The 140,971-nt window shown below is 41.1% G+C and overlaps 3 protein-coding genes across 4 annotated transcripts; 2 read left to right on the top strand and 1 right to left on the bottom strand.

Annotated features, from left to right (window-relative positions):
* Positions 1 to 15,736: 15,736 nt before the first annotated feature.
* mapkapk5 (MAPK activated protein kinase 5) lies at positions 15,737 to 83,552 on the top strand. Of its 2 annotated transcripts, XM_048556096.2 has the most exons (14): positions 15,737 to 16,127; positions 30,428 to 30,501; positions 41,294 to 41,369; positions 41,823 to 41,920; positions 42,423 to 42,531; positions 48,501 to 48,590; positions 55,007 to 55,102; positions 56,465 to 56,545; positions 65,289 to 65,476; positions 65,787 to 65,907; positions 66,315 to 66,445; positions 70,266 to 70,381; positions 72,073 to 72,177; positions 83,373 to 83,552. In XM_048556096.2, exons 1-14 carry the CDS (start codon positions 16,095 to 16,097, stop codon positions 83,462 to 83,464), a joined length of 1,410 nt encoding a protein of 469 aa, XP_048412053.1. In that variant the 5' UTR covers positions 15,737 to 16,094; the 3' UTR covers positions 83,465 to 83,552. The 2 variants fall into 2 exon arrangements, with proteins under 2 accessions (XP_048412053.1, XP_048412054.1); XM_048556097.1 differs by lacking the exons at positions 15,737 to 16,127; positions 41,823 to 41,920 and having other exon boundaries at positions 30,482 to 30,501.
* Positions 83,553 to 88,185: 4,633 nt separating this feature from the next.
* Positions 88,186 to 121,163, bottom strand: tmem116 (transmembrane protein 116). Its single transcript, XM_048556514.1, has 11 exons — positions 120,889 to 121,163; positions 116,533 to 116,579; positions 114,322 to 114,385; positions 112,863 to 112,994; positions 110,884 to 110,988; positions 108,290 to 108,339; positions 106,138 to 106,215; positions 104,715 to 104,853; positions 102,257 to 102,401; positions 98,415 to 98,491; positions 88,186 to 88,472 (listed from the first exon to the last, which is right to left on the bottom strand). The coding sequence occupies exons 1-11, from the start codon at positions 120,961 to 120,963 to the stop codon at positions 88,275 to 88,277; spliced, it is 1,110 nt and encodes a 369-aa protein (XP_048412471.1). The 5' UTR covers positions 120,964 to 121,163; the 3' UTR covers positions 88,186 to 88,274.
* Positions 121,164 to 126,761: 5,598 nt separating this feature from the next.
* LOC125464250 (endoplasmic reticulum resident protein 29-like) lies at positions 126,762 to 132,711 on the top strand. Its single transcript, XM_048556515.2, has 3 exons — positions 126,762 to 126,937; positions 129,881 to 130,019; positions 130,889 to 132,711. The coding sequence occupies exons 1-3, from the start codon at positions 126,815 to 126,817 to the stop codon at positions 131,389 to 131,391; spliced, it is 765 nt and encodes a 254-aa protein (XP_048412472.1). The 5' UTR covers positions 126,762 to 126,814; the 3' UTR covers positions 131,392 to 132,711.
* The last annotated feature ends 8,260 nt before the right edge of the window (positions 132,712 to 140,971 follow it).

Below are 140,971 nucleotides of genomic sequence, written 5' to 3' on the forward strand. Positions count from 1 at the left end.
CGAGGCACACCATATTTTCAATCCCTACTTTCCAGTCTGGGTTTGCAGCGTAGGGATGGGCAAAAAGTGCTGTCTGACTTCCGGCTACCGCAGTGTACCAGGGCCACCCATCTCGGTGTTTTGTGGTAACAAAGTGTGGGGCTGGATGAACACAGCAGGCCAAGCAGCATCTTAGGAGCACAAAAGCTGATGTTTCGGGCCCACACCCTTCATCAGAAAAGGGGGAGAGGATTCTGAAATAAATAGGGAGATAGGGGGAGGCGGATAGAAGATGGATAGAGGGGAAGATAGGTGAAGAGGAGACAGACAAGTTCAAGGGGCAGGGATGGAGCCAGTAAAGGTGAGTGTAGGTGGTGTTTTGTGTATCGCGGACCAGCTGAATTCAGGCAATGAAATAACATTCAATAGAAAGGCCTTTGAATGAAGGCTGGGTCGGGGAGGGGAGAAGCAAGTGCATTCTGGAGGCGAGTGGATGGACAAAAATCGGAACAAAGCATGTTAAAATATACATTCATATTTGTCTTAACAAAGCATGGTCGTCTCTCTGAAAAAAATGGAGGAATAACATCGATTTACAGAAAAAAAAGCAACAAAGAAAAGGAAGCTAAAATGGACATGGTGGGTCCTTTAACTGACATAAACCGGTTGTGAAAAGCATCTCTGAGTAGGCAAACAGAGGAAAAGCATTCCGCCAGTGTGCCGAATAACCGGGAGGGCGAACCCTTTTCGCGGATATACTGAAGAAAAACATCCGTACACATATTTGTCAGAAAGATGCGGCCATAACCCAGTAGAATGCCTCGGAATCCAAAACCAGAGGAAAATTGGAATATTCCCAGGTTAAGCAGTCAGTGAGTAAAGTAATTAGCCTGGGAAGGGGCCAGTGTAAGCTTAATTATTCCAAAATGCGCAGAAGGGAGAATTAACCTGCGAAAGCGGATTCCGGGCAGCAAGCAGCTAGGAAAACAGAAATGATTTATAGAGCTTGAGGTGGGGACTAGCTGGGCTGGTTTTGGGATGCGGTCGGGCAAGGGGAGATTTTGAAGTTTGTGAAGTCCACATTGATACCATTGGGCTGCAGAGTTCCCAAGCGAAATATGAGATGCTGTTCCTGCATCTTTCGGGCGGCGTCATTGTGGAAATGTAGGAGGCCCAGGGTGGACATGTCGTTCGAGGGGTGGGGAATTGAAATGGTTCGCGATTGGGAGGGTCTAAGCCCGAAACGTCAGCTTTGGTGCTCCTAAGATGCTGCTTGGCCTGCTGTGTTCATCCAGCTCCACACTTTGTTAACTGGGAGGTGAAATTATTTGTTGCTAACTGAGTGTAGGTATTCCACAAAGCAGCCTCCAATTGGTTTCCCCGATGTAGAGGAGGCCACAACTGGAACAGCGGATACAGTATATAACATTGACAGACGTGTAGGTGAACATCTGTTTAATGTGGAAGGTCTTCTTATGGCCTGGAATGGGGGTGAGGGGGGAGGTGTAGGGGCAGGTGCAGCACTTGCTTCAGTTGCAGGGAAAAATGCTAGCGGTGGTGCGGCTGGAACTTCCCCTCCACAGTGATCGAAAATGCCCTCGACCGTGTCACCCACGTTTTCCGCAACTCATCACTCACCCCCGACCTGCAATAATAACCAAAACAGAATCCCCCTCATCCTCACATACCACCCCACCAACCTCCAAATCCAACGCATCATCCTCTGACATTTCGGCCATCTGCAATTTGACTCCACTACCACAGACATGTTTCCCTCCCCACCCTAATGTGCTTTCCAGAGGGACCACTCTCTTTGTGACTCCCTTGACGGCCCCGCACTCCCCTCCAGCCCATTCCGTTTTTGAGAAACATACAGGAGCTAGATGCCCGAGTTAATCTTCCCTGTGATTTCACCTCGAATTGTGCTGATCAAGTGACTTTGCATCCAATCCTGACTCCAATCGCTGCACTTCCTCCATAACCACCTCGAAATGTACACACCAGCACCCTGACATCAATGGTGAGATTGAGTTGCTGAAGCTTTAATTAACAACTGAGTGCTCCTCGAACACTTACAGAATCACGGACATTACAGGACAGAGGGAGGCGCTTCTGGCGAGGTGGATGCTAATTGTAGCATAATTACCCTAAAAAAATTTACCTTTCCCTTTTGTTTGCTTGGTGGTAATCTTGCTGCTTTATAATTGGCGAGCCAATCGGTGAAAATAATTTTTTAGAATTTGTCCCCTTCAAATCTTCCGGAATGGATTAAAAACGCCATTAGATTTCCCTCTAACCATTTTGTGAAACGCCTTTTTTAACCTTTCCTCTTAATTGTGACTTGATTGTCTTGAAATCATTTATCTGTAGGAGTTAGTTTTGTTCAGTTGGTTGGATGGTTGGTTTCTGATACAGAGTGATGCCAGCATTGTGTGCGTTAAATTGCTACAGTGGCTGAGGGGTTACCATGAAGTAGTCTCCTTCTCAACCTCTCCCTTCACCTGAGATATGGTGATTCTCAGGTTAAACCACCACCAGTCATCTCTCTCATGAGAAAACAGCCCTATGGTCTAGTATGACTACAACGACTTTTTCTTTTACCATTTATCTGAAGCTTCAAATGTACAATTACAGTTATTTTGACATATCTTCAACAATGGGTTATCCATTACAGCAAGTACAATTTCAAAAATGTATACTATTGCATGACTATTGTGGTTAATCAATTTGGCCTCAGAGGCATTTAACAATATTGGAGGCTTTAACTGGCTGGAGGCAGCATCCTGTCCCACCTCAGAGTTGCTAGCGAATTCCAACTGTGCCACCTTAAGTTGAGCCCACTGTTGGAACTGCAAGCAATTCCACCAGTCTAAGTGTTGGAGACTCTGAAACCAGCTAAATATCCGGTTTTGTGGGGAGGGTTGGGAGAGGAAAACTAAAGGTGGTGTGAGAAGGTAGGTGTAGATGACATGTTGAAAAGGAGGGAGTGTGAGGAGGGTATGGCTAAGCTGGAAGCAGGCCGGTGAAACCCCTGCTTTCCCATCCAGGGCCTGAGCAAAGTGATCTGTCAGACTTGACCCCAACGAGAGGTAGCACTTGCGATGGGTGATTTGAGGAGGCAAACCCATCGTCCTGCAAATGTGCTAGCATAGACTGTAAAATTCTGGCCAAGTACTCACCTCAAAATATTTTAATTAAGTTTACTTAATCATGATTTTCTTTATCATTTCATGCTCACTTTCCCACCTAAATGTTCACTACTTTCATTCTGCATTAACCAAAATAAGACAAACCAAGCTGCAGTTTGTGGTTTATCATTTACTCCTTCCCGGGATGGTGTTACATTTGTCACTCTTTAACACTCCAGATCAATTCCCCAGCTGCAACTGCAGCAATTCTACCCAAACTCCAGGCAGTTCCCTATGCCCTCCTTCAAAAATATGCCTCACACCAAACCTCACCCTCACTGTACTAGTGTGAGACTTTTCTCCTCACATAACAATCATCCAGCAATCTGAGTGAGATTGTCAATTTGATGCCAAATTAATGGCAACATGAGAGATAGAGAGCCAATGGCAATTCGTGCATGATTCAATCTGCTCAAATTAATTTACATGGAATTGCTAAACTTGAGCCCCAGAAATAAAAGGCCAGCGTTTTACCCACTATGCCACCTAGCCCTGATGTATTTCATGCGTTCCCAAATTTTTCCCCACTGTGACCCCATTTTGAGGCTGGAAAATGATTACAAGTCCTCAGGGGTTAGGATGTGGAGGTATAATCTGTGAGATCAGCAGCCTATTAGAAGGGGAACATAACTGGTATAACTTAGTCAGAGCTCTAGAGGAGCCACTGCTCAATCCCAATATTTGGGAGGCCTTGTTATATGCAGCAACATAGTCTTAGAAATGTGTGCTGACCTCATCAATCCATACAGTTTCCTGTAATACATCTTGTGATTTGTTTTCTTTTAGTTAGACAAATGAGAGTTTAGCAAGGAGATCAATTGCTCACCATCCAAGTTGGCACTCTGTATGTTCTGTGAATTATGACCTGTTTAGTCCTTAGAGCTCACGTGTGATGCCACTACAATCATAAATTTCACTCTGTTATTCTCTGAATTAATTACTAGTGATTGAACCGAACACAGAGACTACTGTATATGATGATACACCCTCCTCTGGCTGCTCAGTAGCACTAACCTACAGAATTAAAGATATGTGACGCCCTGCAGCTTACAGAGATCAGAAAATATGGAGAGTATCAAACACAACCAGCCTCCTTCATGAGCTGAACAAAAAGTTAAAGACCACGTCAGCAGGTTTCAAGTAGTGGTATCAATGAAACAAATTTGCCCAAGAGGAGGTGTTGACCTAGTGGTATTATCACTGAACTGTTAATCCAGAGACCAAGGTCATGTTCTGGGGACCTGGGTTTGAATCCTGCCGTGGCAAATGGTGGAATTTGAATTCAAAAAAATGTCTGGAACTATGAGTCTAATGATGACCATGAATTCATTGGTGATTGTTATAAAAACCCATCTGGTTCACTAATGTCGTTTAGTGAAGGAAACTCTTCTTTAGCTGGTCTGGCCTACCCTACGTGTGACTCCAGACCCACAGTGTTGTGGTTGGCTTGTAACCGTCCTCTGGGCAAATTGGGACGGGTGATGAATGCTGCCTAGCAAGCAACACTCTCATCCTGTTTATGAATAAGGGAAAAGGAAGAGAAACTAGTCGGCCAAAGGTAGAATTCACAACGTGAAAATGGTTCATATTCCAATAGAACGGCCATTTGGGCAATTGGGATAGATTCCAAACAGGATGAAAAAGTGATGGAACTTGGACTGCTCCTCCAGTCAGGTCTGGTTGAATTCACTTAAATTAATGCAGTAGAAAACACAGCATGCATAGCAAGAAATAATAGAAATAAGTGTTAATATAATTCTGAATTTGGAAATTTCTGATTTGTCTGCTTTGTTCTTCTTCCTCACCTGAAGGTGGTGACTCATGCTGAGATACAACATCCCAGTGACAGCAGGGTTCTGCTACTTTGACCAGATGGCTATTTCTCATATTATCCAAGCCCATGAATGTCAAGGCTTCTCAATAATGGAGGGATCACAGCTGAAAACCCAAGCTTCTTCCTGCCCAATGTTTACTCAGATGCACTTCCAATAGGAGTCCCTGAATGATGATTAAAAAGTAGAAACACAGGCTGATTTCCAATAACCCACAAACTGAGACCTCTGAAGCCAGTGTCCACTTCTAACATGTAGAGCAATCAGCTACATGTACCTCAGGTCTGAGGCTAAACTTCGGGTCTTCTGGTCTGTGCAGTTCAATTTCTCAACAAATAGTGTTCTTACCCACCAACCTCCCAGTTCTGGTCTAAATCCACTAATTAGGGTGTGATTGGTTAAAATTTACTTAACATAGCATTTTCTTCTGCCATCAGAGAGAAGAGGCCTTCACCACTTTCATTCTGGGTTCAATCTGAATCCCAATCTCCGGATGCAATATTGTGGTTCATTATACCACTTAATTACATCCTGTCAACATCTACATCAAAATAAATTCCAAGCATTAATTTAATCAAAAAGTTGACCTCAACACGAATGAGAGGATAATTTTGTGACCAGTTTTCTTCTTTTTGCTGAAAGTACTGAGATGTTGGAGTTATAATGAGAAATTCTAGGTGAAAGAAAAGGAGATAGAGTTGTAACAACAGAATGCTAACATTTATAATGGAGGTGACCAAGATAGAATCCTCCCCGGCTCTATTTTTCGATGCTAGAGGATCATGCTGTTTTTACTACTTTTCTTTCAGAGTAGCTGGATTCACTATGCCTGAAAAACTTGATTCCAACCATCTTGTGAAGTTCCATCTCAGCAGGAAAACCTTGATCATGGACTTTATACTTACCCCTGTGTTCCTATTCTCTGCTTGTGTGACTGGCTGTGAACATTTTGATTTTATATGGTTTTCTTCCCTACTCAGTCATTTAATAGGGTAGCTGTACTCTCCAACTCTACTTTGTTCTTTATTATACACAATACTGATCATTGATGTGGCTCATAGCCTCTGCGTAAAATACATTTACACTATAAACACTTCTTGGTGAGAGAACGAATCAGTGTAACATTCCACAGTGAAGAACATAGAACAGACAGGCCCTTCAGCCCACCATGTCTGTGTTGCCCATGATGCAATTCTAAACTAATCCCATTTGTTTGCACATGGTCACTATCCCTCTATTCTCAACCTGTTCACACGTCTGTCTAAATGCACCTTAAATTTTTCTGTCGCATCTACTTCTACCACCTCCTGTGGCAGTGTTCCAGCCACATTCTACCCCTTGTGTAAAAAAAAATTTCCTCACAGATCTCCTTAAAACTTACCCCCATCACATTAAATCAATGCCCCTTAGTATTTGCCATTTGCACCCTGGGAAAGAAACTCCAAAAATCTATGCCCTTCATAATTTTATATACTTCTATGATCTTGTCGTCAGCCTCTGATGCTTGAAAAAAAATCTGAGTTTGTCCAACCTCTCGTTATTGCTAATACACTCCAATCTAGAAAGAATGCCAGTACTGTAATTGTGATTTGTTGCAGTGTACTATTGATACGTGATTGCAGGCTTAATTTTCCAGGTGGGGGATCCCAAAGTTGAAACGCCACAAAACTTGCAGCCGAGGTAAAAGAGCCATTTGTTGAGATTTTCAAGGAAGGAAATTCACTATCCGCTGACGGATGGTAGGAGGGTTCACAAAGCAGGAGGGCCAAAGAGAGGCCTTCCAAATTGAAAGGTGCAGCAGATAGTAAAGGAAAGAAAGGTGGGGCATTAAGGTGGAGGAGCCATCTCTCCAATCTTTTAAATATCTTTAAGAAAATGGGTTATGCAGCAATAGTGGTGCTGGTTATTGCAGGGGGTAAGTGGTGCTGATTCCCCTTTGCAGGATGGCATATGACCTTTAACCTGAACCACTGGCTCCATGGATTGCCACCAAAAAAGTCTTCTTCAGAGACTTAAACCAGTACCCACTGTCTGAGGGAACATGGAGGTCTCTAGAATGTCTAGTTGGTCCCAATTAGCCCCTTGATGAGTATGATTTACTATCTGCCACATGTGTGAGAGTAGTTTTGCTGGCCTCTAATTCAGCCACTCAAAAATAGTTCATCTTGGCTCTCACCCACTTCCAAATCCGTCCCCAACAGGAGCTCAAACTCCAGACAACACTTACAAAGCAGCAGCTAAGAGCCACTGACAAAAACTCACACAGACACAAGACTTTGTTGCAGTTGATTTCACTGGTATTATAGTTTCATTTGGGGGAAAAAAGATACCAGTTTGTTTGACACTTTAGTAGAGCTGCACAGATGTAAATTTAACCAGTAATTGTTATTTTTGGTTCAATGAGATTAGCACTAACAGATGAAACAGGTGTAAGAGCACGAGGCTACTTGTAGTAATCTGCATTATATATTAAGCACATCAAGGTGCACATGCATGATGACCTAGATTAGGTTCAACGCATACCGTGACATAGGGGAGTAGGTGCTACAGAGGTTCTCAATATTCTTTGGGTTTACCTAAGTACAACTTATGTTGAAATGACTTTTCCCCCAGACGCATAATGTAAATATGAAGGGATAAGGACCGTAAAAGTGTTAAAGTTGCCGATGCAACTCAAATTAGGACAATTTCTCTCATAAAAAAATGAAATAAGGTAGGGATAAAGGACTGTTAAATTCATATCTAGCAGACAAGACAGAGAGTAGATGTTAAGATTACAGTACAGACGTGAATTATGAGTTTTTCATTTCTTCATATGGAGCTGACCTGAGTCAAAAATAACGCAACCATGGCAGTGAGAAAATAGTTTACATTTAGTTCCTCAAAAACTTCAGTGATGAGAGTGAAACAATGTATATCACAAACCCCCGTATCAGGTGTTAACATTATGTAAATCTGATTCAAGTTCCTATATTATATGCATTATAATGCTGTGTATTGCAGTCACATTTGTATATTTCTTAATGTATAGCAAAAAACAAACAGGCTGTGGACTGTTACGCTGTATATGGTGTTCCATCTATGTGTTATCTTTTGTGTAAGTCATTCACCCTTTGAGTCACAACTCTATTTTTGTCTTATTTGCCCATTATTTTAAACCAGTTTCAATAAAACATGAATATTTAAGCTGTGTCTGATGCATAATTCACCAAGAGTGACACTGGACAACTTTCGATCAATAAATCATAGAAAGTCCTTTTACACCTTGTTCTTTTTTCAACTTGCTCTTCACTGCGAAAGCCTTCCACCTTTGTGCTATTTTATTAAGCATGCCAATTTTCAAAGTAGACAGTAAACAATGGCCCAATGTGAACTATCAGGTAATGTAACACATACCAAGACATTATTCCAAATTAAAGCAAGGGAGTTACTCTCGTTCCTGGCCAACATTTATCCCTTAGTCAATATTGCTAAAACAGATTATCTTGGTAATTTTCACTTTGCTGTTTGTGAATGCTAGCTGCTGCATTTCCTAGATTTCAGCAGTCAGTACATTTCAACAGGTATTTTGTTAGCTTTAAAGCATTTGGAATGCTTTGAGGTCATCAAGGCACAATATAAATGAACGTCCTTTGGTTTCCATTATTAAAAGACAGGGTAGCACTTCTTGCATCTGAAAATGGCTGGTTATCAAAGTTATTGGCCTTTTACCCCAATGGTGTCAAAGTCAGAAAAAACTTTCTTAAATATCTACACAGTAACACTAAATCTTGCAACGTTAAATGTAATGAAACAATAATACTTCAGAGCAACAGACTGTCGATATCAGCTACAGCTTTGTTGAACCTTCATCAACCTTCCCTTGCTACTTTGCTACCTTGCTTCCAGTCTTACCATTTCTAATGATCAGTCCTGTCTCACTGTCTATTATCTGTGATGCAGATATTTAAGTTTGAATTAAATCCACTGGAGTCCTCAGCATTGTTCTACAGTTTGTAGGGTCAATGCGAGAACATCTAATTATCATCTAAAAGAGGCTGCATGATTGCTACTGGCTCTGAGAAATTGGTGTCCTGATGATAATGAGGGAAAAGAAGGATACAGGCTGTGTAGTCTCTTTCCTCTCCCATGAATAGGCTGACATAGTTTCCTTGTTAACATCTAAATTATCTTTGGATTTTAAAACAAACTAGCTGCTTTTCAAAGCTCTTGGCTGCTTGACTGAACTCCATACTATGGTGTCTAGCTATGCCTAAGTGGAAGCCAATCTCCCTCCACTTTCACTAGGTCACAATTTGCCTGAAGAAATAGAAAGGTACACCCCAACCATTTCACCCTGGTAATGATGTGACACCTTAAGGAGAGGAAGGTACCCTTCACCTCAGTGCATCATCAGGAGGAGGTAACCATAATGGGATAGGAAAGGTGAAGACAGATATTTACACAAGGATAGAATGAGGAACAACTATAAAACAACAAACTTCTGCTCTTGACTATGTGTACAATACTTTCATGGCTCTTACAGCACAAAGGTAGTGTCTCTTCCACTGACACCAGAGGCCCGGATTCAAGTTCTACCTAGTCCAGAAGTGTGTAATTAACTTCTATTCCATTGACTCTATTTACAATTCTTGCTGCCTTGGGAAAGCAGCCAACATAATCAAAGACTTTTCCTATCCCAGATACACTCTTCCAACCTCTTTCATCAGGAAGAAGATACAATAGTTTGAAAACATGTACCAGGAGATTTAAGAGATAATGGGAACTGCAGATGCTGGAGAATCCAAGACAACAAAATGTGAGGCTGGACGAACACAGCAGGCCAAGCAGCATCTCAGGAGCACAAAAGCTGACGTTTCGGGCATAGACCCTTCATCAGAGAGGGGGATGGGGTGAGGGTTCTGGAATAAATAGGGAGAGAGGGGGAGGCGGACCGAAGATGGAGAGAAAAGAAGATAGGTGGAGAGAGTATAGGTGGGGAGGTAGGGAGGGGATAGGTCAGTCCAGGGGAGACGGACAGGTCAAGGAGGTGGGATGAGGTTAGTAGGTGGATGGGGGTGCGGCTTGGGGTGGGAGGAAGGGATGGGTGAGAGGAAGAACAGGTTAGGGAGGCGGAGACAGGTTGGACTGGTTTTGGGATGCAGTGGGTGGAGAGGAAGAGCTGGGCTGGTTGTGTGGTGCAGTGGGGGGAGGGGACGAACTGGGCTGGTTTAGGGATGCAGTAGAGGAAGGGGAGATTTTGAAACTGGTGAAGTCCACATTGATACCATTAGGCTGCAGGGTTCCCAGGCGGAATATGAGTTGCTGTTCCTGCAACCTACGGGTGGCATCACTGTGGCACTGCAGGAGGCCCATGATGGACATGTCATCTAAAGAATGGGAGGGGGAGTGGAAATGGTTTGCAACTGGGAGGTGCAGTTGTTTTTTGGAGATTTAAGAACTGTTTCCTCCCTGCTGTTATCAGACTTATGAACGGACAGCTCATATATTCGTAGTGATCATTTTCTGCACCTTCTCTACAGCGGTAACAATACATTCTGCATTCTGTTCTGTTACTCTGAAGTACATGTGTAAGGTATGATTTGCTTGGTGAGCATGCAAACAATACTTTTCCATATATCTTGGTACATATGACAATAATAAATCAAAATCAAATCTCCAAACAGGTTGATTACAAAATACCTACAATCCTTTTGTTTGCTAAGGCAAGAAGCTACAGGGCAGCATCAGTCAGACCCAAGTGCTAGTTATAGTATTTTTCTGTGGAATGTGCACAAAGTTAAAAGGTAGAGAATGGGAAAAAACAAAATACACATCCAAAAAAATTAAAAATGATTCCAGCAATCCTGGCTTGCTTAAATAATTCTGTGTTTTTGTTAATATGAGGAAATTGCAAGGAAGGTCAGTGCTACATATAAATAGCTGCGTAGTCTGGCCTTGTTCCAGCTAGTGCAGATTTTTCATAGACTGGCAGGAGGATGAGAGACAACAACTTCAGTACAGAGAAGATCCAATTCATTCCCCTGTGCAACATTGGCCAGCCTGCGTGCTCACATGTGCCAGTCAAGCCCAGTTTCCATGGAGTGATTTCATCTCTGGTGTCAAAGTCCTCTGTGCATATTCCAAAACAACAAGAACTAACTGAAGGCTTAGGATACTTTTAATATCCACTGAGGTATTTACTGCAGTGCTCTAGCCTAGCACTGTACATTTGCAGAACAGATTCTTAAATGGTCTTACACTATTTACGTGATTTCAAGCAGATATTCAGATAAATTAGAGAATAGTTGTTGATATATTTCTCTTGCACATTTAATAGATTGTTTAACACAGCAAAGTATTTGTACATAACAATCTAGAGACAAATTAATTTTACTGAAATGCCATATCCTAATATACTTTTTAATCTGTATTTTCTACTTAATAACTTCTTGTCACACACATCCATGAGGATATCTTTGAGTATATATTTCCCTCATTTAGGTACAAATATTAAAAAGTATACTTTTGTCCATCATGCTACAGATGGCCCTAAGTTTAATCTACTCCATACACAATTACAAATTCTACAATTTTGACAGGCATAAGTGAAACAATCACTGCACACATACAAATGATAATTATCATACAACTCAAGCAACAAATGAGCTATATGTATTCAATTAGTCTGAAAATAGGGCTATGCAATTAAGAAATCAGGATACCCAGCAAAGGTTCTCTGCAGACCCTAACTTTTTATTACCTTGCTGTAAAGAAATGCAGAGCAATCTCTCCGGATTAATGGTAAATCATTATTTAGGTTTGGTGGCAGGTTACTTTGACATTGATTACAGACCATTAAAATGGCTTAAGGAAAAAGAACCACAACTTGAAGATAACTAACCAGTTGATGCAAAAGTCTCAGAATTCTAGATATTATGGTTTTCTGCAATTTCATAGCTGAATATGAATTTGATGGTCTTAACATATAATAATTTTTGATATTAAAGTCAAATTGATATGGATGCATTTGTGCAAGATGACAAACTGAAGATTTTTTAAAAAAAGACATACTGCATTCATGCAAAGAAAGGTGACATTCACCATCAGGGTTTATAGGGAAGTGTCTCCAACTTACAATTAGACCAGAAGATAATCAAAAAGCTGTTTGAGGAGATGAGTGTAAGATAACAAAGTGTGGGGCTGGATGAACACAGCAGGCCAACCAGCATCTTAGGAGGTGAGTGTGCTAACTTTATTCTCTTTACTTCTAACCTGCAAGCAAAATGACCAAGTCAGTCCTTTCAATCCATACACAATTATGCAGCTTCTTAATTTCCATAGAAAATGTGAAAGAGAGAATTATGCTGAGGCACTTAAATTGTTTCCCTGCCTTTTTATAGGCAAGACGAGGTCAGAGGGTAGGAATACTGCTCACCTGCTGACTCCCCAAAGCCTGTCCACCATCTACAAGGGACAAGTCAGGAGTGTGATGGAATACTCCCCACTTGCCTAGATGAGTCCAGCTCTAAAACTCAAAGCAACTGACACTATCCGGAGCAAAGCAACCTGCTTGATTGGCACGACATCCACTCCCTGTTCCATAGATGCTCATTAGCAGCGCTGTATACAGTCTACAAGCTTCATTGCAGAAATTCACCAAAACTCCTTAAGCAGCACCTTCCAAACCCACAGCAATGTCCAAATGGAAGAAAAATGATCGCAGATACATAGATACATACACCGTCCTCACTAAAACAGAAAACAGTGAAGATAAACCAACAGGAAATCCTGTCGGAGAACTACTTCTTCAAGTTGGGCAAGAGAAGCGACAGTACATAAAATAGTTTTATTGCAGATAATGAAATAAAACCAGAAAAAAAGATGGAAATATACAGGTAGTCAGACAACATCAGTAACAAAAACAGAAACAGCTGTAGACACCCAGGTGGTCTGGCAGCATCTGTGGGAAGAAAGCACAGTTAACATTTGAGTCCAGTCACTCTTCATCAAAAGTGATAGTTACTGGGAAAAACTGGTATTCATGCTGCAGCCAAGATTGGGTTAGTGGGGTGGGGAGAGGAGCAGAGACCAGAGCAACACACGGAGAGAGAAAAGAGACAGAGACAGAGAGATATGAAAGAGATGGGAAAACAAGGAGATAAAGGATAAAGAAAAGCTGAATAAGAGTTTTTTTATATTAGTAAGTATATTTTATTCATAAAAACTCCTTATCTAGATTTACATGTACTAAAGCAGTCTGTAGGATTTGCACATCAAGAAAAAATACAAGTATTCGAATTTAACATTTCTTGCAGTTGCAAAACTCAAAGGCATTTCTTACTCATACTGGACACTATGTACATACACTGAGGCAACGAGAGGTTCTGATAAGTGAATAGACCCTCATACTTCAGCAGAAAGATTTAACACAGTCTTTCCCCACGGTGTCTTGGTGGGAGCTGCCCCTAGTTTTAGTGTGTCCCTCAGCAAATAGTCCAGGACCTTGGAATGTACCAATCTGCAACAATTGGTCAAGGTCAACTCTTTATTTCTGAAGACCAACAAGTTGCAGGCAGACTAAACAGCAGATCACCAAATTGAAAATCCTCCAGACACAGTTGACATTTGTCTCAGTGGGCATTCTGGGGAACAGCCTGTAGAGCTCAGAGTCCTGCATCTTGGAGCTACTTTGGACGAACCTTGACAAAAACCACTGCATCTATGTCCAGATCTGCTTTGCAAAGGTGCATTCCAGAAGAAGATACTTGAAAAATCTCTTCACCAACGCAGCCACTTCAAGGGCAGTGTGCAGAGATGCGCAGAGACAGGGCATGTGTGAAAGATCTGACAGGCAATGTCCTTTTCATCACCAGCCAAGCTACATCTTGGTGCTGGTTGGAAAGTTTTAGTGATGAGGCATTCTTGGAGCTGCTTTGGACCATTCTTTGATGGTCTTCTCCAGAAACCATGCGATAAGCTGTACCCAAGATAATAAAATGTGAGGCTGGATGAACACAGCAGGCCCAGCAGCATCTCAGGAGCACAAAAGCTGACATTTTGGGCCTAGACCCTTCATCAGAGAGGGATGAAGGGTCTAGGCCCGAAACGTCAGCTTTTGTGCTCCTGAGATGCTGCTTGGCCTGCTGTGTTCATCCAGCCTCACATTTTATTATCTTGGATTCTCCAGCATCTGCAGTTCCCATTATCACCGATAAGCTGTACCCTCTCCTTTTCCTGTAGGGTCTCAAGCTATGTGCTAACAACTTCCTGATAGACTTGTGATTGAAGGGGTTTTTCTTTACAAAATTTTTCCATGGAAGACAGGTGATACTGAACAGATATTCATTGCGTTCTGTACCATTCACAACACTGAGGATAGGCAGAACCTTAATACATAGCAACACTTGGTGTTTGTGTACCAACAGTATACATTCAGTGTGATGCAGCCACGCATAACGGATAACAGCAGGATTTGGCACATCTTTTCCCAGTCCTTATCCAGAATTTTGTACATAGAGTCCCTGCAGACACGGTCCATCTATGACCTCCTGATGAAGTGGAAGACAGCTGAAATGACTGCAAAAGCGCAGGTTCGGGGAATAGCCTAGACCTGGGCCACGTGCAGCAATACCAACACTACCTCACACTTGATGACCAGATTTTTACTCACAATGGACAGGGGGTGGGCTTCAATAGGCCCAGTTCCTGCCTCACCTTGGCAATATGCTCCTCCCAAGTTTTTGCAAATGCTCCAGCCCCTTCAAATCATTGTTTCAGTACATTCAGGTAATTTGCCCGGGCAATGAAGGGGTAAAGGATTGGTCAGGCCAGTTCCCAAGGAACATGCTCTCTCTCTCTTGCCTTGATTTACCTTGATTTTCGAGGCCAGTTTGAACCAGTCACAGATGCTCACAAGTCTGAAAGCAGAAAACAGCAGTCATCCACAGACAGGGAGGCTTCAAGCTGCAGGCCTCCACTGCCTGGATTTGTCACCCCTCACATCCTTCCTGATGGACTTGGCAAAAGGTTCTATACAATACAAACAAGGCAGCAGAGAGACAGCAATCTTGCCTGAGTCCATATTTGATTGGGACGCTTTCTGATTCCCATCCATTGATTTGAGACCTTAACAATGTTGATGCAGATCCAATTCTGCATTCTCTTCCCAAAACCCATTTTAGAGAGAACATCTCACTTGCAGGTGTGGAATATCCCATCAAAGCGCTTCTCTTGGTCTTAGCTGATGAGACAGGTATCCATGCCACGGTCCTGCACATAGGTGACCGTATCCCAAAGGATGGCATGGACTTCAGAGAATCACCAATGCCAACCAGATCAGGATTACTTTGGGAATGACCTTAGACAGGATTTTGTATTCTGCATTCAGCAGTGAATTCTCCCTCCTCCATTTGCAGATGGTGCAGATGATACTTTTCCTCATGGAGTTACATATGCAATCTGTCAGAAGCATACTGTCTAAGAGAAAATAAGAGCTAAGAGTGAGAAAATGCGTTAGCAGTGCTGAATACAGCGCATAACATGTGGTAACAAGCCTTCTCAGTCTTGTCCTGAGAATATTAACTGTTTATTTCTCCCGTGAGATGCTTCCTAACCTGCTGAGTATTTCCCACACCTCCAAAATTTCGGAGGACCCGCCAGCCTCCAGGAGCTATCCCGGCATCCCTCCCTGATAGATGCCCCGGCAACCGGGGGACGCTGTGATGTCACGGTCTGACGTGCAGCACCGTGTAGTGGCGCATGCGTCTTTCGTGAAGGTGCGTTGTGGCCGCAATGGTGGCCTATCGATCGCGGGATTGCTTGTAGCCGGCGAATGAGGTAGCCAGTGGCTGCTCTTCAGCATGTCGGGCACGGAGAGGTCTTCGATCTGAAACTGTCAGTTGTCGTATCTGTTTTGAAGCTGGACTAAAAGGGGAATAGTGTTCTTCCCCTTTCCCCGGCCCCCTCCTAGTGGGCCTTGTTCTCGTCTTCTCCCATCGCCCACCAGTTCGGCTGCTTTCTGGGGACCCCGACCGTGTTTCGTTCTTTCCCTTTCCTCTTACCCTATATCCACTCACCCCCACCCCCCCCCCCCTCCCGGTTTTAGATCAGCAGGATGTCTGAGGACGGCGTGGACAGAGTGATTAAGGTAAGAGTGAGACCGTGTCTCATGGTAGTTCCGATGTCCCAAGTCTGTCGAGTGGGTTGGGGCACAATAGCAGCAACAGTTCACCCTTAAAATGGTTCAGTTGCTTACAGGAAATGGAGCTTTAAATGCTACATGTGGGGCGTGTGCGTCATTAGGACTGTTGCTCACATCCAGACTTTAAAATTTCTGCACTGACAGCATTTATCTGCCAGCTACCCTAGGGAGGGAAAAATCCAGCACTTACAGAAGTACACAATAGACCTCGACTCTGCTACTTGGAGATTTGAAAATATGACCCTTTGAGCTTTACACTTCTGGTAAAAAAAAATGTCACTGATATTATTTCAGTGCATTAATATCAGCCTTTGTTTAATTTTGAAGTGATGCCTGCAGTTAGGGTTTATGACCTGAGTAATGAAACAGCTTGGAAGCTCATTTAAGTTGAGCATTTAAAGAAATGAAATATGTTAGCTCTTCACTTTTTAAAAAGCAATGCCCTTGAAAACCTCGCAGCTGAAGACACCCTGATAGCATGCTTGAACTAAATGGGTCACATTTTTACACTCAACTAGGCATCATGCCAGATGAGTCAAATGTAGAAGCCTGTTAATAGTTATATTCATTTCTAGATTAATGCATTTTTCTGTGAGCCCTCCAACTAATGAGTCTGGATTTGAAAGTCTTGAGAATTTTCATGTACTTTTCAGGTTTTGCCTCTTATTTTTCTGTATGGTCAAAATTGAGCATCTGTGGGTTTTAAAAGGATCATGAATTGTCAGTATTGTTGTCACTTCCCTAAGAGTGGCTTGTCTGCTCCAGATATGCAACTAGAGGTGGAAATGCTTTTACTTCACAGATAAATTGTAATACAGCTAGTTCAGTTATGTGGTCAGCATACACAAGTTTTAACATATAAATCAACAATACAATTGTCTGTTTCATCATGGTGTATTAACATACTGGTACTGCTAAGCTGTCTCTTGGACTTATATTTAAAGTATGAAGTGTCAAAGGATTTTCATTTTGTTGTGAGTAGAATAAAAAAAGGTTTTGTGTTCAATACTTGGTTGTATGTTTATCTCAGTTTTTTAAAAAAAAATCCTATATTGGAGTCTGTACCTCTGGGTTGAATTCTGTTGAGTTTTCTCTTACTTTAGTAGATGATTGCCACTTGAATTTATTATGCTGTAAAAGGGATCAAAGGTCTTCATGTCAATAGCATGCCAATAAAATAAAAGTTGGTGAAGTCTTGATAGTTGATGGATGCTTATATAAAAGTTTTATTGTCCTGTAGAACACAAACTAGCTGCATTGGGCCAGCCATTCAGTAATGTCTTGCACAAGAGAGAAATAGTGTCACCTTGACATTGTGGAAAAATCACTGCAATTCAACAGTATATTTAGTTCAGTCTTAGTCGAGAATTTTGAACAGATATGTGCTTAAAGTTTCCGAGCAGCAAATTCTGTTTTTTTTTGTTTACTGATTGCCTCTCGTCCCACATCCGCAATAGCAACTGACTGATCCAGACTTGATATTAACACTGAGAGGAGAGCACTATCTGCTGATGTTATTTCTACTGATGATCCCGTTCTCTGTGAGAACATGTTTGAGTGTTATTCCCTATTTTCCCACAGGTGCTTGACATAGCCACATACATCTTGATTGGTTTTATATTTCGCTGGCCTATGCCAAAAGTTGGATTTACTGTTTCTTTGCTGTCAAATGTGAATCATGGTTCAATTGAATCTTTTACGATTAAAATATTTAGAAAACCAAATGCAGATGCAAACTCTGCTTCATCAGCACTTTTGTCATAGTCCTCACAGGAGTGGTATTGGGTGGAAACAGGTTATTTGCAACTTTGATCTTCTGACCACTTATCCACTCTGTAATAAAGACCCTTACTGACACCTTTATAATATTGTCTGCCTCTGCTCCTGCCTCAGCTTATTTGCTGCTGAAATCATTAGCCTTGCTTTAAACAAAGCTATTCCAGCATTCTTCCCATCTGGCCTTCCATCTTTCACAGATAATAAATCTGTTCATCCAAAACCCTGCAGTTTGCAACATCTTTGTGTCAAGTCATGCATTACTCCTGTTGTTACTGAACCATATTTGGATCCCGAGCCTACCGATCTAAAATTCTTCTCCTCTTCACATCCTTGATCAATCTGGCAAATGCAGTGTAATGTTGGTTAAATGTGAGGTTATTCACTTTGGCAGCAAAAACAGGCAGACAAATTATTATCTGAATAGCAACTAGATTGGGAAAGGGAGAGATGGAGTGAAACCTGGGTGTCTTTGTATACTAGTCACTGAAAGTAAGCATGCTGGTGCTGTAAGTGGTGAAGAGTGCTAAAAGAATGTTGGTCTTCTCAGCAAAAGGTTTCAAGTACAGGAACAGAGTTGGTGTGCTGCAGTTGTACAAAGCATTAGAGAGACCACACCTGGAGTATTGTGTGTAGTTTTGTTCGTCTTATCTGGGCAAGGATGTTCTGGCTATTGAGGAAGTGCAAAGGCGTTTTCCCAGACCGATTCATAGGATAGCAGGACTGACATACAAAGAGTGACTGGATCAGTTAGTACTATATTCACCGGAGTTTAGAAGAATGAGGGGTGATCTTATAGAAATCCATAAAATTCTAATAGAATTAGACAGGGTAGATACAGGAAGGATGTTCTTGATGACCGGGGCTTCACAGTTTAAGAATGACAGGTCGGTAGGTTTTTTATCATAGAGATGAGTGAAAATGCACCCCCCCGCCACCGTGCGAGTGTTGGGGCTGTAAAATTCTCTGCTACAGAAAGTGATTTGGGACCATCTCATTGTCTCTTTCTTGAAAATATTAATGTGTATTTCTTAGGACTAAGGGGATCAAAGGATATGGGGAGAAAACAGGAACAGGGTACTGAGTTGGATGATCAGCAAAGATCATATTGAATGGCAGAGCAGGCTCGAAGGACCAAATGATCTACTACTAATCCTGTATTCTGTCTTTCTATTTTCCTTTTCTCTTACCAGTAATAATCGTTTACATTAGGTGCTAGTTAAAGCACTACACTTATCCACATTTCTGATGAGAAGAAAGTTGTTTTGGGCAATTACTAATTGATGCCATCACTTCCATGTGACAATTACCCATCTCAGATTCAAACTTAGAAGGAAAGTGTTCAGATTGTTTGGTCACAGCGGGAAAAGGAAAATCAAATTCTTGTGTGCTTCCTAGCTTCTTTGTGTATAAGGAAAGACTTTGAAGAGATTAAACTATAAACCTTTATTTAAAGAAACTTACTTTGGTATGGCACTGTTAGTAAGATCAGGCAATTGATATTCACTTTTTTAAAAAAATCGGTTTCCTTAAATGTATAATTTGTATTCATTTTTATAACATTCAAACTTGAGGGTTCTGTCTTTTAGGTTAGTGCAGTCTATACAAAAATCTATGCATTATTGAGTATAGTTGTCTGCTTTTTTTTTTGTTGATTGCTTTGTCTATGTAGAGAAATTTACTTTTCTGACCCTTGTTTATTTTCACTGCTGTTGTTAATCTTAATTCCAAGGGTGGATCATTAGCAAATAAAATAAATGAATCAGTTGAAATCTAACTCAGAAAAATTGTAAAGATAAATTTAGAAATGTGTCATAAATAAATTTTTAAAAATCTGTTGGAACACACATCCAGAAATGAAATAGGTAGCAAGAGATGGAGAAATTGTTGATTAGACTTCTGTTGGAGCTTTTTTGCTGTCCTAATATGGTGTTCAGCATCATACAGTAAACTGTAACTCCTTGAATTAGAATTCCATCCTCAAGACATCTTATTTTTCACTTTTAAGCAATATCCTTTGTTGCTTTTTGAATTTAAGTTTTCTGCTTTCCTAAAGGTGCTGATTTGGTCTGGGATCTAGTCTTAACAAAGTTGCTATTTCTGTGTTAGAGCTTAATGAATTTTAGTCAATTGCATGGATTATCACAGATGACTACAAAGTGGTTCCGACTTTTCCATAAATGGACACTTCGTAATAATGAGACATATTGATTTTTTTTTAACATTTCCTACATCTGAGTCAGTGTTCTCAACTGTCATTCTTTGCTGTTGACATCAGAGTTAGTTGTAGCACTTCATCATTTCTCCAGGCTCAACAACCATGCCACTATAGACAAAAATGGAGCACAAGTCTTTTTGGTCTTGTGCTCAATTTCATACCAGTGTTTGTATTGACAGAAAGGGATTGGGAGAACTGTATTAAATTGCTGTTGCTTTATTCTGGAATCTAACCTTGAATGATTGTTTGTCGCCATTTAGAGTATCTCTTGTTACACATAAGCATTTGACTATAGGAATTAATTGCATATTCCTATTTTCATCCAAGATCCAGGCACTTGGATTTTCTCATATAGAGTAACAGCATAGCAATTGGGAGCAAGAAATGCACAATGGATTTTCCACCTTCCTAGTTCAGGTCATTTGCATAATCTGAGAATAACTAGTTTAATAAAGGAGAAATCTGAGGAAAATACTGTTGTTATTGGTAACCACGTGTGCATTATTTAAGTAATCCCAATTCTCCTTGGAACAATAGGCATCCTTGTGCACCAGTTGCTGGAGGTAAACATGCAGGAGCAGCAGGCTGTAAAGAAGGCAAATGGTATGTTGGCCTTCATTGTGAGAGGTTTCAAGTACAGGAGCAGGGATATGTTGAAGTTGTACAGGGCCTTGGTGAGACCACACCTGGAATATTGTGTGTGGTTTTGGTCCCCTTTTCTGAGGAAGGATTCTGTTGCTGTCAGGAGTGCACCAAAGGTGTACCAGGTTGGTTTCAGCGATGGCGAGTCTGACATATAAGGAGAGACTGACTAGGTTGGGACTGTTTTCGCTGGAGTTCACATGAATAAGGTGGGGTCTCAAAGGCTTATAAAATTCTAACAGGACCGGACAGGGCATTTGCAGGGAGAATTTTACCAATGGTGGGTGTGTCCAGAACCAGGGGTCACAGTATGAGGATTTAGTGTAGACAATTTAGGATGGAGATGAGGAGACATTTCTTTATCCAACGAGTGGTGGGCCTGTTGAATTCATTACCACAAGAAGTAGTTGATGCCGAAACATGTGTATTGAGGCGACTAGATATAGCAGATAACAAGGTGTAGAGCTGGATGAACACAGCAAGCCAAGCAGCATCAGAGGAACAGGAAAGCTGACGTTTCGGGCCTAGACCCTTATTTAGAAATGGGGGAGGGGAAGGGGGTGTGAAAATAAATAGGGAGAGAGGGGAAGGTGGATAAATGGATCGAGGAGAAGATAGGTGGAAAGGAGACGGACTGGTCAAAGAGGTGGGGATGACGCCAATAAGGGTGAGTGTAGGTGGGGAGGTAGGGAAGAGATAGGTCAGCCCAGGGAGGATGGACAAGTCAAGGGGGTGGGCTGAGGCTAGTAGGTAGGAGATGGGGGTGGGGCTTGATGTTGGAAGAGGGGATGGGTAGGAGGAAGTATAGGTTAGGGAAGTGGGGACAAGCTGGTCTGGTTTTGGGATGCATAAGGGGGAGAGGAGATTTTGAAGCTTGTGAAGTCCACATTGATACATCGGCACAACATCGAGGGCCGAAGGGCCTGTATTGTGCTGTAATGTTCTATGTTTGATACCATTGGGCTGCAGGGTTCCCAAGAGGAATGTGAGGTGCTGTTTTTGCAACCTTCGGGTGGCATCATTGTGGCACTGCAGAAGGCCCAGGATGGACACGTCCCCATCTCCAACCTACGAGCCTTATCCTACCCCCTTGACCTGTTGGTCCTCCCTGGACTGACCTATCCCCTCCCTACCTCGGAACCTACACTCTCCTTTTACTGGCTCCGACCCCGCCTCTTTGACCTGTCCGTCTCCTCTCCACCTATCATCTCCCCTATCCATCTTCCATCCGCCTCCTGCTCTCTCCCTATTTATTTCAGAATCCCCTTCCCCCTCCCCCATTTCTGAAGAAGGGTCTAGGCCTGAAATGTCAGCTTTCCTGTTCGTCTGCTGCTTGGCCTGCTGTATTCATCCAGCTCTGCGCCTTGTTATCACAGATTCTTCAGCATCTGCAGTTCCTACTATCTCTGACGAGATATAGCACTTGTGACAAATGGGATCAAGGGTTATGGGGAAAAAGCAGGATTAGGCTATTGAATTGGATGATCAGTCATGATCCTGAAGAATGCTGGAGCAAACTCAGAGTTGAATGTCCTCCTCCTGCTCCTATTTTCTGTGTTTCTATATTGTTCATCAAAGAAACAGGCTGTCCACCCCAGCTAATCCATGCTCCACATAAGCCTTCTCTCACCAGCTGAATAAAGAATTATTTCCTAAACACTCCACAGAGCTTTTTGATAAATTTCCTTTGATTATGTCTTCTCGGACTGGGCTGGGGAAGACCAAAATTGAAATAAAGCCTCTCTATCTGCCTTACCAAACCTTTCCTAATCTTCAACGACCTTTTACAGGACATTACTTCACTTTTTGTTCCAGAAATTAGAGCTCCAGGTCTTTTAGTCTTTTCTCAGTTCCAATGTCATCGCTCTAAAACTCTTCACTTTTTCCAGTATTTCTGTATTTATATTTTTAACAATATGAAGAGCAGAATTATGTGCAGCACTCTGGATGGCCTAACCAAAGTTTGATGTAAGTTCCATACAAACTTGTCAACCTTTCACTTCTATTTATCTAGAATTGAACCCTTATGCAGTTTTGCTTTTTGTAGATGCTTTTGGTTCTCTACACCATATATAGTTTTATTTCCCAAGCAAAATGTCGTCTCTTTAATTTTTCCCACCAAAATCTGCCACTTTGTTTTTCCTGAGTTGAAATTAATTTGTCACTTTGTTCTGAAAGCTTCTTGCATTTTGTTGCTTTCTTGTTTAGTTTTAACTGCATCCTAAATTTGGTGTCATCTGCGATGGGGATTTGAAAGAATATTATGAGTAGAATATTTGAATTTAAAATGCTTTACTAGAAGCTTCTATTTAATTATGTTAAGCATTATTCCAGAGATTCAATTTCTTGGCCTTCACATCAGAAAGCCATTCTTTAAATAGATGAAAAGTAGAGCTGCTTCCTGTATTAGATCCAGAGATTAGTTTATATAACAATTCAACTTACTTTCCAGAACAAATCAAAAACATTTTTCTGGAATGTGATTGCTGACAGCTATATTTAAAATTCTTTCACTTAAGACATGCACACCGCCTCTGAGCCCTCACCCTAACAATTTCCTTCTCTTGCAATGCATAATCTCTAGCATACCATGAACATTGAGGTGGTAAAGACGTGGATGTGAATTTGTACTGCTTTGGCACTCGTATTTATATCGTGGGGAATATATTAATCTGACATTTTTGTTGAGTGAATTTTGCAACTAACCTTTTAGAATTAACTAATTGGATGTGTTGAGAATTTGACATTTGGGCGAGCTTCAATATAGTTTGAATTGTAGTTTTCACACTGTTTTGTGGAAATGGTTTAAGAATCAAAAGTAATACAATTTCAAAATATACATGCAAAATCAGACAATATTTTGTTGAGAATCACCTCTTCTGTTCAGTTTCTTAACTGAAATTTTTCAGCATTTCAATTAATTTTATTTTAGTGGGCAAATATGGTAACCAATCTTGTGGCTGAAAAATGAATTTGATGGGATGGAGGGCTGGTATACGAACTATATTTAATAGGTATGTACTCTTGATGCCTTCGGTTATTTTAAAAAAGTATGGTCAGCACCAAGGTTTGGGCTGGTAAGTGATACGTTAGATTGTGCTCTGAAGGTACCAAGCCAGGACCATCTCCAAAAAAAGACACTATCTAGCCATCTCTCGAAGACACTTATTGAAGACAAGCTCAAAAGGGATGGCTTTCACCTGCACTGGAAAGGGATCAATATCCTGGCAGGAAGATTTGCTAGTTCTATTTCACGAGCCTGTATATAATTGGGGTGGGGTGCAGTAGAAATTTCCTAAGTAGCAGTGAAAATAAAAAGACAGTTGAGAATGATTCTGATTCTGGATCAGAAAAGAGCAAGTCTGAAGAATAAACTGCATTTACTTCACTGCAAGGGGTCTCTCAAGTAATAGTGCCAGACAACTGGAGGATAGCAAATGTCGTTCCCCTGTTCAAGAAGGGAGTAGAGACAACCCTGGTAATTATAGACCAGTGAGCCTTACCTCAGTTGTTGGTAAAGTGTTGGAAAAGGTTATAAGAGATAGGATTTATAATCATCTAGAAAAGAATAAATTGATTAGGAATAGTCAGCACAGTTTTGTGAAGGGTAGGTCATGCCTCACAAACCTTATTGAGTTCTTTGAGAAGGTGACCAACAGGTGGATGAGAGTAAACCGGTTGACGTGTGTGTGGATTTCAGCAAGGCGTTCGATAAGGTTCCCCACAGTAGGCTATTGTACAAAATGCGGAGGAATGGGATTGTGGGAGATATAGCAGTTTTGGATCGGAATTTGGCTTGCTGAAAGAAGACAGAGGGTGGTGGTTGATGGGAAATGTTCATCCTGGAGACAAGTTACTAGTGGTGTACCGCAAGGGTCGGTGTTGGGTCCAGTGCTGTTTGTCATTTTTATAAAAGACCTGGATGAGGGTGTAGAAGGATGGGTTAGTAAATTTGCAGATGACACTAAGGTCGGTGGAGTTGTGGATAGTGATGAAAGATGCTGTAGGTTGCAGAGAGACATAGATAAGCTGCAGAGCTGGGCTGAGAGGTGGCAAATGGAGTTTAATGCAGACAAGTGTGAGGTGATGCACTTTGGTAGGAGTAACCGGAAGGCCAAGTACTGGGCTGATGGTAAGATTCTTGGTAGTGTAGATGAGCAGAGAGATCTGTGTCCATGTACACAGATCCTTGAAAGTTGCCACCCAGGTTGACAGGGCTGTTAAGAAGGCATAGAGTGTTTTAGCTTTTATTAATAGAGGGATCGAGTTCCGGAACCAAGAGGTTATGCTGTGGCTGTACAAAACTCTGGTGCGACCGGACTTGGAGTATTGCGTACAGTTCTGGTCACCGCATTATAAGAAGGATGTGGAAGCTTTGGAAAGGGTGCAGAGGAGATTTACTAGGATGTTGCCTGGTATGGAGGGAAGGTCTTAGGAGGAAAAGCTGAGGGACTTGAGGCTGTTTTCGTTAGAGAGAAGAAGGTTGAGAAGTGACTTAATCGAAACATATAAAATAATCAGGGTTAGACAGGGTGGATAGGGAAAGCCTTTTTTCCTAGGATGGTGACAGCGAGCACGAGGGGGCGTAGCTTTAAATTGAGGGGTGAAAGATATATGACAGATGTCAGAGGTAGTTTCTTTACTCAGAGCAGTAAGGGAATGGAATGCTTTGCCTGCAACGGTGGTAGATTTGCCAACTTTAAGTACATTTAAGTCATCATTGGACAAGCATATGGACGTACATGGAATAGTGTAGGTTAGATGGGCTTCAGATCGGTATGACAGGTCGGCACAACATCGAGGGCCGAAGAGCCTGCCCTGTGCTGTAATGTTCTATCTATGTTAAGTAAGGCTGATGAACTCAGAGCATGTATAGGAATATTGGACTGGGATGTCATACAGGAACTTGGCTGAGGGAAAGGCAGGACTGGCAGATCAATGTTCTGGGTATTAGATGCTATAGTGGGGGAAATAGCTCTTAACATTGCTAAAGAGGTTCTGGGGTTTGAAGATGCTTCCCAAATTTCCCAAGAAAGTTTAGAAAGACAGAGGAAGGTTATACTTTTAGACTTAACAAACAGGCTGGAATTATGTTTAACTTGGGTTAAGAGGAAAGCTGAAGTTGAAAAGGAGTTAGTCGAGTATTTTCATCTACCAGGAAACAGACAAGTTCAGCGGAATTAGAAAAAAATAAATTGCAAGTAAGACAATCGGAGTTAGAAACGAGAAAAAAGAGTGTTCAAATTAGAAAAAATGAAATTGGAACTTGAAGCAAAACAAATGGCAGGAGGATAACTACGATATAGAAGTGAGAATGAGCAAACTCAAAGCCAACAGCCTGATAAGGATATATACAAATATGTCAAAACATTATCAACATTATATAGTGGATAAGCATATGGATGATGATGGGATAGTGTAGGGGAGGGGCTTAGATTAGTTCACAGGTCGGTGCAACATTGAGAGCCGAAGGGCCTATTCTGCGCTGTATTGGTCTATGTTCTATAGGAAAGATAGTAAGGGAGGCAGGCGGGGAGGGAGAGTGGTGTTTTTGACCAGGGAAAACATTACTACTGTAAATAGGATATTTTTGAGGGATTGTCCAGTGAAAATACATGGGTTAATATGAGAAATAAGAAAAAGATGATCACCTGTTGGGATTGTACCATTGCCCCTCCAATAGTCAGAGGGAAATTGAGTAGCAAATATGTCAAGAGATCTCCAGATATATGTAAGACTAATAGAGTCGTAGTAGGAGATTTAAATTTCTTGGGCTGCCATTAGTGTTAAAGGTTTGGGTGGAGAGGAATTTGTTGAATGTGTTCAAGAAAAGTTTCTTTACCAATATGTAAACGTTACTACTAGAAAAGGAGCAAAACTTGACCCTTGAGAAATAAGGTAGGGCAAGTGACTGAAGTGTTGGTAGGGGAACCCTTTGTGACTAGTGATTGTAATTCTATTAGTTTTTAAGAAAGTTATGGAAAAGCATAAGCCTTCCATAAAGTTCTTAATTGGAGTAAAGCAAATTTTAATGGTATGAGACAACGTTTTAAAAGTTGATTGGAGTAGACTATTCACAGTTAAAGGGATTACTGACAATTTGGCGGCAATCAGAAGTGTCCTAAGGAGAGTTCAGAGGCATTGTGTTCCTGTTAGGAAAAGTAAGGCTGGTAAGATGAGGGCACAAAGGATGAATGAAGATATTGAGGTTCTCGTCAAGAATACAAAATAATCGTATTAGATAAAAACAGTTGGGATCAAATAACACTCTTGAAGAATGTAAAGAATGTAGGGGCATCTTAAGAAGGAAATCAGGAAGGCAAAGAGGGGTATGAGGGAAGGCCTTACACACCAAATGATAGAGCCCTAGCTAGAGCTATAGGACAGAGACCTAGGGGCTCAGGTATATAACTCTTTTAAATTTACACCACAGGCAGACAGTGGTTAAGAAGGCATTTAACCTTCATTGTTCAGACTTCTGAGAATAGAATTGGGCTGCCATGTTGTGGTTGTACAGGACATTGGTGAGGCCTCTCTGGAGTACAGACTGCATTCCTGGTTGCCCTGTGTAGGAATGATATTATTAAGCTAGAGAGTGTTAAGAAGACACTTACCAGGATGTTGCCAGGACCAAGATTTGATCTGTATAAATAGGCTAAAATAGGCTTGGACATTTTTTTTGCTGGAACGAAGGAGGTTGCAGAGTGATCTATAGAAATTTATAAAATCATGAGGGACTAAGACAAGGTGAATAGCAAAGGTCTTATCCCTAATGTGGGGGAGTTCAAAACAAGGGAGCATATTTCTAAAGTGAATTTTTAGAAAGAACACGAGAGGCAACTTTTTCACACAGCGGGTGGTTAGTGAGTGGAATGAGCTGCCAAAGGAAGTGGTGGATGCAAGTACAGTTACAGACTTTAAAAGACATTTGTTAAGTACATGAAATGGAAAGATTTAGAGAGAGAGATGGGCCAAATAGAAGCAGGTGGAACTACTTTAGTTCAGGAACGTGTTCAGCATGGTCAGTTGGACTAGAGGGTCCGTCTCCATGCTGTCTGTCTCTATCACTGCTGTGTTTTTTAATCTAGTAGTGCATTTTGACCTGTTTTACTATTGGGTACGCTTCAACTTTATTTTCCTGCCACTGTCCCAGTCTTGGACCCCTGGTTGGAGAAGACTATACCTTCTCCCTTTGCTTCTATCAGTATATTTTCAGTGGCTCAGAAGCAAACAGTTTGGCCTTCATCTTCATTAAAGCAATTGTTTATCTTTTGTACAATTTCTTTTTGAGCTGTGCTTCCTCATTTGCCTTTCAATGGTTGGGAAAGTCTAACATCATGAATTTCTTCTGGAAATTTATCAAAATTATGTATACCTTGAATTGTTATATTAAGTTGAGGGAAACTTTATAACTACATATAAAAGAACAGTAATGGTCATGTAACTTGGTTCTTAAAATTCTATCAGACGTAATTTCATAACAATTTGCATAATTCAGGTTTTAACATTGGGAAGTCCTAAGCTCTCTGCATTGTACTGAGATTGATCAGCATTTGTGCACTTTTGTATTTTATTTTATTTCATTTCTCTATATAATTTACAGAACAATGCAATCCTGATGCGATGGGATTAAAACTGTAGGATTTGGGGTGAAATTGTATATCACGTACTACTCAAGTCAGTGATCTATGCTGCAGAAGTATCTAGGTCAGATGAAGCAAATGTTTCCAAGCTCCTCTGGCTACTTGCCAACCAGGCAGCCACTTAAATTGTTTGGAAATATGTCTGTAAACACGGGATTTGTAGGTGTCGTTTGTCCTGTGTTTCCTAACTTGCTGTCCAAAGTGCATTTGACTGCTCCCACAAGTGGTTTTGGTCCTGTGTATCTTGCTGCTTCCTCCTTACTTGCTTTTCAATTCGAGTCCTTCCATGTCTTCTAAGTAGCGAATGAGATTGAGATGAAAGGGAACAGAACACGCTGAATGAGAATGATGAGAAATGTTAGGAAAATGAAATTAACCAAGAGCTTCAACTTTTTAAAAACTAGGAATTGAGACATCAAGTAGGAGAGAGAGATAGAAATGATATAACTAGAGAAGGAAAAGAGAGATTAATATGGTTGAAGAAATAAGTTTTTTTTAAAAATTGTTTGATTTTATTCTTGGGATCCATATATGTAACCTGCGTTGATTCTAGCCACCTTTTGATTTCTGTCTGAAGCTGAAACACTGTTCTGCACGTAATTATACCCCTTCAGTTCTGATCCAATTCCTTCTCTAAAGTAAATCATTCTATTTACAACTGCTGACAAACCTCTGTCTCCATTCTTTGAGCTGGTCCATTTTTGAATGTGTATAGTTTCCAGATTCCTAATTTACTGCTCCTACTCCTTCAGATGTTCCCAGGCTTCTTGACCACCCTGTGGACTTAGGCTGTTGTCATCCACTGTTAATTCTAACGTGATGTAACTCGGATCTCAGACTGCAATTGTGCCAGAAGTTCCCAAACTGTATATTCACATGCCAAAGTGTTCTTGACTACTCCTGAGTCCAGGTTCTTTAATGTACAATACCCTTCCTCCCAAGTACAAATTCAACACCACTTTCTTGTGTTTGTGCTGCCTGTTCCTCTATCATGTCTCTCTTGGCTCTACCTTTTCTCTCAATGCTCCAAGTTGGAGAACGTTTTTGAAAACTTCTCTGCATATATATGACACATCTGTGTTGCTTGCCAATTTATTAGTTTTTAACTTCCCCAGTGATTCTGGGGAAGTTAAATGAAATCAGTGAAGAAATATTGATGGCAGTCAAACTGTAAAGGATGCTGATGGCGAAGCATTTAAATGTGAGAATAAAAATTGGGATAAAAGCTGTGCAGAATGTTGATATTGCCTGTAGTGTGCGATGGACGTAGAAAGGAAGTAAGAGGCATGGATAAAGTAAACAATCTAATCAGACAAAGATTTAGAAAATGGGATAGACCATTGCAGATCAATTTTTTTCCACTATAAGTGGCGCCAGAGTTGATCCAATTATATTGCCAAATGGGGAGTTGGTCAGAACTCTGGGTCTGTACTTGGAGTTCAGGAGGATGGGGTGGCAGAGAGATCTTACTAAAACACAAAGAATCCTGAGAGGCCTAGATAGAATGATGTAGAAACCATGTTTTCACTAGTGAGAGAGATTAGGACCTGAAGGCACTGCCTCAAAGTGAAGGGATGACCCTTCAGAATTGAGATGAGGATGAATTTCTTCAGCCAGAGGAAACTCATCGTCACAGAACGCTGTGGACGCCGAGTCACCGAGTGTATTTAAGGCAGACATAGATTCTTGGTCAGTAACAGGGCCATGGGTTACTGGGGGGAAAAAGTAGGTGAATGGGGTTGCAAACTTTGGTGGAGCAGACTTGATGGGCCAAAGGGCCTAATTCTGCTCCTGTACCATTTGCTCATGTATAGTATATTGTGACCTGCATACTCCGGTACTTGGTCATTTAAAAAACTGATTCATGTGCAAAGTATTTTGTAGACCAAAGCTGATCTAGGAAAATCTTTCCAATTTTTGTGACTAGGGACAAATCCTCTGTTCATGCTATTATTTTTCCTTAACAGGAATCCTCTATATTAGATGAGTATGCAATTAACTGGACTCAGAAGCTGGGAGCTGGGATCAGCGGCCCTGTACGGTAAGAGAAACAAGTACAGATGCAATTGTTCATTGTTCGTGTCTTTTTGGAGACTGCTGACTGTATGAAAGTTAACCTGACATAATAACAGTTTCAATAAAGCAGAATAAGTAAAGTTTGTACCAACCCACTGTAGGCATTGTCTAATTGGATTTGATAAAGGATAATGAGCAGTGTTTGACACTCTCACGGTTTCCCCTTGACTGTGGAATGCACCCTGAAGTGTTTTGTGTAGATCTTGTCTGGCTGATGATGCATGTCTGCTTCTTGTGGTGGTTGTAAAAGAACTATTTACATTTAATTAACAGCTCTTCACATAATGCCTAGATAATCTATTCAACAGCAGATTATCAAAATTTCTAAAAACTTGCTCCTTTTTTTTCTTTCCTGTGGCATTGTTACTATTGTAAATCCTGAGAGAATATGGTCTGTGATGAGAAGACTGGGTGTGATCCTACCTGAAATTCTTCAACCTTAAATTAACACCTTGGTGGGGGAATGGGGGCAGAAGCAGGCTGGTAACATTAAGTATTTAGCCTAGATTCTTTCACTTCCATCATTTTATTCCATTATAAAATATGAAGGTTTTGATTACCTACAGTGCCAACCCCAGATGGCATGCAGTTCATGCCCTTGCTGCACAGACTAAGAACCGTCATGCCATTATGGCAATAATAAGGTGTAGAGCTGGATGAACACAACATTCTCCAGCATCTGCAGTTCCTACTATCTGTGTGCCATAAATGCAGCTTGATTGAAGCAAATGCACAATTTATTTTCATTAAGTTTGCTTTCAACGTATATGTAAGGCTTCCGCCATCCTTTTTAATAGGATTTGACTGAATGCTAACCCAGATAAACTAGCAGGAACTTTGCACTGTAATTCAATTTTAAATTAGGTAGAAAAAAGATGCCTCTCTTCTTCAGTCCTCTTTTTCATAGATTAGAATCATAGAATCGCTATTTTGTGTTGATATTTTGAGGTTCACACAGCTATACAATCACTGAGTTTGTGGGATTGACAAGATTCAGCACTTCACTCCCTATTTCTGTATTAATAATTAGAGGTCTCAAAAGTATTAACAGTATTACAATACAGATGTTTTGTCAGCTGTGATGAATGTGTTTGTTTATGCTATTCTGGTTATGGAATGAAACCCAGCCCCTCTTTGACTCAGAAATCAACAAACAACCCACTGAGGCACTTGGACCATGTCTAGTGCTTCAACTGTCATTTGCTTAGGATGCAAATAGCTCACACAACACAGGCTAAGAATTAAATCTGCGATCTTGTTCTCTGGGAAATTCTGACCTACACCTAGGCATTTCCTTGATTCACTAAGGGCTGGTGCTGAGCTAGATTCAAAAGGTGATGTGAGTCTATGACAACTGACAGATACGTCTCGATGGTATTAAACTGCTGCAGAGTCTAATGAAACTAACAAAACAGGACAGACAACTTGACACTGACCTAGGCAGTGGAAATTTCAGCAGCAGCAGCAACAGAAACAGCCCTGACAACCCCGAATATTCTGAGTACTGCACCAAAATTGGGAGAGTTGTCACAGATTAGTCTAACATTGGCTGTTAGGTGTGAGTCTGTGAAAATTCTAATTAGAATTGGAATCACTACAGTGTTGAAACAGGCCCCTCGGCCCAACAAGTCCACACTGGAGCTCAGAGCATCCCACCTAATCTACACTTCCCTGAACACTATGGGCAATTTAGCATGGCCAATCAGCCTACCCTGCACATCTTTGGACTGTGGGGCAAAACCGGAGCACCCGGAGGAAACCCACGCAGACACGGGGAGAATGTGCAAACTCCACGCAGACAGTTGCCTGAGGTTGGAATTGAACCTGGGTCCCTGGCGCTGTGAGGAAGCAGTGCTAGCTACAGTGCCACTGTGCACCCCCCCTCCCAAAATGATAGTGTCCCAGCCATCACAGTCACCAACCCTAGTTATGTCCAGTCCCACCAGCGCAAGTGTATACAGTTGGAAAGGAGTGTCCCTTGCAGTGCTGGACATTAACTGCAAACCTTGTGAAGCCTCATGATTACCATCTTTTGTCCCTGCTTGGCTAATAAATCAATACACCTGTGTGTTCAATGCTACTTCAAGGAAACACTGATGGTGGCAAGGGCATAGAAATGTTCAGCAGGTGGGGGACTTCAGTGTCCATTGCAACAAGTGGCTTGGTTGCACCACTACTGGATGAGCTGACTGATTCCTAATGAACATAGCTACTAGACTGGATTTGTTGGACATGGTGAGAAAACCAATAAGAAGGACAAAATTTACTAGACCTCATCTTCTCTGATCTGCATGTAGGTGTGTCCGTTCATGACAGTATCAGATGGAGTGACCATCACACAATCGTTGTCAAGACTAAGTCTTGTCTTCACATTGAGGTTAACCTGTATTATGTCACACGTTATTACTGCCGTGTTAAATACAGCTTTCAAACAGATTTGACATTTCAAAACTGAGCATGCACATGGCATTGTAGGCTATTGACAGCAGCAGAATTTACACAACTGCGGTTTGGAACCTAATGGCCCAGCAAATGCCCTAGTCTACCATTATCATTGATATTTTAGCAATGGTCTATCCCATTTTCTAAATCTTTGTCTGATTAGATTTGTCTACTTTATCCATGCCTCTTAGTTCCTTTCTATGTCCATCACACGCTACAGGCAATATCAATATCCTGCACAGCTTTTATCCCAGTTTTTATTTTAACATTTAAATGCTTCTCCATCAGCATCCTTTACAGTTTGACTGCCATCAATATTTCTTCACCAATTTCATTTGTAGAATAACTGGGGAAGTTAATGCAGGACAGAATTGAGCTTATCTGAAAATGAGGTGTCAACTTGTTGAAACTACAACAGAGGACTACCTGCATACCAAATTGTTGAAGCAGCATGGAGTAGACAGGCTAAGCAATCCCACCTCAAATAGATCAAATCTAAGCTCTATGTTCCTGCCACATCCAGTTGTGAATGGTGGTGGACTGTTCAATAACTAACAGCAGGTGTGGCAGCTTCACAACTGTCCATATCCTCAACAGTCGATGTGTGGGGGAGTGGCAGTTGTATTTGACTACTAAGGTTCAGGAGGTATTGTAACAGACTTTTGTCACCTTTCATTAGCTGAGGTGTACAGTTGTGTGACTTTGACAGAAATGGGTTAAATGGAAGGTCAGACCGGAGCATTCCTCATTTTTAGCTTTCACCATAGGTTAAATCTGTAACGTACAAAATGTAGATGTATCTGTGTCTTTCAAAGCTGTTTGAGGCCTGGGAGGAGACTGTTGACCTGGGTCAAGCGAGCAAAGGCATGCAAGTTGCTAATGATTGTTAATGCTAACTCTCTTGATTTTGTGGATTGGAGGAGCAGGTTTGGAGGGCTAATAACTCATTTTCCTGTCCTCATTCCCTCCCACTGTTAAGAGATAAGCAAGGTATTTTAGCCATTCTTCATGCTTCCCGTTCCCTTGACAAAAGCTCTATGCCAGATATTTTTGTTGTAAAAGTAACTACATTAGCTACATGTGACTGAAGGAATATGGAAATGTTTTCCCTAGTAAACTGAACTTTGAAGCCAATTTAAGGAATCATGCCTATTGTAGCTGTAATTTTGAAAATCCTATTTCAATAATGAAAGTTGAGTAATTGGATTCCAGGAGTTTTTATTCACCTTTTGATCCTTTGACGAGAGAAGGTATTTGCCTGGAAACATTAGTTTTGATGCATAGCATTTTCCAATAAGGGATAATTTCATTTAATGCTAATAATTTTTTGACATCCAGTCATGGCATTTGGGCTCCACTGGTCAGACTAGAGTTTATTGCCCATTCCGAATTGCCCTTGTGAAGGCGGTGGTGAGCTGCCTACTTGAACTGTTGTGCACTATTTTATTTGGTGTGCATGGATAGTTAAGCCCACAGTTACAAAGAGTTCTAGAATTTTGACCCAGTGACAGTGATGGAATGGGGATAGTTTCATATCAGGATAGTGTGTGGTTTGAAGGATTGCTTGCAAGTCATGCAATTCCCATATGTCGTTTGGTGCTGTGGATTTGGAGGTTATTTTTGAAGGATCTTTGGTGAGTTGCCTGAAATCAGCATTTTAATTCCTCCTTGATTTGAATTCATTCTGCTTTCCCAAGATGGTGATTTTTCTTTTTGACCTGAAATATGTTGTTTCAGCAATAGTATAAACTGGCTACCAATTTTGTGTGTAAAGCTCATTTGAGACTGGGAGCTTGTATGGCCATGATGGATGTATAATTTTCTGTTGTTTAATCCTTTTGTGCTCATTCATGCTGACATTTCGTCCTGCAGCAAGCAGCCATGACTGTAAAGATAAATGAATTTAGACAAAAACTTGAGCCTCAGGAGGAATTGAATAGTGATTAAGTGTATTACTGTTCTAGCACTAGCTCATCATACACAATTTGCATCAAGACAGAACTAATGTTAATGGCCTTCACCATATTGTGGAAAAACTGCAGAACCAACTGGAACTAGTGGGTTGAATTTGAGACTGAAGTAACCATTCAAGATTCCTTGAAACTACAGGAGGTGCTGCACCTGCCTCTGCATGCACGCATGCAAGCACACCCCATCACCTCCATCCCAGGCCCCAACAAAACCTTCCACATCAGACAGATGTTCACCTGCACATCAGCTAATGGGTCTGTTGTATCTGCTGTTCCAATGTGGCCTCCTCCACATCAGTGAGACCAAGCAGAAGCTCGAGGACTGCTTTGTAGAGCACTTGCGCACAGTTCACGACAAATGACAACATCTTCCGGCCACGAACCACTTCAACGCCCCCTCCGACTCCTTGGACAACGTGTCCATCCTGGGCTGCCTCCGCTGTCACAGTGACGCCACCCGGAAATTGGAGGAGCAGCACCTTGTATTCCGCCTTGGAAGCCTACAACCCAATGGTCTCAACGTGGACTTTGCCAGTTTCAAAATCTCCCCATTCCCGGCCTCATCTCATATCAACCCTCCCTGTCATCCCCGCATCCTTGACCTGTCCGTCTTCTCTCCCACCTCACTGACCAATCCCCACCATTGCCTACTGCACTCAGCTATCACCATCCCACCTACCTCGCATCCCCACCTTCTTGACTCTGTCTCTCTGTCTGTCTCTCTGTCTGTCTCTCTGTCTGTCTCTCTGTCTGTCTCTCGCGCGCTCTGTCGCCCCGCGCCCGCGCGCTCTCCTATCTGCTCCTCCCACATCACTGACCAATCCCCACCACTGCCTACCTGCACTCACCGATCACCGTCGCACTTACCTTCCTCAGCCTGACCCGCCCTCCCCCCACCTCCTTATTTCAGAGCCCCTTTCCCTTCCCCCTTTTCTGAAGAGGGTCCCAATGCAAAACATCAGCTTTCTGCTGCCTGGCCTGCTGTGTTCCTCCAGCTCCACCCTGTGTTATCTCAAACTCCAGCATTGGCAGTTCTCACTGTCTGCAATTTAAGTTGTGTTTTGTGGAAAAGCAGGCACTCCCAACGTTTGATTTCTGATCTGTACTGAATCAGCTGATCTTGACCAAACAACCAGTTAGAGCATTGCAACTTGGCTCAGCACCCATGGATATATGAAAACAAAATTTAGACATGGTTTTCTATTCCTGATAACTGCAGTTCTAATAAGAGTACAAATAGAATGGACTGTGATGCCATAAGACTAATTGACTGTTTATGAGCATGTATTAACCAGTAGCCAGGTAGGCAAGATATCTGAGGGCTTTCAGCACCCACAGGACTGTACTTGCACAGCAGCTACTGCGTTTTGGAGAGAGATTAAATTAGAAGGAAGAAACAACCAAACTTTCATTACCCAATCTTTCATTATCTAGTGTAAAACTGCATGACAGTGTATGTTTTGTAACTGACTCCCTATGCTACTTATTGTGATTTTGAATTAAGTCTGAATGTGTTGTCGGGTATAGTTGCTGTACAAGCTGCCTAAGATTACTCTTCTTGATGTGTTTCTGGTGGGAAGATGCAAGAGATTCAGTGATACAATCTCGGAAGTAATTCTACTATCATTGCAGTGGCTGAACAGACCCACCACCAAAACCAAGGATAGCAACACATGTGGTTTTGTCAGTGATGTCTACATCCAGATCGCTGTTTTAAATATGTTTCCTATTTTAAGAAGGAAACATCATTAAAATGGTCAAATGAAAACCGAGCATTGGTTTCTAACTCTTGGCGAGTTACGGGATGTGATAATGTGTAGTGTGTGAGAGACAGACATAATGTTTGTAATTAAAATCTGAGTTCACAACTTGCATACTGACCAGGACTGCAAGACAGTTAGGGCTGCAGCATTGCATCTCAACAGCAGAGTCAAAACTGAGAGGAAGAAGGAGAAATAACGACTGAGATAGTATATCCAATGCTATAATTTTAATCTTAGTTTTAATTATTGATTATTAGTGCAGTGGTGAACTTACAAATGCATTTATAAATCCATTTTTAAGTTTAAAATTATGAAGGAAAAATATCGCTAGCTTATGTTAATCACATAAAGAATAAAAATGTCAGTTTCTGCCACTGGGAAAACATGCCTTTCTTTTGTGACAGCTGTTTTGAAGCTAGCTATTTTGGGAGCTGCAGGTATTCAATTTCTATTTTAGTTGCCAGGTTTTTGTTTGAAAAATCTAGCTGGCTAAGTCCTGCAAGCATAGAATTCCAATGATATTAGTAACAATCAATGGTAGGACAGCATCACACTTGCTTTTTAATTGTCTGAACTTTAGATGAGAGAAAAGAATGCTCTGAAGATTTTTAAGCAAGAGTAGGACAGAAAACAGTAGGATGAGTTTTGTTCCCTAGGGACATCGGTTATTTCATCCCTGAGTTTGTGTTGAAGCTGTTCCATTTGAAAGTTGGAGTTCTGGATATCATTTGTAATTCGGACACAAATTTAATCTGAATATTAAATTTAATTTGCTCTTTGTAGAGCCATGCCCTGTTGTAATTATCTACAGCGAGTGCACTGTGAATAATGTTAATTGTTAAATGATGCTGTATCAAGGGATCAGTTTGCTATGTTTCCAGTGGGCCATAGGGCTGCTTGCTCGCTCATTAGAGAGACAACTGGCGATAAGTTTACCTGAGGGCCACTACACTTCAGGCACTGGGTAAGGTTGCGAAGGTGGGACCTTCATGGTGACCTCAACCAATATGGGAGTTGAATTTGCAGTTCCTTCTAAACTAACTGACAACCCCTCCCCGTCTCTTCCCCCATGTAAATGAGACATAGAACAAATTATTTGGAGGTTACCTGAGTAATTGGTGGTACATTTTTCTGAAATCCAATAAGTAATAAGTAATTTTCAGAATTGACAATTATGCTCAGTAAATTTAAATTATTTTCTCCCTGCCTTCCTCCATCACCTGGAAGTGGATTATTTTGCGCAAGACTCTGATTTAGGAGAGGTTCACTGAATTTTCAGTGCCTAATCCATAATGTTGAATGTCTTAGTAAATAGAGATTTATAATCGCCTAACAAATGTTCTGAGCCAGCTTGATCTTTTCGAGCTGAAGTTATAGCAATATGGCTATATCATCAATACAGTATGAATCTGTGCCAGTGTTGTTTTGGAGAACTCTAGAAAAGGAATGACTTGCCAGGGTTTAATTAGCTTGCTCCTAGAAGCCAGTTATATGAAGGAGATGACAGAGGGAATAATGCAGTTGTCTGCCTTTTGTCTAAAGGGGTCTACAGCGTAGAAAGTGAAAAATACTTGGCAGTGTGACAATTTATTCAAAAACAATTTCTAAGACGTTCTACAATAAATCCACAGATTTGTGTGTACTTACCTCCACGATACAGAAATGCATAATCTTCAATCTTTGCAGATATTGTTTATAACTGCAGTCTTTTAGCAACTTTGTTTTTTTTCCTCACCTAATTTCTTCTTCTCATGCAGATGTTGTTGCACATTGACTCATGTCCCCTTACTGGTGTAGCATCAGACTGTTCTATACATAATTCCAATTAATTGAAAATTCACACTGCCAGAACATGACTCAATGTTTGGCACATGATTAAGTAGTTTGATGAGTAGAGATTTACTAATTTAGAAAAAGGACTGAATCCTTAGTTAACTTCTTGTCTGAGAGCCTAGCAGCATATTTCCAATCCAGTAACTCAGTTGTACGCATTCATTTTGTTTGAGGCTGGCTTTAGATTGTGTAGAGGGGAAGAAATATTAGAATCAGAGGAAGACGTTTTAAGGTACAGGCAAACAGCAAACTTTTCAAACTTGTCAGAATTAAGCTGTCAGGTTTCTAGTAAGTAAGGGCAAGTACTCCTGCTTTTGACCTTCCCCTTGATCTGTTCATCCAAATTTAAGAGAAGCCCATTTCAAAGCCTTTTATTCTTGGCTTCAATAGAAGTGCGGTTTAGCAGATTCACGGCATTATTCTTTTTAAAGTGATAATAGTGGTTTCTCTGAAGTAATAACAAATTGCTGGCAAAACTCAGCAGGTCAGGCAGCACCTCTGGACTAAAAGGCAAAGTTAACATTTTAATATTTTGAATTCGGTGACTCTTCATCAGGACTGTTAGCTATGAAAAAGTGACATTTATGCTGAAGGTGAAGGTTGGGGGTGGGGGGAAGGGAAGGAAATGGGACAAATGTAGATGGAGCCCAGAGATAGTGAAAAGGGTAGGTAAACAGAGGTGACACTTGTTTATCTACGCTTTTCATATCTCTCTCTCCCACCTCTCTCCGTCCCTGCCCCTCTTCTGTCTCTGTCGCTGGACTCAACACATTAACTCTGCCGTCTTCCCACAGATGTTCCCTTATCTGAGTTTCACCAGCAATTTCTGTATTTGTTTCAGGCCTCCAACATTCACAGTCCTTAATTTTGTTTTTTGTTTCTCTGAAGTATGTCTTCAATTTTACTCAGTAATTTGAATTCCTTTTGTCCTGTAGCCATGCTTTTTCTTTCTCTTGTACTCTAACTCAGACTGCTCTGTGTCACATAAGACCCTTTATACCAGTCAGGATGTAACAGATAGGAAATTTTGATGTTCCAGTCTGAATTAAAAATAAGGTTTTGTTTTAAAGTGGAAAACAATAGCTCACAGCATATAATTTATCCAGCATCCGTTGCAGCAATTGTGCATTTTCAGAATAAATTATAGTAAATGAACAACTTTGAAAGGATACAGACAAATCATCTGAACAGGTGATGTGTTGAATCTAAAGTGAAATGCCAGATGAACCAGCCTTTTTCCTTTCTACCTGTGTCTACTACTGCAGTTTGTTTAGGAGCACTATACTGTCCTCGTGTTACCCTTAAAGTTACTAGAATTTAAGATTTTTATGACTTCAACTAAAGGGAGAGCATCAGGAGCTGGAAGTAAATAGAAAGTAATGTGATATGAGAGTCTTCAATGACCTGGAAATCTGTGTCTTTTGTTGCACTTAAATTAAAGCTTTAAAAGTTCTAAGAGTAAACCTTCAAACTCCAGATAGTGTTCTTCTGTTTACTTCATTGTTTGCACTGTGACAGACAAATCTAGTTGAAGCAGAGTTCAGAGTATCTATGATAGGTGTGTTTTCAAACAACGGTTCAAGTAAATAGAAAGATTTGGAACGTCAAAACTTTGCTGTTCATACAGGCAATTGGCACTCCTGTGTTCTCTTAATGCAATAACCATTTTGAAGTGCTTTTAATATCAGAAACATCCTATTGTGCTTCAAAGTGTAACTAAAATAAATGTCACTGAACCAACAAAGAAATTTTGACTATTCACTTGGTCAGAGCAGAAGGCAGTCCCATAATTTTAAGGAAAGTTGCAATTTCTTATTTTGCAATAGCTTGAGAGAGTTGACTGCCCTCCAAATCAAGATTGCGATCTCAGTACTGCTGCCAAGGCTAGAAGTGTAGACCATGTGCCAATATTGATGTTGGGGCTAAATATGAGGAATAAAATCTGCTTATCCAGGGAGCACTTGTAATTTCACCAGTGGTGGAGCTCTGTTGAGGAGGACAATCACCGTGTCATAGGGGTGGTAGCATGCAGAGAAGTTGATTATTTCCCCATAGATATTCAGATGCAAGACCAGACTCCAGTACTGACTTAGGATTCTAATTCTAACTCTAATCAAAAGAAAAATGTCAAATTGCCTTTTACATTTTTATTGATGCTGTGTCTTAGCTTTATTACTTCCTCATCTGCAGCTTTGTTGCTTTTCTTGTTCGTTATCTCCACCACCACCCTCGTCAACTTCACAACTTTTTTTTTCCATACCCAGTGTCATAGCACTTTTATTATTTATCAGGAAATCAATTAATTTCTTATTTCCATCAGTCTTGCCTTCCTCTTGCAATGTACAGATTTTTTAAAAAGAAGTTCTAACTTCCTAAGTGGCCATTGTTTTTAAGTGTGTGTTTGTAATTGGTCAAGGTTCTGTCTTTCAAATGAGACATCAGGTTGATGTATCACCTAACTGTTCTGCCTGTCCCATGTGTTTTGACGTCAACTGGCCTATGGAATGGAGGATTCAAATAGAGCTCGTTTAAGTGGTGTCTCATGAGCTGAGAGGGATTCCTGTGTTGTTGTTTAGTTAAAGATGGAGGTTCTATTAAGTTTTGGTCTTTGCAAATATTTTGGGCACATACTTTGCTGAATTGAAAGGCAATTATCTATCTTAATAGAAGATTCTTGCCAACACAACTATCCATGTACATAGCATGCCCTAACTCTTTCACTTATGTTCACTGTTTTAATTTATTTTAGTGTATGCATGAAAAAGTCAACAGGAGAACGATTTGCACTAAAGATTCTCCTTGATCGCCCAAAAGCAAGAAATGAGGTAAGAAAATTTGTTTTTAAAATATAATTAATATTACAGTGGCTCCCTGCTAGACTATTAGGAAGTTCCTTTTTATGACATGGTGAATAGATTCTTATTCTCTTTTGAGAAATTTAATTGCAGTAAGACCTCAATGTTCTTTCTGTGGTTTAAAGACCCTGCCTTTCATACTGAAGAACATCTTTACTACTTGTATGCGTTGGCACTGTTCTCATGCTGCTGAACCCACTGAATGCCACCAGCACTTCCATTTTTATCTCAAATTCCAAAATCTGAAGTTGTAACAACGAATTCTTAAAGTATTTAGCTTGGGGAACGAGTGGTATAAATTGATTTCGTATTTGAGTTTACATGATGAGAAATCCACAGTAAAATAATTTGAAATTGTGAGAAGAAATAAAGGTATAAAATATTCTTTAAGTGATAGATTTATATTTTTTGTCATGTTTCCAGGTTCGACACCACCTGATGTGTGTAGGCCACAACAATATTGTTCAGATTATTGAGGTTTACGCTAACAGCGTTCAGTTCCCCCATGAGTCCAGTCCAAGGTATGTCTCAATAACCAATATTGAATCAGAAGGTGAAATGAACTGCCAGGTAGTTCATTATGTATGGAAGTTGTAATTCAATTTAGAATTGAAGTGCACTAATTGAGAATTATAAAACACAATAAGTGAGAGGTTGATATGGAAATTTGGTTCAAAACCATTTCTAGTTGACTTGATATCTTGACTAGAAGAGACCTACTTGAAAGGTAATTTAAACAGCCTCAACATTGTTCTTAGCAGTGTCTATAATTCCCAACAAATTTAGATAATCAGTTTTCTAAATTCAGATTTTTTCCTTTGAGTACAAAAATGGAAGATTGTTTACCATCTGCAATTTCTTGCACAAGGAAGTAGGAAAGAAAGTGTTCGTATTCACATTTGGCCTCTTGTTTTGCTCCTGTTTCTCTCTTTATTTCCTGTGTTCTGTGTCGTCCTTTTTAAACATATAATTTGTAGTTTAAATACTCTTGCACCAAATTCTACTATGTTTCATAATCTCCAGGCCTCGGCTGCTAATTGTGATGGAAATGATGGAAGGTGGGGAGCTATTTCACAGAATCAGCCAACACAAGCACTTTACAGAGAAAATGGCAAGCCAAGTTACTAAGCAGGTGAGAAATGCATGATAGAACACAGAACAGTACAGCGCAGAACAGGCTCTTCAGCCCTCGATGTTGTGCCGACCTGTGACCTAATCTAAGCCCACCCCCCTACATATCCCATCATCATCCATATGCTTATCCAAGGACTGTTTAAATGCCCCTAATGTGGCTGAGTTAACTACATAGATTTAGTTCACCTCAACCTATAATAACCTATCTGGCAATAGAAAAGGCAAGTTTCTTAAAATGTCTACAGACCCAGGCTGTAATTACTTGTGCCTAACTAGGGAGTGTGGAAGATCAAGCGTGCAATAGATGTATTTGTGCTATTTCCAGAGCGAAGGAGTTTTGATTCTTAGTTGGGCTGTTTGTCAGAAAGCAAAGACATGAATATTAACATTGGAAGGGCACATAGGGTGGGGAGATCCAGGTTTCCTCAAGCATACATCTCTTGTTCTTGACAGGTTTGTGCCCAAATGTGAACCTGATTGAAGGAAGACCAGTTCAAGATGCAGGGGGAGATGATTCAATCAGGAGGGAGACTGTCTGAATCTAGGGTCTTTGAATGGTGCACTTGCAGTCTGCTTACCCACAACTGTGCCGCAAAGAAACTTGCCTTCTCTCCAAAACTGCTTTCCCTGCATTTTAAGCTTCTAGGTTTCTGAAGGCCTGGAAAACTCAATTAATTTCTGTCAAGTCTGAGGCTGACAGCCTCAAAGTATTTAAATAGCCAGCTACATCACCGCCTCTTGTTTTTGCTTCCATTAAGTCCAGAAGTAAGTGTCTTGGAATCTGATTTCAGATACTTGACATATGAATGTCTCCAAAACGTCCACTATGGATTTTAGCATTTATCAGGTCTTCCCTTAGATGGGGTCAATTCAAAATGTAGTTCATCAATCACTTGAGTTTCCTGCGGTCAACTAATTCAAGGCTGGAGTTGGTAGATGACTAGGAGCATGTTAATTAGACATTTTACTTGAGAGAAGTTAAAAATAAATTGTGGCTAAAAGATCAGTAGTAAAGTCAACAGTCTGATAGTTAAGCAATTGGACTGTGACATCTGTCTGTGAACTCAATGTATATTTTGATTTTTCTAGCCTGGTTATCTAAATAGGTCCCTCCAAAACATGGAGGGAACTTTTTTGCCATGATTTAAGTTTATTGCTCAATGTTTATTAAAGTGTAATTTGTGGTTGTTTGTACTATTGCATCCAGAGAAGTGCAGGATAATACATACAAAATAATTCTGCACTTGTATGTTTTACCACAGTGTAATACCTTGTATTTATCCAAATTAAACTCCATTTGCCACTCCTCAGCCCATTGACCCAGTTGATCAAGATCTGTTTGTTATCTTGGGTAACATTCTTCATTGTCCACTATACCGCCAATTTTGGTGTCACCTGCAAACTTACTAGCCATGTCTGGCAGCATCTGTGAAGAAAAAAATCAGAGTTAACGTTCCATTAACAAACTCCAGTTCTGAGGATTGATCACCGGATCGGAAACATTAACTCTGATTTTTTTTCTGCACAGCTGCTGCCAGGCCTGCTGAGCTTCCAACAACTTCTATTTTTGTTCCTGACTTACAGCATCCACAGTTCTTTTGGTTTTTAAGTTACAAACCATGCCTACTGTATTCACTCCTAAATCGTTTATAATAATTGACAGACAAACAAGGGCCCATTATTGATCCCTGTGGATCACGGGCCTCCAGTACAAAAAACAACCCTCCACCACCACTGCCTGTCTCCTACCATCAAGCCAATTTTGTATCCAATTGGCAATCTTGCCCTAAATCCCATGTGATCTACCATATGGAGCCTTGTCAAAGGCTGTACTAAGGTCCATGTAAACAGCATCTACTGGCAAGTGATTACTGTCCAAATTTTTACGTTAGGAAATACACAAGCATTTTTCTTTTTGTTGCAGTTCTTAAATTTTTGGATTTCATCTCAATTCTAATCATCTTGAGGAGACTGAGTTTTATTAGTACTTTTACTCTGGCACAGTGAAAAGTGTACTGTCACCATTTCCAGCACCATCTTGCGAACAAAGATGCTTCAGTATAAAATCTTAGGTATAATATTGTATGTTTCAGGGATGGTGTAGTACCAATTTAGTGTAGATATAGGGTACTATTGCATCTCTCAGACTCTCTAAGCATATCACATGCAGTAACTAACATGTAGATAGCAGCCATTTGCACACAGTCCCGTTAACATAAATGTGGCAAAGATAGAGTTTGGAGATTTCTGATTAGGATATACACCAAAAGCTCTCTACTCTTTCAACCATGTATTGCATTCTTTTATATCCACCTCATCAACCAACAAGTGGATGATTTGCCATTTACTCCTTACAATAATGTCTTCAATAACACAACTTCTTAGCATAACTACAATTTTAGTATATGACATCTTAAGAGTCAACTTTTAACTTACCTCTGAAAATAAAATACCTCTTAAAATAGTATAATTGAAGCATTTCCTTACTGCCTAGTTTTCAGTATGCCCAAGGAAATGGACCTTGTTGTGAATGAGAACTTTGAGGAGCAGGAAAACAGGCTCGAACAGATCAAGATTGAGGAAGTTGAGGTGCTGGAAATCTTGGCAAACATTAAGATTGATAAGTCCCCAGCGCCAGACCAGATTTATCCTAGGTCGCTCCGGGAAGCGAGAAAGGAGGTTGCTAAGCTGCCGGTGAAGATCTTTGCTTCCTCACTCTCCACGGGACTCGTACCGGAAGATTGGAGGGAGGCAAATGTTGTTCCTCTTTTCAAGTAAGGGAATAGGGAAATCCCTAGAAATTACAGACCAGTCAGTCTTACGTCTGTGGTCAGCAAGGTTTTGGAAAGAATTCTGAGGGATAGGATTTATGACTATTTGGAAAAGCATAGCGTGATTAAAGGGAGTCAGCATGGCTTTGTGAGGGGCAGGTCATGCCTTACAAATCTTATTGAGTTCTTTGAGGAAGTCACGAGACAGGTTGATGAGGGTCGAGCAGTGAATGTGGTGTACATGGACTTCAGCAAGGCATTTGATAAGGTTCCCCATGGCAGGCTCATTCATAAAGTCAGGAGGTATGGGATTCAGGGTGATTTGGCTGTCTGGATCCAGAATTGGTTGGCTGACAGGAGGCAGAGAGTGGTTGTAGATGGTAAGTATTCTGCCTGGAGGTCAGTGCTGAGTGGTGTCCCGCAGGGCTGGTCTTGAGCCTCTGCTCTTTGTAGTTTTTGTAAATGACTTGGATGAGGAGATTGAAGGGTGGGTTAGTATGTTTGATGACACTAAGGTTGGAGGTGCCATTGTTAGTATCGAGGGCTATTGCAGGCTTCAGCGAGACATTGACAGAATGCAGAGCTGAGCTGAGAAATGGCAGATGGAGTTCAACCTGGATAAATGCGAAGTGATGCATTTTGGAAGGTCAAACTTAAATGCTGAATATAGGATTAAAGGCAAGATTCTCGGCAGTGTGGAGGAACAGCGGGATCTTGGTGTTCAAGTGCATAGCTCCCTCAAAGTTGTCACCCAGATGGATAAGGTTGTTAAGAAAGCATATGGTGTTTTGGCTTTCATTAACAGGGGGATCAAGTTTAAAAGCCGCGAGGTTATGCTGCAGCTCTACAAAACCCTGGTGAGACCACACTTGGAATACTGTGTCCAGTTCTGGTCGCCCTATTATAGGAAAGATGTGGAGGCTTTGGAGAGGGTGCAGAGGAGGTTTACCAGGATGCTGCCTGGACTGGAGGGCTTGTCTTACGAGGAGAGGTTGACTGAGCTTGGACTTTTCTCTCTGGAGAGAAGGAGGAAGAGAGGTGACCTGATCGAGGTGTACAAGGTAATGAGAGGCATGGATAGAGTCGATAGCCAGAGACTTTTCCCCAGGGCAGGATTGACTGCCACAAGGGGTCATAGTTTTAAGGTGTTAGGAGGAAGGTATAGAGGAGACGTCAGAGGGAGGTTCTTCACCCAGAGAGTTGTGAGCTCATGGAATACTTTGCTAGTGGAAGTTGTGGAAGCGGAGTCATTAGTGACATTTAAGCAACTGCTGGACGTGCACATGGACAGCAGTGAATTGAGGGGAGTGTAGGTTAGATTATTTTAGTTTTGGATTAGGATTATTCCACGGCACAACATTGTGGGCCGAAGGGCCTGTACTGTTCTGTGTTCTATGTTAACTTTTTTTTTGTTAGGTCTGAGTTGAATAAAAAGTTTAACTAAATTTTGAACTGTTTGGGACCCTGTTTCGTATTGCATTCCTCTAATTTGGAAATGTTTATACAGGTAACTGAGATAGTAAAAGTCAATTAGAGATGGGTAATAAATACTGGCCTGCCAGCCAGCAAATTCTCTTGGAGGAAAGTCAAAGAAATATTTAATAGCACACAAAATTGTGAAATAGAATGTGGGATGTGTTTTGTATAAAACTATGAAGAATTTATATCAGAAAATTATTATCTTTAGTTAAGGCCACTGGTATCTGAACCACACCAGGCTAGTATTGAGGAAATTTCTTCAATATACGACCATAAAATATAGGAGCAGCAGAAAACGGTTAAAGCCATCAAATCTGTTTTGCCATTCAATAGATTATTAATCTGATAATTCTTCACTCCACTTTCCCACCTTTTCCTTAACCCTTGATTGCCTTACTATTTAAAAATTGTCCGCCTCAACTTTGCATATACTTAACCACCCAACCTTAACATGCCTGTATGGTGAAGTATTTCACAGATCCACTACCTTTTTGAGAGATGAAATTCCCCCTAATCTCTGTCCTAGAAGTGCACACCCTTGGTCTGAGATTATGCCCCTGGTCCAAGATGTTTCCACAAGGGAAAACAAACTTCCTCAATCGACTGTCATCCCCTGAGAGTTTTGTATATTTCAGTAACGTGTCTTATCTAAGTTCCAATGAGTACAGGTCCAAGTTACTCAACCTATCCTCATAAAGTTGCCCCTCCAGACCCAGTATCAGCCCTGTGACTGTTGTGTGGACTGTCTCCGATGCCAGTATATCTTCCCTTGGTTGAGGCACCCGAAGACGTTCACAGCATTCCAACTGGTCTGCCTAGTGCGTTGTGTAGTCTTAGCAAAACTTCTCCACTTTTACACTCCTCCCTTCCATTTGCCTTCCCAATTACCTGCTGAACTTGGATGATAGCTTTTTGTGATTCATGTACAAGGACTTCCAAACCCCTCTGATCTGTAGTGCTCTGCAGCTTTTCTCTATTTAAATAATATTCAGCTCCCCTATTCTTCCTGCCACAGTATATAACCTCTCCTTCTTTCCCCTCATTACATTCCATCTGCCAAGTTTTTGCCCAATCACATAATCTGTCTATAACTCTCTGCTGACTTAGATGCTGTCTTTCAAGAGAAATGTTGCACCTATGGTCCAGCCTAGCTTTTCCACCAAGTGTTAAAAGAACCTGTGGTCTCTGAATAATTCCTTTGATATCCTGTGTAATTTTTCCCTACATATCAGATTAATGTCCCCTTCATTGTCTGTTGAGTAATTGCACTGCTTCTGACATAAATCATGGCACTTCAAAATTAATTTATTATATGCTGCATTAGGGGCGTTTTACCATGATGCACGGTGTAAATACCAATATTACTGCAGTAGAAGAGTTTTGTTCCCTGTCTCAAGTGGAGTACTTGTTCTTCACCAAGCTGAATCAATCTGATTTGACTAAAGTCAGTATAATTTATACAAAAAATGTTCAGTAGGTAGAAATGCTCCTCTTTGCTTAAATTGTTTTAGACAGTTTCCCTCTATTATTCAGTATCAAGGGAAAGACTTTATTGTAGTTTCACTGATACAAATTCTTGGAGCAAATTCTCCCTTGTTAATGACTGTGTGTCTTTTCAGTCTCATTAACAACTAATCATAACTAATTTCTTCTCTTTCTGATATTTTTAATACTCAACACTGTTATCTGCCTAATATTTTGTTGTATTTTTGTGCAGATTGCTCTGGCTATACAGCACTGTCACTCCCTGAATATTGCCCACAGAGACCTCAAACCTGAAAACCTCCTCTTCAAGGACAACTCTCTGGTGAGTACCAAAATCAAAGGCTGATGTTTAAGTAGAGATAATAGGAACTGCATATGCCGGAGAATCCGAGATAACAAGGTGTAGAGCTGGATGAACGCAGCAGGCCAAGCAGCATTTTAGGAGCAGGAAAGCTGACATTTCGGGCCTAGACCCTTCCAAAAAGTCAGCTTTCCCGCTCCTCTGATGCTGCTTGGCCTGCTGTGTTCATCCAGCTCTACACCTTGTTATCGCTGATGTTTAAGTTACAACTCCAGTAGACTAGGAATATATTCTTATTCAGTTCTAACACTGAGCTATAATTAAAAATTAATAAGTCTTGCATTGTGCTGCTCATGGCAGCCCAGAGGTTATGCTGTTTTTTAAGGACAGAAGTTATGTACCATTTCCAATTTTTTTTTTTTTAAAAAGTGATGTCACATTTAAGCTAGAAAGCTGTCTGTTCTTGGTCATGAGTTGTAGATTCATGTGACAGATCAGGCTGCAAATGGGACCCGTTGACTGGGTTTATTTGAATTTCAGGCTAATTAACAAAGTAGCAATAGCTTGGAACCAGTATGGTCATAGAGAATGCAAATTGAAGCCAGATCAACCAACTGTTTACTGCCTCCACATATGTTGGCACTGGCGGATGGATATGTCCAACTGGCTTTGGGTTACTTGACGAGGACTGGAAAAGATGTGAATATTAGTGTGAAAAGTACATGAGTTTAAATATGTAAAATGCTGCATTTTTCAAATTGTCTTCCATCAATGCAAGAGATGACAATTATAACTTTTCTTGATTGTAAGAATCATTCTCTGCAAGTCCCATACTGCCTACATTTCAACTGAGCTCGCAGTTCATTGCTTGTATATTCTTCTATGGCTTTCCTGGTGTTAAACTTTCTTATTTACATTTCATGTGATATTGTGCTCCCAATTCCAGCCCTTTTTTTGTCACAAGATTCGCCCATTTCATGACCATAATGCAAGTTTCACTCATCCATGATTCCTGTCTTTACAGACTTGTATGGACTCCAAGTCCAGCAATCTGTTTAATTTCAAATTCATATCCTTTTGTTCAAATTCTCCTATGGCTTTGCTGCTCCCTATTTCTGTAATGCTCTTCTGCCCTACAGCACTCTGGGATCTCTTTGTTCCTTTATTTCCTTTCTCTTCAATATCTCTGATTTCTCCCTGCTTTGAAATTGGTTCCTGTTCCTTCTGTTGTTTGGCCCTATGCTCGGGATTTTCTTTTTCAGAACCTTTTTTTATTGCCTTTCCAACATTACTTAAAAGCTCCTCCTTTAAAGCCTCTGTGACCAAACATTTGGGTAACTGGCTTGATATCTCACGTGGCTTGGTATCAAATATGTGATGTTATTTCCCTATAAAAGGTCTTTAGATGCATTATGTTTAAGGAGTGGTTGGAATACAAGTCATTATTGGAGGGTGCACTTTATTTTTAATTTGTGGGTTGTGAGCATAGCTAGCAATGCCAACATTTATTATTTTCCCTGAATTGCCTTTCAGGAAATGGTGAGCTTTCTGTCTTATCTGACTGGGCTGCTTGTTAATTTTAGTAGAACAAAGGTCCTCCTCACATTTTCTTTCCCTGTTTTTCCTTTACTTTTTTTTCTCTTTTTAATTGGGACATATAAGTCATGGTCAGGTCTGGTGAATTGGGGTATGCTTGGGTTTACAGTTGGTGAATGGGTAAGCAGTATGGGCTTGGGAGGTACGTTTCATAGTTCTTCCTGAGAAGATCAATAAGATATGTACAACTTTAAGTTTAAGAAATCTAAATGTAACACTCAGGCACAGTAACCAAGCATCTCACACATTAAAAACAAATGTGCTCTATACCATCAGCCAGATATGGAAGTCTATCCCAAGAATTGTTTGTTTTTTATAGCAAATTTAGTTTTAACTGGCACCTTATGAACTCTTGATTAAACTAGCAAAAATTATATACAGTAAACTTCCAGTATTTAAAGTATCACTTCGATTTCCACGATGTCCAAGTAGTCAGTTGAGGGTGTGAGTGAGAAGGCTTTATGCTGGTAAATTTTATTGAAGGCAAAGTCACATTATTTTGATTTATGCTATAAATAAAGTACAACAATGATGTGTATACCCTTTGCAATATATTTCTATCACTTAGTGTGTATTTTTATTTTTTTTTAATGTGGACCTCTTGATCAACCGGTGCACTCCTGGCCTGTAGGTGCTGGTTAATAAAAAGTTTGCTGTAACATCATTTCTTAGCAGCATACTAAGTGCCAGTCAGAATGTGATGCTTGGGATTTGGGGTGGGATGGGAAGTATGGAGTGGATGCCAATATATTTCTAGCATGTGATGCAGTTTGGGACTTGAGTTAGCAGGCATCAGAATCAAGCTGTAACTTTCTCAGCAATCTGTACTGGGAGTGTATTTTGATTGAGATTAGGGTTCTTCGATCCCTTACTCATCCCTCAATAAAAGACACACAAGCTGTCACTGGTGAAGTTACTTTTCTTTTATATCATGGGTCCTCAATTGATTACGTTGAATTATTCTTATGCCTTAAGCAATTTCTTTTGATTTTATTTTAGCATGAATATAACAGCTGCAGATAACTAAGGATAATAGCAGTGTCACATCAGTCTGGATTTTCTATTCTTGTTCAAAGGTTATCTCATGATAATTGTATATCAAAAACTTTGCTTACTCTTCCCTTTTTAATTATTCTCCTTATGACCTGGTTAGTGACCAGTAACCTTTTGTTAATAAGAAATCCTAATTGCTTAGAATAAAGTAACAAGTTTCCACAGTTTTAAATAAAGAAAACTATCAATGCTATCTGTCTTGTACTCTAACATCCAGAATTAAGATGAAGCAAACACACAGCAAACTGCACTTTAAATGGCTGACACAGCCAAGTCACATTTATCTGCTTACCTCCCAGCTACTCGATCTCTTTGTCCAAGACTCTGTCTCAATGGCTAACTGGCTCAGTGGGAAAAGGAACAGCATGGTAACTGTAGGGGCCATGTTAAATTGAAGGAGTATGAGCAGTTAGGAGCAAAATAGAAAAGCAAATTTCAAGGTAGTAATCTCTCAATGGTTACCTAAACAATGACCAAATTGCCTTGGGGTAAATAAGATTAGAAAGCTGACTGCATAGCGCAAAGATTAGCATGAGAGAAATGGGTTTTGAATCGTAGGACACTGGCATCGATACTGAGGAATGTTAAATTTCTGGACAGCACCAGGCTGGGACCAGTATTCCAGTGAATTGCATAACTAGGATATTTTATAACAAATAAAAATAACAAATTTTTACCAGGCTGATTTTCCTGGGACAGCAAGACCGACGAGAACTATATTCACTGGAGTTGTAGAAGAATGAGGTGAGCTCTCAGAAATCTGAGATTCCAGCAGGGCTAGACAGTAGAGGCAGGAAGGCTGTTACTGTTGACTGAGGAGTCCAAAACCAGTGATCATAGTTTAAGAATGTGGGGTATATCATATAGGAATAAGATGAGAGATTTCTTCACCCAGAGAGTGTTGAGCCTGTGGAATTCTGTGCCCCATCAAGTGGTTGAGAGCAAAACTTTGAATGTTTTTCCGGAGTTAGATATTGTTGTTGGGGCTGAAGGGGAGAAAGTGGGAACAGGTTTCTGAGATGTATGATCAGCCTTGATCATGATGGTAGCAGAGCAGAGTTAAAGGGGCAAATGGCCTATTTCTGCTCATGTTTTCTATGTGTCTGGATTGAGCAGATTACATCTATGTCCACTTGAGCTTAGAAGAATGAGAAGAGGTCTTTATTGAAACATGTACAATCTTGAAAGAACTAAATAAGGTGGGTACCTGGAGGATGTTTCTGCTGTGAGTGTGTGATTAAAACCAGATGCGTTGTTTAAGAATAGGAGGTCTGTCTCTCTTTAAGAGATGAGAATTTATTTTCTAAGGGGTTCATTAGAGTGTTGAATTATCTTCCTCAAGAAAATGTAAATTTATTTTAAGATGGTAGATTTTTAATAGATAATGCTGTCCAGGGCAATGGGATGAAGTCAAAAAATGGAGATAAAATCACAACTGGATCAATCATGATCTTGTGGAATGGTAGAGAATCAACTGGCCAAACAACCTATTTCTATTCCTAAATCCTGTGTTCCTATCTAACCACCTGGATGCTCCCAGCTTTGTAGCTGTACTGAATAGACAAACACTACTTGCATGGGATCCTTTTTGTTTGACTTCCAGTTTCATGGAGCAGGCAACTTCATTAAGTTAACAACAGATCTAGGGTTTCTGGGCTTCAACACCCTCACAAAGCTGTCACTGCTGAAAGCATCCCTGAGTCTCACCCCCCACACACACCTCTGAGCCTCAGCTGCATGGAGCTAATGATAGCATTTTCACTGCTGTGTATTCTGTTTTGTCACATGGACTTAGTCTGTGCACTGTAGGTCCCAGGTCCCACTTGGTTTTGTTTGTAAGAAAACTCTCTTTATGCTGTCTTCTCAGTTGTTCCGCCTTTCTGCGCTCACAGCTTGCACTTGAGGGAGTTGTAGTCCTTGCCTTTATGTCCCAGCCATCTGCTAGCAATGCATTCTGCAGTACCTATCGCAGTATGACCCAGAGCAACAGTGAACAATGTTGAACTCCATCACACTGAGAGAGATTGATATCTGTTAAAGACATTCTCTCATAACTCATCGTCCACTGCTGGTGTCCTCATCTCTTCTCCGTGACAAATGGATGACAAGTTTGTAAAAAAAAATGTTAAACTAGCTATGGATTTTGCTTGTCTCAAGAGTTGGCCTCAGTTCAACAGCAAACTCATACTTTTACATCTGATTGTTAGTAACTGACCATTCAGCAACTTGGTATGAGAGGGCTTGATCTGCTGTTTGTCACGCTTTACATTAAAATCATGAACTTAGTTCTGTCCTCTGTACAATTAATATAACCTTTCCTCTCCTCTGCTGCATCTTTGTTTTCACCCTTCCCTGTTACAGTTCAGCCACTTTTCTTTCTCTATAATGAGACAGAAGCACACTTACTTTCCACCTTTAAAGATGTCAAGTATTTCAACTCCTTCCATGCTTTCCAGCAACTCTAACAACATCCAGGTTAGTAGAGCTGTCACTGCTAATTGTAAATAAAGACAATTTGTCACCACCAGTGAATTTAAACCACTTCACTCCAAATAAATCAAAAGATTTTCAGCATCAACAAAAGGCATTTTGAACGTGGAATGTAAGGGGAAGTCTCCAGCCCTCCAAGAAGTCTAGATTGTAGCTACATGCAGGCACACTCAGTGCACAGAAAGGGCAATACAGACTAGATCTCAAGACGGTCTCCAAATTATCATAATCCTTCAATGTGAATTGTTATTGATCTATGTACAGCTATGAACAATCCCAATATGCAATGTGCTTCCCTATAAGTGCTGTACAGAATTTTAAAATCTATATAGTGACTTTACTCTGTTTTTCCTTCAAGATCCAGACATTGGCCTCTATGGCACAATATAAGAGAAAAATGTTGGTTAAATATTGATCTTGCAAATATGATTCTGCAACGATTTTGTGATCTTGCCATTGGGCTAATAGCAAGAGATATTGAGCAATGAAGAGATTCTTCCCCTCCAATCCATCTTCCTCATTCGATTTAAATGGTTATTTTGACAGGGAAAGTTTGCTGGTCATCCTGAGATACAGCAGCATACAACTGGCACTATCTACACCATGCCCTTAGAAAGGTCCTGGTGGTTGTTTGCCTGGTCCCTCACTGACCCTGAAGAACAGAGGGCTCTTTTTAAAACTTAAGGAAGCAATTAAAGTGGGTTGGTGAGAAGTATTTGTTTTTCCCTTTTATAATAATTTGGCCTCTGCAGTACTTGGCCTTTAAATCTTATATTCCATATCCAATGCTCTCTTATTAGATATTCAAATGAAGGAACTAAATTATTTAAAGATGTATAAACAAAAAGAAGGAATTTTAACTCTTAATTCAAAAATAAATGTATCCATCATACTTGGCATTGCTTATATGGAAGAAGCTTTTCCAATATTTGTGACTTAAAATTTGGTTTTGTTCAAACCCGAAAACACAATGTTGAAAATGCTGATACCATTTTAAAAGTAGAGGGTTTGGTAAAACAGTGAGAAGGATCGTTATGAGACGTCACAGAGAATATAGGTAAGTTCCGTGGACACATGGCAGTTGCACATTATTGGAATGCCAGGTAAAAGTTGTTAATGCTGTTGGAAAATGTGACATTGTAGTAATTAGCATTGGATTGCTTTCGCTGAGCCAGCCCAAATCTAGTTGGTAGAATGGCCATCTGCATTGAAAATCTCATTTTGGTCTTGTACGAGGGCTAACTGGTTACTTTTTACAATTACTGTTTCTAATAACTGACTCTCTCTTGCACCTTTAGGATGCACCAGTTAAACTGTGTGACTTTGGGTTTGCCAAAATCGATCACGGGGATCTGATGACTCCACAGTTCACTCCTTATTATGTAGCACCTCAGGTAAGTGTGTGTATTTTTTTTTGCCACTCGCGTTAGTGGTGTATGTGACAATTCACCGAAGCTTCTCTCCAACACCACTCGCACCCCCACCCCCCCAAAAAAATTGGTACTTAATTTGAAAGGTTGTTTCTGTTAATGTTAGAAATTTGAATTGTGCATTTTAAATTACCTGTAGTTAATTTCCTGTGGTACCATTCACCGACTCAGTCAGATTTCATTATTTATCAAGAAGTTGCTGTGTGAAGAATAGGATTGTGTATATAAAATAAGAAACTAGCCACTGATTGTCTAATTTGCGTTCTGCACCATGTTGAATGCTTGAATGAATCAATATGTATTGAACAGGAATATGAGAGATTTTGTTTTGATTATTTGAAAAGTTTTGTCATAGAAAATTCCATTAAAAACTAAGTTGTTGAAACAATAGGATTTCAAAGAAAGTGATTGGGAGACTGGTTATATTGAATACTTTTGTGGTGTGAAGGAAAAGCATAAATGTGTGCATCTCTTCTCCGGTGTTCTTTCTATCCATTCTGGTTGAGACAGAGATTGTGAGTGATCAGCACCTGCCCCAGAAGCATGGATCCAATTGATGAACTAGTCAGCTCAATATGCTTTTGAGTTAGAGCACAATATCTTACTACAATGTAGCGATGACTGACTGTTTTTAAAGTGCATGAGTTCACTTATTGACCTGTGCTTAATGAATAACACAAAATCAAGGGGAAGGCTATGGTCAGTGAGGTGATGTAGAGATTCTGTAATGATCAAGAAGCAGTCCTGAGGTAAAGACTGAATGGAGTAGACAACAGAGGGTAATTGAAAACGAAGATTTCTGAGAATACGAGAGCAAAGTAGTGATTATGAAGAATTAAAATACGTAACAGCAAGATTTACATGCAAGGTTAATGCAAGGTACATGAATTTTCTACGGATTTTCTTCTAATTTGAGAGCTGGAGTGGATGAGGAAGGAAGATAGCAACTGATTGCTCAAATGCTATGTGCCTGAAGGCACTTGACCCAAGTGAGAAATTTACGCTAGTCGGAGCACCTTTTTGTTCAAAGAACATATCAAATGTTTCCATTTCCTTGATTTTTTTTTTCAGTTCTGCGAAGCCATGTGCTAGTTACAAGATTTCTTCTATGTTTATTTTTCCTCTCCATCTGTCTCTTGCAAAATGTTGTTCAGGGTTTCCTCCTCCACATTTTAAGAATTTTAAGTCCGTCCGTCCGTCCATTCGTTTTTCACCATTTCCCACAATGTAGGATACTAATTTGTTCCCTATTAAATTAGAATAACTAGTATGATACACAACTATGGAGTCTTGTGTTCTTCATTTAATCACTTTTTTTAATTGCAGGTACTGGAAGCCCAGAGGAGACACCAGAAAGAGAAGTCTGGAATCATACCTACCTCACCCACTCCCTATACGTACAACAAGGTAACAACTTTTACAACTTTGATATGGAATGTAATCTAGCATTGGGTTCAATAGTCATAAGGAAAATGACTCATGACTGCTTAAATGAAATGTCACTGGCAAAATGAGTACTCAATTAATGGAATGGGCTTGCTCAGTCACTGTATATTCGCAAAGAATTTTTTTGTCTTGGCATACTTTGACCCAGGGTAGAAAAGGTATAAACCTAGGTAGGCGATGGCCTAGTGGTATTATTGCTAGCTTATTAATCCAGACAGTCAGCCAATGTTCTGGGGACCCGTGTTTGAATCCTGCCATTCCAGAAGGTGGAATTTGAATTCTTAAAATTATTTTAAAATAATTCTTAAATTTTTAGAAATATGGAATTAAGAATCTAATGATCACCTTGAACTCGTTGTCGGTTGTCAGAAAAACCCATCAGGCTCACTAATGTCCTTCAGGAAATCTGCAAACTTCACCTGTTCTGGCGTAAATGTGACTCCAGACCCACAGCAATGTGTCCTGTGAAATGGCCTAGCAAGCCATTCAGTTGTATCAATCACTACAAAGTCTCAAAGAATTGAAACCAGATGGATCACCTGACATTGACGTTGGCTCTGGAAAAGACAACTCAGAAACATCTTAGTTGACCCTGCAAAGCCCTCTTCACTAACGTTTTTGGGGCTAGTGCTAAAATTGGGAGAGTTGTCTCACAGACTAGTTAAGCAACAGCCAGACATACTGACGGAATTGGACCTGACAGACAATGTCCCAGACACCACCAACTCTGCGTGGGGTACTTCAATGTCCACCACCATGTGTAGCTTGGCAGCGGGACCACTGATCGAGCTGGTTGGGTGAAACAAACGGACTTTGCACTGATCTAGCAACTCCAAACTGGCAGAGCTAAGCAATCCCACAACCAATAGATCAGATCTAAGCTGTGCAGTCCTATCACATCCAGTCATGAGTGGTGATGGACAATTAAACAACTCGATGAAAAAGGAGGCTCCACAAATATCTCCATCCTTGGGATATTTGGAAGAGCCCAGCACATCGCAGAAGATAAGACTGAAACTTTTGCAGCAATCTTCAGCCAGAAGTGTCAATTGGATGATCCATCTCCACTTCCTCCAGTGGACCCCAGCATTATAGATATTGGTCGTCAGCCAATTCAGTTCACTCCATGTGATATCAAGAAACAGTCAGAGACGACACTAGATACTGTAAAGACCATAGGCCCTGACAACATTGCAGCAATGGTACTGAAGACTTGTGCTCCAGAATTTGCTGCTCCCCTAGCCGAGATATTTCAGTACAGTTACAACACCAGTATCTACACAACAATGTGGAAAATTGCCCAGGTATGTCCTGTATATAAAAAGTAGGACAAATCAAACCCAACCAATTACCACCTCATCAGGAAAATGATGGAAGGTGTCATCAACAGTACAATCAAGCAGCATCTGCTCAGTGACACCCAGTTTGGGTTCTGCCATGGCTATTCAGTTCCTGATCTCATTACAACCTTGGTTCAAACATGTACAAAGGAACGTAATTCCAGAGGTGATGTGCGAGTGACAGCCCTTGACTTCGAGGCTGCGTTCGACGGGGTGTGACATCAAGGAGCCCTAGTGAAACTGCTTGGGTTGGAGTCATACCTGACACAGCAAGATCATTGTGGTTGTTGGAGGTCAATCATCTCAGTTCCAGGACATCTCTACAGGAGTTCCTCAGAGTAGTGTCCTCAGCCCGACCGTTTTCAGCTGCTTCATCAATGACCTTCCCTATGTCATAAGGTCAGAAGCGGGGATGTTTGTCGGCGATTGGTGCTGAACATTGCACGTTCATGACCCCTCAAGTTAGTGAAGCGCTTCATGTTCAAATCCAACAAGATCTGGACAATATCCAGCCTTGGGCTGACAAGTGGCAAGTAACATTCACACCACACAAATGCCAGGCTATGACCATCACGAATAAGAGACAATCTAATCACCACCCCATGGCATTGAGTGGTGTTACCATTACCGAATACCCCCACGATCAACATCCTGGGGGTATTATCATTGACCAGAAACTCAACTGGATTCACCACGTGAACGCTGGCTATAAGAGCAGGTCAGAAGCTAGGAATACCGCTGAAGCCTCAAAGCCTGTCGACCATGTACAAGGCACAAGTCAGCCGTGTGATAGAGTACTCACCACTTGTCTTGACTCATCCAGGAAAAAAACAGCTCGCTTAACTGGCACTACCTCCACGGGCATCCATTCCCTCCACTGCTGCTAGGTAGCAGCAGTGTGTACTTTCTACAAGATGGATTGCAGAAATTCACCAAGATCCTCGGACAGCATCTTCTAAACCCATGATCAATTCCATCTAGAAGGACAAGGGCAGCAGCTATATGGGAACTCAGCAACTTCAAGTTCCCCTCCAAGCCACTCACCATCTTGACTTGGAAATATAATGCTGTTCCTTCACTGTGCCTGGATCAAAATTCTGGAATTCCCTCCCTAATGTCATCGTAGGTCAACTCTCAGCAGGTGGACTGCAGCAGTTCAAGAAGCCAGCTCACCACCACCACCTCAGGGCAACTAGGGACAGGCAATAAATGCTGGCCAGCCAGCAATGCCCACATCCCGCAAATGAATTAAAACAAAAACTGCAGTTGAAACGGGTGTATATATACGATGATGTATTAATCATGCCCACCACCTTTAAAGGTAGACAAGGTTTATGATCATGAGTCAGTGATTTCTGTGATCCTGCCGCGCTTAGTAGCGGGAGGTATTGAGCATTGGAGAGGCTCATCCTCTTCCAGTGCCCCGTCCTTGTAAGGTAACTGATTATTGAGGCATGCCACAGGCACCTGTCTGCATTATCTCTATCTCTAGAACATCCTAGTCATAGTTTGTCTGGCAATTGAATTGTGAGGCAATGAAGAAACATTTAAAGCAATTTGGCAAGAAGTACTTTTTGTCTTTTAGTGGTCAGGTAATCTTTGCATATTTAGTCCCTCAGTCTGCAAATTCATATGCAATGTTCTTCAGGACATGCCTTTTTTTAAAAAATATCCAAATACAACAAGTGTTCTGGAAGCCTCTATAGAGTGCTGTTGACGATTGTGTGAAGCAGATGTGCATCGTCTTAACAAAGTAAATCTTCCTAAATCATTCAGAAATGTAACACATAGTGTAGTTTGTAACTGTAATCCTTTTCAAACTCTAAATATAAGAAATGTTTTTTAACAAAACCAGATTTGATTCATTTTTATTCCTTCTGTCAGTCTTTATTGGAAGGTATTATTTCCTAGCTTCTTTACTTCAGTTTTTAAAAATTGTTTATTTTGTTTTAGCGCTCTTCAAACTAACTAACCATAATGTGCTGTATTAGCTGGATAGATGAAATGATCTGTATTGTTAGGAGGGTGACACCCTTGCTGTAATAGGTGTCTTGTTGGAATAGCAATTGAGTGAATTATTATTAAAATTTTCCTCAGTTCCTCTTGTTTTCCTTGAAATAGTAAGTGCCAGTAACATTGGAGAAAATTGACTTGACCCAGTTCGTTGATGCACTTGATATTAAAAGGACAGACTCATAAAAGTACCTGGGTTGAAGTTAATTTAAGTGAAAGCCTGACTATCCTTTTATTTAGCCTTTCAAAAATAAAATAGAGAACTGGTTTGGTAGTTTTGAGTTTTAGCAAGAGTAATAAATTTGTTAAATAAAAAGCAAAAGAACTGCGGATGCTGTAAATCAGGAACAGAACCAAAGTTGCTGGAAAAGCTCAGCAGGTCTGGCAGCATTTGTGCAGGAAGAAACAGACACTGGACCCGAAACGTTAACTTTTTTTTGTTTTCCTTCACAGATGCTGCCTGACCTGCTGAGCTTTTCCAGCAACACTCTTTTGATTCCGAATAAAATGTTAAGTTTGGGAAACAGTGATTCCCATACTCATTTGTGGTGTGTTTGGATTTTCAAAAAGCTTTTGATAAAATGCCATGCAAAATTAAAGAACATGATAATTTACTGGCATGGATTGAGAATTGATTAGCAGATAGGAAACAGTAGGAATCGATCATCAGGGATATAGGCAGTGACCAATTGTTGGGATCAGTGTGTGGTGCCCAGCTATTCACATTCAGACAATACAATAATATGTGATCTTTTACAACATTGACAAAACTAGGTATGATTGAGTAGTGAGGAGGCTTCAGGGTGAGTTTTTAGCAAAGCTCACTGGGCAATGTAATGTAGACAATTACCAAGTTGTTCATTTCAGTAGGAGCAAAGTGAATGGCAGAATATTATTTAAATAGCGATAGATTGGGAAACCTTTTTGTGCAAAGGAACTTGGGCATCATTTTACACTGGCTACTGAAAGCAAGCTTACAAGTGTAGGAAGACAAATTGTATGTTGGTCTTCATTGCAAGGAGATTTGAGTACAGAAGCAAGGAAGTCTTACTGGAGTTGTAATTGGCTTTTGAGACCACAGTATTATGTGCAATTTTGGTTTCCTTATCTAAGAAAAGATAAACTTGCCACAGATTGAGTGCAATGAAGATTCATCAGACCAGTTTCTGGGATGGCAGGTTTATCATAAGAGGAGAAATTGGGTTGACTGGGCTTGTAATCACTGGGATTTTGAAAAATGCAGGAATGATGTTTTTCCTTGTCAATCCAAAACAATGGGTCATGCTATCAGGATACACGGTAGACTAACTCAGACTGAGATCACAGGAACTTCACTATTCACTTGGGTGATCTACACCTGAAATTTTTTACAGGAGTCTATGGGGGCCTAGTTGCCAAATTATAAGAAAATTATAGATGTATTTCTATATGCTAAAGGCATCCAGTGGTATGGGAGAAAGCTGAAGGTATGGTCTTCTAAGATAGAGAATCTTCATTATTATGTTAAATGGCATTCGGCAGGCTCCTGAACTGAGTGGCCTACTCTGCACCTATTTTCTGTTTCTATTCTTTGTCAGCTGTCGTTAAGTTGGTGGCAGATCCAGAAAACTTCTAGATTCAAGTTCCACTCTAAGACATGAGTACAAAAATTGCACAGTGTGGCATTGAAGGAATACTTCACTGTCAGAGGTTTTGTTTCTGATGAGACCTTACACCTGAGGTCCTTTCACCTATCAGGGCGCATATAAAGATCCCATGGCACTATTCAAAGAGTAGCATGGAAGCTGCCTGCATTTCCACATCCAACCATCCTCACCGTCATGTTCTAGCTGATGTTTATTTCCGGTCTAAAATCTCTTCTAAAAACATTCGCTTGCTATTACATTGCTATTTGAAAGAACTGTGTGGCTTCAAATATCTGATACAAAGGCAATATATAAATCTAAATCCTTTTTTCTTTTACAGTGGCTGGTCACTTTAGAAATCATATAATGATGTGACTTTAGCCCAGCCAAATGATCATGAAAGACAGTGAAGCTTTGAATCTTTGGTTGTTCAAAGTAAATTTTTAGTTAGACACAAGTTGTTTGAGTCCTAGAACAAAAACAAAGTAGCTGGAAAAGCTCAGGTCTGGCAGAACTGAAGGAGGGTCACTGGACCCGAAGCATTAACTCTGTTTTCTCCTTCACAGATGCTGCTAGACCGGCTGAGCTTTTCCAGCAACTTTGTTTTTGTTCTTGACTTACAGCATCTTCAGTTCTTTTGGTTATTACTTGAGACCTATGAGCTTTATGTCCTTGTGTTCTATGTCTTTCCTTCCTGATTTCTGTGGCACTTGTTGCTGGTGTAGGAAGCATTCAAACCTTTGTAGACCTATTGTTTTTATGCATTTTCAGTAAAAAGTGATACTGTGGCCTTATTTTTAATATCTAATCATATCAACTATATGTCTGGCCTTGGGGGTCCATGAGTTTTTGAAAATTGTTTGGTGACGTGGCATAAGTGATAAAGCCAAGTGATCCGTCACCAGCAGGTCAAATCTGAGCTTCAGGAGGAGGCTCCACAAATACTCACATCCTCATAATAGAAAAGCCCAGCACATCAGTGCAAAAGATTTAAGGCTGAAGCATTCACAACAATTTCCTGCTAGAAGTGGTAGCTGGATGATCCATCTCAGCCTCCTCATGTGGTCCCCACCATCATATCCAGTCTTCAGCCAATTTGATTCATTGCACATGATATTAAAAAGTGGTTGAATACACGGCATTCTGCAAAGGCTGTTGCTCCTGACAATATTCCAGCAATAGTCCTTAAAATTTGTGCTTTAGAGCTAGCTGCTCCCCTAGCCAAAATCCTCCAGTACAGTTGTAACACTGGCATCAACCTGACAATGTGAAAGATATGACATCTACATGCGAAATATGATAAATCCAATCCAGCCAATTGCTGCCCCTTCAGGTTTTTTTCTCAGTCATCAGTAGTGTGTTGGAAAGTGTCATCAACAGTGCTATCAAGCAGAACCTGCTCAGCAATAATCTATTTGCTGATGCCCAGTTGGGGTTCCACCAAGACCACTCGGCTCCTGACCCCTCATTACAGCCTTGGTTCAAATAAGGACAAAAGAGCTGAATTCCACAGGTCAGGTGAGAGCGACAGCCCTTGACTTCAAGGCTACATTTGACTGTGTGTCGCATCAAGGAGTCCTAGCAAAACTGGAATCAAAGGGGGTCGGGGGTGGTGGGAAAAGTCTCCACTGTCATAACAAGAACATGGGAAGATGATTGTGGTTGTTGGAGATCAGTCATCCCAACCCAGGGTATCTGTGTAAGAGTTCCTAAATGTAGTGGCCTAACTTCACACCTTCAGTTGCTTCATCAATGACCTTCCCTCCATCAAAAGTGGGGAGGCTTGCTAATAATTGCACAATTCGTGATTCTTTGGATACTGAACCAGCCCATGTCCAAATGTAACAAGGTTTGGACAATATCCAGGCTTGGGCTGATGAGTAGCAAGAAACATTCGCACCACACAAATGCCAGGAAATGACTGTCTCCAATAAGAGACCATCTGATCACCACCCCTTGACATTCATTGGTGTTTACTATCTATGGGGCTACCATTGACCACAGATTCAGCTGGACTCACCACATAAACACAGTGGCCAAAAGAGCAGGTTGGCTCCTCAAAGTCTGTCTACCATTTACAAGACACAAATCAGGAGTGTGATGGAATGTTCCCCACTTGCCTGGATGGTTGCTTCCAAAAACATTCAAAGATTGACATCATACAGTAAAAAGCAGCATGCTTAATTGGCATAACATCCACTCCCTCTGCCACTGATGCCCAGTAACAGTGTCTGCTGTCTAGAAGATGCACTGCAGAAATTCAGCCAAGAGCTTTGGATACCACCTTCCAAGCCGATGACCCATTTCTATCTAGAAGGTCAACATAAGAACTCGGAGCAGGAGTCGGCCGTTCAGCCGTTCGAGCCTGCTCCGCCATTCAATAAGATCGTGGCTGATCTTTTCATGGACTCAGATCCACTTACCTGCGTTCTCGCCGTATCTCTTAATTCCTTTATTGTTCAAAAATAAAATCTACCTTAGCTTTAAAAACTGAAGTAGCGGCAACTACTTCACTGGGAATGGAATTCCATAGATTAATAACCCTCTGGGTGAAGGACAAGGACAGCAGATACACAGAAATAGCACCTATTACAAGTTTCCCCTCCAAACCGCTCACCATCCTGACTTGGAATATATGCTTCACTGTCCTGAGTCAAGATCCTGGAATTCTCTCCCTAAAGGGCATTGTTGGTCACCCTACCGCATATGGACTACAGAGATAATGGGAACTGCAGATGCTGGAGAATCCAAGATAACAAAGTGTAGAGCTGGATGAACACAGCAGGCCAAGCAGCATCTCATGAGCACAAAAGCTGACGTTTCGGACCTAGACCCTTCATCAGAGTCTCTAATGAAGGGTCTAGGCCGAAATGTCAGCTTTTGTGCTCCTGAGATGCTGCTTGGCCTGCTGTGTTCATCCAACTCTACGCATATGGACTACGGTGGTTCAAGAAGGGTTTCTCCACCACCTTCTCAAGGGTAACTAAGGACGGCCAATAAGCGTTGGTCAGCCAATGAAGCTCGTGAGTGAATTTTTTAAAAAAAACCCAATTTGGGAATAGAGACAGTGTAGTTCAATCAGCCCTTCGAGCCTGTTCAGGCATTTTGTGTCTCTGTTGATCACCTATCTCGTTGCTGTATTCATGCATGTTCCATATCCCTTGATACTATTTGTGATTATCTATCGATCTCTGAGTTGAATTTACTTTATGATTGAGCTTCCACCATCCTCTGTGCTAAGAAATTTGAAGGTTCACCATTCTCTGAATGAAGCTGCCCCTCATCTCAGACCTAAATGTTTTGCGTTTTATTCTGAGAGTTTGTCCGCTGGCTCTAGACCCTATGGCCAGTGGAATCACTTTTCTTGCATCTACGCTGTCAAGCTCTGTGATAATTTTGTAAATTTTCTTTTTATAATACTCACTGAAGATTGGGGCACGGGCTGAAAGGCAACCCTTTTCTGATTGCTATTTTGATATGAATTCTGCCAAGGCTGGCTTGAAGTGCATGTCACCATAAGTGAGCACAATGTTCATACCAACCAGCACTTGAGACCAGGAAGTGGCATATCCATTCTTTCTGCACAATTGATGCAAAGGATCCAAGGAAGAGCGGGAATCAATATTAGATAAATTCATGAAGTAAATTGCTGATAACTTCCCATAAACTTATGAAAAATCTTTTACATTTAAGAAGTTTACTTTTTATATTTCTTTATTATCTCAGAGCTGTGACCTGTGGTCGCTGGGTGTAATAATTTACGTGATGCTATGTGGATATCCACCGTTTTATTCCAAACACCACAGCCGGACTATCCCGAAGGACATGCGGAAAAAGATCATGACAGGAAGTTTTGAATTCCCAGAAGAAGAGTGGAGTCAGATTTCTGAAATGGCAAAGGACATTGTGAGAAAGTGAGTTGGGTAGCTTGGTTGTTGTGTAGTAAGATGAGTCGTTGGTAGTACTGAAGGCATTATGGAAAATCAAATCAAATTTGTAAAACTGGCCATTGAGCTGATTTTGCAGTGGACCTTGCATTTTGATGCAGAGGGAATAGTTCTAACGTATATGTGTATGTAACTTGTTGCCCTGTTGTTTTCTGGTTTGATTATATATGTTATTTATGTTTGGCCAGTATGAGAATTTATGTTTTTATTCAAAAAAAGTTATGAACGCTTTTCTTATCCCAACTTGAGTTTTAGAGTATGTTGTCCTTTCCCGCAGATTGTTGAAGGTAAAGCCAGAAGAACGACTAAATATTGAAGGGGTGCTGGATCATCCCTGGCTGAACTCCACAGAAGCTTTAGATAACATTCTTCCATCCTCCCAAATGATGATGGACAAGGTGAATTGTCTGTAATTATTGATGACATTGTCACAGCAAGTAGCTGATATTTATAGCATAATTACAGTGACTTTGTCTAGCTCTGACATTATAGGTAATGTTTACGTAATGATTAGTATTTCTCATACTTTTCCTTTATTGCTAAAGCATTGATTTAAATCCAAGATGATAATATTTTAGATTTGAGAATTTTCAGTCTCATGTATTTGCGATTACTTTGATGCACAAGCCTTTTTGTTATTTCTTGAAGGACATAGGCTGAGCTTTACTTGCATCTCAGATGTTTCATTCCTAGGTTAAAGGAAGCTCTGTGGTTGTCACTATAATTCCTGCTCTGTTTACAAGGTACTGTATGCTGGTGTTTGTCATGTAATACAGCTTGTACTGATGATGAAACTGTGTCACAGGCAATGGTTGCTGGGATCCAGCAGGCCCATGCAGAGCAGCTGGCCAGTATGAGAATTCAGGATCTGAAAGTGAGCCTTAAACCTCTAAACTCTGTAAATAACCCAATTCTTCGCAAGAGGAAGCTATTTGGGTAAGTGTATTTTACTAAATGCAATATGTTTCGCTTAGACATGTGTACTGATTGAAAAACGTTGTTTAATTTCTAGCGGAATTTGTGTTGAACAAGATGATATGTGCACTGTTGCTACTGTACTACTTCTATTTGCAGAGTTCGACAATGAAGGATACCAGCTGACCTTTAACCATTGAAAAGGTCTTAGTTATGCACAAGTACAGAGGAACAAACAAATTGGGATAAGTTTAATTAATTCCGCTTGGACTCTACTGATTGTTGGAGTGTAAGAACATCATGCAAAGCCCAAGTTATTTTCATTCCCTGTGCTAATTGACTCCAGCCAGGTAGCAGTGGGGTTACAAAAACCTGCGTCAGTACCTTGAGGTGGGAGCAGGGATACTGGGATCTCTGCTTTGGGCACTACTCAGCAGCCCCAGTGAAAATTCTTCATGTATCAAAATCAGACAAAATGTGGAGTGTTTCGTATTCAACAGACTGCCAAGGCTCTTGTTAAATTGTACAGCAACTAAATTTAGCATCTTTAGGTAAGGAGAATTGAAAATACGCTGCTATTTTACTTGTTCCTCTGTGCTACATTTGGATTGAATAGTTTGATCGTGGTGTGCCTAGACAGTTACGGTATTTCTTCTCTTTGTCAACAAAGCTGTTCATTCTTTTCCCCACCCACTATAGCTTTGTTCCAGTTTACTGTTTAACCCTAATAACCGAATTAATTTGCAAAATATTCTGCAGAACACACACCCAAAATAACTATTTTGTATATGAGTGGCCATCAGGCTGTCCTAATCAAACCTCATTTAGCAAAATCTTTCTCTACTAAAAGTAATCAGACTTGGAAAAATATGAAGATGAAATTAACCAGTTCATTAATCATGCAGACCATTGCAGATTGGAAATATTTCATGTTTGTTTCAAGAATTGTAAAGAATGGGAGTGAATAAGAGGTGATTTGGTTTGCTCACATTCTTTGCTTTCATAGGATTGTATGTGAGTTTATATCTGGAGTCCACTAAAATGTTTTGCAATGGTAAACTGAGCTCCTCCGATGCACTGCAAAATATACCACTAAGCTATACAGACTAGGACTTCACAGATTTAATTGTGTGCACTAAATTAAGTGACCTCACAAGGCATCAGTTGAGATTTTATGATCAGCCTCAGCACTTATTTGGTAGGAAGATGTAAATCAACCACTGTTCTTGCTCCTGGTCATTTTCAAGTTGTTCATGCTGGGCAGAAATACTTGGATGCCATATGAGGACAGGAGTGAGTTTGGCTGTGATGCCCTTTGTGGTCAAATAGCGTGCTGACACACTCTTCTGGGCTTGCTAGAACATCATCTTGAAGAATGGCCCCATGGAACTACACCCCAATATTGTAGTTAGGAGAGGAGGAAACAAAATTTGAAAATAGCTTGAATAAGTTTGCAGCATTAATTTTTTTTCCTTGTTGGAAAATTTACTTATCTCTTCTACAAATCTCTGAAACTATGCTATATTAAATGTGTACAGAATAATGTTATCAAGCTTGTAATCAACTTGGTTTTTTTTTAATGCAAGTTCAACATATGCCATATAAATCAAAGTTGTTGTTGCAAATCAAGGTGTTTGCATGGTAAATTAGAGATCAGAAAAAGCAGTGTGATTATTAGTTAAAACAGCATCTTAGAAACATGAAGCAGTTAAGATTTTTTTGATTCTGTTCAACATATCTAGCAATTCAGAGTTCCAAGGACTATGGTTAAGGATGGTCCTAAAGACTGGGGACTCAGGAATTGAATTAGAAGCTTGGATTATTATTGGATGCAGGAGTCAGTTGTGTTCTCATTGGCTGATCAGTCTGCATGACTTGTGGCATAAAGATTTGACTCTCCAAGTTTTACAGATGAAAACATTTAAAGCGAGCACAATCATTTAGGAAGCCACAAAATATTTAGTATGGTTGATAAAAATCCCTAATGTACCTAATAGTAACTTGGGTTATTGTTTTTCTTTTTTGCAAACATTGAATTTGCAGACTGTTTAATTACAAGTAGTTCAAAGAACAAAATGTTTGCTGTGCTGCATGATGACTCCTAATTAACATTTAATTTGCACATTCAAATATGTTGTATTATGTTTCATAATGTTGAAAGCTTGGTATTCAGAATTATTAGCTTAAACTATATTGGACTCTTGGATCTTTTTTGTTTAATCCTACCTGATCATAAGGCTCAGAATTGAGTTGGGGTACGGTTACATGGATAGTGGTTACCCTAGTACCTGTTCCAGCTGTACATTGTTCATGTGTGTGCCTGGGCGACAGAAAAAAACAGTCTGTTTTATCATGGGGGCAGGAGGAAGAATCACAGCCATTCCCATTCCTTTCTTCTTCAGATATCCACATGTAAAGCACTAGTGGAAACCCTGGCTGAAACTTTTAGGTCTCCACCCCTCCACTACCTTTTAGCCTGGGACTGAAGCCATTAGCTCCTGCCTTGGCTAGGAGCTAACTTGACACAGACCAGGGATGTACTGGGAGCTTCCTGGTCTGTATGGCTCAGTGTCTCATTGTATAAGGGCATTTACCCAGCAAGTCATCGGTGAGCTCTTAAACTTTTGGTTACAGCACGGATTGATTTAAAATGGACCTTGTTCCAAGAGGACTCTTTCTAAAACTTGTTACAATCCATGTTCAAATTTTTCACCAATACTGCAACAGTTGAATCCTTCTTAAAGGGAAACTGTGTTCATTTGAATTGACATGCAGTCCTAAGCGTTATAAAGAATGGCGCACATGGTTTCTTGCTCCTCCTTTTATGCCCGTTTCATGATTTTAAAATTTGCTTATCATATCTTATTGGCATTTTCAGCAGTGATCTGAATGGAAGAGTAAAATACACTCCAGGCTTGTTGAATTCCTAGATAGTGTCGTCCCTTGTTATTGACATGGAACTTCATGATGTCCCAGCACAGGAGAGGCTGCACAAAACGACAATCCTGGTTCTCCATCTGACTAGTGGTTTTAAAGCATAAAATAAGATCCAGGCAAGACTGAGATGCTAGTAAGTGTACAGAAAAAAATGCTATTTAATAGAAGTGTAGAGCCAGACATTAATCTGAGAGCTAGAGTTCTGGCTTTCTTTAACAAGCCTTTTTTATAGTGAGTGAATACTAGAGTTGTCAAACTCATCAGGGGAGTCCTTGTTGGACTCCAGGTGGGTTAAGCTTAGTATGTTCACTGCAGATGTGTTGCTGAATGCATGGGGTGTAATGAAGATTCAGCTGTTATCGGACCTGTGAAGAGGAATACACGAACTGCAGATTTGAAATGAAATCTTTCCAAGAGGAGGGATGTCCTTTTATCACATTTAGGATTATACAATGATTCAAGTGAAGACTGTTCCCCTTTAAGAAGATTTAAAAAAAATAACATTTCCCTAAATGTTCCCCATTGTTGTTTTTCTCATATGGCTGTTTGCCTCCAGATAGCCTCCTTCAGCCAGCAGGTGAGGCAGGCAATCCAGACGTCGGACTTCTCCAATGACCATCACCAGTGCCACAGCGCGATCGCCTGATAGATGGCACACTTGTAGTGGGGGCGAGATGGGTAATGTCAGTTTTCCCGTCGCTCTTCTCGTGTTTTTTTTAATTGCTTTTCATTTTTATTAATTCTTTCTGCCTTTTCTTCCTTTTTTTTATTTATATTTTATTTTAAGAAAATAAGCCTGTTTAATGTCTTAGCCCACTAAATGTGTCTCAGATTTGGCTGGCTAATTGCGCCTGTTCATACAGGAACTTGCCCCCCGCCATAATAAATTGTCATTTTGTTACAGCACGAGGCCCAAGGATGATGTCTATATTCACGATCCGGAGAATGAGGCAGAGGATGCCAATGTCGCTCTAGAGAAACTGCGGGATGTCATTGCACAGTGTATTCTGCCCCAAGCTGGTAAGGCAGTCACGTACTTCAAGGGAGTTGGGAGAAATTGGAATCCTTTATCCCAGCATAAGGAATTAAAAATAACAAGCCATGGTAAAATGAATTTGTATCATAATATGTACATGAGTTCTGACAAGTTCTTCTGCTTATCTGTTAAGCGGCATGATAGCTGGGTGCTTTGTATATCATTATTCTATAATGTAATGGAATATGTGATGCAACACTTTTTTCCTCCAAATGCTAAGCTCCTAATTGCAGCTGTGTTGAGGCTAAGCCTTTCTTTTTCCTTCCTGATTCCAAACTTCCACCCCATCAGAAGACAGTGCATTTTGACTGGCACTAATCCTTCCATCTAATTAAGCAGCAATGGGTAAGTCTAGAGATCTAGGAGTTCCTCGCTCTGCAGGCAGTCAGCTGAATGTTGTGGGTTGGTGAGAGAAATATTTCTGTTTCTTTGGCATCTTTTTGTGCTCTTAGAACATCCCAAAAAGCTTCACATATTTAAATGTAGATTATTCTTTTGTAGGTAACCACTGCAACCAGTTTGACCACAAAGCAAAAATGCAATGAAATCAATTATCAATCTGTTTTGGTGATTTTGATTAAGGGTCGCATGTTGACTAGGACACTGGAGATCTTTAGGATCTTACTCAAAAAGTGTTCTGTAGAATCTTTTGCATCGGTTAAAGTTGAAAATGATTTTGATACCCTCTAGAATCCCTGCCAAGCAAGGCCCATTGTGAGAATAGAGCCGTCGTGTGTTGGATCGTTCTTTCTCATTAGTTCAACCCTGCCAATGTTCAATCTGACCTCATTAGGTTAAAATCTGTGGAGAATTTTGAATTAGCTGTCCCTTTGGCCTGCTGTAGATGCAGGTGTGCCATCCAGATGACGTGTTCCCTCTTGCATCCCAGAGATGCCTAGTCCAGGTAATGCTTCTAGGATATTGAAAAGGTTTTTTCTTCTCTTCTGATAATAAACAGTTTTCCAAGATTTCTGCTTGAATGCAAGTTGATAGTTCTCGACACTATTTTTGTTTCTCTCTTGCTCCCCACCAGTCTGTAGCGATACTGAAGAATTCAGTATATGTGCAATGCGTACTTGACACCCTGCCATTAGCTAGTTGCGTTCTGAAGAAGGATTGCTGGATCTGAAATATTGACTGTATTTTCTCTCCACAGACACTGCCAGACCTGCTGAGTTTGTCCAGCAATTTGTTTTTGTTTCAGATTTCCAGCATCTGCAGTTCTTTATTTTTTGTTTAGTGTAATGTAAAGTTCTTTTTTTTCCCCCCAGGTAACTTTGGTATTCATCTGCCTAATCAGTATGTCGAAGCTGTCATTATGTTGTATGAAATTATTGTTAGTGCCACTGATTCCTGACACAATCTTGTGCAGCCAACAGCACCCACAAGTTAAACTTGTCAGATTTACTGATGTTAGCCACCAGTTTAAACAATGCTGTCCTTTCTGTTTGTAAGCAATTTTAGTTTGTTACTTGCTGCATGAGACCCATAAGCCTGGAGCTGGTGTTACTGCCAGCTTTAAGAATTGTTCTGGCAGAGGTTTATACAGTGCCTGCATCTGTCCTCCCAGCTGAGAGGAATGTTAATTTTTTGGCAGGAGTTGCAGGGAAAAACAAATAAGATTCAAACCAAAATTGCAATATTGTCACTTGCGTATGTTTAATTGTTTTGATAGGAGAGAATGAAGATGAGAAGTTGAACGAGGTGATGCAGGAGGCTTGGAAGTACAATAAAGACTGTAAATGTCTTCGTGACATGCTGCAGAGCCTCAGCTGGAATGGTGAGAGAAAAGCAGCTGGATTGTCATGCAAATTTTTTATTTTAACCAAGCCTATTCAAAAATCTGCCTTGGATCTTATCCAAGAGCGGCTCGGAAGGGGAATCTTCACCTTTCAGTGTGTACACCATTCTGCAGTTTGCCTGGAGACTGGGAAATTACCCACTGGATTTCCAGTTACAATGATCAAAATTATGTATCGTGTTTTGTATACACTGCATGCATATAATGCATAGATATTGAAATGCTTATGTCTTTGAACATTGATTTGCATGAGAATTCTGTTCGGTTTCCAACAAATCCTGATCTCTGAGTGCATCTTGCAAGATTGGTCGTGAAACAAATACTTCAACATGGAACTGGTAGCATTATCTTAGCTAGAATATACAACAGGAGGGAGCCAACTCTATTGAAGTGCATATTGATCAAAAAAAAAATTCAGCTATAGGAAAGGATGCCAAGTAACTTGCTCCAATTAATATACTAAATCTTTAGTTGTGCCAATGCGCTAGCTAATGTTTTATCTTTAATTGTTCAATTTTGACTAAACGGTTGAAATCGGTAACTTGGGCCAGAATGCATTTTCAACTAATACCTTGCATTTACATAACATCTTTATTGTGAGATTTATCAAATACATTGCAAAGAAGAGAGGAGAGATATTGGGCATAAATGTGAGTTAGTGGAGAAAGTCTTTTGGGGGCTTTTAAAAATGTTGAGGGAGAGAAAGCACAGGGAGGGGCACAGTTGAATAGGGATGGAAGGCTGAGGAAACATTCTGTGGTGAAGGGAAGAGGGAATGTACAGATGACCGCAGTTGGAGGATCAAAAAGTTGCAGACTGGAGGAGGTTATAGAGCTAGAATGGGTTGAGGATGAAGACTTTAAAATCAGTGCTTTGTATAGGGAGCAGCAAATGGAGGCCAGTGAAGATGGATAAATGCAAGACAATGTATGTGATGTAAACAGGAAGTGCTTGAAATACTCAGTAGGTTGGCAGCATTTGTGGAGAGAGGAACTTTTGGATTGTTTCAGCTCAGTGACAACAACCTGAAATGTCCACTCTGTTCTGCAGTCTTCTGACATGCCTTTTTCTCCAGAATATTCTGTTTGTATTCGGATGTCTAGCATTTGGCATATTTTGTCTTTGTACAAGATATGGGTAGCTGACTTGAAACAATGAACGTTTCTGCGGGTGGAGGCCAGCAAATCATATCCAATGTTGATAGAAGCGTGGGTAAGAATTTCAGTGGAAAAGAGAAGAAGAAGTGTCAACATGAGCATTGTTGCAGAGATGAAACCAGTATCTTGGTGATGGGTAAGTTTTGGGATTTGAGGCTGATCTCTGGATCCAGCAGGATACCAAGATTTTGCTGGGATAGTTTGAGCATGTTGCCAAGAGGGGGCTTTGAGGGATTTAAGTTTGCATATGAAAAAAATTGACATCTGATTTGGATTGCTTGTTCATGCCAGCCTGAATCAACCCTGGACAACTGGAGATTTCAGTTGACAAGTTATGGATGAGCTTCCCCACCTACTCAATTGGTAAGTGTGCTGCCCTGGGATACAGAGCCATACAAATAGAAAAGCTCTCTGGTTTGATCCTTCACTTGTAGTAAATTAACTGCCCTCAACCGAGAGAGTAGCAAGGGCTATGGGAGTCATTTTCAATGTTATTGACTTTTGTGGGATAAAAGATAATCAGCCAAAGTTTGTAGTCCTGATTGCCTGTAATTAATCTGTATTAAAATATTGTGCATATGGAAATAAGATGAAGACAGAATCCAACTTGACTGTGATGTGCTGCGAAGTCAAGTGATCTGTGATTGGAGATTAGATTCTTGTATGAAGCATGACATCTTGGGTAGAGTAGTGAAGGAATGCTAGTCAGTCAGAGCAAGACCTTTCTGGAGAGGAAATAAAGAAATTGGAATGTGTATCTATTTCTTAAACGGAAATTGTCAAATTGAGTTTCGGTATGGTGGTAGAGGAGTTCATTTGTGAAGTTCAGGATAATCAAAAATTTCAGTCTATGTTCACAGAATCACTAAAGTATTGTGGTTCAGAAGGAGGTTATTCAGCCTATCGTGTCTTTACCAACTCTCCAAATGATCGTCATGATTGAGAGCTATTCTCCTGCCTTTTTCCCCGTACCATTGCACATTGTTTGTGTTTAAATAGTCATTCATTTCCCATTTGAATGCCTCAGCTGAACTGCCTCTGCCACGCTTTCAGGCAGTGCATTCCAAACCAAGACGACTGTACGGAAAATGTTTTTCTTGCATTATATTTGCTTCTTTTGCAAATCAATTTAAATCTGTACCACCTTTTTAGACAGTTTCTCGCTAGCTATTGTATCTAGCCCTCTCAGATTTGGTAAAATGTATATCAGATCTCTTCTTAGCCACCTTCTCTCCAAGGAGAATGGTCCCAGCCCCTCTAGTCAGTCTTCATTGTTAAACTTTCACATCCCTGGAACCGTTCTTATAAAGTTCTTCTGCACTTTCTCTAATGCACCCAGAGCTGTACACAATACACCTGCTGAAGCCTAACATCTGTCTTACGGAAGTTCAACATCACCACACAGCTCTTGTGCTGTATGCCCCTGTAGATGAAGTCCAGGATACCGTATGCTTTATTTACAGTTCTTTCCATCTGTCCTATCACCTCAATGATGTGTGAACATATATGCCCAAGTATCCCTCATTTTCTGTTGTCCACCATGTTGTTCCTACCAAAATGCATGGCCTCAGATTTCTCTGCATTGAACTTCATCTGCCACCTCTCCGCCCACTTCTTCAACTTGTCAATATCCTTTCTGAAATTCTACACTATTCACACAATTGAAAGTGCTTCCTCATTTAATATTATCTCTAAACTTTTAAATGATCTCCTGCACAAGATTTAGGATAGAGAACTTTGAAGATTCACAACCCTATGAGGGAAGAAACTTCTCATCTTGGTACTAAATGATCTTGGGATGAATGCCCCTTAACCTGTTCCCTTGTTCTAAATTCCTCAACCAGGCAAAACTAGCTACCAATGCCTATCTTATCAGTCCTCTTCATAATCTTCACTGTTTCAGTAAGACTGCCTCACTTTCTTCCATTCTCCAGAGAATAGAGTTCAGCCTATTCATTCAGTCTCTCATCAAAGGATGGTCATATGAAAGACTGTTCTGAATAACCTTGCACTAGTGTTTATTTCTTTAAATCTGAAGACCAAAATTGCATGTAGTAATCTAGGTGTGGCCCCACAAAAGCCCTGTACAATTGTAGAAATACCTCTATAGTTATACTCCGATTTCCTTGCAATAAAGGCAAACGTAAATTTATATCTTAAGTGCCAGCCGTACTTGCATGCTAACTTCATGTTCCATGTACTGGTACGCCAAAATGTCTCTGAATATCAATATGTACCAATATGTTTTACACCTTAGACAAATATTCTGCTTTTTTAAATCTTTCAACCTGTGAACTAGTTACAGTGTGCTCCTGGTATAAATTATTTTCTCCAGTCCATTATCTTGTCCCCTGTGAATACTGTTACCAGCTAAACCAGCATGGATGTACGTGAACGGTCAAACTAAAGGGAGAAAAGAATGCACAGTTTTTAATTACAAGGTTGGAAGTGATATAGTGAACTCTTAATCCAGAAACTTGAGAGACCAGAGTTCAAATATGATCATAGCTGGTGGAATTTAAATTTAATCTGTCAATAGTTCTGAATTACAAAGCTCACTTCAGTAATTTGACAATGAAACCGTCATATTTATTGTAAAACTCCAACTCCAAACAAAGTGGGTCTTCGGGAGGATGTAGGTTGGTAGAATGACTAAATAAGGAAGATGAAATTAAATGTAGAATAGTAAGGTGAAAGATTTTGATAAAATGGAAAGAGATGTTACAAGATGGATTATACAATTTCCAAAGAAATGCAATAATTGAGACCTTGAGAGTTGTGAATAAATCTTTGAAGGTGACATGACAGATTAAGAAGGCAGCTAATTATATATGATAACAAAGTGTGAAGCTGGATGAACACAGCAGGCCGAGCAGCATCTTAGCACAAAAGCTGACGTTTGGGCCTAGAAAGGTCTAGGCCCGAAACATCAGCTTTTGTGCTCCTAAGATGCTGCTTGGCCTGCTGTGTTCATCCAGCTTCACACTTTGTTATCTTAGATTCTCCAGCATCTTGCAGTTCCCATCATCTCCTGAGCTAACTATTTATATTGGATTGTAGGATTTACTAACGGTAACATAGAATACAAAAGCTAAGCATGTGTTAAAACCTATATAGAACACTAATTTGCTGGAGTATTTTATCTAATACTGGGCATTACACTTCATGAAGGACGGAGGATGTAGAAGTGATTTATGATAATAGTTCCACAGAAGAGATATTGAACTATTACAGATATGTAGATTGACTAGAGAAGCTGGGCTTGTTCTGCTTAGGGCAGAGAAAGTGGCTGAGTGGGGAATAACCGAAGAACACAGATTTAATGTAATTGACAAAGTCCCAAGTGACTTGAGGCAGGGAGAAAACTACAAAACAGGACTTGCTAGATTGCTCTTCAAAAAATTTATTACAGATTTAATGAGTCAAATGCTCTCGGGTACTACCTTAGGATTTGTAAAGTGTGACTTAGTCTGCAAGAGTAAAGAGGTAATGCCAAACCTGTTCAATTAGTTGAATACTGAGTGTGGAAATGGTGTGGAATGATTGATTAATGTGATAATCAGATGAGGCACTGGAGTATTTTTAATCTCCAGGAAGATTATTGGGAAGATTTAGTCGTGTTTAAAATTTAAAAGTTTGGGACATAACTACTGCCAGTGAAAAGTTTGCAAGCAATTGGAGAGCGTAAGTTTAAGATCAGCAAAACAATAGTGAATGTAAGTTTTGTTTTAGAATGTTATTAGGGCATTGAATTTCCAAAAGTAAACGTTGGAAACAGAACCTGTATGACTTACAATAAAAATTAAACAAATATTTGAGAAAAATCGAAGCAATGGTGAAAAGACATGGAGATTGGTCTTTTGGCTCATTGAGCCTGCGCAAACACGATGGGCTAAACAGTCTCCTTCTGTTCACATTCCAAGATTAATGCTGTTGCTATTAGAATCTTGTGTGGTGATGATGGCCAAAGGGTAGTAACACAATAGGTGGAAATAAATATTGCACTGATTGTCATGTCATTCATGTCATGCCCAGGAAGTGTGTTGCAGATTTTAGATGAGTGGGAAATAACATGACAGGTGAAGTATAATGTGGGAGAAAGTGAGATTACTCATTTTGGTAGGAAGAAGACTCAATCAGAATATTCTTTTAAATGGTAAGAAACTTTTGAATGTTGATGTTGAGAGAGATTTGAGTGTCCTTGTATTAAAAAAAACCCACATTTCGCACACAGGCACAGCAATAAAAGTAAATGGCTTTTATCGCAAACAGCTTGAAGTGGTATAACAGTAATTTAGTTTCCTTTTTTTATTTTTAAAATTTTTTTGCCACAGTTGCATAGGGCTTTGGTGAGACTGCTTTGCTGTGCACAGTTTAGATATCTAAGGAAGAATCTAAATGGCTTTGTGTTGGATGTGGTGAAATTTTAATAGATTAGTTTCTGGGATATGAGTTATCCTAGGCTGAGGGAATGGGCCTACACTGTGGAACTTAGCCCCTCTTATTTTTCTATCATGGAAGTATGTACAGTATTCTGGAGTGGGGCTTCACAGGGTTAATAATGAGAATTTTTTTACTTGTAGTCTGAACTAGGGTCCATAGTCATCGGTTGAGAGGTCAATTGTTTAAAACTAATGGTGAGGTAACAGAGCTTCTTTTATTCTTTTGGAATACTTTACTGCAGAGGGCAGTGGATGCTTACTCTTAAACTCTTGAGAAATTAAGCCATAAAGGAATCAAGTCAGCAGATGGATTGGAGGTCAAATATCCGCTATGATCTTATTGTGAAGTGGAGCAGGCGTGAGAGGCTATATCATTTACTCCTGTTCCTACTCCTATTTCTTACCATGTTAGGAGTTAATATCAAAATTAGCTGAACATAGTTAATCAGGGAACACAGTAGACTGAAAAGATTTGGGTAAATAATGAAATCTTACTTCCACTCTTATTAAAATTGGGAACCAGAAGTTAAACTTTTAGGATTGGCATTAGAAAAGATTTGTAGTTTTTCATCCAAATTGTCATTTTAAATTTTGTGTACATTACTGCAAGTGAATACTAAAACCCTAAACAGCCTTATTTGATTAGGTAAGTGAAATAGTTATAAGTGAAGGTAGCAATGCAACATTTAAAGCAATACAAATAAAGCAATACAACTCGTACTGCCATGCTTTCATGGGCAGCTGCCTATATCCAACAAATAGTACAACCATTTCCTAGAAACATTAAAGTCATACTTCAAAGATGCCATGCCAAGGTTTGCAAAGTACTTGGAGAGGTAGATAGCACTAGCATAGAGAATAGAAAGTTAAGTGGAGTTGGAATAAGGGAGAAAGTAATGAAGTGTGCATATGTGAATGCATGGAGTATGGGAAATAAGATTGGGAAGGTACAGACTGCCATGAGGCGATTAACAGTAACTTGATTAAGGAAGAACAGAATTAACATTGATATTCATTAATATAAGGTGCTCAGAAAGATTAAAAACAAAGGAAGGGAAGAACATTATTGTATTAATTAAGGAAAGCATTGCAATGGTGGAGAAAGAGAATGCCTCAGAGGGTTCATAAATAGTTTGGCTAGAGTCAAGGAACAACATGTGTACAGTTGTACGACTCGGTGTGGTCTATAGACCAGCAATTAGAGGGAAAGATCTCAAGGAAGAAATCAGGTAAATTAGAGAGATTACAACATTATTGAGTAGTTCTAATGAAGACTTTAATTATCCAAATATGGGTTTCAATATTGGTAGCATAAGGGGTAAGTGTTCTTAGATTGTATTTATAAGAATTTCCTTTAGCCGTACATGTCCAGTCCTACAAGGAAGGATAGAAATGAGCTGGGCCAATTACATCAAATGCCAGTAGGGATCGTTTGGGAGACAGTGATCTTTTGTACCTTCAGGTTTAGGATAATAGAGGAGAATGGCGACAGTCAATCCAGAGTAAGAGAAATAAATTGGAACACAGCAGAATTTAATGGACCAAGAATGGAACTGGGCAGGATAGACTGGATTGAAATATTGCAGGAAAAGCTAACTGAGCAATGAGCTGCCTCCAAATAGGTCATGGTTCTGCTACAGCCAAGATACAAACAAATCTAGTACTCTCTAGGTAAGAAATGAGACCAAAATTAAGATAGAGGAAAAAGGTGTGCTTATAAGAAGTATCATGTTGACAATATAATTGAGAACCAAAAAGAATATGAATTCAGAGGGGAGATGAAAGTGAAATACTGCAAATGTTGGAAATCTGAAATAATTACAGTTAATGCTGGAAAAACTCTAGGCCTGGCAGCATCTACAGAGAGAAGAGAAAGTAAACATTGAGTCCAATATGGCTCCTCCTCAGAATGTATGGGAGAAGCAAAGTGGAATTGAGAAATACTAGCAGCCAATAAGGGAGAATCCCAAAGTCTTCTGTCACTATATAAACAGTAAAAGGGTGGTAAAAGGTGGAGTTGGGCCAATTACAGACCAAGAGCAGAATTACACATAGAGGGAGGGGACACAGTTGCGGCATTAAATGAGTGTTTTGCATCTGTCAACCCAAAGAGGTAGATGCAACCAAGGCCATAGTGACAGAAGAGGAATCTGTCACGAGAAGAATTCAAAATTGATCTGAGAGAAGTATTGATAGACGATTGGTAATTAAAGTTGACCAGGCTCCTAGGCTGGTTGAAATAAATCCAATAATTGTGTTGGAGGTGAGAATGGGAAGTATAGGAGCAGTGGCCACAATCTTGTCTTCTCAAGTCTTGGATGTGCTAGAAGATTGGAGAATTGAAAACATTAGCCCCATCTTCAAAAAGGTTGCCGTGATAAGCCAGCAATGACAGACTAATCAGCCTAACTTCAGTGCAGGAAAGCTTCTTGAAAGAATTATTTGGGATTGATTCAGTAGTCACATGACAAAAGCTGGGTTATCTAGGAAGAGCTACACCATGCATTTTTAACAAGGAAATTGTGTTTAACCAACTTGCTGGCTTTTTTTAATTCCGAGAGTCAGCAGGAAGGGTTGATGAGAGTAATGCTGTGCTAGGATGTGTATAGACATTCAGATGGCATTCCATATAAAGCGCACAACAGATGTTGGAACAGAAGGGACGATAGCAAAGTGGAATGTCAAGGAAAGCAGTAATGGTCAATCAATATTTTTCAGGCTGGAGGAAGGTTTGTAGTAAAGTTCTCCAGGGGTTGGTATTGGGACTCTTACTTTACCAGACATATAATATTTATCTAGATCTTGGTGTGCAAGGGTCAATTTTGAAAAATTATATGAAGCATAGAAGCATTGACGAGGACAGTGTATATGACTTCAAAAGGATATAAACAACTTGGTGGAGTTGTTGGGTAGGTGATAAATGTTTAATGCAGAGAAATGCAAGATGATGCATTTTGGTTAGAAGAATATGGATAGTTAATATAAAATGAGCAGTATAATTCTGAAGGGGTTCAGAAGCAGAGGATATGTATGTTCATAGATTATTGAGGGAGGCAGGATGGCTGGAGAAAATAGTCAATGAAGCATACAGTATACTGGGCTTTATTACTTGGGCAGGGGGAGTCGCAAACAGAGCAAGAGTAAGGTATTGCTGAACTTGTAAGACTCTTGTTAGACTTCAGCAAGAGCATTGTTTACAGTTCTGGGTGCCACACAATAGGGAGAATGTGAAATCAGGAATGAGATTTCAGTAACGATGATAAATTGGAGAGGTTGGGATTGTTGTCTTTGGAGAGATGGCCAAATGGAGATTGGATAGAAGTTTTCAAAAACATTAGGGGAATAGATAGATTAGATGGGGAGAAACTGTTCCTCCTTCCAAAGGAATTGAGTCAGATTGAAAGTGATTTACAAAAGATCCAAATGTGATGAGAAACTTCTCTGTACAAATGGTTCAAGTCTGGAATGAATTGCCTGCAAGAGCTGGAGGCAGACTCAATTGAAGCCGGCATTGTTTATATTTAAACAATTGTCCTACGTGCAAGGGTTTGGGGAAAATGCAGAACAATGGCTAAATCAAGATGTTCATGTAAAGAGCTGCTGCAGATACAGTGGGCTGAATGGTCACCTGCGCTATATTCGTTTTATGATTAAGTACCCATTCTGCTTCAGGCAGTTCTGCACAATCTTCAGCAAATTTGACCATTGATTATTTGCTAATATTTAATATTAATTTACGTATTTACCATTATACTTAGAAATCCCTCATTTATTTCAGATACTGTTAAATATTTCAGTCTCAGTAATTTTAACTACATCAGCACATTTGTGTACGAGTGCTGATGTTTGATCATTGGTTTTGATTCAGAGCCTTTCAATTTGTACTAACCCTGATCTCTCCCACTGCAGCTACCAGGAAGTGTGACCCTTGGTGAACCTTTCACAATCCATATTTCTGCCTTTTCCATCATATTTTCTGCTTCTAGATGGACCATTTTTTCCTTTTGAGATAGGCAACAGAGGCACACTTTGCTCAAATTGTATTTAAATAACAGCAAAAAATGATGCTAATAACTTCAAAGAAATTTAAAGTTCTATTAATTATCAAACACTATTTTACAAACAATATCAGAATACAAATTAGCAGCAGAAGGCAATTTGACCCCTTCAGCATGGTGATCTGTTTGAGGACTCAACTTCATATTCCGAGCTAACCTTGATAACCTTTATCTCCCTTTATTAATCAAGAATTTAACTCTGACTTAAAAAATTCCAATATTTTCTCTGGAGGGTTGAACTAACTAAAACTAGGACAAAATTTAGAAATAAAGGTGTCTTTAATTAAAGATGGGTCATAGGGGAAATATTTTCTCATGGAGGGTTGAATGTCTTTGGAACGTGCTCCCCCTAGTTTTAGTCTTCCCCCAAGGGGTAACAACATCCTTTTATTTTATACTCAGTTTAGTCCTCGCAGGGTCTTGTATGTCTCAATAAAATCACCTCTCTTTTTCTTATAAACATCAACGAAAGGAGGTCCAGTCTGTAGATCCTTATTTAGAATGGGGTGTTATATAATGAGGTATAGGTCAAGTGAACTTCTTTGAACCAATTCTAAAGTACTTGTATCCTTTCTATAAATGGCGAGACTAAAACCTGTACACATTTCTCCAGGTACATCTAACACACTACAGTTGTAGCAAAACAACCTTTTACTGCATGGGGAACAGAATATAAGTTTAAATATGAACAACATAAATTTGCCTTTGTAATCACTTGGTATACCTGGGAGATTTGTACCAGGATACTCCGATCCCTCTGTGTGCCTTGGTGTTATGCAGCCTTTCTCCATTAAGTAATAATCTGCTTTTCTACTCTTGATGTCAAAGTTGAGAGATTCACATTTGCCCACACTCAATTAACCTGTCTGTATCCTTTTGTGGAGGCAATAACTCCTCAACGTTTGGGGTCCAGTGACCCTTCAGAACAATTCTTCAATTCTGAAGTAAGTCACTGGACTCAAAACTTTAACTCTACTTTATCCACACATGCTGCCAGACCTGAGTTTTTTTCCCCAGCAGTTTCTATTTTCTGTTTCTGATTTCCAGCCTCCACAATTCTTTTGGTATTTATTTCATTAGCTACTCCTTTTAAGATCCAAGGATGAGGTCCCTCAGGACTCAAAAACTTCTAGTTTTTAGTTCTAATAATTTTGTCAGTTTTGTTTCCCTGGTGATTGTAGTCATTTTAAGTTCCTCCCTTTTCACTTCCTCGTTCACAGTTTATTTCTTGGATGTTATTTGCATCCACTAGTAAAGACAGTTGCAAGGTTCAATTTATCTGCCATTTCTTTACTTTTCCATTTAAATCCCCAGACACAAGCTAGAGGACCAACTCACTTTACTTCCCTTTTAAAACACCAGCGTACACAAATCTCCAGTACGACACTTTAATTTGTCTTCTCGGCAAAACACAAACCAGTTACCTGGTAATGCAGCAGTTAACGAGCAAGACAACACCCTTCCATTTCCCTCTTCGCAGAATGTGTGCTTAACAAAATATTTCTGTGTTATTTCAGGACGGCGGTTCAACGATAAAGTCGATCGCCTGAAACTTGCAGAAATGGTCAAACAGGTTATTGAAGAACAAACAAACTCACAGGATTCCTAATATTAGTGCCTGCTGTTTTTACAATGTACTGGGAGTATTCTTTGATAAATGTAAAAAAGTTTTTATTTAAATAAAGAATTTTAAAACATTTCAGTGTTTTCTTGAGCCTCAGCTATTTGATTACAGCCACATTTTACCCACAGTGGTAAACAGAACATGGTTTGGGAACCCTGCAGCCCAATGGCATCAATGTGGACTTCACAAGCTTCAAAATTACCCCTCCCCCCCACTGCATCCCAAAACCAGCCCAGCTTGTCCCTGTCTCCCTAACCTGATCTTCCTCTCACCTATCCCTTCCTCCCACCTCAAGCCGCACCTCCATTTCCTACCCACTAACCTCATCCCGCCTCCTTGACCTGTCTGTCTTCCCTGAACTGACCTATCCCCTCCCTACCTCCCCATCTATACTCTCCTTTCCACCTTTCTTCTTTTCTCTCCATCTTCAGTCTGCCTCCCCCTCTCTCTGTATTTATTCCAGAACCCTCTCCCCATCCCCCTCTCTGATGAAGGGTCTAGGCCCGAAACGTCAGCTTTTGTGCTCCTGAGATGCTGCTTGGCCTGCTGTGTTCATCCAGCTCCACACTTTGTTATCATGGTTTCTTCATTTGTTTTTATAGCCGAGATTTCTTATTTCCTCTCTCTTTCACCTATTTTGAGTGGAATGAAATTTTCAGGATACACAAGGTATCAGAATTGTGTGTAATATGCTACATGAAACAGGAGACCTGCTGCAAATTGATCATATTGCAAATTCATACCACCCTCTTTTGATTGTGTAAATCCAAAATCCTTTCAACTTTTCTATGGAGAAAATGAGGTCAAAAGAGTTCCTGTATCTGCATTTAGATGTATTGTTTATATTTTCTTAATTTCTGGTCCTTGGTCTTTCTAAACTCTAAAGTACTTTCTGTAAGTAATGAGTTGAAGGTCAAAATCATCATTGAGTATTTTGTTACTTCTCCCTGTTTATCTCTCCTGTCTGAATATATAAAGTTGTCAAATTCCCCTGCATGTCTTGTTTGTAAAGTCATGATAGTGAAATGGAGATAAATTTGTTTATTCTTTTCCCCATCTCTTTCTAAACCACAGCAACTTAAATCCTGACCAAGGAGTGAGATCCAGAAGTCTTAACCTTTGACATGGCCTCGGTGTTTATTCTTAGATTTCTGAAAGACGAAGCATCAAATTCCAAAACAGCATTTTAACTTATTTAAATTTTAGAAATAAGATTTATTTTAGTTGCAATCTGCATTGTAATTCCTGTCTAAATATTTCAGTCAGTATCATTCTAGTCTCTTAACTAGATGTACAAAGTATGAAGCAATCCCTGGTGTTGCACAATATATTCAGACTAACAAAATTACTTGATAAAAAGATTGTGTAAGAGCGAAAGCTGTGTTCTGGCCTTTCAGCACAAAGCTATGGTATTTCTTTTAAAGGAAATAAGACATGCACTGGAGAATTTTGGATGATCTCAAATTTGCAGAGGTTCAAATGTGAAAGACCATTCAGGAACTGTGAACGCTAGTCCTCTGAGAAAGAAGCACTGTCACTTAAACGTGCCACTCAGCAACCAAATTAGGCAATGAAGGTTAATTGCATGTAGCCTCCTGTACTAGCTCTTTGTATGAGCAGCATTACTTAACGGTCAGCTCTTGCCTCTTTCCCCTGTGGCCTTCCATGATACTTTCATCCAAATAACGATCCAAAGCCTTTTCAATACCTCAATTGAATCTGTCTCCACCACACTTCGAGCCACCATATTCTATACCCACCGACTAACTCCATAATAAGTTTTTTTTTCTTGCACCACATTTGCCTCTTTTGCAAGTCACTATGCTCCCTCAACTGTGTCCTTCTAAAAGCAGGAATGGTTTCTCTATTATCTGTTCTATCCAGTTCAGTCTGTCAGATTTCCTAGACAACTTCTCTCCAAAAAGAACAGCCACAACTTTTTCAATATATCCTCCTACCTGAAGTTTCTCTTCCCTGGAATCAACAGTCACATCTGTCCTGAAATGTGCTGAATACCTGTGACTCTAGACAATATTCCTGCTGTGGACTAACTAGTGTCTTATAACAAGTTCATCAATGCCTCCTTCCTCTGCAATCTTTAACTGCTCTCTCAACTGAATGATCTGTACACACCATGGTCCATCTGCTGCTGCATCTCTTGAGACTGATAACTGCTGGCTTAGAGCATGATAATAAAGTTTGGAACAGCATATTGAGTATCCTGGGTTAGCGAGTTTTGAGAAGATTTGTAGCTCAGGTTGAGGTTCTGGATGTGAGTTTGCTCGCTGAGCTGGAAGGTTCGTTTTCAGACATTTCGTCACCATTCTAGGTAACATCATCAGTGAGCCTCCAATGAAGCGCTGGTTTTATGTCCCGCTTTCTATTTATCTGGTTAGGTTTCCTTGGGTTGGTGATGTCATTTCCTGTTCTTTTTCTCGGGGGTCGTAGATTGATTTGGAGCCAATATGTTTGTTGATGGAGTTCCGGTTGGAATGCCATGCTTCTAGGAATTCTCATGCGTGTCTCTGTTTGGCTTGTCCTAGGATGGATGTGTTGTCCCAATCAAAGTGGTGTCCTTCCTCATCTGTATGTAAGGATACGAGTGATAGTGGCTCATGTCGTTTTGTGGCTAGTTGATGTTCATGTATCCTGGTGGCTAGCTTTCTGCCTGTTTGTCCAATGTAGTGTTTGTCACAGTTCTTGCAAGGTATTTTGTAGATGACGTTTGTTTTATTTGTTGTCTGTATAGGGTCTTTTAAGTTCATTAGCTGCTGTTTGTGTGTTGGTGGGTTTGGGGCTACCCTGATGCCAAGAGGTCCGAGTAGTCTGGCAGTCATTTCGGAAATGTTTTTGATGTAGGGGAGAGTGGTTATAGTTTCTGAGCCCGTTTTGTCTGTTTGTTTGTTTGGGTTTGTTGCTGAGGAATCGGCGGACTGTGTTCGTAGGGTACCCATTCTTTTTGAATACGCTGTATAGGTGATTTTCCTCTGCTCTGCATAGTTCCTCTGTGCTGCAGTGTGTGGTGGCTCGTTGGAATAATGTTCTAATGCAGCTTCGTTTGTGGGTGTTGGGATGGTTGCTCCTGTAGTTCAGTATTTGGTCCGTATGTGTTGTTTTCCTGTAGACGCTGGTTTGAAGTTCCCCATTGGCTGTTCGCTCTACTGTGACATCTAGGAATGGCAGTTTGCTGTTGTTTTCCTCCTCTTTTGTGAATGTTATGCCAGTAAAGGGTATTATTGATGGTCTTGAAGGTTTCCTCTAGTTTGTTTTGTTTAGTGATGACAAAGGTGTCATCCACATAGCGGACCCAAAGTTTGGGTTGGATGATTGGCAGAGCTGTTTGTTCGAGTCTCTGCATTACTGCCTCTGCTAAGAACCCTGATATCAGAGATCCCATGGGTGTACCGTTGGTTTGTCTGTAGGTTTTGTTATTGAAAGTGAAGTGGGTGGTGAGGCATAGGTCCACTAGCTTGATGATGTTGTCCTTGCTGATGAGGTTGGTGGTGTCTGGTGTATGTGTCTTCGGTTCTTCAAAAAGTGTAGTCAGTGTTTCTTTGGCCAAGGACAAGCCAAACAGAGACATGCACGAAAGTTCCTAGAAGCACGGCATTCCAACCGGAACTCCATCAACAAACACGTTGACTTGGAGCCAATCTACCATCCCCTGAGAAAAAGAACAGGAAATGACATCACCAACCCAAGGAAACCTAACCAGATAAATAGAAAGCGGGACATAACACCAGCACTTCGTCGGAGGCCCACTGATGATGTTACCTAGAATGGTGACGAAACATCTGGGAACAAACCTTCCAGCTCAGCGAACAAACTCACATCCAGTATCCTGGGTATTGTACACACACAGCACATGGAATCCTTAAAAGCATGGCAAATTTGTACTACTTGGCACCACATTTTAAGAAGAATCTGATGGAATGAACAGCTTCAGTTGTGGTTTTTTTTGGCAAAGCTGATAGGTTAAAAACTCCATACTGCTGTGATTAAGATCTAGCAGACATAGTTATGCAACAAGTGCTTAGGTTATGGAGTGCACAACTGGTGTGTGATGGAGGGGAATTAAGGCATTCACAAAGGGAAAATGTACAGGGTGAGGAATGGTACTCTGCTGGCATGGCTCCTGCAGAGGCCCAGCAGACTCCAGAATCACTGGAAGATATCCTATGTGCAGGATCAAAGTTTCAAAATCTTGGATTATATCCAAGGTTTCACAGCAATGGGTTTCCCACTTCCATTGGTGCTGAAATGGAAGTTGGGAGAATGTCGTTACTAGCTATGAAGAAAATTGGCACTAAGCCATTCATGCACTCAAGCCCTTGTCTGGACTGAATTCAGAATCTAAAATGAAAAGTCCGTGTACTGCAGAGCAGATGTAGAGTTAGATATTCTGTGTCTGGCCTAGATTTCAACAACACAATTTGGGCAACAACGCATCCTTTACCATTGTCTCCTTTTTCTTTGTTCTGCTGTCAAGTGCATTAGGGTTAATGCAGACTTCCTGAATGAATGCTGTAAATTAACCAGTATATGTTTCCTCTGAGATAACAGTGTAGAGATGGATGAACACAGCAGGCCAAGCAGCATCAGAGGAGCAGGAAGGTTGATGTTTTGGGCCTAGACCCTTCAGAAAAAAAATGTTTCTCTAGGCCCAAAACGTCAGCCTTCCTGCTCCTCTGCTGCTGCTTGACCTGCTGTGTTCATCCAGCTCTACACCTTGTTATCTCTTTCCTCTGACACTGACAAGATTGCAATTGTAGCTATATATCTCTCAACAAGCCCCTTAGGGAGTAGGAGTAACAAGCAATTGATTCATCACTCTGGAATTTTGCATGCTACAGTATGATTGCTTCTGAGAACGCAGGAGTGGAGTCTGTGTATCAATGTCTCGACGAGCCTTTTGTCTCATGTGATGGAGCATTCTCTGTGTCCAGCCATACACAATGCAGTTCAGCAGTCCCTGAGATGCAGCAGTGAATGCCTGGACCAAAAACAAAGCAGCAGGGTGTGTTAAGATTAACATGCTTCTTTTTTCAAAAACTCACACAGTTAACCTCAAATTAAGCAGAGATAGTAGGAACTGCCAATGCTGGAGAATCTGAGATAACAAGGTGTAGAGATGGATGAACACAGCAGGCCAAGGAGGCAGCATCATTGGATCAGGGGACTGACCTATCCCCTCCCTAACTCCCCATGTGCACTCACCTTTACTGGCTCCAACCCTGCCTCATTGACCTGTCTGTCTCCTCTCCACCTACTCTCCTTTATCTATCTTTTAAAAATGGTAAATGGAAAAGCCCTGGGGAAAATTGATGCACAGAGAGAACTGGGTGTTCAGATCCATTGTACCCTGAAGGTGGCTACACAGGTCGATAGAATGTCGTATGCCTTCTTGACCACTCTTGTACTCGATACCCCGTCTGATGAATGAAAGAGTTGGCAGGTCATGTTATGGTTGTATAGGACTTTGGTTCGACCATATTTGGAATACGTACAGTTCTGGTCGCCACATTAACAAAAGGATGTGGATGCTTTGGACAGGGTGCAGAGTTGGTTCACCAGGATGTTGCCTTTTTTGGAGGGCACTAGCTATGAAGAGAGGTTGAGTAGACTAGGATTATTTACATTAGAAAGACAGAGGTTTGGGGGGACCTGATTGAAGTCTACAAAATCATGAGGTATAGACTGGGGGGAGAAAGCTTCTTGCTATCCACACTGAGTGGAGTCTCAATTACTAAGGGTCACGATTTTATGGCAAGAGGGGAAAAGTTTAAGGGAGATATGAGTGGAAAGTTCTTTAGGCAGAGGATGGTGGGTGCTTGGAACGCGTTGCCAGTGGAGGTGGTAGAGGCGGGCATGATAGCGTCATTTAAGATGTATCTCGAGAGATGAATGGGCAGGAAGCAGGAGGATTCAGATCCTTGGAAAATAGGTGACATGTTTAGATAGAGGAGCTGGATCAGAGCAGGCTTGGAGGGCCAAAGGGCCTGTTCCTATGCTGTAATATTCTTTGTTCTTTGTTCTGTCCGCCTCCCCCTCTCTCTCTATTTATTTCAGAATCCCCCTCCTGCTTTCTTTCCCCCCCCCCGCCCCCCGCCCTCCATTTCTGAAGAAGGGTCTAGGCCAAAACGTCAGGTTTCCTGCTCCTGTGATACTGCTTGGCCTGCTGTGTTCATCTAGCTCTACACCTTGTCATCCTCAATTTAACCTTTTCTTCCCCCACAGCCTTTATGCAGTGCCCCACCTCCAGAACCTGTTTGTTGCATCTGCAACGTCCCACATTTCTCCTGCTAAAAGCTGGCTCCCTGACTTGTAAATATACTCTTCAGCCTCTCAGGAGATGTGCAGCGTTCATCCTGCAAAATTAGCCCCATCTGATTTTCTCTTCTACCGTGGGACAACACTGGAATTTATTTCGAAGCTGTGTGAAGGCACACAGAATGGGTGCTGAGCAAAATTGATAGAATTAAGCTTGTAGGAATGTTGCTGATTTCTGAAACATTTGGAATATAGAGAATTGCAGTCAGTGACCTAGACTCTGTTTCCTTTTAACGAATATTCTTATTTTCAGTAGATGTCTTGTGAACCATACTGATGATGCTTCCATTAGAAAATAACTTTATACCACCCACCACCGCCGTCACTCCGTTCACCGCCAGCATCTCGAGACAAGACAATGACACCCAGCCCTGCTGAGTCGTCACCATCCCCCCCCGCCCCCCAAGACCTCCCTCTTACTCAGGGCGAAAGGTCAGTCCTCAATAAAGGACTCACCTTTGTCCCCCTCCACCCATCAATGAATATAACTCTCATTTGGACATTGAGCAGTTTTTCTGCCACCTGCTCCTCCGTGCTTATTTCTTTAACCATGAGCCTATTCCTCCCTCTAGTGACCCCTTTACCCGCCTCCAATGCACCCCCTCCTCCTGGACACCGCCCCAAGACCTTGTACCCTCCCCGACCTCCATCTCTAATTGTCGTCGAGACATCGATCGCCTCAACCTCTCCATCCCTCTCATTCACTCAACTCTCCCCCATAGAATGTGCAGCCCTCCACTCCAACCCCAACCTCACCATCAAACCTGCAGACAAGGGAGGTGTAGTTGCAGTATGGCACACTGACCTCTACCTCGCTGAGGCCAGGCGCCAACTCTCTGACACCACCTCCTACTGTCCCTTGGATCATGACTCCAGCCCCGAGCACCAAACTATCATCTCCCAAACCATCCATGACCTCATCAGCTCAGGTGACCTCCCACCCACAGCCTCCAAGTTCATCGTTCCACAACCCTACATCGCCTGCTTCTATCTCCTTCCCAAAATCCACAAACCTCACTGCCCTGGTCGACCCATTGTCTCCGCCTGCTCCTGCCCCACCGAACTTATCTCCACCTATCTGAATAATAAAGTGTGAAGCTGGATGAACACAGCAGGCCAAGCAGCATCTCGGGAGCACAAAAGCTGACGTTTCAGGCCTAAGGGTCTAGGCCCGAAACATCAGCTTTTGTGCTCCTGAGACGCTGCTTGGCCTGCTGTGTTCATCCAGCTTCACACTTTATTATCTTGGATTCTCCAGCATCTGCAGTTCCCAATATCACTGATACAATTCTACCTATCTGGATTCCATTTTCTCCCTCTTGGTCCAGGAACACTCTACCTACGTCTGTGACACCACCCATGCTCTCCACCTCCTCCAGAACTTCCAATTCGCCGGTCCCCAACACCTCATTTTTACTATGGACGTTCAGTCCCTATACACCTGCATTCCCCATGCAGATGGCCTCAAGGCCCTCCACTTCTTCCTGTCCCGCAGGCCCGACCAGTCTCCCTCCAAAGAGGCCCTCATCCACTTATCTGAACTCGTCCTCACCCTCTACAATTTTTCCTTTAATTCCTCCCACTTCCTACAGACAAGGGGGGTGGCCATGGGTACCCGCATGGGCCTGAGCTATGCCTGCCTCTTTGTGGGTTACGTGGAACAATCCAAGCTACAATGGCCCTATCCCCCATCTCCTCCTCCATTACATTGATGACTTTCAGCGCCATCTCATGTTCCCACGAGGAGCTTGAACAGTTCATCCACTTCACTAACACCTTCCACCCCAACCTTAAGTTTACCTGGACCATCTCTGACACCTCTCTCTCCTTCCTGGACCTCTCTGTCTCCATCTCTGGCATCCACCTGGAAACCGATATCCATTTTAAACATACCGACTCCCACAAATACCTAGAATATTCCTCCTGTCACCCATCTTCCGGTAAAAATATTGACAGGATGCAGAGATGGGCTGAGAGGTGGCAGATGGAGTTCAACCTGGATAAATGCGAGGTGATGCATTTTGGAAGGTCGAATTTGAAAGCTGAGTACAGGATTAAGGATAGGATTCTTGGCAGCGTGGAGGAACAGAGGGATCTTGGTGTGCAGATACATAGATCCCTTAAAATGGCCACCCAAGTGGACAGGGTTGTTAAGAAAGCATATGGTGTTTTGGCTTTCATTAACAGGGGGATTGAGTTTAAGAGTCGTGAGATCTTGTTGCAGCTCTATAAAACTTTGGTTAGACCGCACTTGGAATACTGCGTCCAGTTCTGGGCGCCCTATTATAGGAAAGATGTGGATGCTTTGGAGAGGGTTCAGAGGAGGTTTACCAGGATGCTGCCTGGACTGGAGGGCTTATCTTATGAAGAGAGGTTGACTGAGCTCGGTCTCTTTTCATTGGAGAAAAGGAGGAGGAGAGGGGACCTAATTGAGGTATACAAGATAATGAGAGGCATAGATAGAGTCGATAGCCAGAGACTATTTCCCAGGGCAGAAATGGCTAGCACGAGGGGTCATAGTTTTAAGCTGGTTGGTGGAAAGTATAGAGGGGATGTCAGAGGCAGGTTCTTTACGCAGAGAGTTGTGAGAGCATGGAATGCGTTGCCAGCAGCAGTTGTGGAAGCAAGGTCATTGGGGTCATTTAAGAGACTGCTGGACATGCATATGGTCACAGAAATTTGAGGGTGCATCCATGAGGATCAATGGTCGGCACAACATTGTGGGCTGAAGGGCCTGTTCTGTGCTGTACTGTTCTATGTTCTATGTTCTATGTTCTAAAAAGGCCATCCCCTATTCCCAATTCCTTTGCCTCTGCCGCATCTCCTCCTGAAGTGAGGCATGCCACTCCCAAACATCCCAAATGTCCTCTTCCTTCAAGAACCGCAACTTCCCCTCCACAGTGATCAAAAATGCCCTTGACTGTGTCTCCCGCATTTCCCGCATCTTATCCCTCACACCCCCCTTCACAATAATAATCAAAACAGAATCCCCCTCCTCCTCACGTACCACCCGACCAACCTCCAAATCCAATGCATCATCCTCCGACATTTCGGCCATCTGCAATCCGACCCCACCACCACAGACATTTTTCCCTCCCCATCCTTATGTGCTTTACGGAGGGACCATTCTCTCCGTGACTCCCTTGTCCGCTCCACACTTTCCTCCAGCCCCACCACCCCTGGCACTTTTCCCTGCAACCGAAGCAAGTGCCACACCGGCCCCTACACCTCCCTCCTCACCTCGATCCCAGGCCCTAGGAAGACTTTTCACATTGGCAGATGTGCAGGTGAACATCTGTTTAATGTTATATACTGTATCCGCTGTTCGCGATGTGGCCTCCTCTACATCAGGGAAACCAAGCAGAGACTTGGGGACCGCTTTATGGAACACTGACAGTCAGTTCACAATAAACAACTACACCTCCCAGTCACGAACCATTTCAACTCCCCTCCCCACTCCTCAGCCGACATGTCCATCCTGGGCAGTGCCACAATGACGCCACCCGAAAGATGCAGGAACAGCATCTCATATTTCGCTTGAGAACCCTGCAGCCCAATGGCATCAATGTGGACTTCACCAGCTTCAAAATCTCCCCTCCCCCAACCACATGCCAAAACCAGCCCAGCTAGTCCCCGCCTCCCTAACCATTCCTCCCACCTCAAGCCCCACTAACCTCATCCCACCCCCCTGACCTGTCTGTCCTCCCTGGACTGACCTACCCCCTCCCTAACTCCCCACCTACATTCACCTTCACTGGCTCCATCCCTGCCTCTTTGACCTATCTGTCACCTCTCACCCATCTTCTCCTTTAACCATCTTCGATCCGCCTCCCCCTCTCTCCCTATTTATTTCCGAATCCCCTTCCCCTTCCCCATTTCTGAAGAAGTGTCTCAATCGGAAACATCAAACTTTCCTGCTCCTCTGACGCTGCTTGGCCTGCTGTGTTCATCCAACTTCACACCGTGTTAATATACCAAATAACCTGTTCTTTCGACTACAGCACTGTATTCATTAGGATGTGGCTATTGTTTGAGGAATTTTCTATTTCAAACATCTAGTATTACCAGGATAGATAATCTAGTTGGGTACAAAGGAAAATCACAACACGATCTCAGACCAGACTCCACAACATTATTTGATACAGAGATAGTAGGAACTTTTGTTGAAATCTGAGATAACAAATGTGTGGAGCTGGAGAAACACAGCAGGCCAGGCATCAGAGGAGCAGGAAAGCTGGAGGGTCCAGACCCAAAATGTTAGCTTCCCTGCTCCGCTGATGCTGCCCGGCCTGCTGTGTTCCTCCAGCTCCACACCTTGTTAATTATTTGATACAGCTGGTGAGTTTTTCCTAATTTCCTGATTAATTGTCATCCCTCAACCAACATTACTTCTCAGTGAAAAAAGGTAATTATCACTTCATGTTTGTGGGTTCTCTAGTGGCTAATTAGCTATTGCACTTTTCTCCACGAGAACAGCGACAGCTTAGACTGAGAGCCTTTTCCTGATCAAGCTATGTATTAGGTGAATAAAGCATATATCTATTTAGGTCTATTTCTACAGCTAATTTCTTTTTCCCAGCAACGTCTGCTTCCCTTTTGAATCTTTCCCCTCTCGCCTTAGACCTATACCCTCTAGTTTTGAACTCCCCTACCTGAGGGCAAATGACCTCTGCTTTTCACCTTACCTACGCCTCTCATGATTTCGTAAACCTCCACTAGGTCACCCCTCATCTCCAAAACTCCAGGGGAGAAAGGTCTGAACTCACCTCGCCTCTCCCCTATAACTCAACCCTTCAGTCCCAGTAACATCCTTGTAAATCTTTTCTGCACCCCTTTCCAATTTATAGGAAGGATATTATTAGTGAAATGCTTCTGCTTCAACTATGGGATCTGTGGCATGGATAGAAAATTATATAAAGGGCAGAAAATAGCTATTCCTGTTCAGGTTGATGACTGCGATCAGTAGGGTTCCACAGGGGTCAAATTTAACACTCAGATGAGGAGGAATTTCTTCTCTCAGAGGGTTGACAGTCTTTGGAATTCCCTACCACAGACAGCTGTCAGGCAGAGTCTTTATGTATAATTAAAAATGAGAGAGAGATTCTTGATCAATAGCAATTCAAGGGGTACAGGAAAAATGCAGGAAAGAGGATGTAAGGAATGTTGGATTAGCCATGACCCTATAGAATAGCGAAGCTAACTCGAGGGGCTGAACAGTCTATTCTGGTTCCTATTTCTTAGTGTTGTAGTTTCACTCAGTAAATAACCGGGATTTCAGATCTCAATTTTTTTAAGCTCCTGGAGCTTCCCGCCTCCTTGGACTGACGTATCCCCTCCCCACCTATACTTTCCTCTCCACCTACCTTCTCCTCTATCCATCTTCGGTCCACCTCCCTCTCTCTCCCTATTTATTTCAGAACCCTGTCCCCATCCCCCTCTCTGATGAAGGGTCTAGGCCCGAAACGTCAGCTTTTGTGCTCCTGAGATGCTGCTTGGCCTGCTGTGTTCATCCAGGTCCACACTTTGTTATCTTAATATGAATAACATGATGTGGAGGTCTGGTGTTGGACTGGGGTGGACAAGGTCAGAAATCACGGGGCACCAGGTATAGTCCAACAGGCTTATTTGAAAACATAAGTTGTCAAAGAAGGAGTGAGGCTCCGAAAACTTGTGTTTTCAAGTGAATCTGTCGGACAATAACCAGGTATTTGTGTGATTTCTGACAATGTGAATAATGTCACAATATCCACATTATCTTCCATTTTACAAGCTCTCACCCAATCATTTGGCCCTGTCTAAATTGCCTTGAAGCTTCTTTGCAGTCTCCTTCCAACTCTCAATCTCACTAACATGTGTATCATCAGCAGATCCCCACTTCCACCATCCACATCATAGATATAGATTGTGAACAGTTAGTGTCTAAGCACCAATCCTTACAATACCCTACTGGTCATAACCTGCTGATCTGAGAATGACCTATTTATTCCTACTCTCAGCTTTTTGCCAGGTAACCAATTCTTAATTCAATCCAATATTGTGTCCCTAATACCATGTTTTTATTAAGCTCCTGTGTGGGATTTTATTTAAAGCCTTCCCCCCTTCAGACTCTTTTATTGACATCCTCAAAAAAAAACTCTCTGGTTTTGCCTAATGCAGTCTATGCACGTCCAGCCACTTCTTTATAAACCCATAATGACCCTGTTCAACCAGAGAATAATTCTCTAAATAACCAGTGATCATATCATTACAATAGATTCTAATATTTTCTGTACTACTGACATCAGGATAACAGGTCTACAGTTCCCTGTTTTCTCTCTCCATCCTTTCTTAAACAATGCACTTGAAGTAACTCCAGAGGCCTATATCCCGTCACCAAGTCACCTTTTATTTGAATGTGGAGATTCCTCGACACTGATCCACATCCTTTTGAGGCAGCTTTCAGAGTGAACAGGATGTCTGATACTCTCTTGTTCTTATCTATCAGCCAAGACTCCATGATTAGGGCTGTTAATCTGCACCAATCAGGGAATTCACAATAATGAGGTCTATCTGGCTGACCTTGTTACAGTCACTACGTCCCTCCCCCTCTGAGTCCATGGACATAGCCAGTTTTTTTTAGTAGCTCCTTCCGGGGCATTTTAGCACTGGGTCAGGTTCCTCCAACTCTGCCCCTGATACAGGCAGCGTGTAACGCACAGTAGCTCAACTCTTGCACCCGGGGCATCTCAGAAGAAATTTATTCTTCTCTTCAGGTGGGAAAGGCATTGAGGCAGTGAGATCCCCATGTCCATCTCAGATTCCAAGGTCTTTTCAATGTTTGATGGAGGGGGAGAACCCATAGGTTCTGGTACAGTCAGAAAGGGTGTTGTACCGTTTGCAAGTTTGCAGCTTTCATATGGTCCACATGCTTGTTCAGAACCATCACACCCACCCGATCTCTACACATCACAGGGTCGGGCCTTGTGTCAACCATGACTGTTACCCATACAGGGCCATTCCCACGGTTCCTACACCAAACTTTGTCCCTTAAAGTAAAATGCCTGTCTTCCTTAGTGGAGTCTTGTGTCCAGCCTTGGCATTCTGGACGCAGTTTCACCTTCACCCTCCCCCACAGGTCCTGGAAGATCAGATTAAATCTGATGCAGGGTCTTCACCCCATTAGCAAATCTGGAGCTATCCCTGTAGTTGCATGAGGGGTGGTCCTATGATCAAATAGAAAACTGTACAGTTTGCTATCTAGTGAAACTGCAGTGCGTTTCTTTAAGCCTGCCTTAAATGTTTGGACTGCTCTTTCTGCCCAACCACTGGATGAAATGAAATTGTCCTTACATGTCAAATACCATTTGACTTTAGGAAACACTCAAATTCCTGCTGGTAATTGATGGCCTGTTATCTGTGACCAACACTTTTGGGAGTCCGTGTTTCGCAAAAGATGCACAGTTTTTCTACCATTGCCAGTATTGGATGAATGGACTCTTTGCACGTCCAGCCACTTTGAGTGGGTGTCTACAATGATTGAGAACATTGAGCCCATGAAAGGATCTCCATAGTCAATGTATAATGGAGTCCAAGGTTTAGCCAGCCATTCCTACAAATGTGAGGGAAGCTGCTGGTGGTAATTTTTGTCCTTGATGGCAACGTGGGCACTGTTCCACCAACAATGTCTGCATCTAATCCTGGCCACCAGATATAACCTCTTGCCAATATCATCATTTTCAAAATCCAGGATGACCCTGGTGGAGTTCAGCCAGTATGTGGCAGCGATCTTTGCTTGGGACAATCATTCTTGCTCCCCATAATAAAATGCTGTTCTCTAATGTGATCTGATCTCTCTGGGTCCATATGGGTTTCAATTCTGGTTGTGATGGCCCTTCGGTTTCCTCCATCACCACCAGCTGTTTCCGTTTTGCTAGGACCAGATCTTTCTGCATCCGAAGTCTGAGACTATCAGCTGTGACTGGAAGTGTGTCCAGAAAATTTAAAACCATTATGACTCTTCCATCAGCACCACTGGTGGTGCACCTGCCAGTGGGAGGCAGCTCAATGTGTCCACATTTGCTACTTGGCCTCCCAGATGGTAATACAACTTATAATTATACGCACTTAGTATTACAGCCCACCACTGAATGTGGCCTGAAGCTATGAGCAGCACTGCCTTGTCATCTTTAAGTAGACTTAACTGGGGTTTGTGGTCCATAATTATTACAGATTTACATCTGGAAAGATATTGGTAGAACTTCCTGATTCCAGCAAATCGAGGCATATAAATAATAAGCGGGACAAAACACCAACGCTTCACCGGAGGTGCACTGATGATGTTACCTAGCAGGGAGATGAAACATCTACAATCAAACACACCAGCTCAACGAGCAAGTCTACAAACTCATGGGTAATAAATGCTGGCCCAGGTAATGGCATCAACAAGAATAATTATCTTAATTATTGCTCAAATGAGCGAAGGGAGTTAGCCTAACCAGATCATATTAGAGTCACACTACATCATCTAGTCCCTCTGACCAAGGGAAAGAGGTATAGCACCACCCCCTCCCCTGACCACCACCCCCCACCCCTAACCCACAACTAAATATTGTTTTGGAAAGCTCACCTGTAAGATATAGAGTATAGCATAAAGAGAAGGCATGTCCTTTGGGTTCAACAGCTTAACCACGGCCAGAATCGTTGCTAAAGGGAAAAAAAAACCATAAACAGAGGTTAAAATTAGGTTTCTTTGGCTTTCTTCAACAAACATGACAACATTTAACCAACAGAGGTACACGCATCACGAACATAACCATCCACCTATTGTATGGATAACCTATGGAGGGAGAGGCTCCTCTACACAAAATACACAACAAAATAATTATCTGATAAGTAATGGTCACCTGTGGAATATTTGGCACAATCTTTCTTTCCTTATTTGTTGATGATACGTGCCAACCTGTGAACTCCTATCTCATGATCCTATAATTGCAATATTCAACATTCTTCCTTCTACCACCACTATTATCACTTGTGTCAATTTTTCCTTTTAAAATTCTTTCCCACCTTCTCTAACCTGTGGATCTTCCCACTGGTTTGGAATTGTGATGACCATGGAAGAAAGTTCTACACCATGATCAAGTCTACCCTTAACCTTAGATATGGTTTGTCCTCGTCATCATCTTGTTGATTCTGTTGGTAACCTTTATGATTTCTACTGTACCATGTATATGGATGGATAACTGGTAAAGTATTTCCAATTCTCTATTCACACAATGTACATTACCAATTTGGTAGAGTGCTGTTTCTCCCTCAATGACCATCTCAGATATTTTTCTTTAAGTGTTATGCCGATGGCATGATTACATGGTTAGTTGCCTCCTGATTTAGGTTAACCCCTCACTCTTTCTCTCCCAAGTTTTCTCTGTCAGAATAACTAGGATTTATAGGGTAACTAATAATGATCTGGCTAAGCCTATTCTCTTCATTTCCAACAGCAATTTTTTAAAAAATTATTTGTTCATGGAATATTGGCATCACTGCCTGGACCAGCATTTATTGCCCATCTCTAATTGCCTTGAGAAGGAGGTTCCTCACCGCTTTCATAAACCGTTCCAGTCCACAGGATGTAACTACACCCACAATGCTATGAGGAAGGGTGCTCCCGGACCTTGACTCAGTAACAATACACGAATGATGATATAGTTCCACCACACTCTCCTCCCTTGGACTTGCCTTAACCTGAACACTTCAGGAGTTTAAGACCCAAGTGTGTGGTCACCATATCACTATGTTCTGGTTTACCTTGTGCTGTCAATCAATCTTACTAACTTTGGTGGTGCACTGCCTTAAAGACCTAGATATTTAATGCAAAAGAGAACTATGTGTGTGTATGTACTGTCCAAACAATATTTTGTATATCTCATGAAGGATTACAGGAGGCACAGCGGCTCAGTGGTTAGCACTGCTGCCTCACAGCGCCAGGGACCTGGGTTCGAATCCAGCCTCGGGCGACTGTCTGTGTGGAGTTTGCATGTTCTCCCCGTGTCTGCGTGGGTTTCCTCCAGGTGCTCCGGTTTCCTCCCGCAGTCCAAAGATGTGCAGGCTAGGTGGATGGGCCATGCTAAATTGCCCGTGGTGTTCAGGGATCTATAGATTGGGTGGGATGCTTTGAGGGTCAGTATGGGCTTGTTAGGCCGAAGGGCCTGTTTCCACACTGTAGGGATTCTATAACAACTACTGGAACTGTCCAAACTATTTAGAAGTTCCATTTGCATTTCCCCCCGCCACGACTGCTCAGCAAATCCCTGCTGTAATCTGTCTAGCACATTTATTTTAAGACCATCATTCATAGGAGAAGTAGGAGGTCATTTGGCCCAACTAGTCTGTACCACTATTCAATGAAATTGTCTTTTAATCCTTCACTTCACTTTCCTGCCTTTTCCCCATATCCCTCGATCCCCTTACTGATTAAAACAAAGGCTGTCCATTTCAGCCATGAGTATACTTAACGACCCAGGTTCAACAGCCCTCTGTGGTAAAGAACTCCATTGATTCACCACACTAAGAGAAAGAATGTCCTTCCTCATCTCTGTCTAAATGGGTGACTCTTTACTCTGAGATTATTCCTTCTGGTTCTAGATCTGATACAAGGGAAAGCAATTTCTCCACATTTACCCTGTCAAGACCCCAAAGAATCTTGTATGTTTCAATCAGAGCTCCTGTCATTCATCTCAACTCCAATGAATACAGGTCCAACCTATTCAATGTTTCTTCATCATAGAACTCCTCTGTACCTGATATCAACCGAGTGAACCTTTATTGGACAGCCTCAAATAGCAGTATATCTTTCATTTAAAAATTCGAAACTGTTCACAGTATTCCAACTGTGATCTGACTGGGGCCTAGTTTTAGCAAGACTTCCCTATTTTAATGCTCCAGTCCCTTTGAAATAAAGGCCAACCTTCCACGTGCCTGCCCTATTACCTGCTGAACCTGAATGCTAGGTTTTTGTGATTTATACACTAGGTTACCTAAATTCTCCCTTTTTGTAGCTCTCTGCAGTCTTTCTCCATTAAAATAATATTCAGCTCCTCTAATCTTCTTGACAAAGTGCAAAGCCTCACATATTCCCACATTATATTCCATTTGCCGATTTTTTATCCTCACTTAATTTGTCTATATCCCTTTGAAGACTCCTTGTGCCATCCTCAACACTTGCCTCCTACCTATTTTGTTTCATCCCAAATTTGGTGCTAGTACATTCTTCTCTGTCATCCAAGTCATTAAGAAATTTTGCAAATAATAGTGGTCTCAGCACGAATACTCTGACACTCCACTAGTTGTGGGTTGCCATCATAAAAATGCCCCTTTATCCCGATCCTGCCTTCTGTTAGTTAGCTAATCCTCTACCTGTGCTAATACATTGCCTCCAATACCATGACTCTTATAAAACAGCCTTATGTGCAGTACCTTATCAAATGCCTTTTGGAACTCCAAATATATTACATCCCCACAGCTTTTCCTTTATCTATCCTACTCGTTACCTCCTCAAGAGCTGTAATAAGTTTATGAGGTATGACTTACCCTTCATGAACCCATTCTGATTCATATTATTGGTTTCTAAATGCTCTGCTAATACATCATTTATAACACACCCTGTCTTAGTTATCTGCAGGAGTCAGTGGTTTGGACTCCTCAAGGATAACAAAAACCGTGAATACCACTCTAATGTAACTCTCCCATGTACTACAAAGTATAGTATAATCAGACCAGATGAGTGAACATGAACAAAAAGATGAGTTTAGCAGCTGATCTCATGTGTGTGTCGATCTGGTGGTACTACATCAGTGGATAATGAAGATGAAGTGTAGGCTGTAACATTTTGCCCGTACCAGATGTTAAGTTAATGGCCTATAGTTATCTGTTTTTTGTTAAATCCACTTCCCTTTTGAATAAGAGGTTGTTTGTTCATAAACAATTAGCAGTTTACCAATCTTCTGGGGCTTTTCCAGAATCTAAGGCAGGCTAAAACACATAGTTCTTGTGTTGTTATCTGGTAAGTCTTAAATAGTTGAATAACTGCAATACGATAGCTCAGTGGTTAGCGTTGCTGCCTCACAATGTCAAGGACCCAGGTTCAGTTTGCTGTCTGTGTTGAGTTTGTCTGCATGGATTTCCTCCAGGTGCTCCAGTTTCCTCCCATAGTCCAAAAATGTGGAGGTTAAGTGGTTTTGTCCAGGTATGTGTGGGCTAAGTGCATTAGTCATGGGAAATGCAGAGTTACAGAGATAGGGGGATGAATCTGGGAGGGATGATCTTTGGAGGGTCAGTGTGGACTGAATACACAGTGTGGATTCTATGAATTGAGCAGTTAGATGGTGCATCAATGTGCCCTTCCACTCTCTAATCTGGTTTTATTTTCACATCTACAGAATCACAGAGAGCACCTTGTTAGACTCTACTAACCTGGTCCCCAACAAAACAGAAAAGCTGTAGGATAGAGGAAGATTCTCCTCTCAATCATGCTGATCTTTGCCCATTGCTGGTCTCCAAGAAATCCAGTCAGAGTCACTAGTTTCTTATAGAGGATCCGAGATTTAATTAGGAGAATCTGTAGGGATGAATGGAACAAGTTAAATAAAACTGCCAAATTAGTTAGTCTTTAGATGATTAGTCAACAATATTTCTGACAAAAGCTTATGAGCGCTAAAATATTTTGATCAAACAATGACCTATTATTAGGCCAAAGTCTGTTTTAATCAGTACTGTACAGCTTGAAAAAACAGCCTCCTGGTTTAAAGGATCTACTGTTCTGGAGGGCGAGAACAATCAACCTTTGGACTTCGTGCATGCATAATTGCTACTTAAAAATTGTGACAAACATTTTAGGTATTACTAGGAATAAGAAAGCATACATTGTGGCTACTTGAGCAAGATGTGCATGTAAGCCCAAATGCTGAAAAGCCAAAAATCCCAGCTAAGCAAAGCTCTGAGCAATTTGGCAATATCAATGTCATTGACTGGAAGATCAATCAACCTTGTGACCTGGGCTCACATAAATATTGTGTTTATATTATTTACATCCATGTATGTTGCACATTGCTTATACTGTTGTAATATTTACCTTTAAGTCAAGACATTTATAATGAGCCCAAGAACAAAATTTCCTATTCTCATTACTAAGTAAAAGGTTATTTAACCAAAGAAATAGCAGGACCATTCACCAAAAGGTCAGTCAAAGAATTGGGTTTTAAAGGAGCAACCCAAAAGGAGGAGTCTGAGAGATGTAGCAGTTTGGAGGAAAAGTTCTACAGCTTCCAGACGAGGCTGCTGAATGTTTGGTGGAACAAGATAATCAGGATGAATTCAATCCCCAGTTAATGTTGCCTTTGCTTCTGTCAACTATAACAGCACTGATAGTGCTACAAACAGCCCCTGTGGCCTTCATCAAAAGGAGGTAAAGAATCCAACAGATTGATTCCTCAACCAGTGTTTCCTCTAGAAGTGCACACAGCAGCAGAGCATGGGTCAAGCTCACTTGTGATACTCTCGTTGTCAAGTACCCCACAGTCATTCAGCATTTAGCCTCACATATGGTCAACAGGGTGAAATACAAGAGTGGAACTGAATTTCAAAGTGGGAGGTGTGACAATGTGAAAATTAGCCTAAAACAAATCAAAGTAAACACAGAAACACCATCACTGACTAGTCCATTCACAAACATCTGAACATCACAAATTTAACCCTATTATCTTCTGTATTTAGAAAAAGGAACTAAGCTTTCTTTTAAAATTGTACATCCAAACTACATTTGCATCCACACTCATGCAAATCTCTTTAACCCACCTACTGTTAACCACCAAAAGTTGCAAAATGTTTAAATTTAGTCAATTAAAAAATAAATCCCTTTCAAGAAAATGAAGTGGAGGGAAGGCTGTTTGAAGCTTGTCTATGTTACAGCATTAGTTGGTGAGGACTGCCCTGCTATTTGATGTTAGTGTTGAATCATTAGCTGAGTCAGGAGACCTTGGGTTCGATTTCCACTCCAAAAATATCAGCTTCATCTAAGCAGTCACTCCAGTGCAGTAATAACATACTTCATACACTTTATATTTCAGGGTCCTATTTTATGTGGACGTGTGCTGGAGGACTGCAAAGTGGCCACTGTACCTAAAGCAGACAGGAGTAATCAGGATATATACAGGCAAGTCTGTTTAATGGCTGTGTAATGAAAAAATATTAAGCCTTTAATTCATTCTGAAGTTACTTTATATCTAGATAAATTATTTAGAGGCAGTTAGCATGGATATCAATCGGGATGATCACCAGCCTTGTGGAATTCTTTGAAGAGGTAGCTGGGAATAACAAATTTTAGACAAATGAAAGACCTAATAACACATCGCATGCAATTAATAGAGAAGATAAAGGCTGTACAGTCAAGGTAAGGAAGGGAAAATGGAATTAAAAACTGTTCACAAAGGAGAAGTTTGGAAGTGAATACTGCTGAACCGCAGGGCTCAGTTCTGAGGCCACTTCAGAAATTAACCATTTGAATGTAGGACTGGGGGAATATTGTTGAAAAGTGCAGATTATATTGAAATAGGAAAGATAATGAATTGACTAAAAGGCCAATAAAAGCAAAGGGCTGCTGATAAAGTGGAGGTATGAGCCATGATGTGGCAGTGGGTTTTATTAATACTAAGTGTGCAGTGATGAATGTTAGTGGAATTTTGTTCTGTCATTCTAGTAATTTTATTCTGAAAAACAGTAGTTTCAGTGTTACAGAAAACCAAAGAAATTTGGTGGATAAAACAAAATCAGAAAAAACTCGGCAGGTCTGACAACATCTGTGCAGGGAAAGCAGAGTCAACATTTTGGGTTGAGAGCAAGGGGAACTCAACATAAGTTAAACATGTAACCTTACCACAATTCCAAGTAAAGTAAAACAGAAGGTAATGAGCAGGATGATGGTTCTGTACAGGTATACACTGTGACATGCATTCTTATGGACATTAACGTAACTGCTGTTTGATTCAAGCATTCTGGTGTGAAGGAGGAGGCACCTGCGGTGGAACAGAGAAGAGAGGCATCAATCTCTGCCCTGCTAACCTATAACCATGACCTCGGACAGCATACAGAGAGCAATACGATTGCAAATGAAAGTTTTGAATGAGCAAATTAACAACTTGATGACTCAGGGCCACAACAATCGCCCAGGGCAATAAAGAAACAACTGGGCTCAAATCAGTTAATTCAATAAAGATGAAAAGTTGAAACTATGACATTTGTCCTCAATAATTCACATGCAATTTAGTTTATCCAGTTATTCTTGTGAGTCATTCTTTAAAACTTAGTGTGCAGATTGCTGGGGAAGGATTTGAGACTAGGAACAAGAGTAGGCTGTTAAATAGGCTACAAAGTCTCTACCATTCAATACAAATCATGGCCGATTTCCTATCTTAATGCCGCATTCGTGCTTTCTTCCCATGCTCCTTGATATTTTTAAAATCTGAAACTTTATACATCTTTTTCTTAAATATATTCAGTGACTTGGCCTCCACTGCCTTCAGTAGTAGGCAATTCCACAGCTTCAATATTTTTTGAATGAAATGTTTCCTTATCTCAGTCCTCAATGGTCTATCCTGAAATTGTATCCCCTGGTTCTAGACTGTCCAACCAGGGAAAACATCAGCTCTAGGGTTTGTGTGTGTTACTCATCTCACATGGATGGTTCAACCCTGATGACCAATCCACAGCTGTGTTGTTGTTCAGCAGAGGTGTGAAGATAGCACAGCAGCTTCTAGTGGTCAGAAACCTACCTGGACATCAGTGACCAGCCTGGGTGTCAAGTCCTTACCTGGGATTTGGCTCCTTAACCTGGAGCCAGAAATTTCCCAGGAGTCATTACCTAACCAGAAGTCATCTGCTTATGCTGATGAAAATGCACCAACTGCAACAATATAAACATTCACCAATGTACAACACTTAATTCAGTTAAATGTCCCATGGAGCAATTGTCAAACAAACATTTACATCAAGCCACACAAGACAATATTCAGTCAGTAACAAAAGCTTGGTCAAGAGATAGAATTTAAGGATCATCTTAAAGGAGGAGAGAAAAAGAGGGAGATTGGTATACAGAAGGAATTCCACAACTTAGGGTCCAGGCAGTTATAGATACGAGCACAATGTTGGAACAACTTAATTCACAGGGGAGAAAACAGAACTATGTTGTTGAGGTAGATGTTGACAGTTGTGATAATGAAGAGGATATGGGAGGGACATCAAACCTTTGCAAGTTATTTATATAACCACAAGGCAACCACGTTGAGGTATACATTACTTACGAATTGCTGAGGTTAGCATAACAAGTATATCCATTTCCAACATAAAAGACAGGCACCATCAGGATGACAGGAATCAAACTGCAAGAGGAAATCCTGACAATGTTAGTAAGTTGAAAGTCTCTCTAACTAGCTGTAAGGGTTCTAACCAAAATAACCTTCAGGCAGCTTCCTCTTGGAAGTTAATAGCCTCCATAAATTCCAGTACAAATTACACATGTTCCCAACTGAGTCTGCTACCTTCCCCCAAGTATGAAACGGATAGTAAACGGGGAAGAGGTATGGGGAAGGTAATTATAGTTAGCGGCTTGATATTATTCTTGGTTTCTCTAATACTCTTCATCGACAGTTCGGGAGAAACAGATGTATGTGGGGAGAATGAATTTATATTTCAGAAGCAACAATTAGGTGTCAGCTATGTCCCAGTCACATTTTTGAAAGTTTCATCTTACTCAGAAACCAGACTATTTGACCCCATGTTGTTCATTGCAGCAGGTTCCGCCCGTCGCATCTGCTGCTGCAACGATAGCAAGTGACATTCCACGATATCACAATCTCTATCATTCGAGGCCCAATGTTGAGATGTGGAGGAACCTTCATCTACAGTTCTGCAACACTTAACCTACAGCCCCATCTAGTGGTCAAAGTTTTGAAAATGTTAAACACAAAATGCCCCGAGGTACTTCACAGGCAAGTGAACTGCCAAACATTTCACAACAACCTCTTATATAAAAAAAATCGTTATGAGGTGAACGAAAACTTGGATTTATAGAACGACTTTAATGAAGATGCAGAAGTGGAAAAGCTGAGAGCTTTTCGAAGAGAATTCCAGGGCTATAGGGAGGGGCAGAATAGACTGGGACTATTTCCCCTGGAGTGTGGGAAGCTGAGGGGGTGACCTTATAGATGTTTATAAAATCATGAAGGGCGTGGAGAGGTTGAATAGTCAAGGTCTTTTCCCTGGGGTTGGGGAGACCAAAACTGGAGGGCATAGGTTTACGGTGAGAAGAGAAAGATTTAAAAGAGACCGAAGTGGCAATTTTTTCACACAGAGGGTGGTGTGTGCATAGAGTGAGCTGCCAGAGGAAGTGACGGAGGCTGGTACAATTACATATAACAGGCACCTGGATGGGTACATGCATAGAAGGCTATGGGCCAAATGCTGGGAAATGGGACTAGATTTATTTTGGATATTTAGTCATTATGGACGAGTTGCATTGACGGGTCTGTTTCAATGCCGTTTATCTCTATGACTCTATGGCTAGATTCTGAGCAGCTAAAAAGGTATTGCCACCAATTCTGGATGTTTAAGAGGCCAGTATTAGAGAAATGCAGATATCTCAGATGGTTTTTAGGGTCATTCATCCGATCATGTCTGCGCAGGCTGTCTGTGAGACCAACTCAGCTAGCCTTGTGCCTTGATTTCCCTCCATAGCCCGGCAGATCTTCTCTCTTCTGGTAATTATCCAATCCTTTTTGGAAAGCAATAACTGAATCTGCTTCCACCACAATCTCACTGCATGCCTGATCCTTTTCAATCACTGCATTAAAAAAAATTCTTGTGTCATGTCTAAATCTTATTACCATTCACCTTGAATCTGTGTCCTCTGGCTTTTAACCTTTCCACCAATGGGTACAGTTTCTCCCCGTCTACTCTATCCAAGCCACTTCATGATTTTGCTTTCCTGTCAGCCGTACCTTTGGCGAACTACCCCAGCTTCTCCTATCTATACACGTAAGTGAGAATACCTGGCCCTGGAACTGTACTTGGAATTTACTTTCTGTACCGTCTCCAATGCCTTCATATTTGTCCTAAAGACTGGTACCCAGTATTTGATACAGTACTTCAGCTGAGCTTGAATTAATGTTTTTTTTCCTAACTTCCTTGCTTTTGTACTCTGTGACCCTGTTTATAACATCCAGGACAACCACTTTGTCGACCTAAGAGGGGAAACACAAAGCAGTGACTACTGGCGAAAAAAGTCAAAATCTACGGGCGCCTGGTGAGAACATGATTGGGGGAGGGTCCTTCAGAAGTAAATGCACATGGGGAACAGGCACTTCAGAGAAGTGGTTGAAACTCTTGAATTTCAGAAGAGAGTCAGGATGGTCAAAGACAAGGGTAAGTGGAAAAAACAAAGAATGTACACATTACCTGGACAAGATTAATATGATCCTGCTCAGTCTGCTACTGCTTTCAGTTAGCTTCTCAAAACAAAATAAAAACAAGATCACAAACGAACAATTCAACCAAATCAATTGTCAAGTTCTTAAAAAGCTATCATTCTCAAAATCTTATAATGCAAAATTTCAACTTAAAAGCATAAAATGAAGAACAGTAATAGCTCATTACATTGTCCAGGCAGCTGCAGCAAAACAGAATTAACTTCTCTTGATTGGACATTACCTGTTGTGGTAGAATATTGACCCGGATGTTATTGAGCAGTTGAGCAGTTTGAAAGGCTGAGTGGCCTACTTCAATTTCTTAGGCACTGTGCCTCCCTGACGAGGAAGAGGTGTTTGATTTCTCCCTGTGTTACTTTAGTTCATTTCAGCACTGGTATATGGGGAACTATAATAATTTTAAAAGATCACACTAAAGGAGGAGAAATTTATCTGGGGATCCCACTCCTCATCACCTACGGCCAGTGCACCATGCTGGAAAAAAGCATGATTGTAGACTTCTGAATATAAGAGGATCACAATTGTTTTAGCAGCTTCTTTCCCAGTTGAATAGCCTCCAAGATGCATTCATTGGGTGTTCTTTTGTCTGTGGTGCCAGAGATGGTGCAGGTTCACCATGAAACAAAATTAGTATCTTTAGGAGAGGAGGGCAGGGAAGTAACAAAATATATCCCCTGCTATTAAACTTTACAAATTGTTCCATAATTAAGATAAACTACAGCATTAGTGTTGTAATCATTAAATGCATAGATCCAAAGGAGGTTGCTCAGCCCATCCTGCTGTACAGGTGCAAATGCTTCATTAGGAACTTACCGCGATAATCCCACCACAACATTAGGACGATATATGCTTTAGACTGATTTTCCTGACATTGAACCGATGCTGATAAAATGTTTTTAAAAGTAAATTTATGGAGAGGGACTCAAGTACTGAACTGAATATAAGGGTAGACTTTAATTACTTTCTCTGTCCTACATTTCCAAATACCAGACTTAAGAGAGGTAGGAGATAATGCAGCGCGGAGCAGGAGGAACATAACAACCCAGGCAGCATCAGAGGAGCAGGAAAGTTGGCATTTTAAGTTGGGGCTAAAGGGAGCTCAGAAACAAATAGAGGAGGGGTGGCGCTGGGGAAGGTGGGGGTGATGGTGATCGGTGAGTGCAGGTAGGGAGTGATGGGGATTGGTCAGTGAGGTGAGAGGAGCTGATCGGTGGGAGAGATGTTGAACAGGTTGTGTCAGGTCAAGGAGGCAGGGATGCCAAGGAGGGTTGGTCACGGGATGAGGCCAGGGGTGGGTAGATTTTGAAACTGGTAAAATCCACATTTAGGCCATTGGGCTGTAGGGCCCCAAGGAGGAATATGAGGTGCTGCACCTCCAGTTTCTGGATGGCATCATTGTGACGCTGAAGGAGGCCCAGGATGGACATGTCACCCAGGGAGTGGGAGTTGAAATGGTTCACGACCAGAAGGTGCTATCGTTTTTTGCATACAGAGCGCATGTGCTGCACAAAGCAATCTCCGAGACTCTGCTTGGTCTCACCGATATAGAGGAGGCCACATCGGGAGCAATGGATACAGTGGACCACATTGTTGGATGTGCAGGTGAACCTCTGTCTGATGTGAAAGGTTTGCTTGGTGCCTTGAATGGAGGTGAGGGGAGAGGTGCAGGGGGAGGTGCAGAGGCAGGTGTAGCACTCCCTGTTTATCGTTCCTTCCATGATGAGCTGAGTGTTTCCAGTATTTTATGCCTTTGTTTCAGAAGGTGAGGTAATAACACAGCTGCCAGAAATTGCATCACAGATGGAAATAAAAATGAAATGATGTGAAAGAGAATTGTCATTTGCTAAGTGATCAGACATTGAATGTGCCAAACAGAGGAGTGGACAGAACCCTGTGAACGAAGAGGTTTTTAGATTTGATCCCTGGTCTACAATGTTAGTGACCTGGCACTCAATAGGGGAGTTACGAGTGGCTTCTGGAGCAGGATAGTGCTTGTGATCATTGTTGAGTAGTGCGTATATGAGAGTCTGTCTGAGCTGATGCTCCCACAATTGTATAGCAAGTGCCAGGCTCGCACACAAATAGTGATCGCCAAGGATGAGTTACCCGTGGGCAGTTGCATTCAGGTGTAAGTCAGTGGTTTTAGAGAGCAGAGGGGAATCAACAGTTTGAAACCCATCTGTAAAAGTTCACCGTCATAAAAATAGAATTAATATTTCAAACATAATGATACAAATTGGACGGAGTAGAGCTTCCCAGATGGGTGTCATGTGTCTAAGTGAGGTTGCAAACTCAGATTTTGTATTGAGTTCCAAGGCATCCATGGTCACCATGAAGTTTGACTTGAGTTATAACCATACCCGGCACTAACAGACTGGCACACATTTACACAGAATGTACCCCAACTCCCAAAGGTCTCCGCACAATTCTCACTTCCAGGTTATGACAATTTACATGCTTCAAAATGAGATCAGAGTAGGAAAAGGTTTGGGAATCACTAGAGTCGGGGGGTTATGGAAAGAAAGATCCCTGCTCTCACTGGCAGTAATTTTGAGAACCACTCACCAGGCGAGATGTAGTGTTTATCATCGCGTGAATCCTTGACTTCAGATCTCTGTAAAGGCACCAGGTATAGTTCAAGGTGTAGCAAAAAGATGTGAGGTATAGCACCTGTGACACAGATTATGCAGAATTACGACAACAGGAAGTTATTTATTGCCTCATCGCCTAGTTGCCGTTTTGGTACTGGAAGCTCTGATATAGATGTTTCCATTTGTGGGGGAGACCAAAACCAACTGCCATAAATATCAGGTAGAGTAATTATTCTAACAGGGAATTGAAGAGAAACTCTTTAACACAGACAGCAACTAGAAACTAGATAAGCAAATGAGGGAGAAAGAAATAGAAGGCTTTCTTGGTATGGTTGTAAGAGTTGGAGTGGAAAGATGCTCATATGGAGTGGAAACACCAGCCTGAACCAATGAGACAGGTCTCCTGTGACTTGTGCTGTACATTCAAGGTAATTCCATGTATAAGAGCCAGTCCAGCAAGTAGAGATTCTCCGGATGACTTCCTTGAATTGGGAACAACATGGATGCCAATTAACAACTTGGCCAGAGGCACTTACCCCCGGCCCACTATTTCAAATAATGGTCAAAGAGTTGACCTGATTGACACCCAACCTCACTTTGTCATCTATTCCAGTTCCCGACCACGATATGTGTGAGTGTACAGACCATCTTCCATTCTAATTTCTGCTTTATTTATGCATTTTCCCCTGTACAACAAGTGCTCACACACAGAGGTTTGTTTTCTTGTCTATTCATGAACGTTAAACATAATATTTTATGGTTTGTCTCAGTTTTCTGTCCTTCTTTTGAGTTGTTCTTCTGAACATTTCCCAGGTTAGTCCCAATTTTCCACAATTTTTGTTCTTTGAGGTGTACAGGACTCTCTCTACCAGTCTGGAGGGATGTTATCAGGACCAAGAAATGTGAGGAAGTGCAGTTATGAACCTACAACATACTGATCCCTTGGAAAGCTAATGGAGCTTAGTGAGATCTCAGGTGGAGTGACAATATAGTCAATACAATAGCAAAAGGAATGGAAACATTATCTAGAGTTCTTCCAACTGATCATTATGCAGCAACTCACATCAGGAAGTGTTGTTTATAACATCACAGAATCCCTACATAAAGGAAGCGGGCCATTTGGCCCATCAGGTCCACATCTACCCTCTGAAGATCATCCCACACAGACCCCACTCCCTACCCTATCCTTGTAACTCTGTTTTTCCCATGGCTAGCCCACATAACCTATACATCCCTGGACACTAGGGCAATTTAGCATAGCCAATCCACCAATCCTGCACATCTTTGGATTGCAGGAATAAACCCTGGAGCACCCAGAGGAACCTCAAGCACACACAAGGAGAATGTGCAAACTCCACATGTTCAGTTGCCCAAGGCTGGAACCAAACCTGGGTCCCAGGCACTGTGAGGCAGCATTGCTAACCACTGAACCACCATGCTGCTGTCAACAGTTTGATAATTGGGCATGGATTGATTTGGCTCAGCTGAAATGTAACGACTATCATATATCCTGTGGACATTCAGTTGTTTAAATTTACACAAGAACAGCAACTTGGTTGATGTACTTGAGAGTGACTTTAGGACAAAATTTCATAAAGAATCTGGAGTACGGAAAATATTAAAGAACGTTAGAAACAAAGGTTCACACATGAAATGATTAAACCTGCTTTAATGATGATTTAAATTCTCTCTGGCACATTTCACGGGAATTTTCAACGCTCCTTTCGTAATCTTCTTCCCTCATTTAAGATATAGAAGCAAAGGTTGGCCAGTCAGCCCATCGAGTGTGTTCTAACATTCAATGGGATCATGACTGATCTGATAATCCTCAACTTTGCTTTCCTCTGTTTTCCCCATAACCACTGGTTCCCTTACTGATTAAAAATCTCTCTCTCTCAGCCTTGAATTTACTACCTCGCTCTCTGTCCCTCCCCAGCCCTTGTGAATGCTTACCTGTCCTATCACTTGGAGATTGTAGCAGGTAATGCTGCCAGCTCTGAAGGAGTCCCTGTAGAGTGAAACACTGATCAGCCAACAAAACCCCAGCATGAGGTCAGACAAACTCAGGTAGAATAATGGACGAATCTGAAAAACCAAGGAGTCAGAATCAGTGGCCCGTAGTTTGCTGATCAAAACAAAACAATAGCTGTTCTTGAAAAATTCTTCTCCAATGTGGTAGGGTCTTTTCTGTCCACCTTCAGGACACTGTGACCTCTGAATTTTTTTGATTAGAGGTGTCAGTTAATCACTCTCCAAACCACTGACAAAGTTGGTGAGTAACAGTAATAGGGGTTCTCTTGACATAGCTGGCATAATTTCCATCTGTGGGCACCTTTGTGCTTTGATTCTTGTCCATTATAACTGGCACACTGATCTGGGTACCTGACATAGAAATTGCCCAACATCATTGTATGCTGAGGCAGAACTGGTTGCAGTTTTGCCTCTGGGTCACAAAGTTGCAGGTGGAGCACGAAAATCAGGGTTAACACTCCAGCACAGCACTGTTGCCCTCTATTTAAGAAGAGTAGGGCAAGTATCTCTCATGTCCCAACCCTATTATCCCTCAGTCGAATTAGAAAAAATAGATTATCTCATCATTGTTATATTCCTGTTAATGGAAGATTGTAATGTACAGTTTGGCCACTGCATTTCCTACATTACAACAATTAATGCATTTCCAAAATTATGTTTTAGCTGTTCAGTGCTATAAGATGTCCAGCGGTCATGAGAGGCACAACTTAAATACGAGTTTTTCTCTGTTCTTCCTTTCTGATATTAAACATACCTCATTTTGTTTTATGCAAATTTCACACAGGAATTATTAAAACAAGTATTCACACAATAGAAATTATATGAAGACACAATAATCCAAAGTTAAAGATATTCTCTCTGCACAAACAGCCAAGAATTCTAACTTTGACACCGAGAAATAATGTTGTGTATTTCAAACTTGGAATTGTTGAATGGAAGCTGAAAGAAGTTCTAATGTTAGGTCAGGAGTGAAAGGTACTCCTGAGTGTAAAACAGTAATATAAGCTAGTCATGTTAGATGTTCTGAATTTGGGTAATACTATTCCAAACTCCTGAACAGTTATGGATTAGAAATTTGGAATACTGGACCGGGGACTGCTCCTGATTTTTATCATTGACCCAACGCAAGTGTACATTTTGTGAGCACAATCTGGCTTGGTTTTTCCACATGCACCATGTTTGAATAGACTTCAGAGAGATGCTTTGGGCGGGGCTTTCCCAATGGGATATCATACCAGAGTGATTTCTGTCTTTTGGGAGAGGACTATTGTATGACACAGTGGTTGCAAGAGAAAATTTGTTATCTTTGCCATATAATAGGCTAGCTACTCAGGAATTGAATACACTTGAGAAACCCTGGAAATGTGGAATGTTCCCTTACCTCTGCATGCCTCGCCAACTGCTGCAATGCTGCATATCCAATGATGGAGCCTGAACCGACAATACTGAGAGAGAGAGAGAGATAGAATACACACAACTTAAAAATCAATTCACAGAAAGAGAGGTGAGGAATGGAAGCAACTCACAATGTAGTTAGACACAAAGAGAGCATGATAGCCTAATTGTGAGAACACATAACAAAGAAAACATAAACAGAATGAATCTACAATATTGTAAAACCAAAAGAGAGAAATGGTGAAATTGATTGACAAGAAGAGAGAGAGAGAGAGTTATAAACAGGTTGGGCAATGTTGGAATTACAATTCACGAACAAATCTAGAACACTGACCATCTAAACTCTGAGTTGATGAAATTTACAGAATCATATAATCACACTGTCCCTCATCTCTGAAGAGAACCACTGGATGTTTGCTGAGTGGTGGCAGTGGCATTTTCATAAGGTTATCAAACTAGTAACCTAGAATTTCAGACTATGGTTCTGGGGACTTGGGTTTGAGTTCAACCATGGCAGATAGTGAAATTCACATTTCACTAAAACTCTTGGATCAAAACTAGCCTAATGGTGAATGTATAACCATTATTGTAAAAGCCCATCTGGTTCACTAATGTCCTTTAGGGAAGAAAATCTGATGTCCTGATCTGATCTGGTCTTTCTGCAACTCCAGACCTACAGCAAGTGAATGACTCTTAACGCTACCACCCCACCACACCCCCTGCACCCCCAGCAACTAGGGATTGCCTCGCTAGCAACACTCCCATTACCTGAACAATTAAAAAATTATTTCCCTATGAGAACCTCCTGTTCTCATCCCTTGATGGTGCAGTCACGTTAGTAAGTGAATAGTTACATTGTGCAAAACAAAGTTTTCTCCTTTACTTGTGCTGAATTAAATGATTCTCACTGAGGTGGGATGAGGGATGCTATCTCGAGTTATAAGACTGAATATCTGCTGATTGTTCATGACTGGCATGTAGAGATAACAACTGGAAATGTCTGAATCGTCAAGGTAAAATCCCAGTATGAGACCTGTCATATCATTAATGCTTAAATAGAAGTAATAGTTGAATTGTGGCTGCTGTGGCAAGATACAAAGGATGCATGTCTTCCATGGAACTATAGGCAGCAAAGATCCTCCTTGAAAGAGCGAAAAGTAATTAGGAAATGAAAAATAAGTGGATTCATTCTGTAAGTCACTGTACAGCGCTCTTCAAAAGCAACAATGCATTAATATAGGAATTTCACCCCATGTTTAGGTGTGAAAACAAATACTGGCAAATTATAAACTCTCATAAAGACCAGGAAGATCCCAGGTTTGATCATGTTTGTGTAAAACCTAACCTAATCTCAGGTACAATGGACTGAATAACTTGTCCATGCTTTCTGGTCAGCACAGCAATAGGAATACTGTGTCTGCTCTTACACTCTTCGGTGCTTTCCAGAGTTGAATAGTTTACAGATTGTCAGATTCATAAAGTGGCCATTTGTCTCCACATGTCCAGGGCAGGCTCGAGAACTCAGCCAGTCTTGCTCCCCTGATTTTTCATCATAGCCCTACATTACATTTCTCTTCAAGTAACTAAACTGTGGCTTTCAAAATAACATTTGATAATCTGCCTCCATCGCATTCTCAAGTGATGCATTCCAAGTCTTAAACACAAACTGAATAAAGAAAAAAAGCTTTTGTGCTCCTGAGATGCTGCTTGGCCTGCTGTGTTCATCCAGTCCACACTTTGTTGTCTTAGGCGAAATGAGGAATTTTTTTTCTTTGATAATGATAGCAAAGTGTGGAGCTGGATGAACACAGCAGGCCAAGCAGCATCTCAGGAGCACAAAAATTGATGTTTCGGGCCTAGATCCTTCGTCAGAATCTTCATCTGATGAAGGGTCTAGGCCCGAAACGTCAGCTTTTGTGCTCCTAAGATGCTGCTTGGCCTGCTGTGTTCATCCAGCCTCACATTTTATTATCTCGGATTCTCCAGCGTCTGCAGTTCCCATTATCTCTCCTCATTTTACCAATTTTGTTTGTTTTACCATTCACCTTAGATCAGTATCTCCTGGTTTTTGACACTGTCTAGTGAGAGATTGCTACCATGTGTAGAAGAGAACCCCAGAAAGAAATCACATGTTATGGGGAAAGAGAGGAGAAAATATAATGGATAAAAATGTTAAAAAATATTTTAAAAAACCAACCTCAAAACCACCATAACAAACTGAATCCACCGCAGTGCCACATAGAACTGTGAAGGAACAGAATCAAATTTACAATGACTCAACAGATAAGCACAAAGAGAACATTCCATTCAATTTCTCAAACTAATTTACTAAATATAATGAATGAAGATTTCAAAGTGTTGCTCATGATCTGTCATAATTCATTAAACTGCAACTCACTCATCAACTTAACTCTTTTCAAATTAACCCAAATTGCTTTTTGGGGTCCAAATTGCAAGCACTGAGACAAGGGCAGTCAACAACAAAAACTTGAATATAGATAGTACATTTAGCCATCCAAAGACATTTCACAGAAGACTAATCTTAAAAAGAGACTCCAATACTTGGAAAGTAGACCAAAATACTTGGTAAAAACGCCCACAAATAAACACAAGTCTTTTAAAAGGTATGTAAAGCAGCAACACCATCAGGCATTGGATCAAAATATCTACCACATCAGACTGTCAGGTAACTAATTAAAGAACGGTAATTCTCTAAAGTCACCAGTTGTACTGGACACTAACCTTTCCAAAACATTGCTTTCCACCAGTTCTATTGTAAACCAACATTTTTCACATGGATTAGATGATTTCTTCAGCAAATAGAGTTCAGACAGGGCACTATACAACATACATTAAGAATTAAGATTCTGCTGATGACCATGAAACTATTGTCAATTATCAGAAAAGTCCATCTGGTTCATTAACATCCTTCAGGAAAGAAAATCTGCCATCCTCATCTGGTCTAGCCTACATGTGATTCCAGACCCACAGCAATATGGCTGATACTCAACTGCCCTTATGAAACACTATGAAGTCTCAAAAAAGAAATTAAACCAGATGGGCATCTGGCATTGACCTAGGCCTGTAAATGACAATGGCAAAAACACCCTTATTTGACCTTACAAAGTCCTCCATATTAACAACTGTGGGGCTAGTGCCAAAATTGAGTAGTCAAGAAACTACCTGATATAGTCATACTCATCAAATCATGCCTTGCAGACAACATCCAAGGTAGGACAGTTCCAGTAAAGATGGCAGGACAGAGGCATACAGTTGGGAGGGAGCTGCCCTGGCATTCTCAACATTGCCTCTGGATCTCATGACATCTCATGGCTTCAGTTAAAACAAGGATAAGGAAGCATCCTGCTGATTACCACATACCATGCTGTCTCAGCTGGTGAATCAATATTCCTCCATGTTGAACTACACTTGGAGGAAGTGCTGAGTGTGGCTGAGGTGCAAAATATACTCTGGGTGGGGGATTTCAACATCCACTATCAACAGTAGCAGTGCTACTGATTGAGCTGGTTGAGTCCTAAAGGACATAGCTGCTAGACTGAGTCTATAGCAGGTGGTGGGGGAACCAACAAGAGGGATAAACATCTTGACCTAATCTTCATTGGCTGCAGGTGCATCTGTCCATGACTCTATCATTGAGACTGACCACTGAACAGTCCTTGTGGAGATAAGGTCCAACCTTCACATTGAGAATACCCTCCATTGTGTTGAGTGTCACTATCACTGTGCTAAATGGGACAGATTTCAAACAGAGCTAGCAACTCAAGACTGAGCGTCCATAAGGCTTTGTGAACCATCAACAGCAGCAGAATTGCACTCCAGCACAATCTGCAACTTCATGGCCCTGCATTCTCCCCAGTCAACCATTAAAAGCTGGAGAGCATTCAGAAAAGATTTACCAGGATGTTGCTGGGTTTGGAAGTTATAAAGAAAAGCTAGATAGGCTGGGACTTTTTTTAACTGGATCATAGGAGCTTGAGAGGCAACTTGATGCAAATTTTTAAAATAAGGACGGACATAGATAGAGTTAATGGTAGTTGTCTTTTCCCTAGGATGGGAGATTTCAAAACTAGAGGGGCACATTTTTAAGGTGAGAGGAGAGATATTTAAAAAAAGACATGGGGGCAATTTTTTTTTACACAGAGGGTGGTTCTCATGTGGAATGAATTTCCTCAGGAAGTGGCCGATGTGGGTACAATTACAGTGTTTAAAAGACATTTGGATAAGTACATGAAAAGAAAGGATTTGGAGAGAAATGAGCCAGGGCCAGTTTAGGTTGGGATTACATTCAGCATGGACTGGTTGGACCGGAGGGTCTGTTTCCACGCAGTGCGATTCTATGACTCTGTGGTTCAATTGAGAGTGCAGGACAGCATGGCAAGAGCAGCACCACGCATACCCAAAAATGAGGTATCAACCTGGTGAAGTTACTAAACAGGACTACTTGCATGCCAAATACCATAGGCAGCAAGTGATACATGGAACTAAGTGATTCTACAGCCAACAAATCAGGTCTAAGCTCAGTAGTCCTGCCATATCAGTCGTGAATGGTGGTGAACAATTATACAACTCACTGAAGGAGGAGACTCCATAAAAATATCTCCATCCTCAATATGGGAAGAGACCGACACATCCGTGCAAAAGATAAGGCTGAAGTATTCGCAGAAATCTTCAGCCAGAAGTGTCAAGTGGATGATTCATCTCAGTCTCTTCCACTGGTCCTCAGCATTACAGATATCAGTCTTCAGCCAATTCAATTCACTCCATGTGATATCAAGAAATGATTGGAGGCACTGGATGCTGCAAAGGCTATGGATCCTGACAACAGTCCAGCAATTGTACTGAAGACACTGGTCCAGACTTGCTGCTGCCCTAGCCAAGCTGATCCAACACAGTTACAACACTGGCATCTACCCAACAATATAGAAAATCGTCCAGCTACATCATTTATAAAGCTGGACAAATCCAACCCAACCAATTACCGCCCCATTAATCTACTCTCAATCATCAGTAACATGGAGGAAAGTGTCATCATCTATGCTATTAATCAGCATCTGCTTAGCAATAATCTGCTTTGTGATACACAATTTGGGTTCTGCCAGGCCCATTCAGCTTCTGACCCCATTACAGCTTTGATCCAAACATGGACCAAAGAGCTGAATTCCAGAGATGAGGTGAGAGTGACAGACCTTGACATCAAGGCTGCACTCAACTGAGTGTGGCATCAAAGACTCTTAGGAAAAATGGAATCAATGGGTATTGGGGTAAACTCATACTTGGTACATAGCAAAATCATCATGATTGTGGAGGTCAATCATCTCAGATCCAAAGTATCTAGGCAGGAGTTCCTCACGGTAGTGTCCTAGGCCCCCAATCACCTTCAGCTACTCTGTCAAGGCTTACCCTCCATCAAAAGGTCAGAGGTGGAGATAATCACCAATTGTGGATAACCACATAGGATAATCACAGCGTTCAGCACTATTAGCAACTCCTCAGATATTGAATCAATCCATACTTAAATGCAACAAGGTCTGGACAATGTCCAGATTTGCGCTGACTGTTGGCAGGTAACATTCACGCCGCACAAATGCCAGGCAATGACCATCTCCAATAAAACACATTCTAATCGCCCCAAGGTGGTGATAGGGGCTGACTCAGGGATGGCAATGTCATTGAACATTGAGGGGTAATGGTTAAATTCTCATTGGAATTGCGCTGGCGCTTGTAAGATACTGATAAGCTAGTTGCCTAACTACTTATTTTCTAATGCAATGGATTATGAAGACAACCTTTTCCGAGTGGGCGAGGAAACTTGACACCAACTTTCGAACTGGTTAAGACTCTGCCAATAGACAGTGAAATAATATTCAAATCCATACTTGGGAACTTCGCACGAATTTTACAATTCGTCCTGGTATTTTATAACTTCGTCAACAATGTAAATATCTCAATGCCGATTCTCAGAGTAACAAATACCTCTACTGTAACAGCAGTCATTGCGGCTGGTGCAAATCTGCTACTTCCTTTCGCATTAATTTGGGGTTGTCTAGGGAGTAACCCACCTCACCACCTCCACCCCCGTGTATCCAGTTAATAAACTCTCTCTAAACTGTTTACTTTCTGAACAAACGTCCAGATGCCTTAAATAGGAAATACCCTATTCCAGCAGATCGCTGACATACTCTTCAATTTCTAAACCCTCTCTTGCTTATAAATACCCCTGAACCCTTTCTCGTCCTCCCAGGGTATTCCGTTTCTGTCATTTCCTCATTCGGAACGGACACCAAGGTGCCCAAGACCCAGATACAGTAATCGCCAAGGCATCTGCCCTCCTTGTTTCTGCATCTGGGGTCAAACCAGCGAAAGCCACGGGACTGTGCAGTTAGTGCCGACTCGCACTGAACATGCTCTGAAAATAAGCAACCCAGACCACTGTCCTGGAATTAAGACCCGGGTTAATTACTGCATTTCTCTGGTATGAAACACGATAATGTAATAAATGTGTGAATGAAGGGTTAAAAAAATGCCATCTCACTTCAGCCGAGTGATCCTCTGTGCTGCCTCTGAATCCCCAATAACTTCTCTCTATTGCCGCTGTTAAATGTTCCATTGCAGGTCCTTTATTGCCTCCTCTTTAATCCCAGATTATTTCACATAAATCACTTCTCTCTGCCTTTTGTTTGTCAGACGGTTCTTCTGTTGTCTGGTGGCAGTTCCTGTCTGACTAATGTAGCAACAATCCCAGTACTTTTGGGTGTTTCAGAGACTCCAGAGCAGCGCACAGTGAGATGTAATCCTTCCTTCCTGTGTCCTCTTTATTAACACAGCAGCGAGGCTGAGTACTGGTACTGCCCTTCCTTTCTCAGAAGGGCTGTGGGAGGTGGATTGGAAAGAAGAGGCACAGAGCAGGTGTGAGCAGGCATCATGTATACCTCAGCTGACAGCCCACATGAGTTTAACACCAATCTCAATATCTCACACTGGAGCAACATCAGAAGAAAGTGAATACCCGTGCAGGAACTCGGAAATGAATATAGCAAGTGTTGGTGAACAATCGGTGGGTGAGTTAACTTTTGTAGAGGTTGGAAACAGAGGAAAGACATCGGGACCTTTCATCTGACAAATAGCCGGGAAAATGGAGTGAACGGACAGGGAAATAAGAAAAGGAAAACATGGTGGAAGAGGGGAGCCGCGAAGAACACCAACCACCCATCTTCCATCTTCCTTTGTGTTGGTTAAGACTCCAATTGCTGGATCTTGCAAGGTACGTGATTTTAAAACAAAAAGGTGAGAAAAATGCTTGGTGTAGGGTAATCGTGTTAATAAATAAAATAAAGACTTATAGAGAGAGGATCTTAGCCCAGAAAATTAGGATGTAGAATCAGTAGGGGGCATCCAGGAAGCAATAAAGTGCAAACCCCACCCCCCCCCCCCCCCCCACTGGTTGCCCCTAACTAACCATTATATAAAATAGATTCTAAATCTGCAAATTAGAAGGGCACATCACAAAGATAATATTAATCCTGGAGGATTTTAATGCCCAAATAGTCTGGGAAAACTAATTAGGCATTGGCAGAAATAGCTTACAGGATGGAATACATTTCAGATAGCTTTCTGGAACAATATGTAGAGGAACTTGCTAGACCCACAGGTTATTCTAAATGTGAATGTACACATGAAAATATAAATTAGAAACATGAATTGACCATTTGGCTCTGGAACCTGTACTCATTCAGTACGGTCATGTTTGTGTTTTGAATTCCACATTCCAATGTAGTCCTGTTTTCCTTAACTAAGGAAAATCAATCTACTTCCAGCTTAAAGACACACAATGGCCCTACCTCCATTGCCTAACGTGGTAGAGAGATCCAAAGTTGAACAACACACTGAGAGAAAAAAAACTCATCTCTGTCCAGAAAGGGCAACCTCTAAATCTAAAATAGTGCCCCCATTTCAGGACTCTCCCACAAAAGGAAACATAATCTCCACATCATCTTGTCAAGACTGTTCAGGATCTTACAAACTTCAATCAAGTCACCACTTACTTTTCTAAACTCCAGAGAAAACAAGTCCAGTCGGTTCAACACTCCCACAATGCAACCTGCTCATATCAATCTAGCAAACCTTTGATGAACTGCCTCTAATGCATTTACATCCTTGTATTGTGCAATCAGACAGGATTAATGAATACACCTATATTACAGCAACCTGTGGGTTTGAGTGATGTAAGAATTTCATATTACATTTGTGTATGATGTAGTTAAGTCAGTAATTAGCATCTTAAATTGAAACAAAGCCAGTTATGGAGGTATGAAAGGTGAATTACCTGCTTGACTGGCAAATAGATTGCAGGGCATAATGTTTGATAAGCAATGACAAACTTCTAGCAAAATAACTCATAGTTGCCTATGAATTTACATTTCCTTAACTAATGAAAACTCCATTGGAAAGTGGTCCAACTGTGGCCAGCGAGAGTAAAGAAGGATGGTGTCAGATTGAAAGAGAGTAACAGTATGGTCAAAAACAAAGCATGCCTGATGATAGGGTACATTTTAAAAATCAGCAAAGCATTACCAGGAACATAATTAAAAGGAAAAATAGAACATGAAAGCAAACTAGCAAGAAATTAAAGAATATATTATATAATATAGGAGATGAAAATGGGACTGGCAATTAAAATCTAAAGTCTAAACTCAATGTTAATGCTAGAAAGCAAATAAATGCCCGGTAGAAAATGGTGTCGACCATTGATGACATATTGTTTTTAATTTTTGTTCCCTCATAAAGATGTTATCTTTGTTGGTGAAAGTCTCTTTCTGGTACCTCAGTGGCATTGGCTATTCTATCATAACGTTCATCACAACCCAATCCTATTCTCATCCTTATTTGCAAGGCTGTGCTTGCTGACACTGTCGAGCATTCACGTTAGAAACCTTTCTGGAAAGGGTTACCAGATATGCAATTAGGATTGGAGTCCTTATCTGATTTCCCAGATGCTGATTTCCCTCTGCGCAAATGGAATTTTGGGTAATCGTAATATAATCTTACAGCATAGTGAGAGGCCGTTGGGCACATTGTTCCTGTAGCATCCATATTGCTGCCCAGTTGAGTTTGGTTCATTAAACACATTTACAATGTTTCCTAAATTTGAATAGTGACTATACTTTGAGCTGTTTGTAAGGTATTTTGGGAGAGCCTAAGGTTGTGAAAAGGTGCTATATAAATAGAAGGTATTTATTTCCTGCTATTATTTACTGATCTAAATGGGAGTGAAATTGACAGAGGATAATGCATGTCAGTTAGACAAGATAATAATACTTAGCTTTTTAAGATTGGAATTAATAAAGGACATTTCTCATATTAGAGCAGTTTTATGTTTCCTTTTAGTGAGCACAAAGGATGAATTGTGTTTGTTTTGAGGATTAGAATTTGGTTAACTAAAGATCATGAAATGTTAGAAATACTCTGGGCAGAGAGAAACAGACATATTGTTTCATGCATTTTTCTCTCTCTGTAGAGGTTGTCAGACCTGCTAAGTATTTCCCCACTGTCTAATTTTATTTCAAAATTTCCAACACCTGCAGTTTTTCATTTTTGTATCAACCAAAGATCAATTAGTTGCAAGTCAGAAAGAGCGAAAAATCTTTAAATCTATCAAAGGCATAATAGTGAATGCTTAAAATAATACAATTTAATTACTTAGGATCATCACAGATAAATGGGAAATTGATGACAAAGTAATTTAAAATAAAAGCAAAATCGTGAGATTGTGTAAGAGGCATACTTGGATTTCAGCAATGCTCTTGGCACAATGTCCTATAGAGACTAGTTCAGAAATTTATTGAACATGACATCTTGAGATGGGACAAATCATGACATGGTTACAGGTATGAGAATCTACCTGATAACGTGGGAAATGTTTCAGGTATATCCTGCACACAAAAAGCAGAACAAATCCAACGCAGCCAATGTCTATTAGCCAACTCTTCATCATTAGCAAAGAGACGGAAGGTGTCATCACAAGGAAAGGCGATTGTGGTTGTTGGAGGTCAATCCTCTTAGCCCCAGAATATCACCGCAACAGTTCCTCCTGGTAGTGTCCTAGACCGAACATTTTCAGCTGTTTCATCAATGATGTTCCCTCCATCATAAGTTCAGAAGTGAGGATGTTTGCTGATGATTGGAAAGTTTTCAAAAGTGTTTGTGATACCTTTTATGTTTACGCGCAACATGATCTGAACAACAATTCCGACTTGGACCAATAATCGGCAAGTAACATGTGCCCCACACAATGACCATCTCCAACAAGACAGAATCTAACCTTCACATTTGATGGTATCACTATTGTTGAATGCTCCCACAATCAACATCCTGGGAGTTATCATTGACCAGAAACTGACTAATTATCCATTTAAATACTGTGGCTACAAGAGCTGATCACAAGCTAGGAATCCTGTCGTAGGTAACTCACTTCCTGACACCCCAGACCCTGATCACCATCTTCAAGGCACAAGTATGACAGCGATAGAATACTCCCCACTTGGTTGGATGGGTGCAGCTCTAACAAGATAAAATATATCATCCAGTAAAAAGCACCCTGCTTGATTGGCACCTATCCACCACCTTTAACATTCACTTCCTTCACCACCGATGCATAGTGGTCATAATGTGCACCATATGCCGGATGCACTGCAATAATTTATCAACACTGTTTAGACAACACCTTCCAAACCCATAACCTCTACCACCGAGAAGGACAAGGGATAAATGGGAACATCACCACCTGCAAGTTCCCATCTGATTCACACACCAGACTTAGAAATACATCATCGATCCCTCGCAGCTGCCAGGTAAAAGTCCTGGGACTTCCGTCCTGTGGTATCCATACAGCCCCAGCAATTCAAGATGGCAGCTTACCACCTACTTTGCCAGGCAATAAATGTTGGCCCAGCCAATGATGCCCTCATCCCATTAACAAATAAAAAAGAAGCCACATGGATAATAAAATTCTGAGTTATGGGTGGAATAAGGGGATTCTTGCAGGGCTCAGTATTGGTTTCCTTATTCTTGCCAAAATGGCAAGGTTAGTTAATGTGGACGATGGGGGGATCAAGCTACAACTTAAACTGTTTGGGAGGTGGGCAGACAATTGACAAATGCAGTTTGAGGTAGACCCTACAAGTGTAAAGACATGGATTCAGGGAAACAGATTATACATAGTTATAGGAAAATACTGAAGCAGATTAAATTAGCAAATTGGTCTGGGAGTTGTTGATAACGCGAATTCCATGTTTACTCTGGTTATAGCTACAAAGGAAGCAATGTTACAGTGATGTCAAATCACAGAACTGGTCTACCAGGCTCTAAGATGTGCTCTCTGAACAGCTGCTTTATATAGCTATGTACAATGAACTCTGCTGCTATTCATTTACAAGTGTGATCTCACAATATTACAGGAATTACTGGAGATGGTTATCTCATGACAATAAGCTGATGCTTGGCTACTATCAAAAATAAGTATGATCGACTGTGATCTTTTAAAAAAAGGATGTGTGTTAATCCAGTAACTCCCAGCCCCTAACTGTAACAAAGATTCATTTTTTGAGTGCAAACAAAAGATTCTGTCACTGGAAGTGCAGCACTGGAATATTACAATGAATGCAAACAAGGAATGGGAATCATTTTATTCTTGAAGGTCTGTGAAGTATTTGCTGTGGTTTGGATCTGATTCCTTTGCCTGATAGTGTGGGTGGAGCTGATCCCACTGTGAATTTCACAAAATAATTGTTTATGCGTCTGAAGAAAGGGAAAATGCAAGGACTGGGGGATGACTGTTGTGAGACCAGTAGAATTGCAAACAACCAGCTGATTCCACAATGCCATGTTTAGAGAGGGAAAGCAGGAGCCAGGCAGAGTCACTGTCTTACCATGCACAATTTGTGCCTACTTGTAACTGGCTCAGAAACAAGTCAGGAACTGGCAGCAGGTCTCTTGCCATCTAAAGCAAGAACGTCACAAAACAGGATATTCAAAGTTGAATTTAATTGAAAACAACAAGTCAAAACACAGAATGGTTCCAGCACAGTAAACCACTCAGTTAATTGAATCCATGCAGGCTACCAGGCTCATCCTATCAGTCCCATTCCACTGTCCCAACGTCGCATTTTTGTTTGTTCAAGCATTTTGTAAAACCCGCAATTGAATCTGCCTCTACCTACAGTATCATTGCATTCCAAATCCCACACGGTGCTTTTAAAATAATTCAAAAACCTTGCAATAAAATAATATCCATTCCACACCTGCATTCACCCTAATCATCCATAAAGTGCTGGCATTCTGGTGACAGAACACGTTGCCTGCACTCGGCAATATTAGTCTTTACAACTGGAGGGCTGGAAGTTATTTGCATGAAACTTCCAGCCCTAAAGATCACATGGTGCTGATGTGAGGCACAGTAGACCATGGCAGCAGTGAGCAGCTCCTTCCTGCTCTTTCTCGCCGCGGCGTTTCTACATCTTTTTATTCCCACTTGGGCCTTGCACACAGTCGGCTCGCTCCCTCTAGACACGGTCACTTTTTACAAGGTGAGTGCACCCTGAAAATGCGGCGGTCATGTTCAATAGTGTTCTTCATTTGATTTGCACGCGAGCAAAAGTGAACGTCGTCAATGCTATATATGAAACAAACTCGACAATATGATAGCTTGACATTTCGGGTCGGGACCCTTCAGAAATTTCTGAAGAAGGGTACCGACCCGAAACGTTAAGCTTTCCTGCTCCTCTGATGCTGCTTGGCCTGCTGTGTTAATCTAGCTTCACACCGTGTTATCTCAGATTCTCCAGCTTCGGCAGTTCCCACTATTTCTCGACAATATGATAACGCATTTGACATCTTGCAGCTCGGGGGAAAAAATGGGGCAACATCGAACAGGAAAGGCATAGTGTGCATGGTTTGGAAATGCCAAGGATGTGAATTCAAGCGAATTTTATCTTGTTAAGTGACTGCGTGTGATAAAAAAAATCTAATGAAATTAAACCTGATCAATCCCCTCTTTCTTTAAATAGGTTGCAATTTATTAGAGAAATAGACGATGAGTAAATGCAGTGGTTTGGTGATCAATCCAGTTGTTTAAAAATAACAATTTAAGAAGAAGCATGTAGGAAACGGGCTGCAGTAAGAGTTTGCAACATTGCCACTGTTTGTGCAATATATCTATATCAATACGAATCGTCGAGGACTGATGTGTAGAATGTTCTGGCACCGGATCTCTGCTGTGCATGGGACTTTGCTATCATCTAGTCCGTTAAAAGTGTGGTGAATAGAGACTTCCCTTTTGAATTGCCTGGTGCGCTCCTCCAATAGAAAAATGACAGCGAACAGCAATAACCATCTGCCCACCAATCCTTTCTGCACGCGTGTGTTTCACTTCCTCCCTCCCTCCCATCTCCCCCTCGTTTTCAGCCGGATCTCCCCCACCCGCCCCGCCAACATTTTTTATTCACCTCCCTGCAGTGCTCCGCTCATTGTTTTCCAGTTCTGTTCCCTTTCTCCTTCAGTCACTAATTAGGCCAGAGCAACAAGATCTCTCAGAATGTACGAGAGAATGTGCAATTCAAGTCACGTGCGGTCATTGCATCTGGTTGTAAAGGTTACTTTTCTTACGAACAGGAATCCCTAAAGTTAACATCTCCTGGGTTGCAGGATTTTTACAAGTCAAACTTCAAAATACGTAAGAGAAATAAGATACACTCATATTTACGCGACGTTTCATAACGTCGTCAAATTTATCCCAAACTACCACACACAATGAATCATTTTAGAAACAAAGACCGGCAAAGAAACGCTATGCACGAAACCGCTGTCCGAGCATGGGTGGATGGTGAGGAAACACTGCACTATTTATTTTGGAAGAGGAGCTAGATTCGTTAAATAGAACTATTATTAGGTTAGATTCCCTATAGTGTAGAAACAGGCCCTTCAGCCCAACAGGTCCACACCGCCCCTTGAAGCATCCCATCCTCCTATAACCCACACACCCCGAACATTACGGGCAACTTAGCATAGCCGATCCACCTAGCCTGCAAATCTTTGGACTGTGGGAGGAAACCCACACAGACACAGGGAGAACGTGCAAACTCCGCACACCCGAGGCTGGAATCGAACCCGGGTCCCTGGCCCTGTGAGGCTGCAGTGCTAACCACTGAGACACTGTGCCACACTTTTCATTACCAAAACGATAAGGTGCAGGAAATCTTGTAAGAAATGAAGACGACAAAGTATTGGAAATACTCAGCAGACCAGAGAGCAGCTGTGAAGAGTTTACACATCAGGATACAACGCATCATCCTCCGACACTTCTGCCATCTACAATCCGACCCCACCACCCAAGACATTTTTCCATCCCCACCCCTGTCTGCTTTCCGGAGAGACCACTCTCTCCGTGACTCCCTTGTTCGCTCCACACTGCCCTCCAACCCCACCACACCCGGGACCTTCCCCTGCAACCGCAGGAAATGCTACACCTGCCCCCACACCTCCTCCCTCACCCCTATCCCAGGCCCCAAGATGACATTCCATATTAAGCAGAGGTTCACCCGCACATCTGCCAATGTGGTATACTGCATCCACTGTACCCAGTGCGGCTCCCTCTACACTGGGGAAACCAAGCGGAGGCTTGGGCACCGCTTTGCAGAACACCTCCGCTTGGTTCGCAATAAACAACTGCACCTCCCAGTCGCAAACCGTTTCCACTCCCCCTCCCATTCTTTAGATGACATGTCCATCATGGGCCTCCTGCAGTGCCACAATGATGCCACCCGAAGGTTGCAGGAACAGCAACTCATATTCCGCTTGGGAACCCTGCAGCCCAATGGTATCAATGTGGACTTCACCAGCTTCAAAATCTCCCCTTCCCCCACTGCATCCCAAAACCAGCCCAGTTCGTCCCCTCCCCCCACTGCACCACACAACCAGCCTAGCTCTTCCCCTCCACCCACTGCATCCCAAAACCAGTCCAACCTGTCTCTGCCTCCCTAACCTGTTCTTCCTCTCACCCATCCCTTCCTCCCACCCCAAGCCGCACCTCCATCTCCTACCTACCAACCTCATCCCACCTCCTTGACCTGTCCGTCTTCCCTGGACTGACCTATCCCCTCCCTACCTCCCCACCGATACTCTCCTCTCCACCTATCTTCTTTTCTCTCCATCTTCAGTCCACCTCCCCCTCTCTCCCTATTTATTCCAGAACCCTCACCCCATCCCCCTCTCTGAAGAAGGGTCTAGGCACGAAACGTCAGCTTTTGTGCACCTGAGGTGCTGCTGGGCCTGCTGTGTTCATCCAGCCTCACATTTTAATATCTAGGTCTCTAACCTCCCTCGTGGTTGCCCACTGATTTGGACAGTGAACAGATTGATTTGCGGGTAAAAGGAGCCATGGGTTAGTTGGGGATTTGATGAAATGCAATTCCAGATGAGGATTGTTCAAACCTAATATACACATCAACAGCTAAGATCTGTGTTTTCTGCAGGTTATTCCCAAACAGAAGTATGTCCTGGTAAAAATTGACACTCAGTATCCATATGGAGAAAAACAGGATGAGTTTAAGAAATTAGCAGAAAACTCTGCTTCTGGCAAAGAACTCTTGGTGGCTGAGGTGGGAATATCAGGTAGGAAGAGAGTTAATTGTTCAAGTTGAAATGAAAAATGAAACAAAGTGGTCAGAAATCTCTTCTATTAAACCTCATTGTGTCTCATTCTGTTTAGTTGCACAATTCCAATCATAGCTGAAACCATAATTTATAGACAAAGTTGCTGTTAAAGTCCAGTAGGTCTGGCAGCATCTGCAAAGAAAAAAAAAGTTAATGTTTAGGGTCTGGTGACCTTTCTTCAGGAGGGTCTGAGGAAGAATCATCAGACCCGAAATGTTAACTTTTTTTTTCCCCCTCTGCAGATGCTGCCAGACCAGCTGATCTTTTCCAGCAACTTTGTTTTTGTTCTTTATTTACAGCATCTGCAGTTCTTTTGGTTTTTATTTATAGTCGAGGTGTTGTGTTTATAAATAAATAAGTACTTAAGTAGGGAATAGGGAGGCTAGGGGCTTCAGCTAGGATAGTAGGTCTTATGCTGAGAAAAAGATTCTTACAGAATAACTGAGTGGCTATTTCCAACACTTTGTGCTGGAAGGAGAGTGCATTGAATAGGGACATGTACAGTGTGGAAATAGACCCTTTGGTCCAACTTATCCATGGGGAAACAACTTGTTTTGATAGAAACACTTTTCATACACGGAGGACATCCCATAGCACTCGCAGCTGTTGTGATTTGGTGTGTGCACATTCTTAGTGTTTTAGGAAATTGTAGGGGGGAGTTAGAAGCTTTTATGCCAAGCTATGCATTCTATGGGAATTGGGAGTATTGAGGAGCTTGGGGAGGGGTGGGGCAATGACTGAGAATTTGATAGAAAAGTAAAGAGGAAAAATGATGTTGTAAAATATATAGTCAAATTTAACTTTAGATTTTTTAAATTCATGAACAGATTATGGTGAAAAGGAAAATTCAGAACTTGGCATAAAATACAAAGTCGGAAAGGATGACTATCCTGTCTATTTGCTCTTTACGAATGGAGATTTGGAGAATCCAGTCCGGTACACTGGTGAGATTAAACAGGATGCCATTCAGCAGTGGTTGAAGAGTAAAGGTGTGTGGGTCGGAATGCTTGGCTGTCTGGAGGAATATGACTCACTGGCTGCAGAATTCAGCAGCACAAGTGCCCAGGAAGAGCGCCAGAAGATCATGGAGAAAGTGAAAGCCATGATACAGGAGACGCCAGACTCTGAGCAGAAATCGGCAGAACAATACCACAAAATTATGAGCAAGGTGCTAGCACAAGGCAATTCGTTTGTCCATTCCGAGATTGCACGGATTGGCAAACTGCTGGGAGAGAGCAAGATGAGTTCGGCTAAAAAGATGGAGTTTCAGAAACGGCAGAACATCCTGAGCTCATTTCAAGTACCCAGTGTAGCAAAAGAGGATTTGTAAGGTTTAATGAGGATCTGTTGAAGTTCTGACTTTTTTTTTGAAAAAGCATTCTACTGTAAGCCATGTCACTGCTGAAATTGCTGAGGAGGATCTGGTTATCCAGGGTTTACTATCTCCTGCTAGCTCCTCTCAGCTGAAAGTTCTGACTGTTGTGGTAACTTAACTGACCCCGATACTGTTCTCAAATGCCACTTGGCATGAGCCACTGGACACATGTTTATCAAACCCTCCTTCATGCCAAAGCACCAAACCCAATTGTGGCATCTTGCCACTCACATGTTGACTCAACCCTGGGATCCTCAGTCTGTCTGGCTCATAACCATACCCTTTCAAAGGTCTCAGGGTCTTTCACTGGAAGGGAATTTTCACCATTTTCACAATTCACTAATGTGCATATTGAAACTATAGGAATAATGTGCTAAAGATGGTTTGTAGGTCAAAGTCCAACATGCTTTATAGCTCAAGAGTTGGTAGTTTCAGTTGTGTGACCCGAAGGAGCTGCTGAACATAAGCTGTCACATTTCAGACCAGTAGAAGCCTGTGACTGCCAGCCCACTCGTTCATAGCCAGGAAGTAGTGAATGAAACAAGTAGACCACCTTAGAAGGGGAAATACTATTAAAGAATGAGAGTTATACCATTGCAGATGTTAAATAATATATTTCAAAGTACAAGGTTGATACAAATTATAAAGCTCTTCAGCAGTGACATGGACAAAAGTCTTTGTTTACAAACCTCCTAATTTTTAAATTTTTGCAAAACAACTTTTTCATTAACCTTTTGTTGAGAGTTATTCCCAGTATGATTTCAAAATGTGGCAATCAGAAGCAGCACAGGTCTGTCCTATTAATTCCCACGTGGTGGGCCCCTGATGTTAAAAATGCCACAATGGCTGTAACTAAACAGGGGTCCGGAAGTCAATGCAGATAAATTCTATAGAAGTAGTGGTGAGGCCTTTTTCACCGTTTCTGAGCTGTAGTGTTCTCTAATACTCTGTCACTGACAAGCAAGAGAGGGAACATTCAAACGAAGATCAAATCTCGTAGGTGGACAGATGTATTTGTGTCTCCAATTCTACCTGTGTGACATGAGCGAAGGGGACGCAAACTGTAAGCACCCCTTTTCAAGTAAAATAGACCTGTACAGTAATAAAGGAAGAATATTCTCCAATTTTGTTGACATATTCATTTCACGATCACCCATATTTCAATTTCTCCCAGCAATTGATCTGTCCAAGGATCACCCTGGTGTCCAAATGACCACTTGTGTTCTATTGTGAATTATTTTTAAAATCTTATTAAAAATCATAATTTACAGTTAATCTTGGATGTAGCATGTCATGTTTCAACTATGGTTCAACTTTAATCAGGTTGAAGTCATTTTACATTGTGGAATTCAAAACAAGTTGCTTTCCCTTCCTGGTATTCTTATAGTATCAGCTTGGGTCAACGTGGGAACTTGTGCAAAAGTCATGTGGGTGTGTTTAAATCCCACATCAGGACTTGTACATAATCAATGCTGATATTTCTGTATGTCATTGATGGAGTACTACAATATCTTTGTTAGACAACAGGCCTGTATTGGTAACAGTACAGCTAAAGGTAAAACGTATTCTATTCCAACAGAGTTTTGGTGTCTTAACCAACATTTATCCCTCAGTAATACCGAGGCTGGTTTTTTTTTAATCATATTCTATGCTTGCAAGATAACAGCCAACTACACTGCAGTAATTCATTGAATGTGGTGCACTTTAGGACATCTGGAGTTCATGAAAAATATTGAAAAGATGCAAAATCTTTCTGACTGTCCTAATGGTGCTACTTCAGCGTTATGAATGTTGGGGCCACTTGCCGTTCATATTTTCAACTATTACTACAGTTTTTAGGGCTTTTGACATTGAGTATGTCTGCCCCTCATTTGAAACTCATCACTTTTCACAAGTGGCTTAGGGATCAGACCGAATGCTGGTGGCAGTTTATTCTAACTTGCAGAAATGAGGCAATTTGCAGCGCTCAATGACAGCAAAGTTGACTGGTCAGTCTGGCTCTGCAACATGCCTGAAACTTGCAAAAGCAAAATTATGTATTTTGTGCAAAATTGAAATCCATAAGATTAAAGAGCTGTTGCCAGTATTGGCTAAGAGAATAGCTAAGGGTAAGAAAGTAGAAGAGAGTTGAGGTGAATGATTGTTAATCAGGCTTTTGGGGGAAGTGTGCAGTGATGTTTCCCAGGGATTAGTTTTTGCAACTGTACTAATTGAAACATAGGAATGACCTAGACTTTGATATATACGGCAAAATTTCAAACTTGATAGGTGACACAAAACTCAAATGTATCTTTAAAAAAGGTAATAACTGACTTCAGGAAGACAAAACTTTTTAAAAATGCACTGAAACATGAGATGAACTCCTCGGCAGAAAATTGTGGATGCGGCTCTTGGTAAGAACAACATTTAAATGCTTGAATTTTGTATAGGATTCAATAATGGAATCTCAGGATGTACATAGACAAGTTAAAGGTTGTTTAAAATTTGTCCAGTTGAGCATCACACTTCCATTAGGATGTCAAGGCCTTGAAGAGGCAGTAGTGGAGACTTAAAAGAATAGTGCAAGGGCTGAAAGTTCAGTTGTTGCAACAACCAGAGGAATGATAGATTTGTTACAGATATTTAAAAGTTTTGACTGGACTAAATTAGGAGAAACTGTTTCAAGGAGTGGGATTTAACAACGGACAGCATTTAATTTGCAAAAGAACTTGATTTGACATGGATTAATGAAAAATTTTGTACTGAATTTTTATGATTCAAAATGTGTCACTTGAAGGGATGGGTGCATTGGTAACTTGCTGGAAGATTTATACTTGAAATCAAACTAAGTCATTAAACAGCCAACATAAGTCTGATGGGCTGAATGGCTACCTCCTGAAATTACAAGATTCTAATTTCAATCAAACAAGAGTCATGAAGACAGGTGTCTTCATTGAGGTGAGGCCATGTGATGTAATTAGGTCAAACTTTCCCTTGAGTCTGAAAGTCCTGTTTCTTTAGCCACACCAGACCTTGGTCAATACTTGCATGTTATGCTAGGCTTAGCTACCTGTTGACGTATTTATATTATAGAGGTCAATTATTTTAAAAATCTGGAACAAATAATTCCTCCAAGCATCTCTAATCTGGAAGTAAATGGTAGCTTTAAATGTATCAGATTCAAAATGCAACTGCCACAACTATCCCCCCACCTTTCCACTACCCCACTGCCAAAAATCCACAGGCATGCTCCTCTTCCATGGGATTGATTGTAGTTTGTTCTCAAAGCTGTCTGTCTGTGCTGATATAGTAGGAACTGCCGATGCTGGAGAACCTGAGAATAACACGGTGTGAAGCTGGATGAACACAGCAGGCCAAGCAACATCAGAGGAGCAGGGAAGTTTGACGTTTTGGGTCAGGACCCTTCTTCAGAAATGGGGAGGGGAAGGGAATTCTGAAATAAATAGGGAGACAGGGGGAGGTGGATAGAAGATGGATAAAGAAGATGGCTGAGAGGGGACATACAGGTCAATGAGGTGGGGTTTGAGCCAGTGAAGGCAGTGTAGTTGGGGGAAAGAGATGTCAGGGGGATGGGATGAGTTTAGTGGGTAGGGGATGGGGGTGGTGCTTGAGGTGGGAGGAATGGTTAAGGAGGCAGGGACTAGCTGGGCTGGATTTGGCATGTGGTCAAGGGAGGGGAGATTTTGAAGCTTGTGAAGTCCACATTGATACCATTGGGCTGCAGGGTTCCCAAGCGAAATATGAGATGCTGTTCCTGCATCTTTCGGGTGGCATCATTGTGACAATCCAGGAGGGACATGTTGTCTGAGGAGTGGGGGGTGAATTGAAATGGTTTGCGACTGTGAGTTGTAGTTGTTGCAAACAGAGTGTAGGTGTTCCACAAAGTGATCCCCAAGCCTCCGTTTGGTTTCCCCAATATAGAGGAGGCCACAACGGGAACAGTCGATACAGTATATAACACTGACAGATGTGCAGGTGAACATCTGTTTAATGTGAAAAGTCTTCCTAGGGCCTGGGATTGGGGGGAGGAGGGAGGTGTAGGGGCAGGTGTAGCACTTGCTTTGGTTGCAGGGAAAAGTGCCGGGGATGGTGGGGCTGGAGGAGAGTGTGGAGCGGACAAGGGAGTCACAGAGAGTGTGGTCCTTCCGGAAAGCACATAAGGATGGGGAAGGAAAAATGTCTTTGGTGGTAGGGTTGGATTGCAGATGGCGGAAATGTCAGAGGACGATACAATGGATTTGGAGGTTGGTCGGGTGGTACATGAGGATGAGGGGGATTATGTTTTGATTATTATTGCGAATGGGGGTGTGAGGGATGAGTTGTGAGAGACACAGTCGAGGGCATTTTTGATCACTGAGGGGAAGTTGTGGTTTTTGAAAAAAGGACATCTGGGATGTTCAGGAGTGGAATGCCTCATCTCGGGAGCAGATGTGGCAGAGACGAAGGAATTGGGAATAGGTGATGGCATTTTTACAGGAAAGTGGGTGAGAGGAATATTCCAGGTAGTTGTGGGAGTTGGTAGCTTTAAACTGGATATCGGTTTCCAGGTGGATTACAGAGATGGAGACAGAGGGGTCCAGGATGGAGAGACAGGTGTCAGAGATGGTCCAGGTAAACTTAAGGTTAAGGTGGAAGGTGTTAGTGAAGTGGATGAACCGTTCAAGATCCTCATGGGAACATGAGATGGCGCCGAAACAGTAATCAACGTAACGGAGGAAGATATGGAAGATAGGGCACGTGTAGTTTTGGAAGAGGGATTGTTCCACATACCCAACAAAGAGGCAGGCATAGCTTGGGCCCATGCGGGTACCCATGGCCACCCCCTTGTCTGTAGGAAGTGGGAAGAATTAAAGGAGAAGTTGTTGAGGGTGAGGACGAGTTTGGATAAGTGGATGAGGGTGCCAGTGGAGGGGGACTGGTCGAGTCTTTGGGACAGGAAGAAGCGGAGAGCTTTTAGGCCATCAGCATGGGAATGCAGGTGTATAGGGACTGGATGTCCAGAGTGAAAATGAGGTGTTTGGGACTGGGGAATTGGAAGTTCTGGAGGTGGTGGAGAGTGTGGGTGGTGTCTCTTCATGTATCCCTCACACCTCTCATCAGGATTTGTGCTCTACAGTACTCCCATAAATAGTTCATTATTGACTTGCTGTGCAATGCCAATCTAGGGGAAATTTTCACATCAGACACAGTCTACACCACTAAAATTCACAGATAAGACCATAAGACAAAGGAGCAGAAATTAGACCAGTTAGCCCGTCGGGTTTGCTCTGCCATTCAATCATGGTTGATAAGTTACTCAACCCAAGTGTCCCACCTTCTCCCAGTAACCTTTGATCTCCTTAACATTCAAAAACCTATCTAACCCTGTCTTAAAATATACTCAAATGATCTGGCTTCCACTGTCTTCTGTAGCAATGAATTCCATAGATTCACCACGCTCTGGCTGAAGAAGTTTCTCCTCATCTCTGTTCTAGACAGCTTTCCCTTTAAGGCTGTGCCCTCAGGTCCTAGTTTCCATTAACAAAAGAGACATCTTCCCAACACCCATTCTATCCAGGCCTTTCAATATTCTGTAACTTTCAACATCCTTCCAAACTCCATTGTGTACAAACCCACAGTCTTCAAATGTTGCTTAAATGTTAAGCCTTCCATTACTGGGATCATTCTCATGAACCCCTGCTGGACCCAGTCAGGGCCAGTACATCCTTCCTGAGATATGGAGCCTGTAATTGCTCACATACTCTAAATGTCGTCTGACCACAGCTTTATAAAAGCCTCAGAATTACTTTTCCACATTGCCCACTCTTCTAACCTGTTTAAACCCTGCTGCAGCACCCCCACCTCCTCATTACTACCAGTCTCTCCACCTATCTTTGTATCGTCTGCAAACATTGCCAGAATGCTCTCCGTTCTTTCATGTCGATCATGAACATACAAAGTGAAAAGATGTAGCCCCAACATCGAACTTAGCAGAACACCACTCATCATTAGCTACTGTCCTAAGAAGGATTTTATGTCCCACTCTACTTTCCGCCAGGCAGCCAAATCTTCTATCCATGCTAGTACCTTGTCTCTAATACCATGGGCTCTTATCTTACTCAGCAGCCTCCCATGCGGTACCTTGTCAAAGGCCTTCTGGAAGTCCGAATAGATAACATCCATTGACTCTTGTCTATTCTGATCGTTATCTCTTCAAAGATTTGTCAGGCATGACCTCCCCTTGACGAAACCATGCTGACTTTGCTCTATCGAAGTATTCAGAAATCTGATCTTTCACAATAGACTCCAATCTTACCAATGACTCAGACAATCTGTAATTTCCTGTCTTTTGCCTTACTCCCTCCTTAAACTTGGGGGGGGGGGGGGGGAGAGAGATGTGTTAGTGATTTTGCAGTCCTCTGGGACTCTCCCTGACTCCAGTGATTCCTGAACAATTATCATAAAGTACAAGAGCTAGACGTTGAAAAATTACTGTTCATCTGAAATGCCATGGGAAACTGTGTTACATAATAAAATTACTGGGTATACCCCAGCTGATTTCTTAGTTTAATACATGTAACTACATTCATAGATGTGGCACATCATGTATAATAAATCATGAGAATGTGCTTGTAATTCTTCATGAGTAATACTATGGAAGAGTTGCTGTTATAAAAATAAGCAAGGATCACAAGATCACCAGGATACATGGCTCAATTTTTTCCTAGAAAGCTTTCATTTCTATTTACTTTCTTTCATGAACTATCGACCATACTTTACTTCCTAATCCATGTTTCCTTACGTTAACCATGAATCACTAATGTGGAAAAAGTTTCTGTAAATTCGAAATGGTCACACAAATTGCATGTCTTTCATTTATAATACCTATTAAAAACACCAGATTAAACAACCTCTAATTTCTGAGCTGGATTGTTGTAAGCAAATAATACTTTAAGCAAGTAATCTCAGAATCATTTCAACTAGTGCCCCTTCCTGTGACTCAAGTTTACTTCTCTACAATTTTTTTTAAATCATGAAATTGTTAGTTCTTTCTAATCCTGAAGAATCTCTCTCAAATGTGGTACAAGAAATATCAGGTAAAGCTTCACAAATGGTTTCTTTAAGATTTATGCATGCAGTGTGCCCGCCCTGGGTGCTTTGGGGGTGTTAATCCTTTTATAATCACTTCTGTTGTTTGCAATATGTAGCCCTTTCAGAATCAAAATCACTAGTTGGAGCACTCAGATGACAGTTAATGTGAAGTATGACTACAAATTTATATGCACTATATTAGACAGGATATCTATTATGAATGTGTGTTGTACAAAGTTCTACAGTAAATGCTAGTGATACAGAAATACAGGCAGAATGGGTTGAAGAGAATTCTGCATAGGTAACAGTTTAAAAAGCAGAATGTTATTGCTTTATTAACCTTTAAATATGCAGTCCTGCTTATTCACAGGTGTCAATTCTGCTGTTCAACATACGACAGAATTTTCAAGGACACTTCTTTGCCTTAAATATCAGTTTGAACAGGTTGGAGTTATTAAATATGGGGCTGCTTATAGAGTGAACGTAATTCACAAATATATGTCAGACAAAACAACAGAATGTGTATCCAAGAAAAAGGTAACTTGTTGCAATGAGTACAAAACAATTCTGCAGTACCTCTGAAATTACTGTAGAATCAAAAAGTTGAGATTCCCCTAGTTGCATTATATATTCTATTGGATATGTCAGTGTTCTGCTCTTGAGAGAGAGATATACAATGAAAATAAGACGCAATGGACCTAACTCCACTTATGAATATTAGATGGCTTATTTCTATTGAAATTTACTACATTTTACATTAAGCTGTGATAACTATTACTTTTGATAGTCATAATCTGGGGTGGAGATGAGTGAGAAAATACTGTTTTCTAGTTTTGAATATTAAATGTTCAAGCAAGAAAAAATCCCTTCCCATCTGTAATTACACTATCATTCAATCAACAGGCTGACACTGACAACATTAGTCTTGTACCATTTCGGTCACCAGAATATCAGTATGGCTATTCCCTTGCTTTTTGACATTCAGTTTTGATCTCTTCAAAAGGACTGGATAATTTTTACTTTACTATTTATTGTGCCTTGCTAATGAATTAATTTCTGATCCATTTTGATGGAATGAGGTGTCATGTTAGAATTTTTTTAAAGTTAGGATCTCAAATTTATTTTTCATGTGGTGTCGATGCATTTACAAATGATAAATGACAATTTCTGGCTAAATTCCAGGTGTCTGCTGCATTAGTTGGTCTCTTAAATCCCAGTAACTACAGGAGGAGCCAGAAATATCAAACATAACACATGTCTGGGGCATCCAATGCTGAAAGTACTCCCATGTGATCCCCAGACTTGCACTTTCATTTCCAACCTCAGACAGGCTGGGTACCAAACAGGCATTTTTCCATTGGAATCCCTGGATAGAGAACATAGTAACGACCTGAAAATAGTAGTGCAGGGAAGAAATACAAAACTTCTGTCAGAAAAAGGGAAAAATACAATATAAGCAAGAATAAATGAAGTCCATGGGACTGAATTTCAAGAGAACTATTAAGCTCTGATCTCTTAGTTAATGTGCGTCAAAGTCAATGGTAGTAGTATGAATACAACAATAAACAATAAAGTCTTTTACTGATGAATTGCAATTTATGTTGGATCTTGTTGTCAATTGTTAATTCAATTAAACGTGTTTGTGCTCAGCTCCCAGATTATAGTAAATGCAACAAATGGACCTCAATATCGTTGGGTTAAGGAACACAGGAAAACATTCACTGAAACCACAGAATGATATCACATAAAAGGATCACTCACCGTATCATGCCGAGACAAGGTCTTTGAAAGAACCATTCAACAGTGTATCAATTCCTGCTGGAAAGCGCATATAAGGATATCAGATGAACACAATCAATTGTGGCTGTGAAAGTGAAAATAGTTGCTGATATACCCACGTAAAATGATACACTGGAAGGCAAAAGGCTGCATATGATACTCAAGTACAGCATGTTTGTAGTGTGTGGAACAGCTGAATAAAGTGAAAAAGCAAGGAAAAAAATGAGTTTCTTTCCCCTTGCAATGAAAACAGACATCAGTGCAAATGCAATTACCTGTATTAACATCTTGAACAGAAATAATGGTTCACATTTCAAGTGTTTTTCCCCTCCCTGGGGGAAAACAAAATTAAAAATTGACGTTTCAAGGTCAAAATAAATACCTGTCCTGTGACTGTACTGGATATTAAAGAATTGAGACAGGGATTGTGAGAATGTTTTAAGTCATTTATCAAACTGCCACAGGCACTGTGGTGGAAATTGAATTTCTGTAGTAATTCAAGATTATAAAAGATGAACACAAGACTAGAACTTTTGATGTTAACTGGTTACTCATGTGCCTGGTTAAATTTAAAAATGACAAAAATGTAACAAATTTTACCAAAGATTGGCCAAGGTGCTGTGATATTAATACACAGGGAATACTATTTTGCCTTCCTTCCAGAAATAAATATATAAAATATAAC

Source organism: Stegostoma tigrinum, chromosome 26, assembly GCF_030684315.1.
Source record: "Stegostoma tigrinum isolate sSteTig4 chromosome 26, sSteTig4.hap1, whole genome shotgun sequence".
Lineage (NCBI taxonomy): Eukaryota > Metazoa > Chordata > Chondrichthyes > Orectolobiformes > Stegostomatidae > Stegostoma > Stegostoma tigrinum.

What these genes read in the sequence shown, in the direction of transcription:
- mapkapk5 (XM_048556096.2), top strand. Translation starts at nt 16,095, where the DNA reads ATGTCTGAGGACGGCGTGGACAGAGTGATTAAG. An exon ending in CCCCATGAGTCCAGTCCAAG is followed by an intron (nt 41,921 to 42,422) that starts GTATGTCTCAAT and finishes CATAATCTCCAG; the next exon opens with GCCTCGGCTGCTAATTGTGA. An exon ending in CCCAAATGATGATGGACAAG is followed by an intron (nt 65,908 to 66,314) that starts GTGAATTGTCTG and finishes ACTGTGTCACAG; the next exon opens with GCAATGGTTGCTGGGATCCA.
- LOC125464250 (XM_048556515.2), top strand. Translation starts at nt 126,815, where the DNA reads ATGGCAGCAGTGAGCAGCTCCTTCCTGCTCTTTCTCGCCGCGGCGTTT. An exon ending in ACACGGTCACTTTTTACAAG is followed by an intron (nt 126,938 to 129,880) that starts GTGAGTGCACCC and finishes TGTTTTCTGCAG; the next exon opens with GTTATTCCCAAACAGAAGTA. An exon ending in GGCTGAGGTGGGAATATCAG is followed by an intron (nt 130,020 to 130,888) that starts GTAGGAAGAGAG and finishes ATTCATGAACAG; the next exon opens with ATTATGGTGAAAAGGAAAAT.
- tmem116 (XM_048556514.1), bottom strand. Translation starts at nt 120,963, where the DNA reads ATGGAACATTTAACAGCGGCAATAGAGAGAAGTTATTGGGGATTCAGA. An exon ending in TTTGTTATGGTGGTTTTGAG is followed by an intron (nt 114,386 to 116,532) that starts GTTGGTTTTTTA and finishes TCTCTCTCTCAG; the next exon opens with TATTGTCGGTTCAGGCTCCA. An exon ending in ATCATATTAATCTTGTCCAG is followed by an intron (nt 106,216 to 108,289) that starts GTAATGTGTACA and finishes TTCCTCTTGCAG; the next exon opens with TTTGATTCCTGTCATCCTGA.